Genomic DNA, 144179 nt, shown 5'->3' with positions numbered 1-144179 from the left:
ATCGTACATTTCTTTGTCTTGATGAGTGACTCATCGCTCATGAAGCTGCATGGAAAGCTATATTTTTATTTCATAGATTATCTAGAATACAAAATATATACTTTTCCAGAATATGTGAAGACCAGCTTCTCTAAAATATCCATATCCCTGTGCAGCTAACAAGATCCATGTATGTAAGCATGTTTCCATGTGGATAGTACTTGTAGAAACAATCATTGTAGGCAAAAGTATAAATTGTATATGCCACCTATGCACATCAGGTGGTATATAAATGTGATAGATAGATAGATAGATAGATAGATAGATAGATAGATAGATAGATAGATAGATGCATCAAAATACATCGCCTATGTGAATGACACACAAACACACACACTGAATTGCATTGCATTGCTTTCACTGAAAAATGCATTCAAGTTTATATTATCATCAACTAGTCTCATGTAAATACCTTTTGAAAAGCACAGTTAGAGCTAGGTCATAGTGACACGAGTTAAAATATAAGCAGGATTATCATGGCAGAAATAGAAAAATCCTTAATAGTCAAGGCTGAATTTACCCAAAGGCGTCCTCTCTAAAATAAAGTCTTCAAAAACAAATTGAAGCTGAATCCAAGCAAGACGGAGGTACTCATTGTGGGGGATCAGAATTTAGGGGATGAGTTAGATCTTCCTGTCCTGGATGAGGTTACACTGCCCCAGAAGGAACAGATACACAGCTTGGGAGTGCTCTTGGATCCAGGCCTCACCATGGTATCTCAGGTGGAGGCTATGGCCAGGAGCACTTTCTATCAGCTTCGGCTGATTCAACAGCTGCGTCCATTCCTTGAAGAGAACAATCTCAAAACAGTGGTGCATCAGCTGGTAACCTCCAGGCTCGACTACTGAAATGCGCTCTACGTGGGGCTGCCTTTGTACGTAGTTCGGAAACTTCAGTTAGTTCAAAATGCAGCAGCCAGATTGGTCTCTGGGGTAACCCAGAGATACCATATTATGCCTGTCTTAAAACAGCTGAACTGGCTGTCGATATGTTTCCAGGTGAAATACAAAGTGCTGGTTATTACCTTTAAAGCTCTGAACGGCTTGGGTCCGGGTCACCTTAGAAAGCTTCATCTTCGGTATGATCCCCATTGCTCGTTGAGGTCATCTGGAGAGGTCCGTCTCCAGTTACCACCAGTATGTCTGGTGGCAACACGGAACCGGGCCTTTTCTGTAGTTGCTCCTAGTCTATGGAATGCACTCCCAGAAGATATCTGCAGTTTAGGCTTGTTGTCGGCCATTAAGAGAGCCCTAAAAACCAATTTGTTTGGCCTGGCCTTCCAAGGCTTGTAAGTGTTGTTTTTTAAAGGTATTTTCATTGGTTTAAAATGGTTTTAATTGTTTTTGAATTGTTTTTATATTGTTTTTAGCACTATGATTTCAATTGTGTGTTTTATGTCTTTTAAAAGTTGATGTACACCGCCCAGAGCCTCTGGATGGTTTATAAATGTTGTTGTTGTTGTTGTTGTTATTGATTTCTGGAAAAAACAAACCAGTCAATAACACCTGTCTGACTATGTAAACAAGAAATAATAATAATAAACACTCTAGTACCAGGGTAGGAAATCTTGAGGTCATTCACACAATCAAAAAAATGTGTTCTACCTGGATTTGGGAGCTGTGTGCACTGCCAATTTTTGGTTGTGTGGAAGCAAGGTAGGAGGAAAACCTGGGTAGAAGTGATTGAGGCGGGTCTCACGATCAGTGAGACCCGCTTTGTCCAGGTTAGTGGGGAGAGCGGGCTAAGCCCGTTCTCCTGACAGATGAGCAAGGTGGTAGCCCTGGGCGTCCACATGACTGCCCGCTCCATGTCGGAGCTGTTGGGGGCTGGGAGGATCAGGGGCCGCGTGGCCCCTAGAAGCTCCAGTATGCCCTGCACGAGCACACAGGGCATACTGGAAAGACCTCCAAGCCAGAAGCCTGCTTTTAAGCCTCCCGGTCGGGGGTCTCCTCATGAGTAGCCACGGCACAGAGCTGCACTGTGGCTACTCACGAACCAAAAAACTGGGTTTGCGGAGCGCTCGCTCCACAAACCCAGTTTAAGGGGCGGGTTACTTGAGTGGGTTACCCGCTTAGGAACTACCGGGCTTGCAGCCGAGCCCGGTGGTTCATGCAGTGGGACGAAATCGGGCTAGCAGAGGCTAGCCCGATTTCGTCCCATCGTGTGAATAGCCTCATTGTGTGGAAGCAAGGTCGTAGAAAAACGTGGACTGTCTTTTCTCCTACTTTGCTTCCACACCCACGTTTGCTTCTCCCCAGGTTTTCCTCCTACTTTGCTTCCTCACAACCGAAAAATGGGATCACACACAGCTCCCAAACCCAGGTAGAACACAGTTTTTGATTGTGAGAATGCCCTCCTTGCCTCTCCGGGAGCATTTTCAGATGGCAACTATCATGACTTTACTTTGGGAGGGTGGGTGTACGTTCACATATCGACCGTCAGAGTATCTGTTATGCCCCAAACCCACAGTAAAGGCTTACAGTAAACTTGCTGTCTGAAAAGCCTCCAGCTGTTGTTGAGCTACAACTCCCATCATTCCCAGCCACACAAAATTTTGTGGCTGGGGGTGGTAGGAATTGTAGTTCAAGAACAGCTGGAGAGCCAAGATTGCCTACCCTTGATCTAGCATGATACTGGATAAGATTAATACCAACCCCTTTATATAAGCTCATTCAAGATACTTGGATAAATCAGGTAAACATTTGTATGCTTGAAATCTTAGTTCTCTCTTCTCAGAGTTTTTGATGCCTGCCTAACTCTCACTTTCACAAACATGAGCATCAATTGTAACCTGGAATCACAGAAAATGAACAGAGACATCCAATAAGTACATTTGTTTCCATTTAGGAACATAGGAAGTTGCCATATACTGAGTCAGACCATTGATCTATCTAGCTCATTATTGTCTTCACAGACTGGCAACGGATTCTCCAAGGTTGCAGGCAGGAATCTCTCTCAGCCCTATGTTGGAGATGCTAGGGAGGGAACTTGGAACCCAGATGCTCTTCCCAGAGCGGCTCCATCCCCTGAGGGGAATATCTTACAGCGCTCACATGTGGTCTCCCTTTCATATGCAACCAGGGTGAACCCTGCTTAGCTAAGGGGTCAAGTCATACTTGCTACCACAAGACCAGCTCTCTTTGATTCCAATGTATGTTTTAAAGTGGCCCAACAGGTGGTCTTCCACTGAGACACAATGCCAATATATTGTTGTGTTTTCCTTACCAGTTTTGGCACGAGTGCTTTACAGAGTGTATCTTAGTAGAATGAATCAGACCTCCTTAGTAGTAGTAGTAGTAGTAGTAGTAGTAGTAGTAGTAGTAGTAATTCAATTTCTATACCACCCTTCCAAAAATGGCTCAGGGCAGTTTACACAGAGAAATAATACATAAATAAGATGGCTCCCTGTCCCCAAAGGGCTCACAATCTCAAAAGAAACACAAGATAGACACCAGCAACAGTCACTGGAGGTACTGTGCTGGGGATGGATAGGGCCAGTTACTCTCCCCCTGCTAAATGAAGAGAATCACCATGTTAAAAGGTGCCTCTTTGCCAAATTAGCAGGGGGTATTGTTTTTATGTTTATGAAGAGACCAAGAGGCTGTTCACACAAGCAGCCCTACCAGGGATTGCACAGCCCTACTAGGGTAGGGCTGCTCATGTGAAACACTGGGACTGTGGTAGATCCCAATGCTGCCCCGCCGGGTAGCCCAAGTATTTTCTCTGTTCTGTTGCCCAGGTAGAAGGGCCCAAGCATGCCCTTCTACCAGGGATCCTGGTTGTGTGTCTGCTCAGGCAGCCTGCAGGCCGAGCAGACACAGAGCCAGGCATCTAGAGTGCCCGTCTTGAAGAGGAATCCCCCAACGCACTGCACTCCTCACAAGGTGCATTGTGGGATTTCTGGAGGCCAAGCAACATTTCCCCAGCCTCCAGAACGCCACGATGCTCACCACAGCAGTGATCGTGCACGTGGTAGCGCACCATGGTTGAAGATACAGGAGATAGCGGGCGAGGTAGGTATGATCTTGCCTTCACCCCCAGCCCTCCCTAGCTACCAGGGATTTCAGTCGTGTTAATGCCCTTTAAGTGATACTCACATGGTAATGTATCATGCAAGATCAAGAAGGTATGGTGTGAGGCAAAAGAGAAATGTGTTTATGATCATTTTGAATGCAAACTTGACAAAGATAAATCATTCTTCCTTTAGGAATTTTGCGCTAGTACAGACAAAGAAAAGCTTGCTTCACACCATTTATGTTCTTCACATTCTTCGGGGTGGTAATCCCAGGCAGGCAAAACCGGGCTAAGGAGGCCAAGCTCAGTCTTGCCCAGAGTAAAAACTGCCAGGATCGTGCCTGATCCCGGCAGCGCCTCAGCCGCAAATCCACCTAGGCAGTCACCCACTTGGATGAAGTTAAGGGAGGGAGCGCTCCCTTAGCTCCATTCTGTTAATCATGTGGCAGCGTCCGGTCCTTTCAGCTGGCGCTGTGACACAGACGGGTGGCTGCCTGTCACTGGGGGAAATCTCCATAATGCACTGCACACTTGCATGATGCATTATGGGAGTTCCAGGGGCCAGAGTGATGTGCCCTGGCCCCCAACCCTCTGCACTGCCAGAGGCAGCTGGCAATCGTCTTGGCAAGCAATCCACTCGCCCAGCAAAGACCAGGGGATCATCTGCGGGGAGGTAAGCTTTTCCAGCCTTTCTCCCCTTGCCCCTTCAAGCCCTTTCTTACCGATTGTGAGAAGGGCTCTTCTCAATTTGTCCTTTCCTCTCAGACAAAATTGGTTTGCACTGACACCATAATCTTGTGGGAAGAGAGAATTTTGCTAATAATTTTTTTTTTTTTGCTCTTCTTCTTGCCCTCCACTAATTTGAAAGCTGCACTTCAAATGAGTTCATTGTTAAGATATCAGCTCCAAAGATATTGAAAGCTCCTTTTCCTCCTTGGTTTGTATATAACTGAAATCAAGACATTGTCTAGATAATGCTTTTCTAACAACTGGTTGTCTGATGTTCTTCCTTCACTGCACAGCTTCATGCATAGCTATTTCACTTTAACCTAAGATACAGAGAAGGGACTGGGTCCCAAAGAACAGACAAGGGGGCTATTCACACGATTGAAGAAAATTGGACTAGCCTCTGCCTTTTCTTCAATCGTAAGAACCAACCGGCTCGCAACCGAGCCCGGTGGTTCTTGAGCGGCTAACCCGCTCCTGTAGCCCGCCCCTTAGCCTGGGTTTGCGGAGCGAGCGCTCCACAAACGCAGGCTATCTGCTTGTGAGTAGCCACGGCGCGGCTCCACGCCATGGCTACTCACAAGTAGACCCCCGACCGGGAGGTGAAAAGCCGCCTCCAGGCTCCGGGGGTCTCCCCAGTATGCCCTGTGTGCTCACGCAGGGCATACTGGGGCTTCCGGGGGCCGCGCGGCCCCCAAGTTCCCCAGCCCCCGCTGGCTCCATCTCGGAGCCGGCAATCGTGTGGGCGGCCCATTCGGCCGCCAAGGCTCCCTCCCCACTCATGAGCAGGGAGAGCGGGCTTAGCCCGCTCTTCTCGCTCACAGCCCCAAACCGGGTCTCACGGATTGTGAGACCTGGTCCAAGATAAATCTATGGATCTTTGTAATGTAAAGTATTTTGCCCTAGTGTGTGGCATTTAATACCTATTGATATCTATTGTTATTGAGTGTATTGGAATCTCTTTCTGTCTCTTTTGTCATAACAAAATTTGTGTTCTGTTTTCTTAAACAGTGTTTACTTTTGTTTAATGGTTTCTTTGTTTATCTGGATTGGTCAGCTGTTGCTTTGACAAGACTAACTTCTGGAAATTCATAACACTTGATGAGATCATTTATACAATCAAAAACGGTGTTCTATCCGGGTTTAGGAGCTATATGTGCTCCCAATTTTCAGTTGTGTGGAAGCAAGGTAGGAGGAAAACCTGGATAGAAGTAATTGTGTGGAAGCAAGGTGGGAAGAAATCCTGGGAAGCTTCGGTCTTTTCTTGGAGAGAGGGTCCAGAAGGTGGTGCTGGGGGACTACTGCTCAGTAACTTGGCCATTGGCCAGTGGGGTCCTGAAGCATTCAGTTTTGTCCCCCATGCTCTTTAACATCTACATGAAACCACTTGGAGAAGTTATCCAGGAACTTGGACTGAGTTGTCAGAAATTTGCAGATGACACTCAGCTCTAACTCCCCCTGTCACTTGATCCTAGGGAGGCAGTGGATATCCTGAATCAGGGGCTGGAGGCAGTGATGGGTTGGATGTGGACTAGTAAACTGAGATTGAATCTGGGCAAGACGGTGGTACTGTTGGTCAGCAAGAGAGCCAATCAAGATGAGGGTATTCAACCAGTTCTGGTTGGGGTAACACTTCCCTTGAAAAAGCAGGTGCACAACTTGGGAGTATTGCTGAACCCAGCTCTGCTTTTGGAAGTTCAGGTGGAGGCGGTGGCCAGGGGTGCCTTTGCACAGCTTCAGCTAGTGCTCCAGCTGTGTCCCTTTCTCGAGAAGGCAGATTTGACCACAGTTACCCATGCTGTAGTCACATCATAGCTGGATTACTGTAACATGCTCTACATAGGGCTGCCCTTGAAGAATATTTGAAAACTGCAGATTGTGCAATATGCGGCAGCTAGGATTTCATTCAGAGCTTCCCGCTAGGCTCATATTACACCCATTTTGAAAGAACTATATCCACTGCAAATTTGTTTCCGGGTCCAATTCAAGTACTGCTTTTGACCTTAAAAGCCCTTAACGGTTTGGGCCCTGGATACCTGAGGGACCACCTGCTCCCAAGGGCTTCTGCCTGCTTGATGAGCTCATCAGAGGGGGCTCTGCTCCATGTGCTGACTATGAGGGAGGCTCAGCTCTCATGCACACAGGACAGGGCCTTGTCAGTTATTGCCCCCAGTCTTTGGAATGCTCTCCTGGTGGGTATCCACTCCTCAGTCTCCCTCAGTTTTTGAAAGCAAGTGAAATCTTGGCTTTTTACCCTGGCTTTTATATGAGTGTTGTTTTTGTTGCTGTATTTTATGGTCCTACTGTGTATGTTTTTTAAACTTTTAATTAGATTTGTATTTTTATATTCCAATTTAATATTTTATTGCATAACTGTTTTATAGTTTTATATTGTCTTAAATGTTTTGTAAACTGCTTTGAGATTGTTTTTATGAAAGGTGGTATAAAAATTTAACAGTAAGTAAGTAAGTAAACAAGCTGATAAATTATCAGTTTATTATAAGATGAATTTAGCACAGACTGAAATTTTGCTTTTGGATTTTGTATGGTGGCAGAGTTCTTCAACTGGCACTGAAGAAGCTCCTGTAAGTATCTGCTTTTGTGCAGTATAGATTAAAAAATTGCTTCCATACAACTTGGTTACATGTTTATAGCATGAGTTTACAGCTAAAATACAAAATTTATGTTTCTGTCTAGGGCAAGTTATGAAATAGATAACACCCTTGCTCATTACTATTTTATGCATCTTGTTTCTGAAGCTGGAGGTGGCCTCTAGCCACCAGACTAGTAGCCATTGATAGTTCTGTCCCCCATGAATCTGTCCAAGCTCCTTTTAAAGTAATCCAAGCTAGTGGCCTTCACCACATCCTGTGGCAGAAAATTCCATAGATTAATTATGTGCTAGATGGAAAAGTACTTACTTCGTTGATTCTAAATTTCCTGGCCATCAGTTCCATGGGATGGCCCCTGGTTCTAGTGTTGTGAGAGAGGGAGAAAAATATATCTCTGTAACTCTCTCTACTCCATGCATAATTTTATATACCCCTATCATGTCTCCCTGTAGATGCTTCTTTTCCAAACTAAAAAACCCCAGATGCTGTAACCTTGCTTCATAAGGAAGGTGCTCCAGGCAACTATCATCTTGGTTGCCCTCTTCTGCACCTTTTCCAGTTCTACAATGTCCTTCTTAAAATATGGTGACCAGAACTGTACACAGTACTCCAAAAGTGGCCACACCATTGCTTTCTATAAAGGAATTACAATCTTAGCTTGTTTATTTTCAATCCTCTTCCTAATGATCCCTAGCATGGAATTTGTCTTTTTCACAGCAGCAGCAAACTGAGTTGATACTTTCAACAAGCTGTCCACCACGACCCCAAGATCTCTCTCCTGGTCAATCACCAGCAGTTCAAACCCCAGCAGTGTATATGTGAAGTTGAGGGGGAGGGAGTTGCCCCAATGTGCATCACCTTACACTTGCTTACATTGAACTGCATTTGCCATTTAGTCTCCCACTCACCCACTCTGGAGAGCTCCTTTTGGAGCTCCTCACAATCTGTTGTGGATTTAACTACCCTAAATAGTTTAGTGTCATTTTCAGTTTTGGCCACTTTGCTGCTTACCCCAACTTCAAGTTCATTTTTGAATAAGTCAGGCATCCTCAAACTGCGGCCCAAACGTTGCTGAACTACAACTCCCAGCATCCCTAGACACAATTTTTTGTGGCTGGGTATGCTGGAAGTTGTAGTTCAGCAACATCTGGAGGACCGCAGTTTGGGGATGCCTGGAATAAGTTTTAAAGAGCCCTAAATAGGTCCCCTGTGGGACCCCATTTCCTACTTCCCTCCATTGTGAAAACTGTCCATTTATTCCTACCCTGTTTCCTTTCTTTCAACCAGTTACCGATCCACACTTGAACCTATCCTCTTATCCCATGATTCCTAAGTTTACTCAAGATCCTTTGGTGGGGAACATTGTCAAAAGTGTTTTGGAAGTCCAAATATACTGTGTCAACCAGATCAGCTTTATCCCCATGTCTGTTGATACTGTTGACTCTCTCAAAGAATTCCAAAGGGTTAGTGAGGCAAGACTTGCCCTTGCAGAAACCCTGAGCTCTCCTTCAGCAAGGCCTCTTCTATATGCTTAACCATTTTATCTTCAAGTACGCTTTCCATCAATTTACCTAGCACAGAAGTTAAGCTAACTGGCCTGAAGTTTCCCAGATCCCCACTGGAACCCATTTTGAAAATGGGAGTTACATTAGCTACTTTCCAGTCCTCTGGTACAGAGCCTGATTGTAGGGACAAGTTACATATTTTTTCTAGATCAGCAATTTCACATTTGAGTTCCCTCAGAACTCCTGGGTGGATGCCATTTGGCCCTGACAATTTGCTAATTTTTAGTTTTTCTAAACAGTTTAGAACATCCTCCCTTGTCACCTTAGACTGGCCCAGTTCTTCAGCCTCCAAGCCTGAGAAGCTCAGTTCCAGCACGGGAATATGCTCAGTATCCTCCACTGTGAAGACAGGTGCAAAAAACTCATTCCATTTCTCTACAATCTCCTTATCCTCCTTAATAATCCCTTTCATGCCTTCATTATCTAAGGATCCAACTGCCTCCCTGGCAGGTTTTCTTCTTCTGATATATTCAAAGAATTTTTGTTATTCCCCTTGACACTTCTAGTTGTATGCTCCTCAAACTCTCTCTTTGCATCCCTTATTGTCTCCTTGCATTTCTTTTGCCAGAGTTTGAAGCTATTCCCACAATCAGCAGAAAGCGGGCTAAAGGAACCTAGCCTGCTTTCTACTGATCGTCGGAACCACTGGGCCCCCAGTGGCTAGCCCGCCTAATTCCCCCTCTGCTTAAATGAGGTTAACGGAGAGAGCGCTCCATAAACCTCATTTTGTTGCTCGTGTGCTGCCGCGGCACACAGCAACACATGAGTAGACCCCTGACGGGGAGGCTGCAGCCAGCCTCCCAGCCTCAGGGGTCTCTCCAGAATGCCCCCTGTGCTTGCGCAGGGCATCCTGGAATTTCCAGGGGCCAGGCGGCCCCCAATCCCCACAGCCTCCACCAGCTCAGTGATAGAGCCATCAGTCACGTGGGCAGCCAATCTGGCCGCCCAGGGCTTTGAGGCTGCTCATTTGCAGGGAGAGTGGGCTAAGCCTGCTCTCCCCGCAGACCCGCCAAAAGCTCGTCTCTCTGATCATGAGAAGAGCTTCTTCACGTTCCTTTCTTATTTTCTTCATTTGGGCAGGATTTCCATTATCTGAAGGAAGTCTTCTTCCCTTATAGAGCCTCCCTGACTTCTTGTAAGCCACACTAGTGCCCTCCTTCTTGGTATACATTCCAACGGAGCTTCTATCATTGCAGATAAGTGCCATGCTTTCTGGAATTATTTGATCCTCCGTACTTTCTAGTTGAGGATGCCAAACTAGATGATCATTTTACAATTCAACAGGGTTCTTCTTACGTATCCTTACAGAACTTGCTCACAATATGTAAGCTGCAAAGCATGTAAGAAACAAATTCTGTGATCACTTTTGTATAATTATTGAAGTAGCACTTCATTGTTTTTGCTGCAACAGACTAACAGAGCTAACCCTCTGTAAGCTGTTACCTGAAGATTCTCAAAGTACCGTATTTCCCCGAAAATAAGACAGTGTCTTATATTAATTTTAGCCCCCCAAAATGCACTAGGGCAATTAGCAGTACATCAGAAATTACTGCTAGGTCTTACTTTCGGGGTAGGTCTTACTTTCGGGGAAACAGGGTATCTCAAGCTTAAATCAGCACTGGAAACTTATGCTTTGCCTCAATATATAAGCAAGTTATGTCTAAAACAGCTAAAATCAATTGTGACTAAGTCCCACTGAAGAGAACAGGACTTAAGCTGGCAGAATTCACTTGTTCCCTAGGTTTCAATGGGACTTGTCACAACTAAATTTAGGTGGATTGGGACCAATGTGCTTCACATTATAACCATTATAGCAAAGAATGAGTAGTACAGCCAAATATCTTCCCTTGCAGCCTATCCCAACATTCACTGTTTCCTAAACAGAGCATTGGTAACTAAATTTTGTCACGTTGGACAGAAAATATGATTTCAGAGAAAAAGCAAAGCAGAACATGGGCTCTAATTTTTTGGCCTAGTGTCCAGCCTTCAGTTTAAACAAACCTAAGCTTCCATTTAAATTATTTTGATCTGTTGTAACTGTGCCCATTTTCTAAATACTTAAGCTACCATAAAGTCTGCTGCAGTGCTTTATCATTTTTCCATAATTAAGATTCTTTCTTGATAATAATGGCAGTGCAATCAAGTGCAGAATTTGGCCACATGGCCACACTGAATAGAAAACTGGGCTCCAGCCCATGGCATTGGGTTTCTCTGGACCTCGTTTGCCAATAAAATAAAAGCTGACGTTTACCGTGGGAAATGATTCCAATTAATTAGTAGGAACATGAAGGCTACAGAATAGGATCATTACCTTCTAAATGTTTGGGTTCCCTAGACATCTGGATAGATGGAGCCTACAATAATTCTACTAACAACAAACATGACATTGCAAACCTAATAACACTAGAGGTACTGAAGGTATCTCTGTTCTTTTTCTTTTTCTTTTTTCTTTTGCTAAAGCATGTGATAAAAGGGCAAGCATGCTCCAATCATCAGCAAAACCTGGAGAATGTACAACTTAATAAATTAGATAAAGATGTTTGCCATTTCTCGTCCATAGTAAAGTAGTCATAAAATACAAAGTACTGCATCCCATGTGTGCCACAATCTTGGAAACATAAGACTACGAAGGAAACAGATACAGTTTCATTCTATGACTTTTTAACTAATAACCTTTAGATTACCACGGTTTGGGGTTCCCACCACCCCCAACCCCATGCTCCCTTTCTCTCTCTTTTTTTCAGCAGAAGAGAGTTGATCCAAGTCAGTTTGGGAAAGAAGCTTTTTCAGGAACTCCTGACCTACATGCGCTGTGCAAAAGCTGACTACGATGGAATCTTTTTGTAGACAGTCTGTAACAAAGAACCTTTAATACTGTGCCCATTTTACCCAATGAAGTATGTATTTCGTAGAATGATGCAATGTTTGAATTGACTACATAAATAGGTTTTGTTGAATGGATTCTGTTCTTAATCTTGTCATGCCCCCTCAGGGCTGCCACACTCCACTCCTCTTCCCCTTTGTAGGAGAACTTGGCCTCAGAGCTATAGTCCTGGCCTCAGCACATCTGCTGCCTGTTACTGCCATAGGAAGGTCAGAACTGCCACAGGCATTGTGGGCGTCAGGCTCGTGGGGCGCCTTCCTCTCAGGCAACCCTCACCTGCCTGGCCCCTCATCATGGGCTAGGCTGGCTCTATATACTCGCGGGTACTCTCACGAGACCTGACAATCTTATCCGAAACCTTGCGAGGTCCTCTGGGCTCGCAAGAGTTCAATGCACATCTCTCGCAAGATCTCACCATTGCTAGATGACATCAATCCATTGGGCCATGGGGGCCAGCTTTGCTTGTCTTGGGTGGCATCAGGGCTGTGCAACTCGGCTAGGGATGGAGGAAGGGATGTGGGGAGCGAGCCAATGGGCCCTAAGCCCTGCTTGGCAGCGGTGAAGAGGTGGGTGATGTCGGTGGAACCTGGACAAATCTCTTTGTTGAAATACAGATTTTTGTCTGATGTCCAGCTGCCCAGTTCTGTCCTATCTGGATGCTCTTTTGGGGTACCTGAGAAGCTTTTGAACTAGGCATTTGCCACTCTATGTTCACTCATTTTTTTCACTTGTTCATGTTGTTTTCCATGACATTATCAACAGATCAAGCCTATGTTTTCCCTGAGTTGCTTCTGTTTCTTTGGGGAGCTCAGAAATTTTGACTCAAAAATTTTAACACGGAAGAATGAAACAGCAGCACTATTCTTTCTAGTGTGGACAAGCAACACAGTATTAAGGGTTTTTATGGCTTTTTTGGAGGTTTCAGCCACGTCCTTATTAAGCACAGTCAGGGGTCCAATGCTGAATGAATGGACTTTAATTTGCCCCTTAAACAGCCTCTTTGATTTGCCCTAATGTCTGGTTCTATTCCTATGGGGGACACTTTGATTACATTTTTCCTCTAACTGTTCTTTGGCAGAATACTATTCCACTATTCAAGATATAAAAGAAAATCAAATCAAGAAAGGAAATAAGCCTCCTCTCACAAGAAAAGAAACTGACATAAGGGCAATTCAGAGAAGCTGATCATGGGGAAAATCAGGGACTATTCAGTATGAATCCTCCACTTGCAATGAATAAAGAAGCAATCAAATAGGCTGAAGCTACAAAGAAGAGGGAGTCAGTCTGTATAGGAAAGGACCTTTGCTTAATGGACGAATGTCATGACTCCTACCAGAGCCAGGGACTTGAATTCACTGGGGTTGAATCCTTGTCTGTGAGGGATTCACAGTAGGCTGACACCATCCACTTTATTTTGATGTGAGACAAACCACTCTTTCCACATAAGATTCCTGGGGGAGGTTAAAGTGGCAAATCAGGGACTATTCAGTATGAATCCTCCACCAAAAAAGGCTGAGCAGTCCTAGGCCTCCAAAGATGTGTGACTAAGGCGGACCCCAAATGAAGAGTAGCACACTTCAGCAACAAGGATTTATTATTATGAAAATAACATACTAAAAGCCCTGCTGGATCCAGCCCAAGGCTTATCTAGTCCAGCACCCTGTATCACACAGTGGCCCACAAGATGTCTCTGGGAAGCCACAGGCAAGAGCTGAGGACATACCCTCTCTCCTACTTCTACTCCCCTGCAACTGGTATTTATTGATATCTTACTCTGAGCTGGAGGTGGCCTATAGCCCTCAGACTAGTAGCCATCGATAGAACTGTTCTCTGTGAATTTATCTAAATCCCTCTCAAAGCCATCCAGGCTGTCACCACATCTTGTGGCAGAGAATTCCATAGGTTGATTATACATTGTGTGAAAAATGACTTCCTTTTGTCAGTCCTAAATTTCTTGGCAATCAGGTTCATGGAATGACTCCCCTCTCTCTCAAGCCAACTTTCCATCTTTTTCTTTTTTAACTATCTCTCTCTCTCTCTCTCTCTCTCTCTCTCTCTCTCTCTCTTTCTCTCCCTCTCTCTCCCCTCAAGCCTGCCCCATCCCCTTTTAAGAACATAAGAACAGTCCTGCAGGATCAGGCCCAAGGCCCATCTAGTCCAGCATCCTGTTTCGCACAGTGGCCCACCAGATTCCGCTGGAAGCCACAGGCAGGAGTTGAGGGCATGCCCTCTCTCCTGCCATTACTCCCCTGCAACTGGTACTCAGAGGCATCCTGCCTTTGCCTTTTCCTCTCTCTCTCACTCTCTCTCTCTCTCAAGCCAAACCTACCCATCCTGTTTCATCTTTTTCTTTTTTTAACTTTCACTCTCTCTTTCTTTCTCTCCCTCCATCTCCCCTCAAGCCTGCCCCATCTCCTTTTCCTTTTTTCTATCCCCCCCGTCTCCAACCCTACCCATCGTCTTTCCATCTCTTTCTTTTTAACTTCTTCTCTCTCTCTCTCTCTCTCTCTCCTCCCTCAAGCCTGCCCCATTCCCTTTCCCTTTTTCTATCCTCTCTTTCTCTCTCTCTCCAGCCAAACCTACCCATCCCCTTTCTCTCTCATCTTCCACACTGGTGGAGTTTTTGGTGAAGGATCAAAACAGTGTGTGGTGAAGAATCAAGGAGGTGTAGTTTTAATCAAAATTTCAGAGAACATTTTCTCTTAGCTTTTTCCTTACAAGTGCTCCATGTTAAGTGGGGTGATTTGTATGAATAATAAACTGTTAAACCATGGGGGCTTGTATTATTTTACCTTACAAATGCACTCTTTTCAAGTTTGTTTGTGGATTATCAAGAAGGGCTGTGAATCCATGGAGGAGCCTCTTCTGTTTTTCTTTTTAACAAGTTAGAATGAAATTTAATTTTAAATTAATCTGGGCATGCCAACAAAAGTTAAATTGTAATTAAATTCTTTTTAATTTGATTTAATTAATTAATATTAAGTGTTACTTTAAGTCACGGTCAGTTTCGGCCTACTGGAGCATTCGAGTTGTGCACCCCTGTTATAGAAGGATCTTGGCCATGGAAAAGGGCATTAGTGGAGAGTAAAATAGTATATTAAGAGGCTTGTGAGATCACCATTTTAATTCAGTGTCCGGCTAGTTGTGGAAAAGCAATGCCTTAGAAGTCCTAAAGAGCAGTGTGGAAGCACCCTTGATATGAATATTAGGGTTATGAAGATCTTGATATGAACTCAGTACTGTAGTACTTTTGCTCATTTGTAGAAATAAAATTACAGGAATAGTAAAAGGAGCAAGCCTACTCCTTGATAACTCCAAGCCCACTGATAGTTGTAATTCCAACAGAAGCCCAGAGGCTTCAGAGCTTCAGAAGCCTAGAGGCTTCCGTTTATTTAGACAGCAAGTGCATGCCTACTTGAAGCAAATCTTGAAATTACTAAGGTAAAGAAAGAAGAGCACACATATTAGCCAGCATGATGATTGTTGGACAAGAGCTGAAGCTGCCTTGCAGCCTGGATTCAGTGAGAAGAAATGTCTAAGGCAAGTCCCTGTTGTCGGCAACCACTCAGATCCTAAACTGGTTGTAACATCTGAACCAACAGATCTCAGTTTCTTCTAACATGCATTCTTGAAATAAACTACAATCTGTAATTCACTTAAATACTGTAAAGTTGTGCCCTCGAGTCAATGTCGACTCCTGGCGACCACAGAGCCATGTGGTTTTATTTGGTAGAATACAGGAGGGGTTTACCATTGCCTCCTCCCGTGGAATGTGAGATGATGCCTTTCAGCATTTTCCTATATAGCTGCTTCCCAATATAGGTGTTTCCCATATTCTGGGAAACATACCAGCGGGGATTCGAACCGGCAACCTCTTGCTCTCTAGGCAAGCAATTTCCCCACTGTGCCATTAGGTAGTTTAGAATAAACCGAGATCTGTTGGTTTTGGATGTCATGATAGATCTTAGTGTGGCCGTGAGATGGGAGGAATATGTGATCCCAAGTCTCAGGATATCACGTGGAACCAGGGTTAGCTGTGGTTCCACATTATTTCTGAACTAGCCCCAGGTGGTATATTACCAAGTTGGGCATCTCAGGTGATTGCAATGAGCATGAAGCAGGAATACAGGCAGGATGCAAGTCAGGTTGGTGAGCAGAATCTGAGAGTGGTAGCTCCATGTACATTTACGATTAATAAATTAATCATAAATGCCCAAAACATTTACTTTTTATTTATTTATTCATTCGATTTTTATACCACCCATCCGAAATGGCTCAGGGCGGTTTACAATTAAAAACAGAAATCATTAAAACCAATAACAATTAAAACAGAAATATAAATATGAACACCAATTTAAAAAATCTTAAAAAACAATTAAACTATCAGAACAATTAAAACCCTGAAAACCAGGTTAACATTAAAACAATTAAAACTAATTAAAAACCCTGAAAGGCCAGGCCAAACAGATGGGTTTTAAGGGCTCTCTTGAAGGTCAGTAAGGAATTAAGATTACGAATTTCTGCTGGGAGTGCATTCCACAGCACGGGAGCAGCTACAGAGAAGGTCCACCTCTGAGTTGCCACCAAACGAACCGGTGGTAACTGGAGACGGACCTCTCCAGTTAATCTCAAAACATACCAAATCAAATAATTTATGCACATTTTAATGCTTAAGGCAGGGCTCTAGATGGCATCCACCATGTGCAAATTAATGACATAGATTGGCTGAAACCATTCAGTTCAAATATGTCAGCAGAGTTGAGTAAGTTACCTGTTTCTGCATTTGCTCTGTGTGTGTGTGTGTGTATGTGTGTGTATTCAGCACCATCAAAAAATTTCAGCTTATTTTAAGCAGTGGAAAATGCAGGAAATGAAAATAAAATAGAAAATTAAGTATAAGCAACATAGCAATGAGTCTCATGCAGCCAGGTTGTGAGTGTTTTGGGGTGAAGGATGGACACATCAATTACATATATGTGAGTTTGGGCTATGTGAATCAAGTTTTAATGGCCTGCCATTGATACTATATTCTATTTGAACATAGATCATATCAAAAAGTGTGTATTCAGAGCTACTTCTCTTCACTGTCATCCATATTATAGCAAAAGTTGAAAGTGATCCAGAAAACCTTGGCTCAAGATCACATTGTTTTCCTGGCATTGGTCTTCAAGGAAAAGAAAAATGCTGAAACACGATTCATTCTCCATTTCAGCATAAACTTTCTGAAACAATAACTTTGAAATGAAATATGTTAGGGAACTCAGAAAATATGAAATGAATCCCCTCCCCTTTCATTCAGTGGATGATTAATTGCTTTGTGTGAGTGGTAAGACTGGCTAAGTGAAAAAAGTTCTGGACATCGTGGGGAAAAAAGGTTGGGAGCACTGGAAGAAAATCTTCATTGCATTTGTTCTTGATCTTTATGCTTGCCAAACCACAGCTGATGAGGATCCCATGAAAAAGCCATCATGTACAGTCTGTTATTTGAAACTTCCATAACCAAATCTGGTTACCTAAATCTACCACGGGTCCTCCATATAATTCTAAGATTGCTGCAATTCTATGCATGTTACATCATAATTTAGCAAACACTTTTTTCACCTATACTTGAATACCTGAAGCTATTCAAGTATAGAAGAAAGTTGTACTACAAGAGCTATCTTGAGTTTTCACAACATGTTCATTTGGGTTTTCTAAATTTATGTATTATAGCCAGCTCTGTAATTTAGGAGTGTGAGGCAGACTGTTAAAACCACAAAAATTCTATTCCTTATAAAGTCAAGATTATATTTCCTATCAGTAGGAAATTTGGCATGGAGGATGACTTGGCTGAAGGATACATTTCAGAGAAACCAGATAAAAATGGTTAAGTCGTAGAGTCTTAAAGTGGGGACACTTTCCCCCTGTTTTTGGTTGAATAGAGGAAACATAGTTTAAACATATCTGTCAAAAGGTGTCGATGTTTACAATAATTCAAATCTGCCTTTCATTTTGTTTTTGAAAATCCATTGTCTACTTTCAATGTTATGATGTTTTCCAGTTTTCATATTATACAGTGGAGAAAGATAATGATGGAACTTCAATCATGAAGGTCGTTCACAAGATCGCACTGGGGAGAGTTGGTGGGGAGGCAGGCTCCTCCCTGCTTCCCCGCACACAATCTCCTTTCTCCTCACAGCTCTGCTGCTGGCATGGCACAGGAGCGGCGCCATGGCAAGCAGCACGGCAGAAAACTGGAGAAGGAAATCTTCTGGCATCCCACAATGCACCATGCCAGGAAATGCATTCCAAATTGCTGCTCCAAAACAGTGCCACAGTTGCTTTTGAAGTCTACAGCAGTCCTGAGGGACAGAGTAATGGCTCAGTAGCACTATGCATCATGTGGGCTAATCTTTCTCCCCAAGTCACAGAAATTGAAAGATGTCTTCTGCCTTTACTGGTATGCCATGTAAGCAGTGAAAATGTTCTACAGCCTCACATAATGTGCTCAGTTACAACTTAGGATCCATGCACTTATACTTGTCCTTAGTACAGGTGTGGCCAGCGTGAGACTCTCTAGATGTTGTTGCACTACAACTCCCATCATTCTCAGTCACAACTTATTGTGGCTGGGGATGGTGGGAAATGTAGTCTAACAACAGCTGGAAAGCCTCAGGTTGGTCACCCCGACCTTAATCTTTAAACCACAATTCTCTTCCTTTGCAGGTTTGAAGACAATACTAAAGCTAGCACTAGTGCTTTATTTAATAAATATATAGTTACATGTTGAAATTAATGGCCTCAAATACCCATTGGAAGGAACAGATGTAACAAGAATGCCAATTTGGAGATAAATTCTATTGTCATTTGCAAATCCAATTAAGTGTCTGTGAAAATCTACAATGAAGTTGCATCTTTGGGAGTGTGGGTGTGGGGGCAGAGTCTGCAGAATAATGAGAAAGGTGGTGCCAGAGAGAGAGAGAGAGAGAGAGAGAGCGAGATGGGTGAAATGCCATAAAGGAGGGCTGCAGGGACTGAGCACAGCAGCAAGGAACTGAGTGGGAAGAAAGGGCAAATGCTCTGACAACAGGGGTGGAGCTATAATTGGATGAACAGGTTCAAAGAATTCAAGCTCCCAGGTCCTGGGAGCTGCCTGACTCAGCCCTCCCCATAAGCTCTGGTGTCCTCATTTCCCAGCCGGCTTCATTGTTGACTGGATATTTTCTGGGTATGTTCTCTGGAGAGAACAAAGAAAACAGTCAGTCAGCAATAAAGCTAGCTGGAAAATGAGCTCTGGAGGACCAAGATGGCCCTTCTGGGTCTTGGCCATATCCCCTGTGTGAACAACACAGTATGTAAGCTAGTGGGGCTATTCTGACGATGGGCAAAAATCAGGCTAGGAGCACCTAGTCTGATTTTTGCCGATCGTAAGAACCACTGGGCTCGCAGCTGAGCCCGGTGGTTCTAGAGCGGGTAACCCGCTCAAGAACCCCTGCCTTAAAACCAGGTTTGCGGAGCAAGCACTCCACAGATCTCATTTTAATGATCGTGAGTAGCCGCAGAGTGGCTTCGCGGCACGCCTACTCACGAGGAGACCCCTGGAGGGGAGGCGAAAAGCTGCCTCCCAGCTCCAGGGGTCATGCGCTCGCGCAGGGCATGCTGGAGCTTGTGGGGGCCACCCCCCGGCTTCGTCTCAGAGCCGGCAATCATGTGGGTGGCCGATTTGGCCACCCAGGGCTCCCTTCCCACTCACCGCCCCAAACCGGCTCTCACAGATTGTAAGACCCAGTCCAGTGTACTGCTGGTCCAGCACTTGGACTCAGACCTGGGCTTTACACCAAGCCAGAGCATGACAGAGCTCCCAAGTTGGAGCTCTCCAAAGAACACCCTGAGAGCCTGAGCCCCACAAAGTGGCACCTTTGGAACCGGAGCTTCCTGAGGAGATGGCCCCTCCCACATCATTTCACTCCCTGCTATCTACACATCTAGGCAGGATCAGGTAGAGAGGTGCAGGAGTGCCAGGCTTCAGGTCAAGAGACTGCCATAAGGCTTCAATTCTCCAGGTAGGGAGGCAGAACTCCAAAGGTGTAGCTCAGAACTAATTAAGAGTTCAGTCTACCTCTGACTGCTGTCAGATCATCTCGTCCCATGGAGCTGTCCATGGTGCTGCAAGTTGCCTTGCCTTGCCACCTTCCAGACCTCAAGGGCACTTATCAGCAGGACAGAATAGGGCAGGAAAGGGATCAGGAGTGGAGGAAACAGACCAGAAACCAGAATCAGGAAGCAACTGAGAGTCAGAACCAAAGCCAGAGCTGAAAGCCAAGCAGACAAACCAGGAACCAGGATCAGGAGGCAAGGCAAGGGTGACAGCTAAAGCCAGAGGTTGAAGTCAAGCAGAAACCAGGACCAAGAACATTTTGATATCAAGGCAGAATCTTTATCAAGACATGAAAACCTTTATACCCTTCCTGTTCAGGCAAGATCCAATGTCCAGACCATCGGGGATGGGTTGCGGGGCAATCCTGGGCCTGACTACTACTGGAGAACTACTATTGAGTAGTGAATGACTGAGAAGTCTACTGCAGCAGTTCCGTGTCTGCCACATGGGGAGACAGTGTATGTAGAAAATGTATGGCTCTGAGCCTCAACCCAGGCAGCTTTTGACACTTAGAACCCCTAGTGCAAATATACCAGAGAGTACAGAAACTCCTCAGCCCATAGTGTTCCTTTTTGCCCAGTCACCCAGTCATGTTAGAACTGAGAAAAAGGTGGTGGCGATGGTGGTGGTGGTGGAAGAGGAGGAGGAAGGAGGAGGAGGCAGATTAAACGCACATTGAACATGAACATCTATAACCAATGGTATGCTCTCAAGAACAGCTAGGAGTGGGTGATGGTGGTGGCTATATGATTCTTTGTAGAGAGATATGTCAGTTGGGGGCATCCCACCAGAAGGTATTTAGTGGTGTCATAATGGTGATGGTGGGTGGTAATCTCTTGTGTATGTAGTGAGGAAATGTAGATGTTTAAGGGCAATAAGGGCAGCTATGGCAGCTGAGAATGTTTTTATGTGCTGCGTCAGGCTTCACTTGTGTTGGCCACTTCAGTATCTAATAGTCCAATACTCAAACTCACAAGGACCCAAGGGTCTTGTTGGAAGGCAATTACAGAGTGAGTAACTTTGTGTGAAACTATGTGTGAGGTGAGCAGCTGCAACTGATACGTCTGTGTGAGTTAGCTTAATCATGAAGAGTAGTGGTGAGTAGGATCTCTGTAATCCAGACTGTTTGGAGAGCCCTTGGCACTTACAAGAAAGTCCAAGTTGGGGGGTTGGGTTTCACTACTCTCCCCTCAATCCAATTAGCAAAGAAGAAGCTGGAAGAAGCAAAGAAGCAAGCAAGTGTTCAATGTAAAAAAATGTGTCTTAGCACAGCTCTGATTATGCCAAACCACCAAATACATTTCTCATAGGCCCCAAAGCAGGCATTAGTCTGAAGAGACTTTGACCTATTACCCTATTGTTATTATTTTAAATCAATATCATCACCATGGATTAAAGATCATTCTATCCCAAAATCCCTGCAGGTCACTGATTTACAAATAGGAACATGGCTTCCAGATATTCTATGAAGCAGATTTAAATGTTCATGAACAAACAAACACATTATTTAATGAAAGTCTTTTGACATGGGCTTCAGAACACAATGTTGTAGCATTTAAAGCAAAATCCTTCAGCTCTTGCTTACTTGACTAGATATTAAGGACAATCTCACAACCTGTGAGCGGAGCAGGGAGGGTGCAGGGGGGAAGGCATGAGGAATCTTAACTTCTCTCCTGATGATCCATGTAGGATTCCTGGCAACACCACTCGCATGCCTACACAAGTGGCACTGCTGTAAGAAGTGAGGCATTCTGGAGACTGGGGGAATGCAGCCCAGCCTCCAAAAATCCCACAGTGCACCACACAAGGAGTCTGGTACATTAGGGGATTTTGCAAGCCAGATGCTCAGGTCTACTTGGGCTACCTGAAGCCCACGAAGACACACAGCCAGGGCCGGAGGTAAGAGTGTGCCCTCTCACCTCAATAAAAGCCCATGGCAAATCCCAGGCTACTTGGTAGGGCTACCCCAGTATGGCTACTCATGTGAACAGCGTTATTATATAGAAAGGATTCCATGGGTTCACAGAATCCAGTGTACATATAGATTCCTATATAGAAGGGGGAATGTGTGGGCCTGGCATAATTCCCAGTTAGATGTGCTAATCATCTCCCTTCTCACAGGGAGAATGCGAAGTCCCTGCATATATGGGTCTAAGGGTAACACAGTCTTTGCAGCACTGCACTTTTTGTTTCAGACTATAGAGTGCTGCGTTTCCTTGTATACAACCAGAGCTTGAGGCGGCATTCTTCATCCTATGCACCAAACTGCCCCTTGCATTATGTGCACCAGCAACTACTTTCCCAACCCCCCTTTCCAAACGAAGCTCTCACCATGTAACCTTGCAACTTTCCATATGACCTTTGATAGGTCATGATAGATCAACTCTCCATATGGCCTTTCCACCCAGCCAATCTCAGCACATGCTAACATGGTAGGCAGTGGAAAAGGCCACTGTCAGAAGCCTGCCTGTCCGGTGTCAAAAACATGGTTCGTCAAGGTTTCTGGAAGGTGGAGGGCCCTCTGCGTCTTGAGGCTTAGCGGAAGCAAGCTCACAGTGACGTGCTGCTTATCAAGGTTTGGCTGCAGTCTTCAGATTTAATTTATAGCCTGGCTTAATTGTTCTCTGCCTTTGGCCAGCTGGTACCAATTCATGGTTTATCTGGTTTGCTAAGCAGCCACCTATTTCTCCTGAGTTCATCCACCTGTTGTTGGGGTTTCATCAATCTTCTCTGGTGAAGAGACAGCAAAGGAGATTTGTTGTTTATCTCAGTGTTCTGCTCTTCATTCCCTGTCTCTGCTACCTCAGATGGTCCTGGTTGTCCTGGAGCTTTGACTGGCACTGCCTCGGGTATCTGCTGTGGGCTGACAGCTGGGCTCTGCCCTTCAGGTTCCTCTGCAGCTGCTGGCGGACTACCAGCTTCTCCCTCCTCTTCACTATCTGAGGACAGAGGCATGACAGCCTCTTCCTTTGAGGAAGAAGCCACTGCATTTGTCTTTTCAAAAGGCAGGGGGCATGAAACAGAGATGGCAGAAGTGTGTGGAGTCTCCACCCTGCTCCTTGTCCTGTCCCATGCATTACAGAGAACGCACAACTTGGAAAGAGGAAGTGTGGAGAAGCACAGTTGCCTTCACTGCTCACCTGCTAATATGGCAATCAGTGAAGTAAGCACTGTGCCTGAGTCAAGTGCATCACTAGATTTCATAAGCAGGCTGCTTGTAGGGAAGCAGCAACCATTGAGCAGGGGCGGGCAACTGTCCACAGGCCCCAAGGGTTCCCTGGCAATTGTCCCCAGGCCCCCCAAGGCTTCCCCTTGCCCTCAGCCAAGTCACCTTTTGCTCCCTCCCACACCAAAGCGCTTGCCACTGGAAGCGTGAGGCTCGCCCATCTTCTCTCCAGCCAGCATTTCAATCAAACAGTGGCTGGGGAGGGATGGACTTTCCCCACTGGGCACTGGGGCTGTCACAGCCCCAGCAGAGTTTCATTTTCCCAGTCAGCAGTTGGTGGAATCACTAAAAGGGAGCTCCTTTCCATGGAATTCCACCAACTGCTGACAGGAGAAATGAAACTCTGCCAGGGCTGTGACAGGCCCGTTCTTGGCACTGGCCCCGCCCCCTTGCATCTGATGTCAGGCACAGGGGAGGTGGCTTGAGGTGCTTGCTTGCTTCGCGTGCATACACGTGTGAAGGAAAACCCAGGGGGCGGGGGTGCTTCCAATCAAATTTTGTCCCCCGGCCCCTGCCAAGCTCCCCACACCCCTATGCGCCTGCCTGCCTCTCTCTCTCTCTCTCTCTCTCTCTCTCTCTCTCTCTCTCTCACCTACCTACCTACCTACCTTTCCCAGATCTATCCAAGTCCCCTGCTTCTGACCTTTCTTTTAAAAACAAAAACCCATTAAAATTCCTTAGCTGCACATAACAAAAATGTATTGGCTCCTTTGTCTTCACCTCTCTCTCCATCTAGGCTAAAGAAACCAACGTATAGACTTCTTGTAGGCTGTTCTCCTAAAAGCAGAAAAGATTATTCACACTATTATCACAATAACCTTTTAACCTCCTGATTCTTGAAGCAGCAGCAACCTTTTTACATTCGGGACCCAGTGCAGTCATTACAGTGTGCAAGAACAGTAAGTAAAACTCTAAAATTGCTGTTTGCTCTATTCTGAGTATCCTGTTCAATAATTCAAGTACAATAGAGCTATGTAAAGTGACTTTTCTGGAAATTTTCTCTTCCATTATCATAAACTGGTTACAAAGGCTGTATACATGGGGGGAAGATGTTTAAAGAGGCAGATGAGGCCAATTTCTAAACCAGTCCTCAAAATGTTCTGTAAGGATTCATAGCACAGATTCACTAGCATAGAAAACATTGCTTTATGATAGAGTTAGCATACTCCTTAACAAGTAGAAACTTGGTTGAAGTGTGATAATAAAGAGTAATCTGTAGTAGGAGGTTTGTGAAAACAGCTTCACATAATATATTACAGATGCCATTTATAAACACCAAAATCCATTCATTCCTAATACATGTACAGACTGCATACAAACTGACCCTCTGTTTCTGTGTTTACTACAGTGGTTCCATATTACCTAGAAACGTACATAGATATTTTGGAGTTGAGTCAGATACACTTGGGCTTACTAAGACCACTGGTTTGCCTTAAGGATCCCATACTGATGTCATGAATCATAGCCAGCAAATCTGACAAATGTACCACTTTGGTATTAACTATTGGTATTAACTATTGTGATAAGCACTGTTGAATTAAACTTTCCTTACCTGTATGTTCCACCCTTCAGCTATAGCCTCTCTTCCCTGAAATTTTTGAGCTCAGTTTTGGAGGGTTTTGTTTTTCAACAGAGCTCAAAATAAGGCTGAGCTCAGCTGTCTCATGAAATATGGCTTCCTACTCCCAGCTTTCTCTAATTCATGTTCCCACATAAGCCCCCATTCAGATATTTTAAAATGCGCCATTGTAACTGTATATGGTGGCACAAATGGATTGTACTGTAACTTCCTCCCCATGTCAATTACCGTAGCTCCCCACTCCTCATGTTTAGAGAGAATAGCGAAGCACCCTATCTGTGATGGTGGGTGCTTCCATGATTGAGAAGTAGAAGCACTCAACCTTCACGGATAGTGTCCTACTCTGTTCAGACAAACTCCACTTTAAGTGTGAGTGGTGGGGAGCTACAGTGATTGGCAGGTACTTCTGACCCATTTGCACTGGTTACAGTGGTGTGTGTTTTAATGTCTGAATGGGGCTATAACGTAATTCTCAACTATATTTAAGGCTTTACAAAATCGGCAAATTAAATACTTTTGGTACTGTATAATATCCCCTAAGTAGGTTCACAAATGATATACATGTATGGTCTGTATTTTTGAGAGCATTCTGCATCACTGTTCTTACTTCTTTCAGGATGTGACCGGAGGGTGGCTAGAGATCATAGACTAGGATTATCCAATAACCCTTCCTATGGTATAAGAACATAAGAACAGCATCCTAGTAGCCATTGAGAGACCTCTCCTCCATGGTTATCCAAACCCCTCTTAAAGCCATCCAGGTTGTTGGCTGTCACCACATCTTGTGGCAGAGAATTCCACAAGTTGGTTATGCGTTGGGTGAAAAAGTACTTCCGTTGGTTGGTCCTAAATTTCATGGCAATCAATTTCATAGGATGACCCCTGGTTCTGTTATGTGAGAGGGAGAAGAATTTCTCTCTATCCACTTTCTCCTCACCATGCATGATTTTATAGACCTCTATCATGTCTCCCTGCAGTTGTCTTTTTTCTGAACTAAATAGCCCCAGGTGTTGTAGCCTTGCCTCATAAGGAAGGCGCTCTAGGCCCCTTCTAGGTGGCCCTCTTCTGCACTTTTTCCAGTTCTACAATGCCCTTTTTTAGATGTGGTGACCAGAATTGTATGCAGTACTCCAAGTGTGGCTGCACCATAGTTTTGTATAAGGGCATGATAATATTAGCAGTTTTATTTTCAATCCCCTTCCTAAAGATCCCTAGCATGGAATTGGCCTTTTTCACAGCTGCCACGCACCAAGTCGACATTTTCAATGAGCTGTCCACCATGACCCCAAGATCCCTCTCCTGGTCAATCAATGACAGCTCAGATCCCAACAGTGTATATTTTAAGTTGGGGTTTTTTGTCCCAATGTGCAGCACTTTGCACTTGACAATATCGAACCGCATTTGCCATTTTATCACCCAGTCCTCCAGTTTGGAGAGATCCTTTTGGAGCTCCTTACAATCCGCTTTGGATTTCACTACCCGGAAGAGTTTGGTATCATCTGCAAATTTGGTCACCTCAATGCTTACCCCAACTATCTTTTCTCTCTCCCAGACCAGAAATAAATGGCCAAGCAGGGAATGAAGGAAGCAGCTCAGTATACAGAAGAAACAGTTTTCTGTCAGATAAAACCAGCAACTAGGATTTAGTTCCATTTACAGTAATGCCATACAAATAGGAAAGGCAGGGTACAGGTATTTTAAATACATGCATGCATAAATACATACATACATACTCATTGTATTTGTATGTATGTTTAACCAGAGTATTTCTAAAATACAAGATATTCTGCAATTTTTTAATAATTGTATTTATACATTATCCTACCTTAAATCTGTTAGATATGGAAGACATATGTATTTAATTTAATTTAATAAGAATGCAGGGGGAAGGGACGGATATAAAGTAATTTGAAAAATGAAGCAATGCTACTTTATTGTCCAGAAGCAACTGATTGAGGTTAATTTAGCCTGAAATTATGTTTCAAAAAGTAGTTTCGGGAAATGCTGAAACATGTACTAACACATCTGCTATAGCAAACTGGCCCAGAGGGACAACATCATCTCTTTCTCTACATTTTAGTTGCATGCAGGATCAGATAGAAAAAAACAAAACAAAAATGGAATCCAAACAGTGCAAAGATCCCCTCTCTCCAAAACACAATCAGTACCATCTGTTTACTCATTGACGGAGAAGAGGGAATGCACACCCCACCTCCTGGCTCCCCTCATTTAGCTAAATCATGTCCCCATAGCTTTCTAAAAACAGTAGCTAAAGGGGCCATTGGAATTTTATTCTGAGGACTCTCCACATTTTTTCTTTTACAAAAAGCAGCCATGAAGGGTGGACCATAATGCAGGAAGAGAGAACCCTTTGCCTTGCACCAGTTCTGTGTGCCTACAAAGTTGGCGTTTGCTCCAGCTGCCCAAACCTTGAGACATTTTACCAATCAGGGCAAATACCAGCTTTAGAGAGACAATGTTCACTAGAAAATGGAATGCATGATGCCCTTAACCCTTCCTGTGCACCATGGCCCCAGTCCAGATCAGGGCCCCCCACCAGTTGTTCTTTTTCCAATGTGAGAAGGCAGGTCACTGAAAGATAGATATAAAGAACATCTAGAAGAAATGAGGCACTGTGCAAAGAGAACGAAACCCGGGTCATTGTGTATGAGGATTAAGCATGAATGCCAAATGGTGCCTACTAAAATATCTACTTTAGGGATTGAAAGGAACCTACAAAGAAGAAAAACCAAGGCAGAATTATTTATAGAGAATTTGAGACCTGACATTAATGCTCAAGAGGCACTGGCTGATGCCATGAAATTTCTTAGCCTCTGAGAAGAATCAGGTGTTCCCTCTTCTCTCCTCACATCACTCATTATCTCTCTGCCACTCAGGGAACTGTGTGTTATCATGTCTAAGGAATTTAACAGCTGGGGAACTGAGGTTTTCATTTGTGCTCATTTGTTTTTACTTAACTGAGAATGGTGTGCCACACAGAAACATCTTATGGTTTTATGTTTACCAACTTTTAGTTTTTCTTTGTTAGTGCAATAAAAGGTCTTTTTGTTGAGAGTTAATATGCGCATTGCATTGCCGACTTATCGACTTATTCAATGTGAGAAGTCTCAGTCATGAGATTCCAAGATGCTCTTAAGGCCCTGAGCTCAGGCTCCATGCAGACCTCCTGCTTCTCTCTTTCACAACACAATTTGACAATGCAATGCTGCAGGCAAAAGAGATGGGAGAGGAAAGTCAAGAGCTTCTGCCCTAGCACTGGGCGCATCATCACTAGAGAAATTAAACTTAGTGGGAATGAACCTTGTATGAACTCTGCTTTGAACGTATGCTCCCGGTCCGCACTTTAATTTTGTTTTGTTTTGGTGTGTTGGGTAAGCTCACACTCCCCCCACCCCAATAAAAAGTGCCATTCCATCTCTGTGCTATTTGTGCTATGGGTGGAAAATACAGGTCTCCTGCCCCACATCTAGCTGCACCCACCAAGAGAAAGACCAAGTAGTTCTAAGCAGAACTAATGGAGCCTACTTTCTGCTTCTTTCAACACCGAAATCCAATTAAGTGAATGAAATCCATTCAATAGTATTTGATTTTTTCCCCTGGAAACTGGGCTTGTATGCCCACTACTTTCTTTAAAATACAATTTTAAATGAGAGGTGCTTATAATGTGTATGACTGTTATCTATTTTCAATATGGCAGACTGTAAAAAAAAACACCCTCCCCTCAGAATACCCGGAGAGCCTTCTTCAGATTTAGTTTAAAAGGAGCCTCTTCAAATGGATGTGGTAGACTTGAGCAGCATGGGAAGGGGAGTGAGGGGGAATTATCGACACATTGTGGGGAAGGTCTTCCATTCCTTCTTTGAACAGTGCACACAAGTACACCACCTTTTTAAACTAATGTGTGAAGAACTTATGTCCCCTTTCCATGTGCTGTGAATTTGGTTTGTGTCAGACTTTCAACACATGGGTTCACTCAACAGTAAGTGTTCACTCATTGCAAGGGTCTGCTACCTAAGGCCAGTGGTGCTCATACTTTGAGTAGCCACCATCTTGAACAGACTCATTGTGAGCCAAAGATCTGTATAGTTTGCCCCACAGTATTTCGGACATTAATTATTTTCATTGGAAATAAATGCTGTGGAAACAAAGTTCAACAAGAGCTATGATCCCTTCCTGTCAGAAGGAATATCTGCACTTAGTATGTTGGCACTTAATATGTTGCTAAATGAAATGCTTTTCTCATCAGACATTGTATCTATCATGGAATAATCATCCCATGATGAATTTACCGCATCCTAGCTGTAGTGCTGAGTACATGAGATGAGACTGTGCTGAGTTTTCCTCCCCTATTGGTAAACACCATTGATGTGAACTGTGGATGGGAAATCCACCTACTAAATAAGTTTGGTCGGGTGGGTGGCCCCCAGGTCACTCAGTGAGCTTCAAAGGCTGTGGGGATTTGATCCAGAGTCTTCTCAGTCCTGTTCTATCATATGCCTGAGGGGATGAGGGGAAATTCCCTACAAAGATGCTGATCCCTATGATAAATACAGTGCTTAGACTAGTCAAATACATTGTGTTGCTCATCAATTTACAGGAACTGAGGAATGAATAATTTTTTTTAAGATACTACACAAAGCCCAATGCACCTTGGCACCCAAAACTATTACAAAGGATGCCAAATTAGGCCATCTTAGGGCACAAGGAAGTAAATCTGAGATTAGTGCATTGTCTAAGCTCTGGAGTCTTGTGAGAGAGTGTTTTCGGAGAGCTTAGCATGATAACCCTCCAGCTACCTAATCATCACCATCATCATCATCTGTCTGTCCAATTGCCATGAGGCAGCACCTTCTTCCACAAGTCTCCCATACACTGCAGTACAAGGATCTCCTACCTAGGGTCAACGGATGCTCTATACATAGTAAAAGTCTTCATGCATGGGAGTGCTGTTCACTTAGGCATTTGTTGATGTGTAGATATACAGGAACCCCAAAGAGATTCTTGGAAAATGTGGAAACGTTTCAGATAACAGATTTGGGACAATCTTGTTTAGATCATCTTATCTTGTTTAGGTTGACTTAAACAAAGTGCCTAGCTTCACTTAAACCACAGAACACTTCTCCAAATGAGGGACTGGTACCCAAAATCTCTAGCTAAGTGATTAAGGAACAAATCCAAATCAATTTAAATGCATATTTTTATACTTGACTCAATGAATACTATTGGCATATGGTACAATTTCATCCCTGATAGTTCAGAATGCTCTAACATTGTGTAGTAATATTATACTCTAGAGCCAATCAAGTATTTGGATTTTGATCAATTAATCAGAGGTTGCCAGGAACAGTGAAATTTATATGTTTCTATGTTTTGCAGAATGCTCTGTCTAGTTAAATTTGCAGAGACTTCATTTCCATGCATACTCTACAGTTGGAGTACATTACTGGTACCATGAGAGCAAGAGAGATCATATTGGGGTCAACTTATTTTCTGCTTCTTAAATCATTTTGCCTCTTTCAGGTTTTTGTATTTTTCTTATCCTTTCTTTCTTTTGCTAGCACACTATGTAGTGTGAGGGCTGATTTTTATGTATGTTTCCAAAGAACATATGATGGGCACTACTCCCAAGACAAGAAGTGACTGGGTTCTTGCCAACTGTAAATTGTAATGAAGATCACAGAGATTTTATGTGTCAGAAAGCTCATTTTCCTGACTTATCTGGAGTTTTCTGTGAAAGGGCAAGGTGTGAGGAAGAACGGAACAAAGAAGAAATGCTTGCTTTGAAATCCTTCCCAGGCAGACAATGAAATAAAAATAAAAAGAATGCTCATACTAGATGGAAATGATTTGCAAATTCCATCTGTGAAATATATGCATGTCATGGGAATCACTTCCTTCTGTAACCTTCTCATGACTCAGACATTTTTTTCAGATCAATATCTAAAGCAAAAATCTGAAACCAAACCACAGACTGGTGTCTGTGCTACAGTACAGGGAAGCATCTGATTTCAAGAGTGTCTATTACTCCCTTCTTTAGTTTTGCTCAATTTAGTTTTATTTTGTGTGGCATTCAAATATTTGGTATGTATGCAAAAAAGACAGTGTCTGATAGCAGCATGCACAGTAGTGTCTGCATTATCTAAACCTGGCTTAGATGAAACACTTTTGTATCTAAACTGAGAGCATTACAATAACCAAAAATGTCTGGTGCTACCCTGCACCACAGCTACATAGCTAGGAAGTAAGGAGAAGGAATGCTAGATTCTACCTTTCCAGAAATGATCTAGATCCGTGCTTCCAGAAAGGATCACCTTGGTGTTAACATCTGACAGGAGTCAGGGAAGTAGCACAAAGGTATAGGAACTTCCTATCCCACCATCGGCTGATGGCAAAGGCGTTCTGGCTGCACAGAGTACCAGGCAATCTCTCCATTGCTTGAATCCACCAGATGTTAAATGCAAATGCATAGATCACAACTCCGACAGTCTTCTTTCTATTAAGCAAAAAAGCTGCTGTGAGAAGGGTGTTTGGGAGCAGACAAATGGGTATGCTCAACCCTTTACCCCACCAACTACTTCCCTTCTCCAAACTGTCACTCAAGTTTCTTCGTCCCCACTGCATGCATTAGTAACCTTCAAGGAGAAAGTACTTTGTGGGGAAAATTTGGAGCAGAGAACTTGTGCGAGGAGGAAGGTTAGGTATCTCCTCCCCCAGCCATTTCTCCACTCTAAATCACTACCCCCTCAAAGTAGCTTAATAAATTGTCTTAATATTTTTTTTAAAGGCTGTTGGGACTTTGTTACATGTATTTGATTGAAATGTTTAGTTAGACCCCAATTCCTTGGAATCTGACAGGGGCTAAGTGGAATCCACAGCTGTTCGAGGTTGAAGTGATCATGGAAGAGCCCGTAGGTGATTGTGTTTTTCTTTCAAACACCTCTTCATTTATAACAGAAACATAAATTTAACTGATCTTTATATTATTCTTAACAAGATTTTCTTTCCCTCCATCCCAGATGGCTGTATGGCTGACTCAGGGCAAAGAACTTGGGAGGTTATAAAAACAAGGACTTGGTTTGACAATCTATTATAGTTTGGCTAATATCCTTCTGCTGCCAATAATCAAGTCTCTTGTAACATTTAAGTATTTCTTTCCTCTTTCATTGGCTGAACACATTTTATTCAGTCATTTTTTAAGCACAGCTCTTTTTAAACCTCTAACACAGGGCCACTTATTCTCTGTCTTTATAGAGACATTGGGCAGCATCCAGATTAAGTTACTCATGACCGCGTCCCATTGAAATTAATGGGACGTAAGTTGGTTGGGCCTGATTTGTCTGATTGGCAATGGCTGACATGCTCTGCAGTGTTTGTAGGGTAGAACAGGAGCTACGTCCTCACAAGAGGCTGCATCAGAGCTCAGCCAGAGTGTTGCCAATCAGCTAAAATGCAAATGGAGAGAGAGGAGTGATTTTGCTGCACTCCCCTCGCTAAAGTGCTATTTGGGTGCCAGGAATATGTCCGTGAGGGTCAGACACAAACTTCTTGTCATTTGGAAGGAAATACTGATGTTACACTGGCTCAGTCTCCCATTGAAATAAATGTAAAAGAAAAAATGAATAGGAAAATCTACTACTGCTGCTGCTGCTGCTGCTGCTGCTGCTGCTTACATACTGCTTTTCAACAAAATTCTTAAAACAGTTTACATAGAAAAACAAGTAATAAATAAATAAAATGGATCCCAGTCCCAAAATTGCTCAAAGTCTAAAAAGAAATGTAAGGTAGACACCAGCAACCACTGAAAGGATGATGTGTTGGGACTCAATAGGGAGGGTTGCTTTCTCCCTGCTAAATATAAAGAGAATCACATTTTTAAAAATGTCTCTTTGCTCAGTTAGCAGGAGTAAATAAACAGGAATGTAGCAGAGGTAAACAGAAATGAATGAATTAATAACAAACCAAATAAAAATGAATAGAAAATGAAACAACAAAATGAATAAAAATATTTAAAACAAACAAACAAAAAAGAACATTCTTGCATACCCTCAATGTAACAGATGCTAGCAGTTTCACACATCACAGGTATGCCCATACTATGATTTCTTTAATGGTACATCTCCCCAAAGCCATCAAAATCACAGCAGAAGTGTACTGTGACTTCTAGTTCATACAGTTCATATAAAATATCTTAAGGACCGCCTCCTCCCAAGGGTTTCTGCCGACTTGACAAGATCATTGGAGCGGGCTCTGCTCTGCATGCCGATGGTGAGAGAGGCTCAGCTGTTGAGCACATGGGACAGGGCCTTCTCAGTCACTGCCCCCAGGCTTTGGAATGCTCTCCGGGCTGGCATCCAATCCTCAGCCTCCATCACAGTTTTTAGAAAGCAAGTAAAAATGTGATTCTTCACCCAGGCTTTTATATGAGAGTACAGTTTTTACTGCTGCCGTTTTGTGTTCTTTGTGTTACTGTTTTATGCAGGTTTTTAAACTTTTAAATAGAGATATATTATTTTTATATTTAATAGTTGTACTTTGAATTTGTATTTTAATTGTCCATTGTTTTAATTATATTGTAAACGGCTTTGGGATTATTTTAATGAAAAGCAGTATAGTAGTGGAACAACAAACAAACAAACAAAATTAAAACCAATCCCAAAATTCTGCACTATAAATTTAGATATTAAATATTTAATGTGTGTCATCAGATGTTCAGATATTTGCCAAATATTGCTTATTGAATATCAGTACTTGAGGATAGTCAGTATCTGCATGTCTTTGACTGCTGACATGTAATTATTTAACAACTGGCATGCGGAAATCATCAGTAAATGTCTCCGATGATTGAAATGAAATAGCAATCATCATATGATAGTGTCCTGACAGACAGCAGGCAGAAATGTCATTATTTGATAGCTGGTAGGCAAAAGCATCTAGTAAACACTTGCTCTGTCCCTAATTTCATGTAGTTGATATATCTAATCATTGAGAAAACTTCCTTTAAACAGGGAATGGTGGATAAAACTAACAAAGTGAGCCAACTAATGCTTTGCATTGTAATGTTATAAGCTACCTTGAGGGTCATTTGAGCTAAAGGCAAGGAACACATCTTAAAAAAAAAAAAAAGTAAAGCGAGAAAGAACAGTGTTTTAGCACTGTGTTTTAAATAGTGTGTGACTTTATGTCTTTTTAAATTTGTTGTACACCACCCAGAGCCTTTGGATGGGGCAGTTAAATAAATAAATAAATAAATGACACTGTTATGCTTTCATCAAATTTTGAAGTTTTATCAAATACCATTTTTTAACTCTGCATTTCAACTCTATGAAAGACCTCCTGTGAACCTGTACCCAGAAGAGGTTACATTCACTTCTATTTTTAAAAAACCATTCACTTTCAAAAAGAACATCGTCTTCACCATGAGCCTGATCGCCTTTTGAGATCTTGTGGAGAGGTGCGTCTGCGGTTCCCACCGGCTCACCTGGTGGCTACTTGGGGACAGGCCGCCTCTGTTGTTGCCCCTGGGCTTTGGAATGCACTCCCTGCTGAAATAAGAGCCTCCCCATCTCTGGCAACTTCTAAAAAGGCACTGAAGACAAATTTGTTCATCCAGACTTTTAATTAGATTTATAGTTTTAATACTTTTAATGTTGGGTCTTACATTTGTTTATTTATTTGTTTGTTTGTTTGTTTGTTTTACATTTATATCCTGTTTTTCCTCCGAGGAGCTCAGGGTAGTGTACATGGTTATGTCTAACTGATTAATTAAAATAAATGTTTAATTGATTTTAATGTTAATTATTTTAGTGTTTATATGATTTTAATTGTAAACTGCTGAAAGATGCAAGTTTTGGGCGGTATAGAAATCTATTAAATAAATAAATAAAAATAAACTAGCTCTCAAAAGCACTGGTTTCTAAGGGCCATTATGTTCTTTTTGTAAAAGCAGCTTCGGGGGGGCCCAGTTTGGACTGGGGCCATGGCATGGAAAGAGGAACAAATCATTTTTCCCTACACCATGGCCTTCATCCAGATTGTCCCCTAAGAAGCAGCAACCCTCTCTAGAAGACGGGGACTCAGATGCCATTTATCTCTAAAGAAACTTTAGTTCATCACTACAGTTTCCTCTGCCCTAAAAATTGTCTGTGACTCCTTAAAGGGAAACTCAGTTTATAATGTGAAAACAGGATTGCTATATGGAATACTGAAGAGCAGATAAGCAATTCCAAGCTTCGCTCAGGCAAATAATGAAACAAATCATTTCAAAGTTAACATAAAATACAAATTTGTCCTAACTCATGGCAGAGAGATAGTTAATGTATCTACAGATTTTTACATTCGTCCCCAGGTGATACTTGATCTACAGTCCTCAGCTGAGATAGATCTGAAAGCAGTGCCAAAATCTTGAGTCTGCCACATTCCAAGTTTTCTAACCCTAGTGGAAAATATCCAAATAAAACAGTTCCACTAATTTGAACTTCCTCATAAGCTTCTACACTGAGGCCTGAAATTACACTATAAATATTAACTTTTTTAAAAAAAATAGGAAATTTTAGGCATAAACATATTGCCTCAGTTTTACCCACCATCCCAGCTGAGAATATCCTATGGGAATGAGGAGCCTTGAGTTTCCAGGGTGTCACTTTGAAAGTCAAATCCAATTAATAGCAACAGAGATATTCAGTACCTGAACTATTGATTGCCTTGGACATTAGGTTATAATATTACTGTCTTATATGTATTACCAGAATGTTGTGGTACCATCAGCTGAGGTAACATCTAGTTCCACATAGCCAGACCGGGGCGGGGCAGGAGAGGTTTACATATTTATTCCTCTAACAGTAGCCTCTTACCACATAATAATGTTCTGAGCATTTTGGTAAACTATTGACATAGACCCCCACACCTGAAATGTGCCTAGATCACCAGGTGTGTCCAGGGTACTGCATGAATTGTCAAGAATGTAGCACCACTGTTCTTAAAGTGTGTGTGTGCAGGTGCTGGGGGGGTCCGCAAGATGTTGCTGAACTACAACTCCCAGCATGCTTAGGCACAATTTATTGTGGCTGGGAATGTTGGGAGTTGTAGTTCAGCAGCAACTGGCAGACCCCATGTTAAGAACCACTGATGTAGACTGATTTCTGGGTACCACGTTTCCTCATGCCAAGTGACAAGAGTAACAAGTTCCAAGATTCAGCCCCATGATCCATGTTCCATTGTCATGCTCATAGGGTGTTGTGACAGTGAGACAGGGATGAGATCAAAGGGAAGCACAGAGTGATGGCCTTTGTTGTGGAAGGCAGGAATGGGAATTATGAATACAACGAATATTTATATGCTGCTTTTAAGCACAAATTCCCCAAGCGGTTTACATAAATATAAATAACCCTTCTCAGTTGTGCTGCTGTTATGGCCAGAAAGAGTGGGAGGTAAAGCCCTCTAAGAAGGCAGAGAATATACTGCTCTCACTGCCTCCTTTCCTGGCCCTCAGAGGAAGGAAGGCTTCACCTTATTTCAGAGTCCACAACAGACAGAGATGGTTTCCAAAGCCACAATATTGTTCAGAGTCTTCAGTACCCTCTCCCTCTCCCCCGTCCCAGTTGGCTAGAAGGAAAACACTGAGGCATGTGGTGTGAACTGGACCAAAAAAAAAACCTGAGAGGAGAGAGAAGGGGCTGCTTCCCTCAATGTGCTTTGAAGTGGCTTTGCTCAACATATACCCCACAGCATGAAGCCATGTGTGAATAACAACCTGCTGGATCTGTGCAGATGGGGAAGCTTTTTCTATCTCATACGCCACTCAAAGTTCAGGGAAACTGGAATCTTAGTGTCCTAGTGGGCAAGGCTAATGAGAATAAAGCTACCTTTGCATTAATCCTGCCCCAAGCAGGACAAAATGTTATGGTGACTCTTGTGCTTAACTGTTATTCGGATAAACAATCTCTTTGGGTTAGGAACTGACCGTTTTGATTGTAATGATTGTGCTTTGTTTACCTTGTTCCCTTAAATAAATCAATTTTAAACAAACTCGTTATGGCTGAAACAAATAAATATGAACTGATAATTATAACATCAGTTTAATTGTAATTGCACTAAAATGTTATGTACTAGAAACTTGCTGAATTACAATACAGACCTCCTACTTAGTGTGCTGTTTTTCTAACTGGAAAAAAACATCCTTTTTGTAAGAAGACTTATGTTGAACAAAGAACATATTAACTTTCCCTTTAAAATCAAGAAGACATTAAAATACTTAACTTTGGCTGGATTGTGTCCATGTATTTCAATCTCATGTCCAGGACGTAGTATTGGGTTAAAAAGGAGTTTAATGTTAACTCTAAGTTTCCATTCTTTCATGAGAGTGAGTCAGTGAGTGTCTTGGTGTTATTTGAACTACATATATTTTAGATTTAATATATAGCATTTCTTCACCTGAGCTAGACTTTTTAATTTCTTCTCATAAATTATGCCTTATTATCTAATTAGTTTAGTTATTTTAGCCAAATTTATGAGCAGGTGATGTGGCCAATTTGCTACATAGCCATAAAGCTATGCACTTTTTTATTGTTATAAGAGTTTTTCCAGTATATGCCTTAATTCCACTGGTTTGAGAATACTTTCCCAGGTTAATGCTGCATTATTAAGAAATTGATTAGTATAATAAAAGCTAGAGACGGGCACATAGTAAATTATCTCATTTTGTATTCTATCCTACGTTTTTGCAGCATTATCCTAATTTTCATTCACATCCGATACTGTAAGTATTCTAATTAAAAATCATGTGAGGTTCCTAAATCAAGTCTGGATATGGGGAAACAAGTTAAATGAGTTCTTAATGGCACCCAGAGACTTGCCAAAACAATGTTTAAGACTACATAATTCTTGAGCATACTATAAAAATAGCTTCACAAAATATAGCCACAACATACTATTTCATTGTGCTACCTTATTTCTTAATTTAGGTCATTGACAGCTAAGATGTAATTTATTTTGCTGGCCATAACTATCAGCATTACACTCCCCCAGTTCAGCCAGGGTGATCCAGGCACAGAAAGAGGCCTCTGAATCAGGTCCCACATTTGCCAAGCAAGGTATCAGAGCAGAGGTGCACCTAGTTAATTGTGGAGCCTGGACCTAAAGGCCTTTTGGGCCTACCACCACCCCTCCTCACCACCCCTACCACCGCTGCGAGATAAAGGGCGCTATTTCTTACACCAAAACATGCTCAGGGAAAGCTGGAAAAGATTTTTTTTTCTTTTTTGCTGATTTTTAGAAGAAATTCTGAATAAGATACTTCCCACTGACTTGCACATACCACATTTTGCATGGACAATCCTGCCACTTAAATTAGCTGAATGCACTATTTCTTTTTCTTTCTTTTTACATCAGAACATGCTCAGGGAAAGCTGGAAACATTTGTTTTGTTTTGTTTTGTTTTGTTTTGTTTTGTTTTGTTTTGTTTTGTTTAGGAGAAATTATGAATAATTTCCACTGACCTGCACATATCACATCTGGGCAGTCTTGCCACTTAAATTAACTGTCTCTGCAGTGGGCCCGGACTGGACCTGGAGATCCCCCAAAATGTCCTACTGGGGATCGAGATGGCCCTGCCAATGGCCCACCCCAGACAGCCAAGCACGTGACTCTGAGGGTCGCTGCAACCTGCTCACTGCTCATCCACCGATCTCCTGTCATGCATGGCTGAGGGCCAAGCAGGCCTGCCTGAAGCCCACCTGCAGCCACCTGCCTCCATCACCTGCATCGGTGGCTAAGGCACTGGGCCTGGACTGGACCAGGCCTTGAGCAGGCGAGCCACTTCCCAATGCCTGGAAAGAGCAACTCACAACTGTGGTGAGCATGTGATGTCACCTGTATGCAATACCTGCAAGTCGCATTGTGCAGGCTCGGGGAAGCAGCTCACCCAGCCTGGGCCCAATGCCTTAGCCACTGCAGAAGGAGGCAGCCACGGACTGGTTGCAGGCACGTTCACTCCACTCTCAGCTCCCTCCACCCCTAGGCACACATGACAGGAGACTGGCAGTCAGGTGGGCCATGAACAGGCCACAGGCTGGCCACAGCCACCCTCAGAGTTGTGTGCTCAGCTGCACAGGCCAGTGGCACGAACAGCCCTGCCCTGCCCCCCTGGCATGGAGGACTGGACTTCTGCCTGGAAGTCCAGTCCAAAGGACACCACTGGATCAGACTCAACATGCCAACTATTTGTGAAGCTGCTACATACAAGAATCTGTGAGTCTTTACCTAATGACAACAGATTGAGTGAGTGAGTGAGTGCTGTCAAGTCGGTGTCAACTCTTAGCGACCACATAGATCCTCCCCAGGATGATCTATCTTCAACTTGGCCTTTTAGGTCTCTCAGTGGTGCATTCATTGCTGATCATAATCAAGTCTATCTCGATCCAACTTGCTGCTTGTTGTCCTCTTCTTCTCTTACCTTCAAATTTTCCCAGCATTATGGACTTCTCAAGGGAGCTGGGTCTTCACATAATGTGTCCAAAGCATGATAATTTGAGCATGGTCATTTGTGCCTCGAGTGAAAATTCTGGATTGATTTGTTCTATGATCCATTTGTTTCTTTTCCTGGCTATCCATGGTATCCTCAAAAGTCTTCTCCAGCAACAAAGTTCAAAAGCGTCAATACTTTTTCTATCTTGCTTCTTCAGAGTCCAGCTCTTGCATCCATAGAGTGTCACAGGGAAAACCATTGTCTGGATGATTCTAATCATTGTAGGTATAGACACATCATGGCATCTAAATGTCCTTTCCAAGGCCTTCATTGCAGCCCTACCAAGTACTAGTCTGTGGCATATTTCTTGACTGCTGGATCCTTTACTGTTGATGCTCAATCCTAAAAGGCAGAAGCTATCCACCACTTGAATGTCTTTATTATCAATTCTGAGTCTGGTTGTCATTAGTTTACCCATTGTCATTAGTTTAGTCTTCTTGACATTTCGTCATAGTCCCATTTTTTCACTGTGCTCCTTAACTTTCACTACTAGAGCTTGCAGATCATCCACATTCATCCATCTGCATCCAGCTAGATAGATAGATTAGAGATCCTAACTCCTCACTTTCCTATCTAGAATGGAGTTCCTTAATAAATGCCTTATACATTGATTTGAAACTATGAATTGGCTCCAAGTTACTTTACTCTCAACATACACGCATGCCTAAGTAAATTCCACTGTGTTGTGCCTCTGTGCACTCTGCTATAATGAAAAAGGGATTCTCTTACCACAGAGAATTTCCAACACCCTCAGTATATGTTCAGCATATAAGTTGAATAAATAAGGAGAAAGAATACAGCCTTGTCGTACTCCTTGGCTGATCTGGAACCAGTCTGTTTCAAAATGTTCTGTCTGGACTGTGGCTTCCTGTCCTGTGTATAGGTTTCTCATGAGAACAATGAGATATTCTGGGATGCCCATTTTCCTAAGGATATTCCACAACTTGACATAGTTGACACAATCGAAGGCTTTTCTGAAGCTCATATTGACTTATTTTTGGTATTCTTTGGCTTTCTCAATTATCTAGAGCGCATCAGCAATAATTTCTCTTTTTCCTCAGCCTTTTCTGAAACCTGATTGAACATCTGGCATTTCCCTTTCCAAGTAGGGCTCTAATCTGCGCTGGATGATCCTGAGCATTATTTCACTAGCATGTGAAATTAAGGATATTGTGTGATGCTTTGCACAATCTGTTGAGTCTCCATATGTAGACTGACCTCTTCCAATCTGTTGGCCACTGTATCATTCACCAAATTTGCTGGAATAGTTTGGTTAGAGCTGTGACTGATTTTTATTTTGTTGCCTGCCATATATCTGTAGCTATTCCATCAATTCCTGTAGCCTTCCAACTTGGTAATGACCAGAGTGCTGATCTAAATTCATCTTCCCTTACTAGAAGTTCTTGCAAGTAGGGAATATCTTCTAGAGTATCTTGAGTGTTGACATCCCTGGTGTACAGATTTTCAGTATATTCCTTCCATCTCCATTTGATCTTCTTTGAATCAGTTACTATCTGTAACTGATGTGTGGTGTAGTGGTTACAGTGCTGGACTAGGACCAGGAAACCCAAATTCAAATCCCCATTCAGCCATGATACTTGCTGGGTGCCGCTGGGCCAGTCACTTCTCTCTCAGCCTAACCTACTTCACAGGATTGTTGTGAGGAGTACACCGTTTCTACCAAAGCATAGAAGGAGAAACTGCAAGAAACATCGAAACACCAAATAAAGAAGAAACAGTGCAATTCTGGGGGAAACTATGGGACAATCCAACAGATTATAATAAAAAAGCAGGCTGGGTGAAAGAGGTCGAATAATGTAACCAACAAAAGCAAGATCTAATAATAACACCAGAATTCATAAGTGAAAGAGCAAAGAAAATTAAAAATTGGACTGCACCAGGCAACGATGAACTGCATGGCTTTTGGCTTAAACACCTAACAAGCTTCCATAAACAACTATCAAAACAGTTCAATCACATTTTGCAAGGAGGTGATATTGAACAATGGCTAACAACTGGGAAAACTCATCTCATCATGAAAGACCCAGCAAAAGGTGGAGTTCCAAGTAATTATAAACCGATAACCTGCCTGCCAACCATGTTCAAATTATTAACTGGAATAATAGCAGATGAAGTAATGCAACACTTATTAACTAATAAGCAGTTTCAAGTTGCAGAAAGGAAATTGCCCAAACACCAGAGGCACAAAAGACCAGCTGCTGATTGACAAAATGATTTTAGAAAATTGCAACAGAAGAAAAACAAATCTAAGTGTTGCATGGATTGACTTTGCATGGAAGGCTTTCGACTCAATGCCTCACACATGGATACTAAAATGTTTAGCAACAACTGGTGTCAGCAAAAACATTCAGATATTTATTTTAAAAAGCAATGAGCATGTGGAGTACACAGTTAACAATCAATGGCGAGACACTTGGACAGGTTAGCATTAGAAGAGGCATTTTCCAAGGGGACTCACTATTGTAATTGCCATGACTCCACTTTCACAAATACTAAACAAAACAGGCCTCGGATACCAAACGTCTAAAACATCAAGTAAAATAAACCATCTGCTGTACATGGACGATCTGAAGTTGTATGGAAAGTCCCAGTCAGAAATCGAATCACTGCTAAACACTGTCTGTATATTCAGTAGCGATATATCAATGAAGTTTGGACTAGACAAGTGTGCTGCTTAATAATGAACAGAGGGAAAATAACAAACACAGAAGGAATCGAACTGCCCAATGGAAGCAAGATCAAGAACCTGGAAGAGAAAGAACCTTACAAATACTTGGGCATTCTCCAGACTGATAACATTGCACACACTGAAGTTAAAAGAAAAATTGGAAGTGATTACATCAGGAGAGTTAGAAATATCCTAAAGCCCAAACTCAATGGCGGGAACACCATACAAGCCATAAACACCTGGGCTATACCTGTTATCAGATACAGTGCAGGAATAATAGACTGGACCCAGGCAGAGCTAGAGACGCTAGATCGTAAGACCAGGAAAATAATGACCATCAATCATGCTCTGCACCCCCGCAGCAATGTAGATAACAACTTTACTGGGAACAGTAAAAAGCAACTTTACTGAGAACAGCCTATATTTTGTGACGCTATCTATAATAAATAACAACAATATTGATTATAAAAATTCAGCCATCCCAGGTCCTTGAGAAGGATTCGATGTCTGGATGAAACAAACCAGTCAATAACACCTGTCTGACTGTATAAACAAGAAATAATATCTGTCCTTTGGCATGATTCAACATACCAAATAGAGGTTGGTACCTCCCTCAGAGTTCAGAGATCTTTTGGAAAACTTTCCTTGCTTTTCTATTTCCATCCTCATGGTCTTTACAGATCGTAGTACTGCCCCTTGTCTCTTCTAACAGCTTTCTGAAATTCCCTATTAAGTTCCTTCATGAGGTCTTTATCTTTCTTTACTTTGACTTCTCTTCTCTGAGAGAGTTTCCTGCCTGCAAGCTTGGAGAAGCCGCTGCCAGTCTGTAAAGACTTTTGAGCTAGATATATCGATGGGAATATCTTGCAGTGCTCACACATCAAGTCTCCCATTCGGATGCAACCAGGGCAGACCCTGCTTAGCTATGGGGACAAGCAGAGGCGTAACGATAGGGGGGCAGGGGGGGCACGTGCCCCCGGCGCCATCGTTGCAGGTCACGTGGGGGGCGCCGCCATGACCCCCGCCAAGCCCCCCAATTTTTTTTAAAAAAATTATTTTTCTTTAATAAAAATTTCTGCGGCTCAGCCACAGCAGCAGTCAAGGGAGCGCACCAGCGCCCCCTCCCCCCACGAGCGGTCCCCCCCCCATTGCTTTGCTGGCCTGGCTGGCTTGATGTGGCGGGCGCCGCGGCGGGCGCCTTTCATCCTCACTCACTGTTAGTCACACTGCGCACGTGCGACTCGGCTGGCGTACTGAGTCGTGCTGCGCATGCGTGCGGTGCGTCTCCGTGCTCCCAGCTCGGTTTGCCTGCACGTGGCGCGGCGGAGAGGATACTGGAGAGCGTTGTTGCTGGGGCTGGCTGGGGCTGCAGGAGCAGCAGGACACGGACACCGTGACCCGGCACGTCAGACAGGATTCGGCGTGGGCGGGTGGACCAGTCATTTAATATTAATTGAAGAAGCGTGGTGAGTTTCCTCCGGTGGTGCACGCACCGGGTGGCCGGCGAGAGACTGCCTGGGAGTGCGTATGTTTATGTGAAGTTAAGCTGTCGGAAAAGTTTGTATTCTACCCGGCCGCCCACCCCCCAACCGCGCCAGCTTCTCACCGATGAAAAAAGGATATGCTTGCCAAAGGTCACTGGCCACGTCTCTGCAGGCTTCTCCCCTCCCCACCCCCGTGTGCTGCTGCATGCTGTATTTGTTTACTTTGAAGCAGCTTCCCCTCCTCTAGTTGAAAAGGCAAGGTGGTGTAGTGTTTGTTCTGTTGCTTAAATATTTGAAGAGCATAATAGCACTACAACATCTTATCAGCATTTGAAAATATACCTCATTAGGTGCTGTGTGTGAAGATATACATGCCGTCGTGTTCGAGCTAATGGATACTCGTTAAAAAGTGAGTGCTAGAGGGCGATTGTTTTTCCATGGGAATTTAGAGCGCTTAAGTTTTGAGAAGTCTTAAACACTGTGCTGAATCGCATTTCAAAGTACTGACCTATAAACAATGTGGATCTGGTGAATACCAAATCATTGCGTTTTAAAACACAATGGATACTCTCCCCCTTCCAGTTCTTTTAATCCCGTTTTTTTCTGATGTAATCCTCTCCCCTTGCAAATTGATAGCATAAACTTTTGAGGTGCAATTGGGCTAACGTGAACTGTTTAAACAATTTGAACCAAATTTGCTACAGCTGTAGGGGCATATGGGGGAACCTCAATGCCATAGTTTGTGCTGATGTTATCCACCCTGATCTAAGTTGGCAGACGGGTGAACTTTTGAGACACAAGTGCACTAACTTGAGGACTGTCTAACCGATTTTGACCAAATTTGATACAGTTGTAGTGAGTGACACACAGGGACACCTCAATGGTGTAGTTTGTAATGAAGTCATCCACCCCAATCCAAGATGGTGGATGCATGAACATTTGAGGTGCAAGAGATCTAACTTGTGGACCTCGATTTGCACCAGATTTAGTCCAGTTGTAAAGAATGGTGAACACCCCAAAATTGCGTTCAGGCTTTGTGTAGGGAAATTAGCTCAGAGTGGAGCAGTTTCATTTCAGAATAATTTTTGTGCAAAGCTTTGGTGGCAGGAAAATGAACTTAGAGAGATAAAGATGCTAAAGTTCAAAAACAAAGGTTTTCTTTGAGGGTAAGGGATACAACCGAGTAAGAGAGTCAATTAATGCAATATTACTACTAAAAATACGTTACAAGATTAACCAGATAATGACAAAGAGGAATATTATCTTAGTGTCTGAATTAAAACAACTTCCAAGCTGGCCAGAGAAAGGAGGCTGGTGAGAAAAAGGTTTTTGAATTTAAGAAGAAAACAAAGATAGGAAGCCCAGAGAGCCACAGAGATTACTATGCAACCTCGCAGGGGCGTAACTATAACAGGGCAAGGGGAGACAGTTGTCTGGGGGCCCACTGTCTTGGTGGGGCCCCCAGAGGCAAGTCACATGACTGACTCCCCCAGCCACACACCCACCCGGGCTTCCTTCAGCTGTATTCATTCTCCGAAACTGATGTGAGTATTAAGACCTGGAGCTACCAGAACAGCCTGTCTTTCTCTCGTATTATTAAATGACTTGCATCATCCACAATTTACAAAACCTTTAAAAAAATTTACTTCATCAGCTGAGCTTCAGTGAGGGGGGGGGCATTTTAGAAACTTGTCTCTGGGCCCACTCCAACCTTGCTACGCCCCTGCAACCTCATCCTTTCTTTATTGACGGTTGGATCCTTGTGGTCCTGGCATAGTCGAAGGACTTCTTTCCTCAGGGATGGATTGGGAAGCAGCAGACAGCAGTGGGGAGCCAAGGGGGTTAGATGGCAAAGATAGATCCAAAAAAAGTCTGTTCTCGAGTAGCCAACTTCTGGTGGCAACAAGGCTGGCTGGGCAGGCCGGGCCAGGCAAGAAGGCCGATCTGGAGGCTGGAAGCGTGATTGGCATGCAGAGCAAAACATGGCCAAGAGTAATGGCTGGTGTTAGGTCTAGCGTCCAAATCGTGGGTGATTCACACTGAAATGGAGCATACCAGGGAGCACAAGGGAGACCAAGTGGAGCACACTGGCTCAAGGAACCAGGGGCAATGAAAGCCCAAAATGTGTCCTGGGGCAACATTCCAGTTGCTTTTCTTTCTTGAATAGGGTACAGTAGTTCCGGGGAATCTCAAAAGGTTCAATTGCTTGTGTTTGCTGTGCTGCACTACAACACCATGGTTTGAGTGGGTTAAGAGTGCTCTCTTATGTAAATAGAGTGAATGGATGTGCAAACACAAGATCTCTTTGGATGGAAGGAGCTAGTAATCAGTAATCAGAAAGCTTAGCTTTCTTCTGACAGGGAGGGAGTTGCATCATTCAGTGCCTTATCTGACTTCCCTGCTGAGATAATTGTTTTTTAGCTCATTTGAGACATCTATGGAGGGGTGATAGACCAAGGGGAGGGTCAATCTCCATGCAGAGAGAGACCTTGAATGAAAAGCTAACTTTTGGAAATAACTCTGGAATCTACTTAGGTATCCCTGCATAGTGAAGACCGTGAGGCTAGTTCCCTTTCAATTTGGATTTGGCAGCTCCTAAATCTGGGGGTAACTGTCCTACTGCCTGCTAAGTGACTGATCCCCATGTGCCAACAAACAGAGAGCTCACGATCCAGTGAGGCTCCTGAGCATGCCAAGAGTGAGAAACCAGAAGCCTCTGGTCTCAAGCATAAGCAGAGAGGCTTATGGGAGCCCACAGAAGAGCAGTGCTAGCAACAGTATAATGATTTCATGGGACAAAATAAGAACTGGCAAGTTTCCTGTTTCTTCCTTGGAATGCAATGAATGGAGGATATTAGCAGCAGAAGATGCAGGCACTATATTACAGCTGTAAACCATTGGGTCTACATTGTTTTGCCAATTTTGCCAATTTTTACCAACCCTCAAGATGGCAGATACCTACTTACTAACATTTATCTTACAAATAATAGATAAACGACTAGCTTCCTGATTTATAAGTGACTAGATATCTAACAACATACTAACCGTAGATGGAATAAAAGGGTTTAATAGCAATAGCTTGCAGCTGAAAAATTATGCCTGCAAGGATGGAAGGCTGAGGTTATACTATGTAAAAAAAATTCAGAGCTGACCATGGGAGATATAATGAGAGATATTATAAGAAAACTAGATATTTCCTGTAGACAAACCTTCAATTAACTCAATGGAGGTTTTAACTAGATGTTATGTGACTCATTGAGATGTGTGTACATACAGTACTGAGGCTATTATCACATGCACTAGGGAAGCCGAGCCTGGGTTAGGCTACACATGAGAACTGCTGGGATCGGGCCCGATCCTGGTGGGGCAGCACTGCCTAGCCCCACTTTGGAACCTTGCGCTTAGCCAGGGTTAAGGGTTCGAGTGAGCACTTAACTCGGGCTTCTGGGATTGTGTTAGCTGGGTCTATGCTCAGCACCTGTCTCCTGGGAGGACCCCCCCCCCCAATGCATTGCACATGTCACATGGCTCATTGTGACATATCCAGAGGCCAGGAGTGTTGTCTTGGCCTCCATGGCACCGCACTGAGGCACATGTGGATCATCTGGGGGTGCGCTTTATGCTCCCAGCAACAGACCAGTGTTTATCTGGGGGGGGGGAAAGGTAAATTCCCACACACTTTCTCCCCCACCGGCCTGTCACCATGCCTGCCTGGTCATGTGAATGACCTCATTGTGTATTGTTCTTTTATCATTGGTCCCTGTAAGGTTAACGAGTGGTCTCACTCAATGAGACACTATGCCTATGCTGAAAGCAGTTCTTTCAGCACAGAAAGAAGGAGTAGTGGCAGAAGTAACAGAAGAGGAAGGAATCTCCTCATCCAAGGAAATGGTTTTGGAGGGGAGGAACAGGAGGGAAGATAAATGACACATTAAAGTACAAGTCAAATATGGCAGTAAGTTGCACAAATCCTTTCAAGATAGCCCACCAGTTACTCAACTGGTGCATTCTCAAGTCTTGGGTAGCTCACGTTTCCTTAAATAATGTTATCACCCAGATTTGGGTCCTCTCTACTAGCCACTGGTGGAGGCAGTTACCAGACCCTTGGCCTCCGCTTCTACGACATCTCTATCAGCTTGCAAACACACTGTAAATCAAGCTGCACTGACAGTGTGGTGGGCTAAGGTCGCTAACTGAACTGGGGAAGGAACAAAGTAGGGACACAGTGGAACATAGGAACATAGGAAGCTGCCACATACTGAGTCAGACCATTGGTCCATCTAGCTCAGTATTGTCTTCACAGACTGGCAGCGGCTTCTCCAAGGTTGCAGGCAGGAATCTCTCTCAGTGAGGTGAGGAGAAAACCAAATCCCCTGGCAAGGGCAACTCAGGGACCAGCTGCAAGGCCCAAACTTTTTAGATGCCAGTCACTACTAGGTATCAGGACTTTTGCACCCCTATATATAACAAGCAGATGGTGTACCTTCTTAGCATTGTGTTTGTAATTTTATTAATTATAGTGCCATTAGTGTATGTGGGGCATTTCAGAGTAATAAAGCAAAATTCCCAAAAGTATGGTGCGGGGTAGGTGGGGAGGAAGACAACAAAGGGAGGAGAGGGAGAGACAAAGGGCACAAAGCATGAATGTGAACACATGCATTTATTTATTTGTTTACTTTTATATCCCACTCTTCCTCCAAGGAGCCCAGAGTGGGGTATACATGGTTATGTTTACCTTTACAACAACCCTGTGAGGTAGGTTTAGCTAAGATGAGTGGCTGGCCCAGAGTCACCCAGTGAGCTTCATGACTGAATGGGGATTTGAACTCAGGTCTTCCCGGTCCTAGTCCACCACTCTAACCATTATGCCGTGCTGGCTTTATACACATGTGCAAGATTGTTTTTCTGTTATAGATGTAGATTATAGGCCAAACAAGACTTGATGAAGAAGATCTGTGTTTAGGATCTTCTGTGCTTGGAAAAGAAGAGGAGGAGGAGGAGGAGGAGGAGGAAAGAATAGTAGCCAGATTTCTACCATGGAGCTAGGAGTTTGCTCACCACACTGCCCATACTCTATTTCCCTAATTAAAGCCCCTGGATGATAAAGCTGCTATTGGTCCCACAAGGATAGATGTACAACTGTCACATAGCTATCTATTAATTTCCGCCATAGGGCAAATAGCAGCTTGGGGAAGCAATATTCATCTGGAAGGGGTGTGTGTGTGTGTGTGTGTGTGTGTGCGCGCGCACGCACGCACGCACGGGGTGGGGGTGGGGAAGGCTACCTCCTTCCTTCAGTGCTGCACTCCTGAACGAATTCAGAGTACTGTAATGCTGCATTCCCAAACTGAGACCCCTCAATGGTTGGCCCCATTTTTTTTTTTAAACCACTGAGGATCCTAATCAAAGATTTCTTATACAGTCAGATGTTGTCCTAAGGGGATTGGTGACTGCTATATTGTTGTTGATGATGGTGGTGATGATGATGATGATGATGATGAAGTTCTAATCAAAACCTAAATTCCCCTCATACCCAATATGCAAGCCTTAAGTGTGCCTTATTTGCCCTTGATCTGAATGGGCTTTTATTTTCTTTGTTGAAAGTTAAGCCCAATCTTCCATGGTATACTCCACACAAGAGCCACATTTTTGCATTTAATCCATATGATTTCATTGTCTTATTTTGTTTGATTTAATAATATCTTAGACCGGGTGATCTCAGCTAGGGGTATATCTTCTATATCCTGAGGAGTGGTATCCTCTATATACCAACCTATATTTCCATTCTGCTATTATTGTCATTAATATAATCCATTCATTTTGCCAATGCTTTGTTTCTAATGTAGAAGAATGCCAGTGCATGTTATTATTACCATTAAATATTTCTATTGCCTTAGAAACCATTCCCCCCCATTAATTTCTACAGGATTAAGTGTAGTTAGGTTTGAGCAGAGAAATCGGTCCTCTACAATCTTGGCTGCAGCCTTGAAAGCACTTACAAGTAGTCCCACTTACAATGAGCGAGTAGTTTCCAAATTGCTTCATTATTTAATGTAAACATTGCTGAAATAACATACAAAATCAATAAGAGATTCAGTGTACATGCAAGCTGCTTGAAACAATTACTGCAAAATGCACTGCAAAAACAATGAGGCACTGAAGGCAGCCAGGCCACCAATAATGTAAATTTCTAGATTCCAGAAATTTTATCATGTGAAATAAGCCTGCACTTCACTGTACCTATAGTAACCATCTGTTTATGTATCTCTACCCTGGAGACTTCCTTAGCGAAGTAATGGAAGAACAAGAAGAAATGTGGAGGTATCACTGTCCCTTATATTTCTATACTTAATTTTTAATAAAATTGAAAACAGTTTTCCCATTATTACAGTGGGGCATGCTTCAGAAACAAAAAGTTATATGTCTTCTGCTATTGTGAAGGATCACTGTGCTTATTTTGGGTATCTTTATACTCTTTGCATAGAAATGTCACAGAATAGATTGCAGCTGTTGACACACATTGCATCCAATACAGTGTACACATGTACAGATCTGTACACATCTGCAGTTATTCATATATTATGTTCAATGCACAGAAGTATTTTTCCCAGGGATGACTCCAAAGGGTAGCTTGGGTACTTCCTCCAAAATATTTTCGCCTCTCCCTTTTAGTCCCCTATCCATTTGACTAGAACTTTAGAGCAAACTATCAGCCAATATAGTATAAGCCAATACTAGGATCCTATAGCTTGAACTAACTATATTATTATTATTTCTTGTTTACACCATCAGACAGGTGTTATTGACGGGTTTGTTTTATCCAGACATCGAGTCCTTCCCAAGGACCTGGGATGGCTGAACTTTATTATCAATGTTGTTGCTGTTATTATAGATATCGTTGCAGAATAAAGGCTCTTCCCAGTAAAGTTGCTTTTTGTAATTGGCTGATGGTGATTTTTGTGGCCCCTATGATGTTGAGGTGCTCTTCAAGGTCTTTTGGAACTGCACCCAGGGCACCAATTACCACTGGGATTATTTTGGTCTTTTTCTGCCACAGCCTTTCAATTTCAATTTGTAGATCTTTGTATTTGGTGATTTTTTCAATTTCTTTTTCTTCTATTCTGCTATCCCCTGGTATTGCTATGTCGATTATTTTGACTTGTTTTTCTTTCTTCTTGGCTACAGTTATATCTGGTGTATTGTGTGGCAAATGTTTGTATGTTTGTAGTCGGAAGTCCCATAATATTTTTGCATCTTGGTTTTCTACCACTTTTTCAATTTTATGGTCCCACCAATTTTTGGCTACAGGTAGCTTGTATTTTTTGCAGATGTTCCAGTGTATCATCCCTGCTACCTTGTCATGCCTTTGTTTGTAGTCAGTCTGTGCGATCTTTTTACAACAGCTGATTAGGTGGTCCAAGGTTTCATCTGCTTCTTTACAAAGGCGGCACTTGCTGTTTGTTGTTGATTTTTCAACTTTGGCTCTTATTGCATTTGTTCTTAGTGCCGGTTCTTGTGCAGCCAGTATTAAACCCTCTGTTTCTTTCTTCAAGTTGCCATTCTTAAGCCATTGCCAGGTCTTGGTGATGTCTGATTTTCCACTTATATTGTGCAAATATTGACCATGCAGGGGCTTATTTTGCCATTTTTCTACTCAGTTATTGACTTGTTCTTTCCTGTAGGCCTGCTTCGTTTCATTAGTGTTGAATAGTTGAAACAAAGCAGGCCTACAAGAAAGAACAAGTCAACAAGTTGTTGTTGTTGTTGTTGTTGTTGTTTACACAGTCAAGACAGGTGTTATTGACTAGTTTGTTTTCTCCAGACATTGGGTCCTTCCCAAGGACCTGGGATGGCTGAATTTTATTATCAATATTGTTGCTGTCATTATTATAGATATCGTCACAGAATATAGGCTGTTCCCAGTAAAGTTTCTTTTTATAATTGGCTGATGGTGGTGATTTCTGTGGCCCCTATGGTGTTGAGGTGCTCTTCAAGGTGTTTTGGAATTGCACCTAGGGCGCCAATTACTACTGGGATTATTTTGCTGACTAAGCATTAGTGAACATTCTTGCTTATGTCTGTTGGGATCATGGAACTGGATAGCCTAATGAGTGTTGAACTCCATAATCTTGATACAATTTTGGATGAATCAATTAGAGGCACCAATATAACAATAATAATTTATTTAGTCACTTGGTAGCAACAAACAGAAAAACCACTGGACCCCAAACTCCAGAGGAACTCCTGTATGAGGAAGTAATCATGAGGGTGTGCATTTTCATGGATGAAAGTTTAAAGGAAATATATTCCCAAGATTTGTACAAACTCCCATTAAAGTAGGTATATAAGTATGAAGCTATTAATGACCTCATATATTGCTTGCCATATGACCTAGTTAAAGAAAATATTACTGCACTTCTTGAGGCTGGGTTAAGAATTATGTGGTAATAAGAAATATAAAGAAAAGAATGGGTAAAGCTAGCAGGCATTGCTACATCAAGGCCAAACAAACTGTTTTTGTAAAAGAAAGTGTTTATATACTATTTGCACTTCCAAGAAATCTTTTGGGCCAGAATTATATCATGATGATTTACATTTTCTGCTCAGCATAATTCTTCCTCCCTCCCCAGCCCATGAAATTAGGCTAAATCAACAGGAATATTGTAAATGCTTTAGAGTATAGATGGCTAATAACAATATAATGGCTACCTCATTATCCCCCATTTATCATCATTATACTCCATGTATCAATGGGAATTTTTTTTCCCTGGGTGCATCGCTAGAACGGATGGTTGTTTATCTACAAGTCTTTTAGGGCAAGAAAAGGACAAGTAAAGAAGAATGGGTTGGATACAGAGAATTGCAAGCAGTGATCTGCTAGCATTACAGAGCTTTCCAGACCCCTCCGCCTCAGGGCAGACCAACTGCTCCCCCCACAATCTGATCCTAATAGAATAGTATGGGATGTGGCATGAGGATTCTCAGGAATATTGCAAGATATGGCATGAGGGTGGGGGTGGGGAGGGGGCTGCAGATAGGGAGTAGAATGAGCAGAAATCGTGTCAACCTCATGACATGCCTTTCCACACACACAGGCCACCTTTAAATACAAGCTAATATTTCAGAAGGGTTGATAAGAATGCAAAAAGCAGAGGTTTTTCATTATGTTCATTAGCAATGGATCTGTTTATTGATCCATTTCAGTGACCGTGTTTTGTCTTTCACAGTTACAGCTAATAAAAACATTTATACACAGCTTTTCGAGATCACCACAAGGGTCTCAAAGGGGTTTGCATAGTAGAAGGAATGAGAAAATTGTCCCCTGGCTGAAGAGGGGCTAACAACAATCTGGAAACAAACACAAGGGAGACACCAGCCACAGCTACTGGAGGGATTCTTGTGCTGAGACTAGTAGGTACAGTTGCTCTTCCCTTCCTTAAATATAGGAGAGCCACAACCACATATATTAATACTGGGCTGGTGCTATTTAACTTGGTCATTCAGGATCTGGACTTAGTGTGTGGGTAGCACCTAATTATTCAGGGTGGCAAGAACTGGATTGCAAAAAGTTCCAAAAGGATCCTTCCAGATTGGTGAATGTGCAAGATGGCAAATATGGTTCAATGCAAGTAAGTGAGAAGTGATACACATTGCCAGCTTCCCTGATGGGAATCTGAGCTGTCACTGACAACCCAGGAAGGAGAAGTGGAGTGGATAGCTCAATGAAAACACTGACTCAGTGTGCAGCAGCTGCGAAAAAGGCAAATTTCATGTTAACGATCATTAGGAAAGAGAAAGAGATTGAAAATAAAATTGCCAATACTGCAATGCCTTTATATAAATCCAATTTATGTATTATTTTTATCTATGTAAACTGCTTGAGAACTTTGGTTGAAGAGCGTTATATAAATATTCTTAGTAGTAGTAGTAGTTGTTGTTGTTGTCGTCGTAGTCATCTAGTACATGTGGAATGCCTGAAGGAGAAAGGTTTTCCTTATTCATGAGAATGCCACAAATTCCAGGGATGGCTAGTAGCCATGCTAGCTAAAAGTAGAACTTCCTTCTTAAGACCCACCTGTTTTGCTAGGCATTTGCCCTTTATTGTTGTTGTTGTTGTTTGTTATTTGTTATTTGTTATTGGTATTGTTGTTCACCGCCTAGAGTCTTTGGAGGAGGTGGTATAAAAATTTAATCTTCCGTTAATGTGGGAGGAATGCATGTTATATCTTTCCACACCAGCATTACCTTAGATCTTCTCATATTATATGTCAATATGAGCAGGAGTCACCAGTATGACCTAAACAGAGAACCAATGCTCCTCTCTGCTAATTTCTGCTACAGATGAAATTTGGTTTGCTTGGTTCTTTCTGCTGCCTCAACATGGTGTGGGGGGCGTGTTCCTGGGAGGGATGAGCGAAGTACACTGGGAGGTCTACATCCAGTAGGGTCACCCAGGGCATGAAGGTCATCCCGGCTGCCCAGCTAAAGCAAGCAGGCACCTATATTGGGCAGCAGTGATATAGGAAGGTGCTGGAGGTGGACAGTCACTTTAGTGATGACAAAGGTATTATTTCATACTGCGTGGGAGAAGGCAATGGTAAACGACTCCTGTATTTTACCAGGAAAACCACATGTATAGACAAGATAGAGTGATTTTCAATGTATTGCCAGATGATGGGCTCCTCAGGTCAGATGGTACTCAACATGCTACTGAAGAAGAGCTGAGGATCTTTCAGGATACCGATGGTGGTTATGGCACTGCTAGGTTAAAGCCTTTTGGATGTCTAGTGGCTGATGTTGCCATGCAGGAAAAGAAAATCTGAAGCTGCAAAGACAGAATTACAGTGGGTATGTGGAAGCATGAATATGGGAAAGTTCGTCATAGTGAAAGAGAAATGAATTGACTACAGATTGACATCTTGGTCATCAGAGAATTAAAATGGACTGGAATGGGACACTTTCAGTCAGAAAATCGTGCTGTTTACTACTCAGGAGACAAAAAACAAAGAAGGAATGGTGTTGCTTTCATAGTCAGGGAGGATATAGCAATGACAGTACTTAGGTACAATATGGTCAGTGATTGACTAATATCAATTATATTTTGTGGACAACACTTTAATATGACATTTTTTCAAGTTTATGCTCCAATGACTGATGCAGAAAAAGAGGAAGTTGATTAGTTTTATGCTTAAGTTCAGTCTGAAATTGACAGAACATGCAAAAAAGATGTGCTGGTGGTGGTTTGAGACTGGAATGCCAAAGTTAGAAATGGTAAGGCGGTAAACACGGCCGGTCTGTATGGCCTAGGAAACAGAAACGGAGCAGGAGAACAACTTCTTAGTTTCTGCCAAGCCAATGATCACTTCATTGCTAACACATTCTTCAAACAACCAAAGTGGCGCCTATACACATGGATGTCCCCAGATTGAGTAATCAGAAATTAAATTGATTACATTATTGGTGCAAGGAGTAGAAGAGCTGAATTATAACAGCAAAGATGTGGCTGGGGGCTGATTGTGGAACAGATCTCGAACTGCTCATGTGCAAGCTCCAACTCAAGCTAAAATGGAAAAACAAAGCTATCCGGTTTCCACTATATGATCTTGAGAATGTGCCCATCATTTTCAAGGAGAACATCAGGAACTGCTTTGAAGTTCTAAACCTCATTGATAGGGAAACAGAGGAACTGTGGAATGAAATCAAAGAAGTTGTTAGTGACAAATGTGAAAAGAGACTGCCAAAGACCAAGAAACAGAAGAAAGCAAAATGGATGTCAGAACAGACAGTGGAAATTGCCAAGAAGAGAAGAGAACCTTGAAGAAGCCGCTGCCAGTCTATGAAGACAATACTGAGCCAGATGGACCTATAGTCTGACTCAGTATATGGCAGCTTACTATGTTCCTATGTGTGTTCAGATGTGGAATGGGAGGCAGACTCTTGGAAGCCAAGCGCGTACATAGCTACCTACACAAAAAATTACTCCCCTTCAAAGCTGATCCATCATGGTCAGACTACACATTTGCTCATCACACAAGATAAGTCCTATCTAAGGACTCTAAGTCCAAACACCTTCAAATCAGAAAATGTGGCCTGATAAGAAATGGCTGTTTCACAGGAGTGAATAATGCTATAGGATTATTGAAGTTAAACTGCTGTGGCCCTAATCTCAGCCTGAATGAGAGACTACCAAGAACCCAAAGTAAGCCACTTTGAAAGAATAGTACGATATAAATTCTGGATGACATGCTTTGCAGCACAATATTTGCTCAGTTGCACATGAGTGCTGTTGTGCCGGCAAAAAAAAATGTGCAAATGGAGTGGCATGGCAGTAAGGTCATTCACACAACCAATACTGTTGGGGTTGGGGAGAGCTGGAGGTAAGGCAGGACCCAACCTGCCTTCCCACACATGAGTGAGGGCTCACATGTGCTCTGCTGTGCAATGCACTCATATGATCAGCACACCGCAATGTCTTCAGCAGGGATCTGGAGGAGGAAGTCCTCCGATATCCCACAATGCATTGTATGGGCAGTGGAGAGGCTACCCGCATAGATGCAGCAGCTCCCAACTTCCTAGCCACCCTATAGGTGGCACTCAGTAGTTGGAAGCAAGCCAGGCTTCCGGGAGCTGCTCCAAACAGCCCCAATCATGCACACGATCAGGGCTGTGAGGTAAGACAGCCCCTAACTTTGGTAAAAACCAAGGTAAAACTCTGGAGCAGCTGGGTAGGAGGAAGGACCTGTGGCCCCACAAGAGCCTCTCTAACCTGGTTCCCCTGCTCCTACCCAGCTTTGGCCAGTCATGTTAATGACCTTCGTATATATAACTCCATTTGCACAATTTTTGTCCTTGTGCAACAGCGCAAATGTTATGTTCCACCACTTGTGAAATGTTGTGCACTATGTCAGTCACTGTAACCATATTTGTTTAAAGAGGATTCAGTGTGTGCCTGCATAGCTTACATGTCTTCCTTACTCGGTGCAATAAAAGGTGGCACCTGAACTATTATTCAGTCACAACTTTCTTTGGAATCGGAAAATGAATTGATCGGCAAAATGGATTGCACTAAGAAAATGTACCCAAAGGATGGGAAAATATATAACCCCCCCCCTCCTCCTCTCCCCTGCTTGGTAGTCAGAGAGGTGAAGGGGAAGATCTGAATTTTACACTGAGCTTAAGTAGAATGTGTACCTATCTAAGGTTTCATTTCAAGATACTTGAAAAACTCACCATTGAGACATTTTGGCTAGTTAAAAATCTATTTTGCGTTCAGTCGGATGTTGAGAGACTTTTCTATCACTTCAGTTTCACAGAAAACCACCCCAATGAAATGAATGGCATGTTAATACGTGCTTTGACTATACTCTAGAAAGCCCTCTAAAAATCTAGCTCATAAACTAAGTAGACCAGAGCACAGACTTTCAAGCACATCTATCCCCACTGAAGCCAATGAAGCTACAGCAAATGGACTGAAATTCACGTCTCATCTGGCCTGCATGTTTGCAGCCAGAGACAGACAGAGAAAGTGATTTTCACTGAGATCATTCTGCCATCAGTCCTCAGAAATCCAATCGTGAAGACTGATAGAGTGCCCCAGCCAATTCTAACGGCTATAACTTTTGCTATAATGTCTCCTATTACGATGACTTTGCCAAGAGTGCTAACAAGAGGCCAAAGAAAGTTAATGTTCTGGGTATTGAAATAACAGACCTGCTCAGGAGTGTTACTTGAAACTCTGCTTCTAGCAAACCTGCACTGGAAAACTCTAGGTTGTCTCAGGGGAGAAGCGAAGGTCTGCTCTTTTACTAAGCTTGTCAACACAACATCCCAATAGCGTCAGTTAGTTTTCCATCATTAAGTTGGGATTCATGAGCACCTGGCCACCTGTTTTCGGGAACATTAAGGACAGCTGTGTGGTAAACGTCGTTTCATTTAAATCAATGAAACTGAAGAGATAATTATTTTCTTGTAAATATTCGTATTTCGTTTGTGTTCTGCTGCATCTAGTAGCTCTCCGGAGACTAAACTCTCGACCTATGACTTAAACAGGTCTCATCATTACTAAAAATGAAGCGCAAATTCTGGATCTAGCTGATTTAGGTTTGGGATGATCAGCTACAATAGGCTTGTGCAAAAACAAAATGGAATTCTCTTTTCCTAGCCGCAGGCAGTGTATTTCTATGGAAGTTCTGTCTGTCTACATATTTGAGTTCAGCCAGATCCTTTTGTGCTGCCCTTTTTCCAATATTGTTAATGTTTCGATTCACTTAAAAGCCATGGCTTTTTTTGAACACGTATGTGATACTCAAGATTGCAGTGCATCATGGGATTTTAATCTTCACAAGAATACAGATGGACTGGTGCACAAAAAGTTGAATTATCAGGGAGGTGAATACCTTTGATGCAGAAAGTCCCATGTTCAAGCCCAGGAAATACTTTTGCAGCTGCTAGTCAGTGTAGACAGTACTGAGCTAGCTAGACCAATGGTCTGACTCAATAACAAAGCAGCTCCATATGTTTGACTATTACAAGAATACAGGTAGTGCAACATTATAAAATTCTTATTTGTGCAAAGTGGTCTCAGAAACAGATTCACTGAAATCATGACAGATACCTGATTGTCCACACCAGTATTATTGGTTTGGTGTTTGAATGGACAGAATCACAGTATTTGACCAGAAATCTTTTAGGTATTTTTTTTCTCCTCCTTCAAATCTCAACATTACGTTTAGCTTGATAACACAAACCACAATCATGTAATTGGATTACTGAATAATGAGAGTAAATAAAACCCCTACCGTAAAAAAAGAGTACATACCTGATCCCACAGTTACATGGTAGAAATCAGATTGTGCCCCTCAACTCAGATCAGGGCAAGATGCAGAAGATGGTCCTTAAAGGCATGTGAAGTGTTGAAGTGGACAGATGATGACAGTCTCATCTCTTCTCTTCCATAAAAGATCATTATAATAGACCAACCACAGAACTCAAAACATATCTATCTGTATTATCTAGGAATTGATAGCTTAAGAAGAACTCATGTAGAGCTCCATCTCTAACAAATTTCTACTCAGAAAGATTCCCTTCTATATTTCTCAAAATGCCGTCAAACCACTCACACTTAGAACTGGGGAGGCTGGTGATGGTTCATGAAGTTTAAAATGCAAGTTATCATCAAGAGTGCCAAGAAAACATAATTATTTTGTGGAACAGCCAATCAGATCTGATCAGAGAGGTGGGACTAGCTAACTGTGCCCGGTACAACTCAGGGCACTCTTCCCTCCCTAATTCTGTCAGCATCCAAGGGACTATGCAAAAGCCCAACCTTCTACTGTACCTTCAAGCTTAATGCCAGGAGCTGAGCTTATTTTATCAGCAGTACCAAAAAAGCTTGAAGTGCTGGTGTCTGGAAATGGTTGTATCTGAAGAATGTTGTCTGTTCACTGAGGATCAAGCACTAGTTGACAGATGATGAACTGGGAAGGAATTCTCTCCATCTTCAGTCTGAATTTCCCTGTAGCACCCATTCTATTTGAAATATTTTTGTTCCATAGAAACAGCTCTCTGAGGTTTCTGGTTGTCATCTTTAGAATCTATTCTCTGCATTATGCTTATCTATCTATCTATCTATCTATCTATCTATCTATCTATCTATCTATCTGTCTGTCTGTCTATCTATCTATCTATCTATTTAGCATATTCTCTCATCAAACCATTCCTTTCCAGTTGATCGAATCTAGCTAGTGTTTCCATTTAGTGCACTACAAATCTACACCAAGCCCCTTTCAACCCATGCTGAATTTGCATTACATGCTGTAACTGTAATGTTGTACTATTTGAATAATTTGTTTCTTTATTAAGGGTATCTGCCATACCTGTTTTTCCTGAGATATATTCAGGAATAGGTGGTACAACCCTCATGATGTCCTTGTCTGTGCTGCTGATTAGGATTTCAGTTCCAGGTCTTGTTGCTGGCAAATGAAAATATACTATAACAAGGAATATTGGCTGACATCCTGATTAAAGAAGCACCAGCACGTCTCACAAAGCACTGGCACTGCTTTGTGCAGACTAATGCAGCTCTGCTGTTTGCACAGGGGAGGAGGTTATTTCCACCAGTCTCTCTCATCCCTGGAACTGCTCTCTGCAACCTGGAAGTAGGCCCTTGAGGGCTGTGCTCTCCTCAGGGACCTATTTCTGGCTTGCAGGAAGCACTTACATGGGCAGGAGAGATTGGCGAAAAATCAACCCTCCCTGCATGAAAGGTGGTGCTGCATTAATCTGGAATGCCGCAGTAGCACCTATGCAGTACCAATGCACTGATGAAGTAAGCATGCCACTTGCTGCAGATCCACCCAAGCTGGTAATTTCAAGTGGCAGGCTGGCTGGAGTCCTCCCTCCAGCAGTTCTGCTCCAAGGAGAGGAATCCCTCTTGCTTTCTTACCCTTCCTCACAATCTGATCGTGGCAAACAGCTTCTATGTGACTCAATGAGCCTAGTCCCCTGATCATGAGAAAGCGGGCTAAGGGAGCCTAACCCACTTTCTAGTGATTGTTGGAACCCCTGGGCTCGCGAGGGAGGCAAGTGGTTCCACGGCAGCTAGCCCACCTAATTCCCCCTCCCCTTAAACAAGGTTAACAGAGCGAGCATCCCGTTAATCTTGTTGTTTTGATCATGTGCCACCGCAGTGCATGGTGAGACATGAGTAGACCCCGGCCTCAGAGGTCCCTCCAGAATGCCCCGTGGACTTGCATGGGGCATCCTGGACTTGCATGGGGCATCCTGGACTTCCGGGGGCTAGGTGGCCCCTGATCCCCACAGCCCCCAATGACTCTGTGATGGAGCAGGTAGTCGTATGGGCAGCCAATCCAGCCGCCCAGGGCTTCATGGCTGATCATCCCCCCAAACCCTCCCAGGGAAAGCCCGCTCTCCCCACTGAATCCTCCCAGGCTCTACACACCACTTGTGTGTAGAACTCAATTTCATTCCTAAAAACTCCCAAAGCAGGAAGGGTTAAAGAAGGGTGGGAAAAAAGAGAATTATTAGGAGTTATTTTTCATTCCTTCCTTGATTTTTAATCCTATACCCTTCCTTTAAGATTTTCTTCCTTTAAACAGATTATGTTTTTATTTAATGCAGGGACCCACAGCCAGAGTTTTGCAGATGGAATGCATAATTGACCATTGCATTTGGTTCTTGGGAAATATACCATAAAATTAATATTTAAACCATATTCCCATACAGACACTGAGAAAGCAATCAAAATAATGCTTTTCCCTAAAGCGATTTGTGTACAATCTGTAGAATATTTTCCAGGCATTAAAGTGGAAAGACTGAACATTCACTGGGAGGGGGCAATGTCTCTTGTGAACTGACAACACCACCTTGCACTTATTTGCCTTTGGCAACCACATGGAGAAGAAACCAGACAAGGGAGAAGCAAAATCTTGGACCTTCCAGACCTGCTTTGTAGGTAATTAGCACTTTGAAGTAGAGCCCCAGTTATCAGTGATACTGAACCTCATGCTGATTTCCATTAGCCCACTCAGACTACTAGGAGCAGGCAGCTACTGTCAGAGCAAAAACATCTCAGTTAGGAATATATGAACATAGAAAGCTGCCATACACTGAGTCAGACCATAGGTCCATCTAGCTCAGTACTGTCTCCACAGACTGGCAGCGACTTCCCCAAGGTTGCAGGTAGGAATTTCTCTCAGCCCTATCTTGGAAAAGCCATGAAGGGAACTTGGAACCTTCAGCTCTTCCCAGAGCAGCTCCATCCCTTGAGGGGAATATCTTACAGTGCTCACAGATCAAGTCTCCCATTCAGACCCTGCTTAGCTAAGGGGACAAGCCATGCTTGCTCCCACCAGACCAGCTCTCCGCTCCGTAGTTATTCTAAGCCCCTGCAATAGGAAGTACTTTTGCAGCATTTCAAGCTCTGTTCAGACAGTATGTTGTCGGCACACACAGACATGTTTTTGTGTGAATGACTGCACCTGTGTTCATGTTAAAAATGAACTTGGGTACAGACCATCTGAAATGCATTGTACAGACAGGAAGTGTACGGGTGTACTTGTGTTCAACACAACATGTGAATAACTATACATGCCTACAGATCTTTATGCGCACTCACATAATGGATCTATTCACATGTGCAGGCAAAACTGGGTAAGGAAGCCCAGCCCAGTTTTTACAGCGCAGACATGTGTGAATCACTGGGAGCTGCTGAGCTCTCGGTAGTAGTGTGGCAGCAAACCCACTTAGGGAGCCCACTGCTTAGCCAGGGTTTTAGTGTTTGTGTGTCAGTGCCATGGGGATCCGCACGGCACCTACATGTGAGTAGCCTCCTGGCCAGCTCCGGGAGGATCCCTATAATGCACCGAGCATTATAGGAGTTCCGGGGGCTGGCAAAATGCATCCTAGCCCCTGACCTTCCCTGCTGTTGGCAGTTGCTGACAATTGTCTGGGCAGGCAATCTGCCTGCCAGGGAAGGCGCCCTCAGTCATCTGTTTTTTGTTTTTTCACATTTGGACCAGTGATGTCACAGGCTTGGGGTGATCTTCCTCTGAACTGCACAGGCACGCCTTGCAGTTCACGACAGCCACTGGGCCAAGAGGATGTGCCCAGCGGTTGATCCCCCACCACTGCCATTGCCATGGCCGCCGGGGATGGCGAGGAGGTCTACTGCTCAGCTCACACACACCCCGGCAACCACCCCTCGGCCATGTGGCAGCTTTGATTTATAAAACAAAAAACAAAAAGGTTCACTGCAGGAGGCCCCCCAAAGTAGGGGGGCCCTCAGTGAAAGGTTGGACCGGGCACCAAAATCACCTAGGTGCACCCCTGGGGGCAACTGTCTCCTTTGCCCCCTCCCCAGAAGCCCATGCCAAGGAAGTTGCCATATACTGAGTCTGGCCATTGGTCTATCTAGCTCAGTATTGTCTTCACAGACTGGCAGCGGCTTCTCCAAGGTTGCAGGCAGGAATCTCTCTCAGCCCTATCTTGGAGAAGCCAGGGAGGGAACTTGAAACCTTCTGCTCTTCCCAGAGCGGCTTCATCCCCAAAGGGAATATCTTACAGAGCTCACACTTCTAGTCTCCCATTCTAGTCTCCCAGCTCCAGACAGTCTTAGCGGAAACTGATTATCTTGACCCATTTCAAACTGGTTTTTGGGTGGGCTGTGGGATGGAGACTGCCTTGGTCAGCCTGATGGATGATCTCTAATGGGAAATTGACAGAGGGAGTGTGACTCTGTTGGTCCTTTTGGATCTCTCAGTGTCTTTCAAAACTATCGGCTATAGTAGCATTCTGGAGCATCTGAGGGGGTTGGGGGCGGGAGGCACTGCTTTGTGGTGATTCCACTCCTACCTCTCAGGCAGTTTCCAGATGGTGTCACTTGGAGACCGTTGTTCTTCAAAACATGTACTTTTATATGGTGTCTCCCAGGGCTCTATACTATTTCCAATGCTTTTTAACATCTACATGAAACCTTTGGGAGAGATAATCAATGCAGGGTATCAGTATGCTGATGACACCCAAATCTGACACTCCATGTCAACATCATCAGGAGAAGGCACAACCTTCCTAAATACCTGCCTGGAGTCTGTGATGGGCTGAATGAGGGATAACAGACTGAGAATGCATCCAAATAAGACAGAGGTACTTATTGTGCAGGGTCGGAACTCAGGTGTCAGGTATGATCTGTCTGTGTTGGATGGGGTCTCACTTCCCCATCCAGAAGTGTGACCAGAAGAAACAAGTATGCAGTCTGGGAATGCTTCTGGATCCAAAACTCTCCAGTGTCTCGGGCTGAGGCAGTGGCCAAAAGTTCTTTCTATCCACTTTGGCAAGTTGGAGGTACTCATTGTGGGGGACCAGAATTTGAGGGATAAGCTAGATCTTCCTGTGCTGGATAGGGTTACACTCCTCCAGAAGGAACAATATGCAGCCTGAGAGTGCTCTTGGATCTAGCCCACTCCCTGGTATCCCAGTTGGAGGCTATGGCTAGGAGCACTTTCCACCAACTTTGGTTGTTTCGACAGCTGCGTCCTTTCCTTGAAGATAACAATCTTGAAACAGTGGTGCATCAGCTATTAACTTCCATGTTGGACTATTGCAATGCACTCTATGTGGGGCTGCCTTTGTATGTAGTTTGGAAACTTCAGTTAGTCCAAAATGCGGCAGCCAGACTGGTCTCTGGGGTAACCCAGAGAGACCATATTATACCTGTTCTTAAGCATTTGCATTGGCTGCTGATATGTTTCCAGACAAAATACAAAGTGCTGGTTATTACCTTTAAAGCCCTGAATGGCTGGCTGGCTGGCTGGCTGGCTGATTTATTTATTTATTTATTCATTCATTCATTCATTCAACTAACATATTTTTATACTGCCCAAAATTTATGTCTCTGGGTGGTTTACAACAGATAAAAACAACATTAAAACATTAGTTAAAAACAAAAACAAGAAATTTAAAACACAACAATTAAATTTTTAAAACAATGCTCTAAAACAACATTAAAAACAATCAAAACAGTATCAGTTAAAAGCCTGGGTGAACAGATGTGTCTTTTTAAGACTTTTAAAAAATTGTCAGAGATGGGGAGGCTCTATTTCACTAGAGCTTATTTCACTAGGGAGCGCATTCCAAAGCCTCGGGGCAGCAACAGAGAAGGCCCGTCCCTGAGTGGCCACGAGATGAGCTGGTGGCAAATGCAGACGGACCTCTCCTGATGATCTCAATGGGCAGTGGGGTTCAAAACGAAGAAGATGTTCTCTTAAATACCTAGGGCCCAAGATGTTTAGGGCTTTATAGGTTATAACACCTTGTATTTTGCCCGGAAACATATTGGCAGCCAGTGTAATTCCTGCAATACAGGGGTAATATAGTCTCTCCTAGATGACCCAGAGACCAAACTGGCTGCCGCATTCTGAACCAAATGTAGTTTCCAGACTACGTACAAGGGCAGCCCCACATAGAGCGCATTACAGTAATCCAGTCTGGAGGTTACTAGCAAATGTACCACTGTTTGGAGGTCATCTATCTCAAAAAACGGATGCAGCTGGCGTATCAGCCGGAGCTGATAGAAGGCACCTCTGGCCACTGCCTCAACCTGGGACACCAGGGAGAGACTTGGATCCAGAAGCAACCCCAAACTGCGTACCTGTTCCTTCTGGGGAAGTGTGACCCCATCCAGAACAGCCAGATCAAAATAGTCTCCAGAGTTTCAACCCCCACAATGAGTACCTCCATCTTATCTGGATCCAGTCTCAGTTTGTTATCCCTCATCCAGCCCATTACTGACCCCAGGCAGGCATTTAGGGAGGTTATGCCCTCTCCCCATGATGCTGACATAGAGAAATAGATTTGTGTGTCATCAGCATACTGGTAACACCCTGTACCAAATCTCCTGATGATCTCTCCCAGCGGTTTCGTGTAGATGTTAAACAACATTGGAGACAATACGAAGCCCTGAGGGACACCATACAAAAGTTCAGATTTTGAAGAACAGTCTCCAAGGGACACCATCTGGAACCTGCCCGAGAGGTAGGAGCAGAACCACTGCAGAACAGTACCTCTCACCCCCAACCCCCTCAGATGCTCCAGAAGAATACTATGGTCGATAGTATCGAAAGCCACCGAGAAGTCCAAAAGGACCAACAGAGTCACACTTCCTCTGTTAATTCCCTGTTGGAGATCATCCACCAGGCTGACCAAGGCAGTCTCCACCTCATAGCCAGCACGGAAGCCAGTTTGAAATGGGTCTAAATAATCAGTTTCATCCAAGACTGTCTGGAGCTGGGAAGCCACCACCCTCTCAATTACCTTGCCCAGCCACAGAAGGTTGGAGACAGGCCTGTAGTTACTCAGCTCTGAGGGATCCAAGGTAGGCTTCTTCAGAAGCAGTCTAATAATTGTCTCCTTAAGACTAGGAGGCATCCTGCCTTCCCTCAGAGATGCATTTATAATCTCTACCAGGGCTTCTACAACAACCCCCCTGCCAGATAGTATAAGCCATGTTGGACAAGGGTCAAGAGGACAGGTGGTGGGCCGCACCATTCCAATCAGCTTGTCCACATCCTCAGGAGTCACAAACTGGAACTGATCCAACCTAACCACATAAGAGGAGTCACTGGACACTTCCACATCAGACACTGAAGTAATTGTGGAGATGGAATCTAAGTTGGCCCGAATACGAGAGATTTTTTCCACAAATAATTCATTAAACACATCACAGCGAGTAATCGATGGTTCCAAATTCTGATTCAAGGGAGGAGGGGCACATACTAGCCCTCTCACAACCCTGAACAACTCCGACAGACGTGAACTTGTGAATGCAATACGGGCAGAAAAGAATCGCTTCTTTGTCACATGTATTGCCTGAGCATAGATCTTCAAATGAGCTCTATGTTGCAATCTGTCGGATTCAAGCCGAGTTTTCCTCCACCTGCACTCCAGTCGTCTACCTTGCCGCTTGTGCCCCCTTATTTCTTCCGTATATTAAGAGGCCAATTTTGAAGCAGGTTGGAGAGGACGCTTAGGAGCAATCATGTCTACTGCTCCAGTGAGTCTGCTGTTCCAGTTCTCCACCAGGGCATCAACAGGATCGCCAGCAGAGCCAACACTAAATCCCTCCAAGGCTTCTTGAAATCCTATAGGATCCAATAACCTTCTCGGGTGGACCATCCTAATAGGTCCCTCGCCCCTGCGAAGGTGGGGTGTGACTGTGAGTCCAACCTTAACCAGATGGTGGTCCATCCATGAGAATGGGCGAATCACAGGAGTCCCCACCCACGGAACACCACCCTGATCAGAGTGAAAGACCAAATCAAGTGTGTGACCTGCAATGTGCATCAGTCCCGAGACCACTTGAGAAAGGCCCATAGTCATCATGGCCGCTATGAACTCCTGAGTTGTCCCGGACAAATTGGTCCCAAAATGAACATTGAAGACCCAAAGCACCACAAGCCTAGGGGGCTCCAACACCAAACCCAAGACCAAGTCCATCAGCTCAGTTAGGGACTCTGTTGAGCAGCGGGGTGATCAGTACACCAACAGAAGCTCCAGTCTATTCCTGGTCCCCAAATGTAAGTACACACATTCGATATGGTCTGACACTCCAACAAGGATCCTGGTAAGGGAGATATTATTCTTATAGACCACAGCCACTCCACCTCCTCACCCCAGTCCCTCACCTGCTTCTCAACAGAGTACCCTGGAGGGAGAAGCCAGAACCACACTGGGCCCCCAGCCTCTCCCAGCCAGGTCTCTGTAATACATACCAGGTTGGCGCCTTCATCCAGAATCAAATCATAGGTGGTTTCTGATTTGTTCTGGACCAACCTGGCATTACAGAGGAGCAAGGTGAGGTTCCAAGGGTGGTCGGTACTGCTCCCCAAGGTCAAAGAGCTGGCAGGACAGTCGGAAGGGGAAACAGCTATTAAATTTCTATGTCCCCTTCCCTTGTAATGGCCCACTGACCTGCCGACGTTACTTCTTCTGTTCCCCACCACGACCGGAATGGCCGCCCCACAGTCAGTGGACACGCCCCCTGTCTCTCCATCTCCAGGTAAGCCCAGACACATTATAAAAGAGCCCAACCCAGGACAAATTTAAACAGAAACCCCTTTAGTAAATGGACGAAGAGACCTGGCCCTCGCCCTCACTGTCCCCCGAAGTGGTTCCCCCCAAGGGTTGGTGACAGGCCCGCCACCACAGGCAATGTCCTTTATAGGGCCAGAGATGGCCTCCAAGGTCAAGTGGAAAGCAGGGACTGCTGAGTCACTCCAGGGCCCCAGTCCTGCAAAGCAGCTGCTGCCAGAGGCCACAAGCCCACAGGTCAGGCGGGGGCTGGCAGATGGTCTCACCCTCCCCCCCCGCAGGCAGTTACTCAATAGCCACAGCAGCAGACAGCCAACACCAGTCTCTCACTCTGGGGGTTGTCTGGGAAGCAGGTGGTCTCTCCCTTTGCTGCAGGGCTTTATCTACGGAAGGTAACCTGACTTAGGTCCAGGTTACCTCAGAGAGCACTTTCTTTTGTATGATCCCCATCATACGCTGAGGTCTTCTCGAGAGGTCCGTATCCAGTTGCCACTGGCACGTCTTGTGGCATCTCAGAGCTGGGCCTTCTCTGTAGCTGCTCCTGTTCTGTAGAATGCACTCCCGACAGATATCCGTAGTTTGGAATTGTTGTTGGCTTTCAAGAGAGCCCGAAAGACTTACTTGTTTAGTCGGGCCTTTCAAGGTTTTTAAATAGCTTTTAAGTATTTTAATTGGTTTTAAATGATTCTGAGTTGTTTTACATTTGTTTTTACATCATTTTAAGTAGCTTGTTTTAAATGGTGTTTGTCTTTGTTTTTTATTTGTTGTGCACCACCCAGAGCCAGATGGGGTAGTATAGAAATGAAATGAAATGAAATAAATAAATGCCAGCTGCATCCATTTCTTGAGATTAATGACCTCAGAACTGTGGTAAATATGTTGTTAACCTCCAGACTACTGCAATGCACTCAACCTTATGCCTACTGCTCCTTCTTCTGTAATTTCTCCTTAACATCCAAATCATCTAAAGCTTCCTCCCACCCCACCCCCACCCTGCTACCATCAGTGACCCTGCAGCCCAAATGTATACTTGGGTTGGTGGGCTTTGGCACAGATAGCTTATATGTGCAACAAGGACTATTGTGGGGCAAGGCACAAAGAAGTGGGGCGGGCAGGTTTTACCACCTTAGTTGCTCTCCATTACATTGTACTACAGCAGTTTACACAGTATTTGTTTGTAAAAACTTTAGGGGGAGCACAGAAAAATTTGGGGGATGGTCCTACTGGTTCTCCATTGCCCCCCTCCAGCTACAGATCTGTATGCAACTGCCAAGTTTTAGTTCAGCTTGTAACATCTTTTTGTTTTCAGGGTTGAATGAATTGCCCATCACTTTTCATATTAGAATAAATTACATGTAAACAAAAGGTAAGGGGACATACGAGGCAAATTAAAAGTTAAAAATAGCTACACCCAGTTGCATTGTCCATAGTCAGGAAAACTGGAGGGTGAGAGAAGAAATATAACAGCTGTCTCCACAGAATTTTATATGTATTGAAGATTTCTAAAAAGGGTTCTGACAAACCTTGAGTCACTGTGCAGTGCTAGTAATGGCACAGGGTGACTAGTTCACATGATTTATAAGAGACCACTGTGACTAGTTCAGAAAAGCTTGCACACAAGAAGAGCAATAATTAAAACAGAAGCCTAAAAGACAACCTTCTAGACAAAGAGTTTACAGCATTCTTCAGTCTGAATCACCAGTGTGGTTTGCAAGGAAAATGGGATTTGAAGTATTTTGCAAATGAAATATGAATGTTCGAATATTTTAGAAGCTGAGATACGTTTTTACAGACTTTCACACATTTTTTAAATTAAAAACCATATACACAGTGCCTCACTGAAATGTTATGATGGCATTTTCTGTAATATGCAAGCCAAGGTGTGTGTGTGTGAGAGGGGCGGGAGGGAGGGAGGGAGGGAGGACTGGACTTTAGGAGATATAGAGCAAACACAATGGGGCTATTCTGACAATCTGCAAAAATCAGGCTAGGAGAGCCTAGCCCGATTTTTGCAGATCGTCAGAACCACCGGGCTCTGCTGTGAGCCCATGGTTCTAGAGCGGGTAACCCGCTCAAGAACCCCTGCCCCAAAACCAGGTTTGTGGAGCGAGCATTCCGCAAACCTGGTTTTGGAAATCGTGAGTAGCCACGGTGTCGCTTCGCGCTGTGCCTACTCACGAGGAGGTCCCTGGAGGGGAGGCAAAGAGCCGCCTCCCGACTCCAGGGGTCTCCCCAGTATGCCCTGCGTGGCTGCCGTTCCCCCCAGGCCCCACTGTCTCCTTCTCAGAGCCAGCAACCATGTGGGCGGCCAATCCAGCCGCCCAGGGCTCCCTGCTCATGAGTAGGGGGAGCGGGCTTAGCCCACTCTTCCCGCTCACTGCAACAAACCGGGTCTCACGGATCGTGAGTGTCTCTGAGCGTGAGCCCAGTGTCTCTGTACGGAAGAGCTGAACACACTGCTCTTTCAACATTCACGTAAACTGTACATCCTCTTTCCAGTGAATGAGAAATGGGCTCTCCTAGGAACACTGATAAAGAATGAGTGGTATTTTGATCCCTCTCCGGAAAGTTTGGCACAGCCAGCCCCAAACCCCCTCTGCTCCACCCAAACTCGGACTGCAAACCTTAAGTACTTACTATTGGTTGGATCATCCCATTGTATTAAAAGGCCAATATTATTTCATCAAGCTTTTTCCTTCAACTCCACACATCCTCTTTCTTTGAGCAACAAACAAACAAAAAACCAGTGACACACAGTGTATCCTCACCAATATTTTACCAGAACAGGATCCTTATTCAGGATCTCTATGTCATCCTCTGTGACATTCTCTCTGTCTGCTCTGTAGTTTTGATTCTCTCATATACAGTTCATAAATTACCCTTAAATTGCCCTTCATAATCTTAAATTACCCATCATACATTTTTAAAACATCAAGCTTGTTTTGTATTTAATGTCATTCATTTGGGAAATACTTTATTCATGGACATCAAACTTTCAATGTGTGTTATAACCCAGTGATAGGAAAGTTTTTAAAACTCTTATTATGTGGACAAGAGCAGGGGTTTTTTGTTGTTGTTTTAGTTTTCTGTCTTTCTGGTTGCATAGGAAAGAAATAGTTCTATTAAGCCTCACTCCACCTAAACCCTTTTCTGATCCTGAATCAGTTTAGTTTTTATTTGACTTTATCATCCTTCAAGGTTTCCAGTGTAGCATTAAGTGATGACATTACTGGACACATGAGATGAAGCTTAGCTCAATCAAAGTCAAAGTCAAAGTCAAATTTCTTTACCATCATAGACCAAGGCACAACAAAACAACATATCTAATACATAGCAATAAAAATGACACAGCTTTATCTTGTAAACAACTCAAACATCTTTTGTGTCAATCTTGAAGCTGCACACTCTAGTAACTATATAACAAAATTTTGCTACTGTGCATGAGATACCTGTGTCATTATCAGAAAGCAAAAACTTAACTAACCAGTCTTCAGACTGTCCCAGAGCACTGGTTAGTAAAGGTAAAATTAACCGACGACTGACATCCATATAAAACCTACGATTCTTCAAAACATCATCTACAGTTTCAGCTTCACCAGAGTCACACAGGCACAGTCAGGCATCCAAAGGCATCCAATAAGCAGGGCTGACGGAAAGACATTAAATCGGGCTCTCGAGAAAGCCCAGCGAATCTTGGGAGAAGTGATGGAAGACAAATATGATACAGGTTAAAAATCCACCCTTGTCTTTAAAGATCTGTAAAGAATGGGCAGACAAGCCATCTCATTTTGAAGTTCAGTGTCCTCCCATCGCTGGCGAACCGCTCTTTTAGCACTCACTAAACCCATTTCCAGCAGGGAATCAGGGGATAAGCCAACGATAAGAAGTTTGTTGGTTATCCTCAGACACCAGGACGGCTGCGGTACAACTGAAAGAAACTTGGGTATAAGCCCTACTGGCCGAAGATGGAGTTTCAGCCAGAAGTAAATCATTAATATCTAGGCCCTAGTCTCTACCTTTGGTAACCCAGCCTATCACCGCATTGGCAATACATCTAGGAGTGCCAAATAGAGCTCTAAGAAAACCAGCCTGGGTCCTTTCTAGAACTGAGCACAATACAGTAGTTGTGCTATGGTTTTAGCAAAAACAATTTGATGGCGGAAGGTATGTATTTGCCCCCTTGAAGACGATAGAACTTCAAAATGGCTGCCGTGCTTCATTTTGCCATTTCAAGGATCGAACTGACATGGGCAGATTTCTTACCATTATGTTGAAATACCACTCTGAGATATTTGGATTGTTTCACTTGCTCAATTTGCTGACCATCAATGGACCAAGTGAAATTCCTAACTCTATTATTAAAGCAAACAATTTTAGACTTGGAGTGGTTAATAACCAGATGTTACGAATACGAACATATTTATCAATTAGATACTGTAAGATTTATCAATTAGATACTGTAAGACTAAACAGTGGTCCATAACTGACCTGTCACACCTGAAGCCACCTTGCTCTTCCTCCAGTAAGCCTTCTGTCTCCAACCAGGAGCAAAATTTAATGCACAGATGTTTAGCGTACAATTTGCTAATTACATTAAGAAGGCTTATTGGTCTGTAATTTGCTGGCTCGTCCCTGCTTCCCTTATTGTGGATGGGCACTAAGCCTGACCCCAGTCATTTGGAAATTGGGCCGTCTGATCTATGTATGTGAATAAAGAGGCCAGCACTGGAGCCCACCAATCAATGTGGGACTTCAGTAGATCAGGAGGAATATAATCGTTACCTGGGGATTTTCCATTCTTTAGCTGTAAAATCAGTTGCTTAACTTCATAAGAAGTAACAGGGGGCCACCGCAGCAGGAAATCTGGAATTAAATCTAGTCAAAAAAATGAGGTCTGCTCACCATAGAGTAGAGAAAAGTATCATGCTCAGTATTGTCTTCACAGACTGGCTGCGACTTCTCCAAGGTTGCAGGCAGGAATCTCTCTCAGCCTTATCTTGGAGATGCCAGGGAGGAAACTTAAAACCTGCTCTTCCCAGAGCGGCTCCATCCCCTGAGAGGAACATCTTACAGTGCTCATACTTCTAATCTCCCATTCATATACAACCAGGGTGGACTCTGCTTAGCTAAGGGGACAAGTCATGCTTGCTACCACAAGACCAGCTCTCCTCTCCTATAGCTCTGCTAGAGCTAGAGCTACCCTCTTTTGTAAGGGTAGCAGCTTTATAGCATTATAATATAGCATCATAATACTAGAGTAGTAATTTTTAAGTAATATGATTTACTGTTTGATAATTTGTTCTTGGATCATGCTCTACTGTTCTATCTTATGCTGGTCTTGGACTGTAATAAAGATGATTGGTTGATTGCTCCAAGGTCTCTACCATGTTGAGGGGACAGTGAGAATATCATCCCTTTGTACTGGGAGAGGCCTTCAGGCATGCAAGATGGATTTATCAGGGTACAGAGAACATAAGAACAGCCCTGCTGGGTCAGACCCAAGGCTCATCTAGTCCAGCATCCTGTTTTGCACAGTGACCCATTAGATGCTTCTGGGAAGCCCACAGGCAAGATCTGAGGGCATGCCCTCTCTCCTGCTGTAACTCCCCTGCAAATGGTAATTAGAGGCATCTTGCCTGCAAGTTGCCTCTGAGACTGGAGGTGGCCTGTATGCCTCAGACTAGTAGCCACTGATAGACCTGTCCTCTTCCAGTTCTACAATGTCCTTCTTAAGATATGGTGCCCAGAGGCATCCCAAGCTGTGCCTCATCCACCATCTTATTATGCCATCCATCAAACCAATTTGCCATCCAATTTCATAAAAACACGATAAGAAAGAATCAATCTTATTTTCCAATTTCAACAGAACAAGTCTGGCTTCACAATTTTTTGTAAGAGGAGGGTTCCAGGCCATAAAATCTCATGAAGGTGCCCCAGCGGTAACAGAAAAAACACTGAAACACTGATTAAGGAATAGGACGATATTGTTCAGCATTATGGAATTTAAACCATCACCTGCTGCATACATTCTAACTGCACATCTAGGAAGGATTAAGGATTAGTTATCATTGCAATCCAATGAAAGAAGATCTATATTTCTCTTTTAGACACGTAATTCTCAAGGGAACAGTGCTTGCCAGCCCTCTGAAAAAATAATCTTTCAGAATTCTTGCAAACCCACTGTGTTATGATTTCATCTCATGAAATACAACACCTTTACATTAAACCCCATAAAACCAAATCCTACTGGATCTCCTCCAGGTTCAGAAAATAAACAGCTATATTGGTGATGCCTTGAACAGTAAAAGCTGGCCCACTGTCATATGGCAAACACACATTAAGAGAGGGAGGTTTGCTTGCAAGTTATTCACTGGGCCCTGACAAAATTTATATTATATCGGTAATGAACTTCTCACATAATAGATCTAACAAATGCTTCAAGGGGAAAATAAATTTCCCAACACTCAAATACATATTCCTGGCTATTGATTCTACACATGTGTAAGTGTGTGCATGCACAACACACACACAGAGAGTCAAAAATATACTAGCAATTGAAGCAAGTGCTGTCTAGTCTCTTAGAAATCAGGGCTTGGTTTAGTTGTGCCCTGATGTCTAGTGAAATGTATGTGTATACATTTCACAGGAAATGTATAAGGGTTTGCCAAATCTAAACTCTGGCTGCTTTTACATTATAGTTAGAAACTGATGCAGATACAATCTTCATGCTAATCTTTCCAAAGAAGGAGTGCCAGTTAGAGAAGCATGGCCCCCAATGCCTGTCCTTCAGACCACATGTGATTATTATTCCGGAGCAACTATATTTCTGGCCAGCTCTTGGGGGAGCACACAGACACAATGCAACATTGCTATCCGTATTTGTAGCTCTGCAAGTATCGTGTGTTTGCATAATTGCAACAATTATGTGTGTTTGCATGTGTGCACATGCTCATTGTAGCTGAATAACTGCACTGCATTTCTAGCCATGCACACTGCAGGAGTCACAGATTAGATGAATTTTATCTAGACTATGATGCACATGAAGACAGACAGACAGATAAGCCTGTCAATGATGTCAAGACTTTCTTTTTCACAGTTGTATATGTAGATATATCAGGAGCTACATAATGCTATATAAACATTGTTATTCAAATGACAGTCTCTAAACAGGTGACTTTTGAATTTTATATCAATTCTTCCAGTTGCTGTAGTCTTCAAGGGATGCGTTACAAGATACTGATAACCATTTTTGGCATAAGGCTATTTCAGATGTTCATGTTTAACAGTAATTGACTGTAGAATTAAATAATAACTTGCATGTGTGAATCATGGGTCATCATAAATTAATCACCAAGGAAAGAACTTACATGCCATCTGATGTCAGTTCCAACACAGTGCCTGACGTCCATACTAGTTGCGCAAGCACAATGAAAGAAATTATAAGCACTTAAGGACAGGGGCGCACCTAGGTAATTTTGGTGCCCAGACCTGAAGGGCTTCAGAGCCCGCTCCCCCAGCCCAGATCCCTGCCGCAAGTTTTTTAAAAAGAAAGTTAAACGTGTTTTTAAAAAAAAAAAAAAATTAAAAGGGGAACCTGCATTTTCTTTTTCTTTTTAATCAAGATTTTATTAATTTCTATACAGAGAATACAAAAGGCAAGGGGGGAAATTGAATCAGAAAGATAGAAGACATCTCTAAGCTTCTATATACTGTGGTAAATTACAATTGAAAAAATACAGATTTACTGTCTATACCGTAAGAATTGGTCATGTAATAGCAATCAAATTTAGGACTGGTTTATGTATTCTTGCAGATATCAAACTGAGTTTCAACCAACAGACATTAAATAATTACTTCAGTGCAGTTTTTCTTTAGTGAATACATTCTAAAAAAGAGGCAGGGGGAGAGAAAAAGGAAAAGAGGGAATCTTAAAATTATTATCTTTAAAAAGATAAACATAAAAAGATAAGATTGTGTATCATAAAAAGGTGCGTAACGAAGAAACTGCCTGAGACAGTCAGAAATCAACTACATTATAAACCAAAAAATGAAAAAGATTTTTTGTCAATCAGTCAGTCCAATAGTCAGAGCCGCCTATAAGTTCAAAAAAAGAAAAATCATACAGCCAAAACTTATTTTGAATCTAAAAACAAAAATATCCACCTTCTTCTAAATACGCAAGAGGGCAGGTACCAAAAGGTCGGTGCCCATCTCTGTTTGATTCTGTTAGAGAGAAATTCAGCGGTAAACAGTATTAAACGCATATTCTTTGCCACTTGTAAACCAACCATGTGCTCAACTCCAAAATCTGGTACATGACGTTGATTGTCAACACAGTTAACCTGCAGAAATGTGTTGCATTGTTCAGATTGTATTTCCTCATCCAGAACCATCTGGACATAAGTCCCTAAATCAGTCTGAGACACCTCCTGATCTAAAGATATCTTTGCACTCAAACTTATCTATTTGCTGAGAGATCTTATTAAGCTCCTCCACAGCTGTTTGAAAAAAAATGATTGTAAGACATTGTTTTACAAGCTTAATAATCCCTAATCAAGAGTAGTCTTTTATAAAAGGTTCTTCTTTAAATAACCATCTGCAAGAGGGGCAAAAATTCAAATGGCCAGTCCTTATTCCCTACTTTGTTTGATCAAGATTTTCATCTCAGGGAATAAAAAGTTATGCTCATGTGTAGCCTTCAGGAAACTACCCTTTAAAAAGTTCTTTGGATTAATATAAATGAAATGCCCAAAAGTAAAGATAACGTTAAACAGTCTATTACAGTAAGAGTAAAAGTCCAGGGAACCTGCATTTTTCAAAGACCTCCCATGGAGGGCCTCCCCAGAATCATGCCACCACCGCCCCACAGCATTGAAAACTTAAATAATTCTAGTTGCCATGTGTGTGGTTGGGGTGTGTGGTGGTGAGCCAAGCAGGCCTGTGGTGGTGGTAGCAGCAGGTGGAGCAGGTGGAGCTCTGTGGGGCAGCCACAGCGAAGGCCCAGTCCCGAGTTGCCACCAACTGAGTTGGCGGCAACCGTAGCTGACCTCTCCAGATGATCTTAATAGGTAACAGGGTTCACGACAGTGAAGGCACTCTCTTAAGAACCCTGGACCTAAGCCGTTAAGGGCTTTATAGGTAATAACCAGCATTTTGTATTTTGTTGGGAAACATATCGGAAGCCAGTGCAGTTCTTTTAGAATCGGTGTTATGTGGTCCCTTCAGGTAAACCCAGAGACTAATCTGGTTGCTGTATTCTGTACCAATTGTAGTTTACGGAATACTTGCAAAGGTAGAGTGCATTACAGTAGTCAAGCCTAGAGGTTACCAGCATATGTACCACCATTTTAAAGTCATGTGTCTCCAGAAATGGACATATCTGGAGTATCAGCCGAAGCTGATAAAAAGCACTCCTGGCCACAGCCTCAACCTGAGAAACCAGGGAGAGTTTTGGATCCAGGAGCACTCCCAGACCACAAACCTGATCTTTTAGCAGGAGTGTAGCCCCATCCAGAACAGGCAGATCTAAACCATCTCTCAGATCCCATCCCCCTACAGATAGTACCTCTGTCTTGTTTGGATTCAACCTCAGCCTGTTACCCCTCATCCAGCCCAATATCGCCTCCCGGAAGGCGAGGCGATATGCCATTTCCTGATGAAGTTTGTATGGAGAAATAGATCTGGTTGTCATCAGCATATTGATAGTATCCCAGCTCAAACTTCCTGACAGTTCAATGTGCTGCCTCAGCAGCATCACGGGTTTACTATGCCTGCAAGTAGCAAGTCAGGTTAAAATTGTTAGATTTCCTTTTGGTGTATGTAACTCTAGAAAAATGACTTCGTCTATATTATTAGATGAACCAGAAGCCATGTTGATCATGTAAGCAGCAGGGGCGTAACTATAATACGGCAAGGGGAGACAGTTGTCTGGGGGCCCACTGCCTTGGGGGCCCCCCAGAGGCAAGTCACATGACTGACTCCCCCAGCCACACACTGCCCGGGCTTCCTTCAGTTGTATTCATCCGCCGAAATTGATGTGAGTGTTAAGACCTGGAGCTACCAGAACAGCATACCTTTCTCTAGTACCATTAAATGACTTGCATCGTCCACAATTTACAAAACCTTTTTAAAAATAATTCAGGAAGATGTTCTATTGTGGCACATAGGTTTATATATATGCTTTATACTATGCTTTTTGTTACCACTATTCAGCCTCATTTAAGATTTCTTTACTTCATGAGCTGAGCTTCAGTGGGGCGGGGGGCATTTTAAAATCTTGTCTCTGGGCCCACTCCAACCTTGCTACGCCCCTGGTAAGCAGAGAACAGCTAGTACAGCCTATGTAGAATCAATGTATAAGGAATAGCTTAGTAGGGCTGTCTCAGTCTGAGAGCACTGGCTCCTCTTTTGCCTTCTCCTTGCTGATCCTACCGGCAGTGGGGGAAATGCCGTCTCTTGGAAAGAGAGAAAGAGACCTTTAATCCTCACCTGAACCTGGCTGAAAACAATGGTCGTTTAACCTAATGGGTTTAATGTTCAAGCATTATCAATCTGAATGATCTCACCAACGAACTCTGAGGAAACAACATCCATTATATGTGAGTTATCGTTTTGCATGTTAAACAATAAAAATCATTTAATCTTCTTGGATATTATCTCATTTGAGTAATACTGCATGAAATCGTCTCATGTTCAGAACATTTACTATATATGCTTCACAAAGAAGTAATGAAAGCATGATGCATGTTTTTCATGTTTTCATGTTTTTCATAACCCCCTGCCTTTGTCACCTTAAATATTGCCAAGGATTGTCGGTTTTATTAACAGAATAATCTCAAGTGGCAGAGTCAAGTTCAGCAGCCATGTTAACTGCTCCTTGGCATTAAACCACTGATTTTCAAACTTGTACTTCGATCCAGTACACTAGAGGATAATGAAACACCTTATCAGGAAAAATTAGGACATTTGATTTGCCTTATGGATCATCCCAAGGTTCAACTGAGTCTAGTATTCTTTTTCCAGTCGTGGATACCAAATGCTTCTGGATGCTTGTGAAAAGATCATGAATGCGATAATGTTCCCCATCATTCCATACTCCCTTTTTACCATTTAGCTATAATGGCTGAAAGCCAATTTCTAACAAGTGCAAAATAAGTGCCATATGTTAGTGGTGGTCATTAGGAGGAAGTATGTAATTGTGTGAAATTCAGAACAAAATATTTCCAGTAAATATTAGTCTTGATAAATATCCATTACTATCTAGCTGTTCTTTTATATTTTTAGTTAAAATTTTGGACAAGTAACATGATATACTTTGCCATTTTATTACATTATTTTATTACAGTTAGAAACAACTAGGATTCTGTGCAACTTATCCAGAATTGTAGCACAGGGAGTACATCATTCTGGACCTGTCATGGCAGGATATTGAAGCATACTTGAAATATCTGACAATTGTTCATCCCAGCACTTTTTGAACATTCTTATGAAACATGATTCCATGACTTCTTGGAACAGCTTATGTTTCTGCCAGATTGTTATAAGAGGTTGGTGTCCAAATCCAGCAATCCTTTGTAGTGTCTAAACTCCAATACACGTGGAATTCCACACCCTCCAATGCACATGCATTGGAGGCAAAGGCGTCACTTATGCACAGGAATGCACATATGGCAGGATCTTCTCCATTCAAGGGTGAATCAATTTATGTAAGGGTCTGGATCAGGGGTTGGACGTTGCACATAAATATTTGTTCCTGGACCTGGTTTCCTGTCCTAATCTCTTCCCGGCAAAAGCAACAATCATGATCCATCTTCCTGATGGCAGCTTTTTAAATATGCTATAATGTCAGTCAAATTTGTTGCCTTCCTTTGAATAATCTAGACACTCAAATGCCTCTGTTACATTGACAAGTGATCAACTAATCATAAAGATGCAATCCTCAAAGCCACTCTGAAACTAATCTAGAAAGCAGTAACCTATACTGAAAATCAATGAGATGGATTTACTGAATATCACAGAAATGATATTTGTGCACAAGCGCCACCAAGAGGTCATTCCTTTATTTTTCATATCTCTCCAATTCATCTCTAAAGAACAATCAGATGGGCACCATCGATAAGAATATACTGCCCTTCTCATCACATATTTTAAAATCTCATCTTATCATTGTTCATCAGAAGTAGATCAGGGACCCAGTCATAGATATTGAATGAAATTTTTGAATTAAATATTATCTTTGGGTAGATTTGCTGAACATGTTGAAAACACTTACTTTCTCTAGCCATGTTGATTCATGTTCACAAAAGTCACCTGATAATAGGCATAGATAAAGTGCGAGCACAAGGTAGTCTGTAGACACTTCCTAGTGAAGACAAACCACAAGATATTCAGGTGGAAATAGCAAAACTAGAAAGTGAATTTTTGGAAGCACTAAAAAGAAAGGCTGCGTCGCAGGAACTGGCTTAGAACTGCAGTTTGCAGATAACATTCTAAACTGGGGATCTCACCGCAGACAATCCCCCATTCCCAGTTTGGGAAACTCCAGAGGCAGGTTAGAGTTTCCCCTCCCTCTGTCTGGTCCTTCGAGCTTGGTTCCACCCACTTGTACAGCCATGCTGTCGCCAGGCTGTGGGCATGGTTTCACAGCTCCAGGAAATTGCTCACAATTGGCCAGGAAGAGCAGAGGTGTGATTACTGGCTATGAATACAGATTTCAAGCAGTGCTCCCCTGGTAATGCTGCTGGCCCTTTAATTATAAGAGCAACAGGGCCTGGTGTGCCTGTTGACAGGAAGAGAAAGTAGGAAGTGTGCAGAGAGGGGTATGGCATTCAGTCAGACACACCATGGCATGCTGGGTAAACCCTAGGGCATAACCGCTGTTCGTGCTGCTCCAATCTGGCCTCTTACTAGTTGCATAACCTGTAACTACAATTATAGTGGCGGATGCATGCAGATGACACGTTGGCCATTCCTAACAGAGGTTTAGAGCAGTGAAACTGAGGAGTAATCCCAGCTCCAAATTCCAGTTTGGTAAGTAAACTGAATCCTGTGGTTTGGTTGCGAGGCCGGGTTGCATGCATTCAGACATCAAAGTAATGGAAAGTAGAAATTCTCTCATCTAAAAGGATGCATGAAGCACCAGAAGACGTCATTGCAAAGCATAAATGTTTATCACTATTATTTATTTTAAGCCACATCTGAGTCTATTGAAAGCAGGGTAAGAACCTTCTGAATAAACAAAAACACTCCCAGGTGTTGTTGGACTACAACTCCCATCATCCATTGTGGCTGGAGATGATGAGAGTGAAAATCCAACAACTGGGGAGCCAAGGCTGGGATGGCCTGCCTGAGCTCACTTATAAGCTTGCAGTCATTCAAGTGCCACAGAATTAGTTACCAAGTAAAATGGAAAAGTAGACAACAGCTACATAGAATGCAGTGCTGGTTAGGACTGCAAGCATGCAGAGCAACCCTATGTTTGTGAGTTGCCCCAAGCAGTATTGTATTGGAGGGATGGTATAAAAATATTTTATACAAATAAAACCTGTGCATGTTTAATCAGAAGTAAGAGCCATTGAGGTCATTCATGCAGTCAAAAACTGTGTTCTACTTGGGTTTGGGAGCTGTGTGTGCTCCCAGTTTTCGGTTTTGTGCAAGCAAGCTAGGAGGAAAACCTGGTAGAAGTGATTGTATGGAAGCAAGGTAGGAGGAAAAACTACCCAGGTTTTCCTCCTACCTTGCTTCCACACAACTGAAAACTGGGAGCACACTCAGATCCCAAACCCAAGTAGAACATAGTTTTTGATTGTGTGAACGACCTCATTGTGTTAAACAGGACCTACTCCCTGCAAGTAAGTTTAGGATTCAGGGGCATATCTAGGGTGGGGCAGGCAGGGCACGTGCCCCGGGTGCGACTTGAAGGGGGTGCAATTTTTAAAAAAAATTTTTTTTTTTTAAAAAAGGCCACTGAAAACAAAATGGCCACTGCACATGCTCAAATGGCCTCTGTGAGGCCCTAGGCCATGCCAGGCCTTGCAGAGGCCATTTGAGCATGTGCAGTGGCCAATTTGTTTTCAATGGCCATTAAAAAAAAAAATTAAAAATGGCCACCGCACATGCTCAAATGGTTCCTGCGAGGCCCTAGAGGCCAGCAGGGGAGGAGAAACCTTTGCAGACACACACCCCACAGCCTTTAGGAAGCCCCTGAGGTGGCTACAGGTAATTTTTTTAAAAAATAATTAATATAATATAAGTCACTGTACTCATATCAGTTTGGCACTATGTACAGAGAATCAGGGCTTGTGAATACTGAGCTGAAACTTATGAGCTAGAATTGTATTCATTTACTCTTACTTTGCGTCTTGTGATAAGTGAGTTAAATGTGATGTCTTAATAATATGGCTATTAATGGTGAGTTTGTTTTTGAATCAGTGTGAAATCTTTAGTATTAAGGCCCACTGAGAGTTTCTTGCTCTCTTTCTCTCATTTTAACTGTCTTTCTGAAATAATAGAATATATTCCAATCAGTGACACAGTTTACTCTGCATATCTTTTAATTATTTTCAGAATATCTGGGAAAAGCCAAATTCTCCATTTTTTGGTCTGGCTACGTCCACTGCTAAATAGTTTTTGAAATATTAAAAGATTAATGAGCTTGACCTGTATTTTTCAGCTGATATTATGGTAAAGTTATCTGAAAGATGGGTGTTGGATATTTGGACAGGGGGCACAATTTCAGTGATTACCCTAGGTGCTATTTTCCCTAGATAAGCCTCTGTTAGGACTGCAGCCTTGATCTCCTAAGATAGATAGATAGATACCCAATCAGAAAAACTTTAACACTTTAGATATATATAACATACTGAATAGTAGAAAGCTACAGATTTTTACAATGACCCAAAGGTCCTCTGTGGAACAGAAAATGTGGGATTTTAAAGGACCCTATGTTTGAACCACTAATCTAATTAGAATTCTACTTCATGTAATGCTTAAAGCAGTCTTGAATATTAGAGTTCTGGTATAAAACTTAAATGTTATCTGTATTTCTATCTTGCATCATCCCAAAGGTACTCTAACAATAATGACATGGACATCTTTCATGTGCATTACATGTGTTCATATTTTCCTTTTCCTTGACAACAAAATGGCTCATGTTGAATGCCTCTCTGAAAAGGGACACATTGGCTTCGTTCCTCAATTTCTTAAAGATCTTCAAACAAACATGAATATTGGTTTGAATTTCAGTTTGCTTGCAGCCCATTTGACTGTACATTAAGATATTGCTGAACATATTTATACTGAGGCACAGATGAATGGAACTCAATTGTTGTGTTTATTGCCTTACTTTTGAGAAATATGTCAAGTGAGATCTCTGAAGGAAAGAAGCATGCTGGAATTCATCCATTGTGTAATATGATTATTTGAAGGAGTACAGGACCAGCATTTGCCCTTGGTTGTGGTTTTCACTGATTTCTCCGAGGCTTTTGCATCTCTCTCTCTCTCTATGTGTGTGTGTGTGTGTGTGTGTGTGTATAAACTTTTTTTAAAAAAATAGAGCCTGTAGCACAAAGAAAATGAGGACAGTTTTAATGTCTAATCCATGCAACTTTCTTGAGCTGATAATCTCCTTCAAGGCAAGCAATGCTCTGAAGAATGACTACCATTTTTGCAGTTAATTATTCCTTGCAATGAGTTAGTTTGGACCAGGGTCATAGCAAGGTTGGAGTGGGCCCAGAAATAAGATTTTAAAATCCCCCCCCCCAATCACTGAAGCTCAGCTCATGAAGTAAAGACATCTTAAATGAGGCTGAATAGTGGTAACAAAAAGCATAGTAAAATTTTTATATCTATCTATCTACTGTATCTATCTCCTATGTGCCACAATAGAACATCATCCTAAATTATTTTTTTAAAGGTTTTGTAAATTGTGGATGATGCAAGTCATTTAATGGTACTAGAGAAAGACATGCTGTTCTGGTAGCTCCAGGTCTTAACACTCACAACAATTTCAGAGGATGAATACAACTGAAGGAAGCCCAGGTGGGTGAGCAGCTGGGGAAGTCAGTCATGTGACTTTCCTCTGCCACCCCCCAAGGCAGTGAGCCCCCAGACAACTGTCTCCCCTTGACCAAATATAGTTATGCCCCTGGTTTGGATGATAGCTCCCTGGACCAAGGGAGGGGGATGCATCGAGAACACACCTGTCATAACGGCTTCTTTTATGTCCCTATGCCCTTCCAGAGTATACCTTTAGCTGGAGCTGAAGTGCTTGGTTGCTAACACAGAAATAGATATAGTGGGCATAACAGAATCATGGTAGAATAGTGAGGACCAGTGGGACACTGTTATCCCTGGATATAAAGTCTAAGGAAAGGACAGGGAGGGGCACGGAGGTGGAGGTGGAGTAGCACTGTATGTTAAAGAAGGGATAGAATCTAATAAGCTAGAAAACCTAGGAGGACCGGAGTCCTCCACAGAAACCCTGTGGGCGACAATGCAAAGCCTGAAAGGAAATGTGCTACTGGGGACGTGCAATCGTACTCTGGATCAAAATGTGGAGAGTGACTGGGAGTTGCTGAAGGAAATCAGGGAGGCGTCGAGAAGAGGCAGGGCAGTAATAATGGGTAACTTAAATTACCCATACATAGACAGGGTAAATTCACAGACAGGTCAGATTTCTAGATACACTGAATGACTGTGCCCTAGAACAATTGGTCATGGAACCAACCAGAGAGAAGTTCACCTTGGACTTAATCCTGAGTGGCACCCAGGACCTGGTGCGTGGTGTCAGTGTCATCAACCCTTTAGGGAACAGTGACCATCGTGCGATCAAATTCAGCATACATGCAGGGAGAGAATCACCAAGGAAGTCTAACACAGACACTCTGGATTTCAGAAGAGAAAACTTCTCCAAACTGAGGAGTATGGTGAAAAGAAAAATGAAAAAGGGAAATCAAGAGAGTCACTTCGCTCCAGAATGCATGGAATTTGCTCAAAACCACAATACTAGAAGCCCAGTTCGAATGTATACCAAAAAGGAGAAAAGGTACAACTAAGTCCAGGAGGATGCCAGCATGGCTAACAGGTAAAGTCAAGGAAGCCATAAAGATTGAATGATTAAATGATTTCCTTCCAAAATTGGAAGGGCTGCCCGAATGAAGAAAACAGAAAGGAACACAAACTCTGGCAAAAGAAATGCAAGGTGACAATAAGGGAGGCAAAAAGAGAGTTAGAGGAACATTTAGCTAAAAGCATCAAGGGAGATAACAAAAAAATTATTTATATACATCAGAATCAGGAAACCTGCCCGGGAGGCAGTTGGACTGTTAGACAATGAGGGAGTGAAAGGGATTATTAAGGAGGATACGGAGGTTGCAGAGAAGCTAAATGAGTTATTTGCATATGTCTTCACAGCAGAGGATACTGAGCATATACCTGTTCCTGAACCAGGCTTTCCAGGGATAGAGACTATAGAAATGAGTTAGATAGAAGTGAAAAGAGTTGATGTTCTAAACTGTCTGGAAAAATTAAAAACTAGCAAATCGCCAGAGCCAGGTGGCATCCATCCAAGAATCCTTAAAGAACTCAAATGTGAAACTGATGACCTCCTTGCAAAATATATATAACTTATCCTTACAATCAGGCTCTGTACCAGAAGACTGGAAAGTAGCAAATGTAACACCAATTTTCAAAAAGGGATCTAGGGGCAATCTGGGAAATTACAGGCCTGTTAGCTTAATGTCTGTTCCAGGCAAATTGATGGAAAGCATTCTCAAGGATAGAATTGTTAAGCACATAGAAAAACAGGCATGGTTTCTGCAAAGGTAAACCTTGCCTCACGAACCCTTTGAAGTTCTTTGAGAATGTCAACAGGTGTGTGAATAAAGGTGATACAGCTGACATAGTATACCTGGACTTCCAAAAAGCATTCAACAAAGTTCCTCATCAAAGACCCTTGAGAAAACTTAGCAGTCATGGGATAAGGGAACAAGTACATGTGTGGATTGGTAACTGGTTGAAGGACAGGAAACAAAGGGTAGGAATAAATGAAGGACTTTCACAATGGAGGGAAGTAAAAAGTGTGGTCCCCCATGGATCTGTACTCAGACCTGTATTTTTTATTCATAAATGATCTAGAAGTTGGGGTAAGCAGCGAGGTGGCCAAATTTGCAGATGACACCAAACTATTTAGGGTAGTGAAATCCAAAACAGATTGTGAGGAGCTCCAAAAGGATCTTTCCAAAATGGGTAAGTGGGTAACAAAATGGCAAATGCGGTTCAATGTTGGCATTGATCCAGATTGACCCAGGGCATGCAGAGGCCCATTGTGCAGGTGCAGTGGCCTCCAAAATGGCCACCACGCCGGGGGAAAGGCTTGAACTGGCTGAAGAATGAAGGAGGGAAGCCTGGCGGGGGGAGGCGGAAACTCCATGGACAACCACCTCAGGGGGAAACACACAAATCCCAGAGGGGGTACGGTTTTTGTTTTTGGTTTTTTTAAAAAAATTAATTCCCCTAAAAAGGTTCACAAACCCCCACAAACAGGCCAGGGCGGGGGTTCGGTCCAGAGTTGAGCTGAACTGGAGGTGGTTCAGCTCAACCCCGAGCCTTCAAACCAAACCGGTTCAACTTCCAACTGGTTCAGTTCCAAACCTGTTTGCACATCCCTAGCTTTGACTCCTCTGTGCTGGTACAGGGGCAGCCATTGTGCGTGTGTACAGAAATCTGTTTATGCTTGTCTGTATGTAGGGTTTAATGTCCCCTTAACATAAACACTGAAATGAACTCTTTCCTGCAGACTCATTCTTTTCCTCCAAGCCTTTCTTGCACAGGAGCATGTGAGGTCCAAAGCAAGGAAAGGAAAGCAGGCTAATTCCAATCTGGCTCTGTCCCTTTTAAGTGCAGGAACTCTAGGGATGCAGCATCCCTGTTGCCAAGCAGTGAAAGGAGGAGTGAGATGATGGCAGAAGTGGAATACTCACTGAGAGACAACCAGCAAAAGACGCAGACGTCTTAGAACTGATGCATGACTGAGCTACTCTGAGCTGACCAGTTTATAGTAGGGGTCCTCATGAAACCCACGTTACAGTGGCCGAAGGATTCAGATGACACAATGGAGCTTCAGAACCTCCAAACTGAGAGTTCAAATTCAAAAGGCAAAAACAGAGCCGCGGTTGGGTAACAGAACTGCAACTTCATGCATTCAGACAATGAACCTCCAGTCTCCTTGGCTATCTTGCCATTCTGACGTATTGTGCTTCTACAGGCCTTTTCTACTGTTCTAATTTCTTAGCTGACCATTTCACTACTGCAGCTCCTTTCCATTCATTTCAAAGGAGAATAAAAAAGACTACTGTATCAGCAGCTAAGCTAAATCAAGGTCACCAGACACTGAACATGCTGACGGATTTATGAATGGCCTTGCTAGGTAGAAAAACCATGATGAGAGTGCTAGATTAGAAGGGTCCCAGATATCCCAGGTAGCCACGTTTATGTAGGGGTGTGCACAGACTGGTTGTGGTGGTTTGGTCTGAATTTGAATCAAATTCGGACTGAACTGCTGCTCCTCAAACCAGTTTCGTTGAACTGACCAGATGGGGCAGTCAAAACAATGAACCTGCTTGAACGGGTTCAAAGTGGTTCACGATCAAACCACTTGAACCAGCCTGGTTCGTGGCAGACCGTTTCAATCACAAACCGATTCTGCACATCCCTACTTTTATGTATTAGCACCATAGATTGAGAAATAATGAGCTTAATTCTGTAACCTTGTACTTATGATATATGTATTACTGTATTTTGTTCAGGACACCTGGCATATATATTCTATATGGCAATTTAGCATAATTGTTTCCCCACCCCCTTCCTTAAATCCCCATTTTTGAAAGACTAATAAAGACTCTATTACCAAAGGACTGGAAAGGATGACTGTTTAACAATTAGTGTTAGTCCTTAAGACTTGAGTTAAGAGAAAGTGACCACAGTTCATCTGAACATCCCAAGGTATGGAAGATAAGAGGCTGTCTTTGCTGACAGTATGAGAGGATGAAAGGAGAACATCTGAAAAGCCAAGCCCAGAAAGGTGGCTTCGGAGTTGTCACAACTATAGGTTTTGATGGATGTGAAGACTGACCCCAAGGGCAGTCAAGGACTAAGAAGGATATAAAACCAGAAGACTCCAGTCACAACTTTCAGAGGGCAGGTCCAGAAGATGTGTCTCCTCCCTCTCCAACCCTGCAGAGTCCCTGCACCCCAACATCATTGTTCATTGAACCGTAGCATCTTCAACCACTGGGAGAAACCTTGATCTGGCCAATTCTTGATCCTTGATCAATTCTTGGTCCCTGCACCTTTGGTAACAAACTTTTCTTGCGCTCCCCCTCCTTTCCCCTCTTCCCTTCTCCTGCCAGGTAACCTGCTTGTATTAGAATTAGCGTTGCTTGCCTTATAACTATTGTACCTCTCCAAATCAATTTCCTTAAGTAAAATCATAAAAGATATTTCTAGTCTGGTTCCTTGTGTCTCCTCACACATCCATTGGGAGGATCCCTCTCAACTCTTGCATTGAGGGAGCATACTGATCTGCGGGAACACTGGCCTATAGGCTGGGTAGGTAAGTCTCTTCACAGGGGACAAGCCCCATGTCCTTCTAAAATGGAAACTAGTGTCGCTTGGTGCAGTCTCCAGGTAAAAGGGTACATAAATCTCCTCTGCCATAGGGAGAAAGCTCCTTGAGCCTATTGGGTGGAGAGTATAGTCCAACACCAACTAGCTGGCAAAGTCCTTCAGGCACCCCTCCATGGTAAAGGCAAGTCTCCCCCACCATAGAGAATAAGTCCAACAGCCCAGGCAGCAAGAACTGTTTGGGAATCAGTGAAGTCTGAGGCTATCATCTGATGTCCCACTGGTGAAGCCTGGCTATAGGCATATTGGTGAAGACTGTGGCTATAGTAATTAACTGGTGAAGCCCAGCTACAGTCTAATAGGTTCACTGGTGAAGATGGTGGCTATAGTGCAGTGATACATTGGTGAAACCACTGACTACAGTCTGATTAAGCAATAATACCACAATTTATAGGGATGTGCAAACCGACTCAAATTTGAGCAGATTCACACTCAAACCGATTCTATTCAAGTGTCTTGGCCTCAAACTGAACTGGACCTGCTTCAGTTCGGGTTCGAACCAAACCGATCAGGCCAGTTCAGAGCCTTACTGGCAAAGGAGAATACGTCAAAGAGTCCCCTTTACAGGTAAAGGGGCAGCAGAAGGGGGTTTCTATCAGTGTTTTTTAAAGTACCAAAAATTAAGGGAAAGCACTCACTAAGGACGGTGGCTGCTGCAGCCATGGGAGGGCAGCGGCTGCTCCCCCAGCCCAACCAGCCTTTTCCCCATTCTCCAGGGCCAACCCGGGCCTGATTCAGGCCCAGTTCGGGCCTCCTTCAGCCTATTTTGGGCCTCTGTGCATGCGTGAGGGCCATTTCTTTCACTTCCACACATGCACAGTGGCCAGCGAGGAGGTCAAATAAATGGCTTCCGTGCATGCACAGAGGCCCGAAACACTCTGTGCCAGCCCTGGAGATGGCAGCAGGCCAGTGAGGGCTGGGGGACCAGCCCCCCGGGGCTGCAGCCTCAGCTGCTAGTACCCTTAGTGAGTATCTATTTTTTGGCACTTTTGAAAATACTGATATACCTAGTGCAGGAATCCGCACTGGATTCCCCTTTGCCAGTAGGGCTCCAAACCAGGCCCAAACTGGTTTGAATTCAAATTGAACTGGATGCCAGTCCAGAGAGGGGCAAAACCGAACCAGTCCAGCCCAATTTGAATCCAGACTGGATTCACACCCCTAATAGTTTGTTAATTTGGAAGTAAAAGGGTGAAGGCAAAAAACTCTTTGCATGTAACAGCAGAAACACTTACCTAAACTATGTTTACCTGAGGTTTGGTGTGATGTCTTAATTGTGCCTCTGTATGATTCTCTCCACATACTGCACAAAAAATGGGTGATCGGCTACAATCAACTTTTCCTGTTTCAAACAATGAAGGCTTATGTTTCTTCATACCTAGAAATGTATTTTCTTTTTTAGGCTTTCTGGTTCCCACAGGAAATGTAAACAAACAGATTAGATTGTTCTTTCATTTTAATTATTTCAGTCCAAGGCCTTTCTTATAAAAGTTAGTGGTGAGCTTTGAATGAAGGTTTTCCTCCCAAGAGTCTCTAAGACCCATTGAGACTTTTACCCTGATCTACCAACTAAACGAAGGACCCTGTCACAAAGTGACAGACTTTTAAAACTGGAAGACGAGCTAAACCACAATTATTTGAATAGTAATTGGTGTGTATGTTCATTCTATGCTGATGCTCACCATATGAGTTTCTGCTGCATTAACACTAGCTACAGCTTGTGGCTGGTTTGAGGAAACTGTAAAACTTTCAGGAAATGCCTTTCATTTTATTCATGTGCAATACCTTTAATTTGATTAAAGTAATAAAATAACTTTAGTTAGCTTTTCCATATGTAAAGAGTGACCAATTACTCTGCCTGAACCTTTTTTTGTGTGGGCGGGGGAGGGGAGAAGAAAAGATAACAGAAAGGAGTAAAGGCTTTAGGTATGGAGTTCCAGGTTTATCATAATATCTACAAACAGAAAACCCAGATCCTATGTTTAAAATATGTTATGAACACTTGCTAAATTTGCATCAATATTCTTAAGGTGCATGCTTGATTCTGTGTGCACAGTCCTTAATGGGATTGCATATTTAAGATTTTGTGTGCAGTTTTTCAGAAAATCTGCGCTGGGACAGGCAAGGAAAGATTTGTGGGGAAATCATGGAAAGAGTTCGGGGTGGGGGAAGAATTATAATAAAGTACAATGTGAAGCAATTCTAAGAGAACGTATATCTTACAAAAGTGGATATACATCAGATTAATGACCACGACTTCTCAAAGAATGCAGGAAATTGTGTGTTTGTGAGGCAGAGCTAAGAGAAAGTAAAATTTAAACTTGATATGCACAAAGCATGACCTTACAATGAGCATTTGTGAAAAACTGCATCAGTGCATAATGTACTGATATGGTAAGAGATACATTAAGGCTGTTCACACAAGCAGTCCTACCTGGGATCGGCCTCTTTTCTGGAGCTGCTCTCCCAGGTAGCCTAGGTTTTTTACCCAACAATTTACCTGGGTAGAAGGGCATGAGGTACAGGGTTGTGTCAATGCTCTCGCTGCACACAGAGCAAGCACAGAGTTGGGTGCCTAGAGCACCTGACTCATGTGGGAATCCCCCAACACACTGCGCTCCTTGCACGGTGCACTGTAGGATTTCTGGAGGCTGGGCAGCATTTCCTCAGCCTCTAGAATGCCACACCGCTCGTTGCAGCAATGATCATGTGCATGGTGGCGCAGCGTGGCAACAGGAGCAAGGAGATTGTGTGTGGGAAGGTAAGTATACTCCTGCCTTCTCCCCAGCCCTCCCTAGCCACCAGGGATTTCAGTCGTGTGAATTTATTTATTTATTTATTTATTTATTCAGTTTATATACCACCTTTCCAAAAGGGCTCAGGGTGGTTTACGACCTTAGATGACCTTATGGCGTCATCTCTGCCATTTCACATCCTTGTGGGCTGGGACTGAGCCCCTACTGCTGCTGTTGTTGACTCCCATGAGAACATGGGCTGCCTGAACCTTCCCTACGCCACTGGATTCTCCAATATAACTTTACCAGAGTTCAACAGGATTTACTCCGTATAAATATGATTAGTATCACAGTCATTCGCTACATATGTGCCATATGAATTGTGGCAGCTGTCCCAGAAAACTGTGCCATCTTTTTCAGAACAAGCTCATCCCTGTCCATTAAAAAATAGACAAAGGGCTGGTTCAGATGAACACCAGCCACAACATGCAATCAGGATGGGGTCATGCTGAGACCTCTTATGCAATTAAGGGATGTCCTGAGAGCGCGTTGGGATGTCCTCCTGTGACATTAGAGGGGGCATACTCTTGGCATGACCCTGCCCTGTTCACGTGTTGTGGCCAGTGTTCATCTGAACCGACCCACAAATTTCTTTAATTGAAAGCGCCTTTCAAATGTTTTAATGCACACACATGTAGTGAGGGGGTGATTGCTATGACAGGCAGGCTCTGACCCGGCCTAGGCACAGTCATTAGCATGTCTCTACAGAGCCCTTTGTACACTGCATAGATCAGGGGTAAAGGGATGTGGATGTGGAGAAACCCTATGAGAAAATTATCTGAAATTTCTCCTTAGGAGTAACTCTGAAATTCAGAGAGAATTTCAGTTTCTCCTTGTGAGGATTCCCTGAAAACTCTTGATATTTGAAGAAAATTTCCACTTAGGAGAAATTTCTCCACATCACTCCAAGTCTGCCAGTATGATTCCACACCACCCACTGAAGCAAAGCCTTCATTAGAGTATATGAATGGTTCTACTAGCAGACAGTGGCCTGGCCTAGGCACATTCATTAGAAGGGCTGTACAGAGCCCTTTGCTTGTTGCATAGGTCAGGGTTGAATTTGTCCTTGTGATTCATTAGAATGTTTAGGAAAGGCTACAGTTCCAGATACTATAGGATGTACATAACCTTTGTTTGAATTAGCCCAAAAGGCAAGTTAAGGTGAGAAGGAAGCAGAAGTATGGACCCATCTGTTTCTTCTGAACTGTTTCTTTGTGAAATTTTATTACCAGAATAGTGCCTACTCCACTCGTTTCCTTGGTGCCTATATCCACCTCTCTGGAAAATGGTAGTACCAAATTCTGGGTTGATTTCACAGGATATTACTGAACCTTTCCTCCTTGTGAGGAATGAGAGGGGCCAGCACATACATTTTGTGTGTGTTAACAGTTATGGAAGTGAATAACTATGCTAAATAATTTGTCCAGACTTCAGAAGCTCTAAATCTTTGCTTATATGAACGCAAGTTGTGTTGTTACAGTTACATAATCTTCGGCAAACGCCTAACTCAATTTCTATGCTCCTGAAGGAGTGAATAAAGTTATTATTCAACTTGACTACAGACAGAGAGCTGGATGAGGTCGTTGCCATTTGTATCTTATGTGGCTGCAGCACCATAAGGTTTGCCTTTATGCTGCATATCAATATTTCTTCAGGTTCTTGGTCACCCTGGTTGACAACATATGCTTGGAGTTGGAAAAAGAGAGTGTGTCTCGGTTGATCCTGCTTTCAGTACCATTGCTGATAGTATCTGTCTGGACCACTGGTCTGGGATGTGGATGGAATGAACTGTTTTAGGAATTAGGAACATAGGAAACTGCCTTATACTGAGTCAGACCCTTGGTCCATCTAACTTGTCTACTTTAACTGTCTACTTTGACTGGTAGCAGCACTCCAGGGTCTTGGGAAGAAGCTTTTCCCAGCCCTACTGAAATGCCAGGGGTTGAACCTGGATCTCTGCCTGCAAAACAGATACTCTGCCACTGAGTTATTGCTCTGGCCCTACCTGGTGGGTAGATTTCAGAAGATAGTGCTGGAGAACTCCCTTGCGGCCCCTTGGCTGTTGGCCATGCAATTTAATATCTATATGAAACGCATGGGGTTATCCAGGGATTTGGAGCTGGGTATCATGTCTATGCTGATGATATCCAGCTCTATTGCTCCTTTCCAACTGATTCCAGAGAAACTATGGAAGTCCTAAACCATTGCCTGAGCTCAGTGACGAACTGAGCAAACAAGCTGAGGTTCAATCCCAAAAAGAAAGAAATGCTGTTGATCAGTAGGTAAGCCATTCTGAGCAACCCTCTTTAGATCCAGGATTCTAGAGAGGACTGCACTCTCCTGAAAGATCAGGTTTGTAGCTTGGGAGTGCTCCTAAACTCAGCCTTGCTTCTGGATAGCCAGCTGTAGCCAGGAATATTTCCACAGCTTTGGCTAACACTTTTCTAGAGAAGGGACATTTTCCCATTGATATGCATCCTTCAACACTTCAAGGTTAAATTATTGTAATATGATCCATGTGGGGTTGCTGTCTGGAAACTTCAGCTTCTGCAAAATGCCACAAACAGAGTAGTATCTGATATACATTTCTCAGAGCATATTACTCCAATGCTGTTTTATCTGCATAAGTTTCTAATTCATTTCCTGCATGATTCAAAGTACTAGTGATTACATATAAATCCCTAAACAGTTCAGGGTCAAGGGATCTGAAGGGCCACCTCCCCCAACATGAGCCCTCCCACCCACTATGCTCATAATCAAAGACCTTGTCCCATGATCCATTGTCAACAGAGGTTTGTTTGGTAGAAACATGAGAAAAGAACTTCTCAGTTGTGGCACCTGGGCTGTGCAACTCCCTCCCTTGAGAGGCCCACATGACCCCTTCATTAGTGATATTTCAGGTGGTGGTTACCACATCTTTGTCCCACCAGCCTGCTCAACTTTGGGGCCCCAGCTGTTTTTGGACTACAGCTCCCATGTATCCCCAACCACAGTGGCCAATTGCCAGGGATTATGGGAGCTGTAGGCCAACATCTGCAAGAGGGCCTAAGTTGAGCAGCCCTGTGTAAACTCTCATTTGTTGTTTGCATTTTAATTTACTGCTGCTGTATGTTTGTGTTTTTATGATATTTGTATTTTTATAAACTGCTGTGAACTACCTAGGGTGCCCTTCTGGGATGAAAACTGAGATATAACTGATTTCACTTACAAAAAAATCTTCCTTTTCCTCTCCCCTTCTAAGACTTAAGGAGATTTTTAAAGCTACGCTGTCTTAAGGATTAAGGTATTTTAAGGTCTTATGCTGCCCTAAGGGCCTAAAAATGACTTAATGCTTATGCTAGTTTAAGGACTTTAAGTGGCTTAACTGAATATGCCACCTTTATGAATTTACAACAACTTAAGAGATTATGGACCCTTGTAAACTAATAATAAGGTAGCTTTAAAAGTTATTATAGGGATTTCTTCTGTTCTTTGCCTGTTTAAAAATTCACCTAGTAAATTAAATTCAAAACCATAAGGTCAGTGTAACAATGGGCAAAACCTGGAGTTTCTAGAGTGGGAATTAATATGCTGCTGTTGGAATCTCCACTCTCTTTTGCTTATATTCTAAAATGTTTGAGAAAGTTTTGTAATTGTCAAGTAGTACGTGAACTGCAGAGAGAGACGGGGGGAGTTCTGTGATTGTGTTAAGGAGTCCGGACATAAAATGTGCATGCCTCTTTGCCATGCATGTCCTGGGATTATGAACTACAAAGTTTTTCCTTCAAAAATTCAGATTCCATGAATTGTCGCTGCCACCACTGGCCTTTTTATATTAACTTTGCTTTCTTAAATGATGGCAATAAATTTCCACTAGAGTGGAACACCAACTAAGCCAGTGACCCTTACTGCCCAAGCCTGCCAGACAATGGAGAGGGGTCCTTGCAGACACTTCAGCGATTTCTAAGCCTCATTTGTGCGCATTTTCATTCAGCAGTTTGGACTGTGTGCAATTAGAGAGAGACTCTGTTTAAAGGGACCTCATGGGGTCGCAACAGATCACTGGAGCAATAAATTACTGGTTCTTCAGAGGCAAAGAGAGCGTGGAAGTTATGGGAGGGGGAAGGAGGAGGAGAAGGGTTGAGGTGAAAGGGTAAATGCAATTGAACCGAATATAAGAATCTGACTCTTGGGGAAAGAAATCACCAGCCTTGTAAATATCAGCACTTTGGACAATGATGATTATAACAGAAGCTTATATGTTTGCTCAGATTTACAAAGGGAATAGTAGAACAATTGCCATCGCAATAAAAATGACAACTGAGAAAAGGCCTGTGATTTTTCGCTATCAAATAGCATTCATCCATTTGTGTTTAAATGAAAACATGCACAGATTCAAATCACAAATGACTGAAATAAGACTCAATGGAGTAAATGTGAGTCCTTTATGTTACAATAGTACACTTCTATATTGGCACTCCATACCAACTGATCTGTAATAACTACCAGTTCTTTGGTTCTCAACACATCACCAGCTCATAAAAGAGGTTGTTTTCTACATGTAAGCAGACCCAGCAATCTACACTAGCATGCTCCGATGGATAATGTGTTGTGTGAACCAGACAATCATGGATCTCCCCAACTGGAATTCCTGCAATCCAGTGTTCTCTTCCAGCTACCACAATTGCAGGAACTGCTGCCAGCTGCAATCTTAATCATCTGGTTCACACACTACATTCTCCATATAGGAGAATGTGCAGAGACATCAAGAACTATTTGTGCAGAAGATGAAAACATCTTGTGTGCAGTGACCCTAGTGCGGGTTTAGAATGCCTCTTTTCCTGTAGCCATGGACAGGAGCAATGGAAAAATAACCCCTGCTTTTTTTAATCAGGCAGAGTCATAGATGGTGTGGCACCCTTGCTGCTCAGACTGGCTGCCCCACCACAAAGGCAACATTTGAAATGTGGGGCACCTTTTAGTGCTTCGATAAGACTGGCGCTATTGGCATAGGAACAAACCATGCTCATGCATGGTTCCATCCACTAACATTTTCTCACCAAGCATCAATTTCCCCATTCAGACATCATCAGTGTGGAAAAGGATTGAGAGCAAGTAGAAGGAGCAACCACACTGATAATATCACAGTTAGCCCTAGGGATGGGCAAAGAGTTCGAGTGGGGTTCGGTTCTACTTCGAACCGGTTTGGTTCAACGATTCTGGGGTCAAACCAAACCCATCTCATTTGGTCCGACCTCAGACCAACGACCCCCCCCCCCCGAAGCTTCAGGGGAGTTCGCAATTATTATTATTTTTAATTAATTACCTCTAGCCCATTTGGTGGGCTTCCTCTAGGCTGTGGGAGGGGGGTCTGTGAAGGTTCTCCCTCCTCCTCGGCCTCGTTCATCACCACCGCGGCCTGTTTTAACCCCTTTTTTTGCCTGTTCGGGCCTTGGCAAGTTGGCGCGGTGGCCATTTTCTTCACCGCCGCACATGCGCAAATGGCCACTTTTTAAATAAATAAATGGCCATCAAGCATGTGCAAATGGCCTCTGTGAGGCCCTGGGCCATGCCAGGCCTTGCAGATGCCATTTGTGCAGGCATGGCGGTAGAGAAAATGGCCGCCGCACCAACTTACCAAGGTCCGAATGGGCCGAAAAAGGAATTAAAATGGGCCGCGGCGGTGATGAATGAGGCCAGCAGGGGGATGGTGAACCTTCGCAGATCCCCCCCCCCCCACGGCCTAGATTAAGCACACCAAAGGGGCTAGAGGTTAAAAACAAATTGAAAAACACACTTTGCGACACCCCCCTGCCCCAGACTAAACCGAATCAGGTGAGGGGTTCTAAGGGGTGCAGGACTGAACTGGTCCGGTCAGGTTCGAGTCCGGTCCGGACTCGAACCAAACTAGGCCAGCGGTTCCGTGTACATCCCTAGTTATCCCTGACTGTGATGGCATTGACAGACAAACACCAGCTGAGGCTGTTTTCACAAGAGCAGCCCTTCCCAGGCTTGGGCAGCCCTAGCTGGGTAGGGCTGCTTGTGTGAAACGTTGGGATCAAGGCTGAGCCTGGTGTTGCCTCCCCGAGTAGCTCTGGAATATTACCTGACCTTTTACCTGGATAAAAGGCTGCAAGCGCACAGCCTGAGCATACACAGCCCAAGCTTAAACAGACCAAGCACGCAGCCCCAGCACACACAGAGCTGGGCGCCTAGAGTGCCCAACTCATGAGTGAATCCTTCAGTGCACTGTGCTCGTCATGTGGTGCATTGTGGGATATGTGGAGGCTGGGATGCATTTTCCTGGCCTCCAGAATGTTCTTTTACCTCCTAAGATGCTCTTTTGCCTTTCCCTTCCCCCCACCACCCTCCATCCCTGGCCCAGCAGAAGGTCATGTGAATGTCGTGTGAATATGCAGCTTAGGATAGTTCTCACAATTTTTGCACTTCCACTGAAAAATCTACAATAGCAAGAATGTACATTCCATTTTAAAATGGAAGTCACCCAGTGAGTTTCATGGTTGAATGGGGGATTCGAACTCGGGTCTTCCTGGTCCTAGGCCAACATTCTAACCACTACAGTATGCTGGCTTAATAGTTGAACAAAATAGATATTGTGTACAGAGAGGCAAGTGCAGACTGCTTTTCCATGCTCTTGCTTCTGGCTGTTTGTTAGCCCTGCCTCTACTCCCAGACTGGAATACAAGTAACTAAAACCCCATTCAAAATCTGGCATGAATCAAGGACTGGATTAACCAAAAACACCACTGGCTTACTCCCAAGTAAATGTGCAAGTAAGTATGCACAGGAGTGCAGCATGATCTGACGCATATACTCAGAAGCAAGTCCCATTGAATTCAAGGCTTTTTCCCCAGGTAAGGATGCATAGGATTACAACCACAGTCTTACTTGTGAAAATGCTCTAAGATGATTGATCTAGTCTTTGGCTACAACATCTTTGTTTACAATCATGGCAACCAATCAAAATGGTTGATTGGAATTACATGAGGAAATTCCAATGTTCCTGAAAGATGTAATTACATGAAGATAGTTCATTCAGGAAATCAGTTCAGACCAAAATGAACCAAATTTTCCCTGGGAAATGGACTTAAGAAGAAAGTCTAATTTAGTATTGGGTTTTGTTAATAAACTGTCGTGTCACCGATTCTCTTTTTCAAAAGTGGTGATGATGGCAAAATTAACTTCAGAGGAGCTGGTCCTGTGGTAGCAAGCATGAATTGCCCCCTTTGCTAAGCAGGGTCCATGCTGGTTTGCATGTGAATGGGAGACTACATGTGTGCGCATTGCAAAATAGTCCCCTTAGGGAAGACCATCTGCATGTTTGCATGCAGAAGGTTATAAGTTCCCTCCCTGACATCTCCAAGACAGGGCTGAGAGAGACTCCTGCCTGTAACTTGGGAGAAGCCACTGCCAGTCTGTGTACAATACTGAGCTAGATGGACCAATGGTCTGACTCAGTATATAACAGCTTCCTATATTCCTATGTCGTTTTAAATTATGCCAAACTAACATGAGTCTAGGAAGGTACAATATATATTTCCTCTTTCCTTTTGCTATGTAAACAATTGTATAAGCTTTTTGCAGAAAAGTGGCATAAAATAATTATTATTATATAACACCATCAACTACAATTCTAATTGTTCATGAAATGCCCTATTTGCTGAGTGGAACAGTAATTTTGGACAAAGCTCTTTGTTAAGGATATTATCCTTTCCCTTTTTATGGAAAGTATACTGGGGAAGCTTCCCTTAGTACAGAGGGAACTGCAGAAAATTAGCCAGCCTTTTACCCAAATAAGACAGCGCTAAACAAATGTGAGACATTCCTTGCCTTATTACAAAGGGGTTAAATGCATCCCCAAGCCTCTCTGACCAGGCAAAAAAGAACTCTTGAGGATGGAGTGGCATCTAGCGTGTTCAGTACGTGGGAAAATGTAGCCAAGGGCCATAAATATCTCATTAGTTTCATTCCCAATTAAGCATGAAACAGTGGCTGTTTATTGGAGTGAACGCGTGCAGCAGAAGGAGCCTGGTGCTGGGTCCCCCTCAGGGCATGAAGGAGAGTGAAGGAATCACTCCACAAGGGCCTCCCTTCCCTTCACAATCCCTTTCCCTTTCACCTTCCCCCTGGGTCTTACCTATTGCCCTCTCACACTTTCTTCTGCCTGGTGACAACTTGCTTCCTCTCCTCTGTGCTCCACAGATCTAGTTCCTCCACAACTTTTTCTTTTGCCTGCTCATCTTCCAATCATATCTATGACAGCAAAGCAGGAAGCTGATATTTGTGGCCATAAAATATATTTAATAGGTGGGAAAAACAGCATTCTTCTAATAACTCAACTTAGAAGAAAAGCCCAATGGACAATGCTTAGATTAAAGAAGTTTTTTTTTTAAAGACACAACTTATCTGAGGTCTGTTTCTAGTTCCTAGTCCATTTGGTCTGTTCAGACTCTTAAGGAGATATCTGCTTGCCCACCCATGCACCCACTGACATAAGCTTGTGCTGCAAAACTATTTCCCCATCTGCTTACATGGCTGCTTTCATCCTGAAGCCTGGGCCTGGCTCTTCAAACGGCAGCACACAACAAAAACAACAGGTCTTATAAGCTTCTGCCATACTGTCTGCCAACTAAGGGCTGATCTCCACATGCCTGTACATCACTCGGTATATCTCATACCTTGGTGACATGGTTGAACATATGGACTTTTCTCATTGAACAGTAGCATATTTGCAGTGATGTCAGAGGCATGAAAGATGTGCTTTTGATGTTTGACCTGTGATGGTTGCTTCTATTCATGGAAGTCATCATTTGATATTACAGTCACTGAGTGATGAATATGCATGTGATAACCAGGGGCGAAGCCACCATTGGGCGAACGGTTTCAAAGAACCCGGGCCACCACTAATCAGGGGCCATGAGTGCGGCCCCAGTCAAGCCCCCCGCGTCTGATATCAGATGTGGGGGCATTATTTCGGTCTCAAACAAGGCCCTGTGGCCCCATTTGGAGCTGAAATCAGCAGCTGCCTTAAAGACAGGGAGAGCCACTCCTGGTCTAGCTGCCAAGGCAGTGGGGCCGATCAATCTCCCTGCCAATCACTTCTACCCAGATTTTCCTCTTACCTTCCTTCCACACAAGTGAAAGTTGGGTGCACACACAGCTGCCAGACCTGGGTAGAACACGGTTTTTGATTATGTGAATGACCTCTGAATATAGCACAGTCGTAATGCATTTTTAACTGGCTGTAGTTGTCATAGAAATTCTAGATACAGCTAAAAATCAAATATAAAAATTATAATTAAAAACATCTATGTCAATAAAATATTAACTGCTTATCAGTTATCAGTTGGTCAAATCTACAGGATATTTCATATTTTGCTGAGAGTTAACTATGGCTAGCCAGGCTTGATGTCAGTAGTTGAGTTTGTCAGTAGATAATAGCTCTATTCAGTCATTACTCCATTCAGTGAACATGTGAAAGGAAAGTGGGACCATATCAGTCAGAAACCGCACACACACACACCAATGCTGACGTACCCACTGGCCACTTGTTGTTAGTGTGAAAGAGCCCTTATGTGCAGAAGAACAGAAGGAGCCCTTCTGAATCAGGCCAAGGCCTATCTAGTCTAGCATCCTGTTTCCCACAGAGACCAAAAAGATGCTTCCGAGAAGCCCCTCAGGTCCTGCCATTTCTCTCCTGCCAAGAGGATTCAGAGGCATATTGCCTCTGAAGTGGGAGATAGCATATAGCTATCAAGACTAGTAGCCCCTGATAGACCTGACCACTATGAGTTTATATAATCCCCCTTTTAAGCCATCCAAGTTAGTGACCATCACCACAGCATGCATACACTGACACATGTGTGTCTACTAGCTGTGGTCCCGCTTCCCTCTCACATATCCATTAACGCTATGAGTGGGAATAAGTGAACATGGCTAATAAATTCCCTCATATATATGTATTAAAAGGCATGGGGACTCTTTACTGCTGCAGTAACAACTTCCTTCCATTTCTTTCCTTCCAAACATGCTTTCCCCCAATCTATAAATGCACTAGTCATTTAAAAATAATTTTCTGTTCTATCCATGTATTGGAACTGACACAGTCCTGGAGGTCATCTTCTTTTGGCGAGCCTCCTGAAGTGTTGCAATTTGCTTCCACATGGCAAAATTCCCTGTGTGGAAAAATCGCTGTGTATCACATATCAGTAGGGCTGCCACCCTACTGGTGGGAGAGGTGGTGGGAGAGGATTGATTATTGATTAATAAGAGATTATTGAACCATACAGCTAGCATCTGGCATCACAGATTACCTGGAAACACTGAAATTATGCCTCATTCTTATAAAGCCATTAGGTGATGCCCAATGACAGTCAGATCATATCAGTACTATCTATATAATTATTTCTCTCAGCCGCCCACCATGGGGATGCATGTCTTCGGAGTGGTACTCTCGCGCAGAACTCTCACAACACACTGTGAGAGTTCCCAGCAAAGACAGGAGCAAGGATGGAGAAATTGGGGCCCAATTTGGAAGGAGCTGCACGAGGGAAGCGGCAGGCCCGGACGTCATGGGGAGGCAACAGCAGCCGCGATGGGGAGGTGGCGGCTCTGGACGCAGTGGCGAGGCAGCGGCGGGCTCAGCTGCGGTGGTGAGGCTGCTGCGGTTTCAGGCCCAGCCATAGTGGTGAGGTGGCAGCAGGGTGAGGAGGCAGCTGGGCCGCCAGGAAGAGGAGACAGCCCAGGAGGGGATGGGCCAGCTTTAAAGCCAGCCAGAAACCAGGGCCAGGGGGTGGGGTGGAGGATCAGCCCGGGCAGGAAACGCTGGCCCCAAATACCGCACAGGTGTTCTGTGTGGGGTCGGCTAGTTTGCAATTATTAGCCCATACTTGTTATTCCCTAGATTGAGGCCTATATCACAGCTTAGTTTTCCTGACTATAAAATGGAAATGGTAGTGGTCTATCTCATAATATTGTTACAAGGGAAAACAGGATGAAAATGGTAAAGTGGTTTACATATTTTTGTTATTTTATTTTCTATAAACTGGGATCTATAAATCATGATAGTGATTTTCCTTCTGGAAATTCTACCAACTATTACATCTTTATTTGTATCCCTTTGGTCCATTTGAATTATTCCTCCAACAAAAGCTATGATACCTTTTAGAAAGGTCTTGCACCCTGACCCAGGTGGTACACATCCATAATGGTCCTAGGCTCCAGAAGTGACAATCCTGAAACATCATTTCACTTAAGAAAGGCCGAAGCACAATCCCCAGGGTTGTTGTTTTTTAAGTGAAACCAGAAACTCATGCAATGTTTAATCCTATTCTTAAAATCATTTTGTGGAAGAAAGAAAAAACACTTGATAAAGCAGAGATTGTGAAATCTTTTTACTAGAAAATGTAATTTGATATTAAGTCTCTGTAAAGGGGCAAATCTGTTAAATTGTAGGTGCCCCCAACTTAACCCTTAGCTTGGACTGACCCTCAGCCAGGAAGTTCTCATCATCCTACACTCTCCTAGATTATAAGAGAATAAGTGTGTGTGTGTGTGTGTGTGTGTGTGTGTGAGAGAGAGAGAGAGAGAGAGAGAGAGAGAGATTAATCTTGTTTGTCCTTTAGATTTAATGATAGATTTTGTTTCTAGCTTCAGCAAAATATCTTGAGGTAGGAGAGCAGAGATAGAGTGAGGTTTTTTTGTTTGTTTTCAGATGAGGGCAGGGGTAGAATATGCAAGAAACTCTGCTCAAATTGTGGATGCAATTCAAGATGCCACGTCCCTTCATTCAAGTTTTTCATTGAACTGGGGCTCCCACTCCATCTCTGCACTCCCCGCCACTCCTCCTCTTCCAAGACCAAAATCTCTTACTGTGGGGAAGCAGGGGTGGGGGTGGTAGCAGACTGCAAAGGATTCTTGTGTGGCTCTCCTTGGTGGCAACAGTTATCTGTAGATACTAATCCCCTGCTAATTGAGCAAACAGGCACCTTTTTAGTGATGATTCTCTTTACTGAACAGAGGGAGAAGAACTGGCCCTATCCATCCCCAGCACAGCATCCCTCCAGAGGCTGTTGCTGGGGTCTATCTTATATTTCTTTTTTAGATTCTGAGCCCCTTGGGGACAGGGAGCCATTTTTAAAATTTATTTACTTTATTTAATTCTATGTAAACTGCTTTGGGAAACTTTTGCTGAAAAGCGGTACATAAATATTTGTCGTATTTGTATCCAAAAAGGGCTTATTGTTCTCCCTTAGCCAGCCATTTCCGAGGATGGATGAGAACCACAGTAGGGTCATGATGACACAGAAAACTGGTCTGTGCCATAAGTTCAGTATCTAGATTTCTTCCAGCACAGACCAAATCCAAATCAATGCATATGTAAAATTAGAATTTTTTGCCCCATTGGGCATCCCTTTACACTTACTTATGTTGAACTGCATTTGCCATTTTGTTGTCTGTTCACTGTTTGGAGAGATCCTTTGGGATCTCTTCACAATCTGTTTTTTATTCTCCCCATCCCAAATAGTTTGGCATCATCCACAGTGACATTAATCAGCAGAGCCTCCCTGAGCAGAGAATTCTACAACTGGAGTGCACAACCAAGAAGTCCCTCTTCCCAGTTATCACCAACCTCACTTCATAGGAGAGCCAGCGTGGTGTAGTGGTTAGAGTGCAGGACTAGGACCGGGGAGACCTGAGTTCAAATCCCCATTCAGCCATGAGACTTGCTGGGTGACTCTGGGACAGTCTCTTCTCTCTCAGCCTAATCTACTTCACAGGGTTGTTGTGAGGAGAAACTTAAGTATATAGTACACCGCTCTAGGCTCCGTGGAGGAAAAGCAGGATATAAAATGTGAAAATAAATAAATAAATAAATAAATAAATAAATAAATAAATAAATAAGGTGGGGCTCTCACCCAAAGTTGACCGCAGATGAAGACCTCAGTGCATGGACAGGTTGATGTAGGCAGAGGCACTCTTACCCCTGGTCTTCGGAGCCGAAGCCCAAAGCCTTCAGACCCGCTGGAGGCCCCCAAATTCTCTTTTGGCTGTCCTGAGTGGTATGGTTTGTGCCCTCAAGAACCTACATGTTAAGAAATTATGCTTAACTTGCAGTGGGGTGGGGGTGGGGCTCCAAAGGCCTTTAAGTACAGGCTCCAAAATTACCTAGGTGCACCTCTGGATGTGGAAGCAAGCATTCCTTCAGGTACCCTGGTCCCAAGCTAGATATCCTGAAGCAAGATAGCCACTTTGAACTGTACCTGGAAGTGGACCAAAATGTTTTCCCAGTTCTCAGTCCCTCTTAATAATCTAGCCACTGTATTTGAACTAACTGCACTTTCGAAATATTCTTCTGAAGTTCTTCTGTTACCTGGATTGTGTTACTCATCAGAGCTTGTAGACAGTGACACCCCTCCTGATAAGGGCAGACAAACAGCTTGAAGTTATTTGCAGTTTGAATTTAGATCAAATCAGACACAAAAGAGAAAAGACACCTGGAAGTTCAGCTGAAACTAAGGTGCAGCATGGAAGAGGCTGCAAGTTGCTCTGAGAATCTGATTAGCAGTTGTATTATCTGCTTAGATGAGCGCATTTGCCTCCGCTATCATCTGCCTCTATTTGTAAATGAAACAAACAAGACACCAAGTGGGGAGCACTTTATTTTGTGTCAAGAGTGTGATATTGCTTCCTCGAGAGAAACTGGAAGCTGATGCAATGAAATGAATTTTTGTAAACTGCCTAGAGCCTTTGGAGTCAGACAGTATATTAAATAAATAAATAAATAAATAAAATTTTAAAAATAGAAGGAGAATCAATATAGAATCAAAATAATTTCTAGCAGAAATTAAAGCAATCGTCAAGAACAGTTACATCAAGAGACGAGAATTGTGTTTGATCAGCATCTACCAAGGTTCAAGGCTGACCTAGAATCTCAGCTGCAGAGCACTGGTCAGGACTGGATGAGGTCAATAAGGTGAGTGAGCAGCTGGTGGGCTTTCACTGTGGAGAATTGCAGACAGCAGGCTTTATCTACACAAGAACTTGTCAAAAGTGATGAGAGTGAAAACCTGATGAGAGATTCCAAGGAACATTACTCATCATTAATAGCTCCCATTGATGAAACCTCAGCTGGACTTTTCTGGACCACTAGCAAGCCATCAGCCCCCCCAAAAAAATAGTCATCTAGCATCTAACACCCTATTCACATCTGATTATATGCATGAATAGGATGGAGAAGGAAGTGCGTGCTATTCTAAAACACTGAAGGGGGGCGTCGCTAGGTACTTAAAAGAGTGGGGCCTGGGTCCAATAATTAATAATTGATAATTAAATTCAATCATGCCTTGCCAATTATGTATGCTTTTTAAGGTCTCTAATATTATAATACAGTGGAATCCCATGCATGCCTACTTGGAAGTAAGCTCTATTATAGTCAGTGTTGACTCTTAGAGACCACGTAGATAGATTCTCTCCAGGATGATCTGTCTTCAACTTGGCCTTTAAGGTTTCTCAGTGGTGCATTCCTTGCTGTCGTAATAGAGTCCATCCACCTTGCTGCTAGTCGTCCTCTTCTTCTCGTTCCTTCAACTTTCCCCAGCATTATGGACTTCTCAAGGGAGCTGGATCTTTGCATAATGTGTCCAAAGTATGATATTTTGAACCTGGCCATTTGTGCCTCAAGTGAAAATTCTGGATTGATTTGTTCTATGATCCATGTGTTTGTTTTCCTGGATGTCCATGGCATCCTAAAAAGTCTTCTCCAGCACTAAAGTTCAAAAGCATCAATACTTTTTCTATCTTGCTTATTCACAGTCCAGCTTTCACATCCATAGAATCTCACCGGAAAAACCATTCTCTAAATGATTCTAATCTTTGTAGGTATAGACATGTCATGACACCTAAATATTCTTTCCAAAGCCTTCATTGCAACCGTACCAAGTGCCAGTCTGCAGCGTATTTCTTGACTGCTGGATCCTTTACTGTTGATGGTTGATCCTAAAAGGCAGAAGCTATCCACCACTTCAGTGTCTTCATTATCAATTCTGAGGCTGGTTGCTGTACCGGTTGTCAAGTTTAGTCTTCTTTACATTTAGCCAATTCTTCTTCTGTCACCTACCACAGTTCTGTAGCTATTCCATCAATTCCTGTAGCCTTCCGACTTGGTAACTGGAATTGATTAAAAGCCTTTAAATGCCCTTCATTTCCTAAAAATATATTCCTGATTAGTCAGATAACAAACTAAGACACAAAGAACACTCCAGGAATCAGTATCAAATCTGTAACGTTGTTACAGGCCAGGCCTGATTTATATACTAAATATGCTCATTAGCTAGTATACAAAATAGGTCTGGACCAAGTTCTTTTATATTAGTGACCATGTGTGATCTGGGCGAATGGAAGAAAGGAGATCAAACCAATCCTAAAGATTCAATGGGCTTTATTGACTATAAAAGACTAATAACATAATCTAGCACAGCAGAAAGCAGAACCCTCTATCAATATCACTAACAGTATTTGAACAGGACATCCTAACCAGTACCAATATTCACCCGTGTGCCTAACTAACATATGTGTGTGCAATTAAATCTTCCTAGATTTAATACAATTCAGATACAGACAGAAAAGGAGGGGGGTTGAGAGAGGCTGAGGGCTGGCATGGTTTTGGAATTAGTAGGGGGAAAGAGGGGGAGGAGAAGGAGGGGGAAAGGATGGAGGGACCCAAGGCTTGCAGCATATTTACCCAGTACCAGAGACATCTCGTCAGCTGAAGGAGTGAGGCGCTTGGCTGGAGACAGGAGTTGTTGCAGTGCTCAGATCATGGCTGAGAGCCGGAGCATCATGGTTGGGGAGTCTTGACTTTCTCACTGTGCAGTAGAAGTCACAGACAGCCTCTGACCATGGGCAGAGTTCCTGCTTGTTGCCTCACGGTTTAGCAGCAAACTCTGGATGTGTGAGCAGATTGCCCGTAGGCACAGAACTGCTAGTAGGAGACAGTTCCTGTCCATGGGCAGAGTTCCTGCTTAGCCCCGCAGCTTGGCAGCAAACCCTGGCATTGCTGTGAGCAAATCTTGCTGTAGGCACAAGATAGCTAACTCTCTGTCCATTGGCCTCACTCTTATAGTATATTTCTCTTTGATCTCTCATAGATCTATTCAAAATCTCATCTTTTCCTGGGTCCCCCAGAAGGGGTGACAAAGCTGTTACCTTTTGGACAATGTCTTAATTATTCAGGATATTGGCCAGTCCAGCGAGTTCTCCATCCCATCTTCTGTATACTGTGTGCTCAGAAGGGAGGGGGGGACATTGCCCACAGCAAATCTGCATCTCTGAGCAGATTGGCCCCCAAAAGGTGTTAAAATTCAGGAGTTAGTAAGAGAATTGATCCTATTTGGTGTGAGACAACCATTATATTATTTCTTGTGTATCTCTACCTAGTGTTTTTCTTGTAGTTGAAAACAAGAGAATATTTTAAAGTAACATGAAAAAGGTGTGTGAGACGTTCAATACATTTAAGGTGTGTGAGACGTTCAATACATTTGTAGCATCAGTGAGGTAAGATTTTAAAGTCTACAGGCGGATCTCTGTTGAACCTCTATAGAGAGCAATTGAGTTAATCACTGTCATTAACACAAACTTCTGCAGCAGGAAAGAGGAGTTCAGCCCCTGGCCTCTTCCACAGACATCAGTTGCATTTTTCCATATGAGTAGCCCAGGCCAAGCCTTTGTATTCCTTGCATATCCATTTTAACAACACAATGCTGGATCGCCTCCTCCCTTCACAGAGCAGGGAGAGCAACATCCCAGTTCACCTTGAGTTCAGGTATCATTTCATTTCTTAATATAAAATGAAATCAGCTACAGGCCTATATTTCACATACTTCTGAGTTTAAGCCCAAGGGTGGGGGGGTACATTACAACGTGCCACATTACCCTTGGGGCATAATCCACTGGCATTATGTATTGAAATGATGGGATCCTCACCTTTGTCCTTCTGCAACAACAAACCAATGCAGTTCCTTTTTTGGAATTTATGTCAATCAATCAATCATCTTTATTACAGTCAAAGACCAGCACAGGATAAAGTATAGATACAAGATCATGTTAAATAAAATATAACTCTAGGAGCTAAGTATGATTATAATAGTAAAATACAACTCTAAAAACTGTATGGGATTAATAAGGTAAAATGCTACCGGCTAAGCCTAAAAACCTGTAGGAAGATTAATAGAGTAAATGAATAGCTATCCTTAAAAGTATGGTAACTAAAAGTATAAAATGGTTAAAATAATATATACAAGCTACATAAAAGCCATATAAAAGCAGTGAAGTAAAAGGTAAATTAAAATTATTATACCATCAAGCAAATAAAATGCTCAATAGTCAGATATCTGCTTCCAGGGATATTCACTGGTGGTCAGGGCCCTGCAGATCTTGCATGCTGGAATTTATGTTTTTGAGGCATTTGTAGATAAACCAATTATCCCTGTGTGTCTGAATGTGCACCAAATTATGGCCCCAGGCAATAGAAACAGCAAATGTGAGCTGAAAGTAGTATAAAAGTCCATAATATCTGCTTGTAGGCCCTTGCATTATTGGTACAGTAGGAGACCTCCAACCCTGCAGTTTTTATAATAGCTCCGGTACACCTGATTGGGAGTCGGGAAGGGGATCTCTGCTGCAAAAGAATGAATTGTTGCTGGTCTCCACAAAGTCCTCCTGTTGCAAACATTCTGGCCAACATACTACATGCTGCAGGAAGCCCTTCTGTTCAGCTGCAACTCCACACAGAGACTGTTCCATTCAAAAATGATTCACCACATGTACTTGTCTCAAATATATGGATAGACTCCTAGTAGTGGCTGCAGTGGATATCCTGCCTTACGGGTTGTAAATCTATAGCACATTTTGCTCACCTGACAATACAAGAGATTCAACAACTACTGATGATCATGGTATTTCCTCAATTGTCTTATTTCCTACATTTGTATCCAGCTTTTCAAAGACACTCTACAAGGCATCAAGGCAGCCTCCCATCCAGGCACTGAGCACCTGAATATCTGCTTAGCTTTAACAATGTATTGACAATCATATGATCCAGGCTTCTCTGGAGCTACGCATGTCCTGCATGTGCAGTTCTTGACACTGAAAAGTACAGGAGGACTGAGATCTAAGAGCTCAGCTGCATCACACATATACGGATGTCTCTTGATGAATGCAACCCCAAACAATAAATTGCATTGTGTGTGCATTGTATGAATGTGCCATGTCACAGAACATTCACTTCACTGTAAATGTAATGCTTCGGCTCCATGCGTTTGTTATCTGGTAGGCTGCACCATGATGCACTCAATTTGGAATTTTTGTGGTGCAGTTAATTGACATGGATATCTATCTATATTATTAATTCCCGTAAACGGACCGGGGGGGTGCGTGGGGATGTGGCAAGCTCCACCCCCACTGCAGCCGCGACCAATGGCGAGAGGGAGGAGTGCACACCAGGAGGCAGTTGGCGAGACTCCACGGGAGTCGCGGTTGAGGGAGGTCACAGCTGAGGGAGGTCGCGGCTGAGAGAGGTGAACAGTTGACCAGCAGGGAGAAGAGGCACCTTCGGGAGCCTCTGGGCCACCCGACAGCTGACAAGCACCGGACAAAAATGGTGGCCCGCCGCCAGGTGAGATTACTTTTTAAAATTTTTATTGGTTTTTACAAAATCTTAACAATCCCGTTACATCTAATTAAGTAAATATAGACTTCCCGCTCATCAATCTGTGCAATTCATTAACTATACAAGTCAACCATTGCTATAGTAATTCAAAACATATATCCTACACACTGCAAACTTGATTTTGCTCTACCCAACCTGCTATTATTACTAAATTTCAAACCCTGCTGAAAGGTCCATATTAGAAAAATAGTTTTGGGGGTATCAAATACCACCTATACATCATCTTATAATAATTTTCTTTTAAAGTATAACATGCAGTAAACTTTAAATCCATTTTCCATAATTTTTCCCAAGCTGCCATATCTATATTATGACCCACATCTTGAGCCCATTTTATCATAGTCGTTTTAACCACTTCATCTCTTGTCTCCTCCAAAAGCAACAACTTATACATCCCGCCGCCGGGTGAGATTAGAGGCTCTGTGCGGGGTCAGCAGAGATGGGCAGAGGGCAGGAGCGTCAGGGCAGGAGGTGGGGGGAGGGTAAGAGAGACTGGGGCAGGAGGTGGGGTGGGGTTGGGCAGAAGAGACTGAGGCAGGAGGTGGTGGAGGGCAGGAGCGATGGGGGCAGGAGGTGGGGGAAGGGCAAGAGAGAATGGGGCAGGAGGTGGGGGAAGGCAGGAGCAACAGGGGCAGGAGGTGGAAGAGGGCAAGAGAGACTGGGGCAGGAGGTGGGGAAGGGGAGGACAAGAGAGACTAGGGCAGGAGGTGGGGGAGGACAAGAGAGATTGGGGCAGGAGGTGGAGGAGGGCAGGAGCGACAGGGCCTGGAGGCAGGGGCGTAACTACTATTAGGCAAGGGGAGGCGGCTGCCTGGGGGCCCCCACGCCTCGAGGGCCCCCCAGAGACAAGTCACATGGCTATATATTGTGAAGTGTGTGTGTGGGGGCCCATTTTAAAATTTTGTCTCTGGGCCCACTCCAGCCTTGTTACGTCCCTGCCTGGAGGTGGGGGAGGGCAAGAGAGACTGGGGCAGGAGGTGGGGAAGGGCAGGCGAGACTGGGGCAGGAGGTGGAGGAGGGCAGGAGAAACTGGGGCAGAAGGTAGGGCAGGAAAGACTGGGGCAGGAAGTGGGGGAGGGGGGAACCGCCAGCCCTAAAGAGCGCACAGATGCTCTGTGCAGGGTCGGCTAGTGATTTATTATTTGGTGATGGTTCAGGAGAGATTTTCTGCAAAAATCTAGACCACATGCCACATATCTAGTTTTTTTAATAAGGCAATGCCTAGAAGCACCATATCCAAGATTTGTGTAATGTAGTTCATGGGCATGCATGTGATCTGTGATGTGATAGTGGCTTTGAGAGGATTCATTGGAAAGAAATCTGAAGGACTTATGCCCCTGGTGAGCGCAGTGGTAAAACTGCCGCCCTGTAACCAGAAGGTTACAAGTTCGATCCTGACCAGGGGCTCAAGGTTGACTCAGCCTTCCATCCTTCTGAGGTCGGTAAAATGAGTACCCAGAATGTTGGGGGCAATATGCTAAATCATTGTAAACCGCTTAGAGAGCTCCGGCTATAAAGCGGTATATAAATGTAAGTGCTATTGCTATGCTTTGGATCCATAATTTTTAGCGGTTCTAGGAAACATCAATGGTTTGGGGTTTGTTTGTTTTTATGGTGCAGTCTATGGATACGAATATGAACTGTCATTTGACGGTACTTCGTGGGAGTTAAAAATCATATGAATTCAGAAGGATCCGTTTAAACAGCTCAGGAGCCAAACTGATTTCTGGTTGCCATGTGAAGAAGCAGGGTGTTCGTTTGTTTTCAATACAAGCTGCAAAATGCAGGATGTATTTCCTCTTGAAATCCCCAAACTTAACCAATTCTGCTTGACTGAACAATTCACTCCTTTCTTGGCAAGAGGTTAAACTCATGCACACGCGTTCGAAACTTTTCAGTCCCCTACAAAAGAGAGAGAGAGCGAGAGAGAGAGAGACCACGAGAAAGAAAATCTACCCCAAGAAAGCAATAACCAATCCTTGTCGGCTTATTGTCAGATGGCCCCGCCCATTTGCCCTCCCAGTCCCCTGGCGATTTGCATAAAAAATGCAAGAAAGCTTTTGGGTGCCTACCGTGTAGGGCAGTGTGTCCGTCGATTCCCAGCAAACGGAAAGCGGGAGCGTTTGTAGGAAGCTGCATGTAGCCTGCGGGAGGCTGAGACGTTCTCTCTCCATCTCCTTCTGCCTTGCAGCCTCTTGGCCTCCCCGCTTCTAGTCGGCTCCTGGATTTCCCAGACCAGTTCAGGTCCCTTTCCAGCGTGCAGTCCCTTCCCCTCTCCAAGATGCACCGCCGCAATCTTTTCCTGTGCCTGCTCTTCGTCGCCACGCCTTGCATCGGCTCAGCCCGCGGGCTCTTCCTCTTCGGGCAGCCCGAGTTCTCCTACAAGAGGTCCAACTGCAAGCCCATCCCCGCCTCCTTGGTCCTGTGCCGCGGGATCGAGTACCCGAACATGCGGCTGCCCAACCTGCTGGGCCACGAGACCATGCAGGAAGTGCTGGAGCAGGCTGGCGCCTGGATCCCCCTGGTGCAGAAGCAGTGCCACCCGGACACGCGCAAGTTCCTCTGCTCCCTCTTCGCGCCCGTCTGCATCGACGACCTGGACGAGACCATCCAGCCCTGCCACTCGCTCTGCGAGCAGGTGAAGGAGAGCTGTGCCCCGGTTATGTCCGCCTTTGGCTTCCCCTGGCCTGATATGCTGGACTGTAGCCGCTTCCCCCAGGACAATGACCTGTGCATCCCCCCGGCGAGCAGCGATCATGTCCTCCCCACGCCCAGAGAAGGTAAGAGAGCTGCGTACTGCTGCCCGCAAGGCCTCCTCTCAGTGTTTACTCAGAAGTAAGTCCCACTCACTGTGATCGAAGGGGCTTACTGCTAGGTACGCGGGCATAGTTGCCAGCCGTTGTGCTGGTCAGGTCTGCCCTATGCATGAGTGACATTCCTACAGGGATTGCAACCGAGCAGCCTGATCTTTTGCATGCTTTCTTGGGTGTAAATCACTGTGCCTTCACTAGTGTCTTCATTTCCAGAGAAGCGTGTACAGGATTGCAGCCTTAGGCTGCAACACTATGCCCGCTTGCCTGGAAATATGGCCCGTTGGACTCAGTAGGATATACTGAGTAAACATGTTCAGAACTGGCTGTTTGATTTGCTGGCTGCTCTTTTTATTTTAAAGGAAAGGGAGGATACTGAATAGTAAAACGCCATAGGACATAATGGATCCACTTCTAACTACAAAATATCAAAACCATTACGGGGCTGTCGTTCTCTTGAGGTGGGAAGGAAGGATCAGAACTTCATAATGCAAAAGAAACCTCTTGGTTCCGACCATCAAGGGTGCAACTGAGTATAATAGATAACTCTTTGAAACAGATGCAGAACCGAGCATATTTCTCATGTTTTCAGAACATCACAGCACCAGAGAACGAGGCAGCCCTTTATATCCGAATGCTACAGTTCAAAAGAACAGATACCAAATAATTGCAGTGTTGCTAGATTTTGCAATTGTCCATGCAATCCAAAGTATTTGGAATGAAAGCCAACTGAATTCAGTGAGACCGTTTCTAGTGTCTGTTCTTAGGATGGCAGGTGGGCAGCCCTAACTAAGCACATTTACTCATGTCCTTGAATCCCGTAGCCTGGCTTATATCCTGTTCAACATTGCATGGGAGTAAGCTCCCTTGAAAATAGTGGGACATTTCTGAGTAAATAGAATAGCACTGTGTTCAAGACTGCAAATGTAGACTTCACGTCTGCCAGCCAGATGAACTGAAAAGGACTACTAAGGAGTAATTTAGTCTGGCCAATGAACCAAAGTCGCACTATCCCTCATTATTATATTCTCACTACTAGGATAGTTATCATTATGGAGCCTCTTCTCCTTTGGCAGAATAGTAATATTAAGCTTGAAAGTCGCTAATCTCACATTTAAACTAGTTAGTATTGTTTCAGCTGTTGTAAACACATACTAAAAGGATTATTGAACTAAGAGCTAGTGGAAGATTTTTTTCCCCCTCCTCCCATTGATAAGAACAGATAAAAGTTTCTTGAAATCTAAATCAATTTGTTGCTAAAGCAACAAATGCAAAAAGTGTGTTAAACCCTTGGTTTTAAAACAATAAATTGCTTCCAGCTAGTATCCATTGCTTACTTTGAAAAGTGATTTTAATTAGTTTGTGCAGGGGAGGGCAGAAAGAGCGAATGAGGTGAGGTTTCCCCAAGTTTTTAAATAAAAAGAAATGGGAGAGGAGAGACTTCTTGAAGCAAAGGGAGCAGAGAAACTTTATATATTGTACTGTCATTCTCCTTGCTTCCCCTCTCCCTTATGATTTCTGTTCCTCCAGGGGTGTGTGTATGTAGAGGGGATGCTTTAAATCCTCTCAGAGAATTCACATAATCTCCTTTTCAATACCCCATTGAGAACTCCCACTACATCTGTTGGGGTGTTTGAATACAGCTCCCCCCCCCCCGCTAGTTTTTTTCACTAAAGCACAGTTGATTTGCCAACTCAAGCTCAAAATACTCTGTAAACTGCCCTGCAGGTTGTCATGAAGACACTGCATCTGCTTAGGCTTTATGCCCCCTGGGAAGTGCAAACGTGTGAGGGGGCAGTGAGATCATGCTGCTAACCTGCTGCCACCATGCCAGCTGGACACACCCCCTTCTCACACAGAGTTGATCCACAGAGCAGAGGCGAGCACTGAATATGGGGGGAGCAGTGGCTGGCTTACTGCTCCATTGTTAGGGGATGTGGTTGGTGGGCATGATCCCACTGCTCCTCTCATGTGTTTGCTCTGATCAGAGCTACTGAGAATTGTATATCTGGCCTGTTCTTTTCTGCTGCGTTCTTTATAGTCCACAGGTCCTTTCCTTTTGCTTCAAAATGGGTTCAGTGGAATGAATTTAGAAATTTGGGGGGGGGTGGAGATTAGTGATGCCAAATTAAAACCTGCAGAATACATAGGAGAGTAAGGCAGAATTTGGTGGCTCAAGTTGTTCGTAAGAGGAACCTAATTTGTTTCCAAACGCCACCTGCTGTTCTCTTTTGAATATGCTGTTGAAGTTTTCTTTTTAAATTTATTTTCTTCTAGCACCAAAGGTCTGTGATGCCTGCAAGAGCAAGAATGAAGATGACAATGAAATTGTAGAAAACCTTTGTAAAAATGACTTTGGTGAGTGTCCTGTTGTTGAAAAGTGTAGATTTTGTTTCAGATATTCTACCATATCTGACTGCCATGATAATCAATAGATTTTGCAAAAAGTGCAGCCGATATGTAGCTTTTCTTCATATCAAGTAAATTTGCACAATCACTGTTAATTGGAATGCAAAATTATTCTGATTGTCGATTCTGCATATTGTCAATATAGCAAGCTTGTGAATGTTCAGAACTCTTCTTTGGCACACACAGGGCAACCACTCTCTTATTTATTATTAACAAAGTGCCTGTCACTAAGGTGTGTGATTGTCAGGTCTGTTGTAGGAAGGAAGACGCATTGCATGCACAAGTGCACTCTGGGACCCTATTAAGGTGGAGACTCAAACCATCTGGATGACTTTTGTGTCTGGACAAGACGGCATGTGTCTCATCCCTGCCTTTAATTGCGTTATCATTTACTTGGTCCCATGAAAGTCAGTAGGGGCTGGCTGTGTTCTCATTGGCTCCTAATCTGCATATTTCTATCTGCATAGCATGCCCTGGATTCCATTTCTTGGCCACTCTAGTATGTGGCAGAATTGAGGAACTGGCTTCTTATATCTAGATGTATCTATTTATTATTATTTGTAACTATAAAGCCAGAGTACCACAGGTGTCTCTGCAGGCAAAGTTTTAAACTTGCACAAGAAACATAAGTGAGCTCAATGTACATGTTTAAAAAACACTTAATTGATTTATAAGTTACATCCTCCACAAGAAGGGCCCAGAACATTATATGATGTTAAATGTTATAATTTCAGGTTTGTGTGTCCGACAGTATCCCCACACATGGGAGGAGCTTGGAGCATACAGAATAGAGTCAGAGTAGAAAACTGTGCTGGAGAACTGGGCTCCATAGTAGGTGTGTACATGGAACCACTTTGGCCGGTTCTGTTCGAATCCAAGCAGGATTCAGACCAGATCCAGTTCAGCCATCGAAAGGGGTGATCTGGTGAGGATTCCCTTTTACAAGTGCAGCAGGGTGGGGGGCCCTTCGAGAGATAAGGGACAGCCTGGCAGGGGCGGGGAAAGATGTAAAGCACTGCTTACCGTACGGGGTGGGGGCAGGTGAGCACCAGCAACTGCACCAGCAGGGTAAGCCGCATTTTACATCTCTTGCCACCTCCGTTCGTGCAGAGCCAGTTTGCCCAAACCAGGCCTGGTTCAGTCTGAGACCAAACCAGCCCCGGTTCAAGGTGAACTGGTTCTGCACAAATTGTTCATGCACACCCCTATTCCATAGACTTTTCCCGCTACTCATTTTTTCCTGCTGAGGGAGGAAGATGATAGGAGGCTGAGGTCTTTTCCTGCTGTGGACCCAACAACATGAAACTTTCTCCTCTCCAGCTCCTATCTTCTGATAGGATGGGAGAGAGTGCTGAGCTTTCATACTGCAGGGAATCGCTCCTCTTTGGTGCTGGTTGGGAAACTGAGAAGATAACAAGAAGCACATTGCAATATGTTCCAGTTTGCTTCAAAACATTCCATTTGCATAGCACTCCTGCTTTTCACCTTTTATGTTTAAAGTTCCTCCTGAAAAATGTAAAGACATGCAATAATCTGATCAGGTTATAACTGAACTTATTTGCAGTGGAATTTACAGGGATCAATATTCTTATCTTAAAGCAATTGCAAAGACAGTGAGTTACTCTACCATGTAACTAGCCTGAGTCAGGTGTATTTGGCATGTTGCCTAAGCATGTTGTGTTGGTTTCTCAAAGAGCCTTGTGTTTTTCCTCCTTCCATTTATTTTGCCAAATCAAATGCAGCTGTTAACCACTTTTCCTTCTCTTTGGCCCATTCTTTTGAACACAATACATTAGCGGTGTTGATGCCTTAAGAGTTCACCGAAGAATCTATCTAACCTCATATATTAAGGTCTAAATGTTTATGCAACAGCAGAGATCAAATTTCCCAGGCAGCGTAGCCATTCTTTTTCCCCTGTGCAACTTTGAGAATCCATCTTGCCAACTTAAAGCCTAATGCATAATTAATGTAAGAAAATGGGCTTTAAAAAAAATTGCAGATGATAGAAAGGCTGGAAAAAAGGGTCCTTTTAGAAAAGAATTTTTTAAAAGCACACACACACACCCTAAGGTTGATTCAAACTGGAATGACTTGCATGCCCTTTGTGGCTTTAGAAATGGAGCCACCTGCTGTCCATTCTGTCAGCTCCTGACAGTTTAATTAGCAATAGAAGACCTCCCTCCCCAGGTCCTCTTTATGTGCACTAATGGGAAAAACCTCTCTCTCTCTTTCTCTCCGCCTGCTCCTCTCCCCCCTCCTGGTTATCCCTATTAGCCCTGAAGATAAAAGTGAAGGAGATCGCCTACATCAATGGGGACACCAAGATCACCCCAGAAACAAAGAGCAAAACCATCTACAAGCTGAATGGGGTGCCAGAAAGGGATCTGAAGAAGACTGTGCTCTGGCTCAAAGGTGGCCTGCAGTGTACCTGTGATGAGATGAATGACATCAATGCACCCTATTTAGTGATGGGACAGAGGCTGGCCGGGGAACTGGTGATCACCTCTGTGAAGCGATGGCAGAAAGGTCAGCGGGTGTTCAAGAGGTTCTCGCGCAGCATTCGCAAGCTGCAGTGTTAGTCACTTCTCTGCTCGCCACTTTCAGTCACTTCGGTCACCAGCCTAGAGCTCTTCTCACCCGCTTGCACCTTCCTGCCTCCCCAGCCGCAAAGCACAGCAGGCATGGGAGAGGAAAACCGTGTGTTTAAAAAGGGAGAAGAGGGAGCCCAACCTTTGTACATATAGGAAACCTATATTAAAAAAAACACAAAACACAAATATGTTTGTGAAGTATTAAATACCTTGCTTAGAGCTAGTTATTTGCATTGGTGCAAACTGTGACTTGATCCGAAGCTTTTTAATCTTCCATTTTGGTTTCCTGTCTCTCACTGTCTTGCGATGCATTCTATTATCGCTACGTTTCTGTGTAGGTGATATTAAACATGAGCGGGTGGCTCATCAGGCCTAATGGTAGGGTTCCGTTTGGATGTGCAAGAGCCTCCGTGTTGCCGTTTCATTTTGAGACTGTGGCAGTTCTTCAAGATGGAATCATTCCCAGATACTGGAAATTTATTCAGAAGAAAGGATTGCCATGTGAAAAGTGATGGGGGAAGTCTCCTTGTGGTGACTTTACCGCTTTAGACATTGATGTGAGAAGTATGGCTGAAGAAAAAAAGAGAGGGACATTGTTACCTGGATTCTCCTCTGATCATTAGCCACAATTCAAAGCAGGGTTTGGCATGCTTAAATCCATGTATTTCAAGGGGCTTAAGCATGTTGAAATCTCTGTTGGGTTGTGCTCGTTATGTTTTGTTTTGGCCCTGAGCAGGGGTCTCACTTTTATCTAATATGGAGTGACATGCCGTCTTTTTTTAATACACTATAGAGAAATTACCACTGTCGCATGTGCTACTTTTGCAGGAACTGCATCAATAAAGGCATATTAACCAGTCGCACACCAGTGTTTTATACAAGCCAGTCAATAGTTTAAAACCATTTTGAACTGACTGAATGCACATTTGTAGGCAAAGTTTTTGTCTTTTTTTGCTATTTTGGTTCTTCCGCCTTCACAAATTAAAACTTTCTTTAGCCTTGCTGTAATAGGTTATTCTTAAAGTGTTGTAAAATATTACTTTAAAAACCTTGTAAATATTCCAGATAAACCTTATATTCTTGTACATAAACTTTACATCATAGTTTACCCTTTGTCTTTGTTCTTTGCTGAGTCTAAAGTGGCTGTGAGGAAATAGTAACAAGATCTGTGGAAAGAGCTATTGCCTCTGTAGCAGCTGGCTTCCTTTTGACCCATAAGACCAAAACCTTTATTTATATTCCCCATTACCACCCAAGACAGTTTACAACATTTTACATGTTTATATTTTTAGATAAAACCATCATGTGCATCACAGCACAGGTCATAGAAATATTAAGAAAGCTAGCATGATGATGTAAATTAGAATGATTGTTTTAGTGAGCTAGATTTGTCTGACTAATAAATAAATCATGTGCTAGTTCAGATTATACTGGCCCAGCAGCCCTCAGCACATGTGAAAAAAGCAGGAACACACCAACTATGTGCACCCTGACATCACTGGAGGCTATCCTGATGCACCGTTTAAACAGGGCTAGGTACATGTAAAGGAGTGGTTCAGATTAATGCCCCTCTCACATGATTGAAAGATGCCCTGACAGCATGTCGGGAAATCCTTCAATAACATTGTGATGGGCAAACACTCAGTGCATTCCTGTCCTCTTCACATGTGCTGAGAGCTACTGGGGCCTGTACCATTGGAACCAACTCAATGTCTTTTAAAGGCACATGTAACAATCAAATTGCTTGATCTGAGCTACTGCAGGTATCCTCCCCAATCATACTTTTATATGCCAGAACAGGCTGTGAAGTGCTCCCCTGACTGTTTCTTCTTTTTTGAGCATGTTTTAGACTTTTGGTGTTACTCAAAAACTTCAGGCAGCCAAAGCTTTGAACAGGCTTCAAAAGAACAAGGAAGAGCAGAGATGAAATGACTAACATGCATATTCTTTTTGCACTTTCAGCGTAACATCTGAAACAACTTAATGTAACTCTCCAGTGATAAAATGTACATGTTCTAGATTCTTATTTAGTACACAAGGCAGCTGTGGGATTCCACCCCTTTAGACATCTCACATGATGCCTTGGCTTTTCTCATAATATCCAAAGTTGTCCTTTTGTGCTTGGAAATCATAGTCCAGTGTGAGGCTGAAAGCACCAAAAGTTTTTTCAATATTTACATGGCTAAAATGTCTTGTAGATTTTGGACCCCAGTCCAAAAGAAGGAAAACATGCCCGGAAGGATGCTGTGCACTATTTCCCTGGGTAGAAAACATTTGATCTAAGATCTGGGGCTTCATTATATTGTGGGAGCAAAAAGGCTGCTTTCTGCCCTGCCCCTGAATAGAAGATAATTGATAATGCTCTAACACAGGGGTAGGCAAACTTGGACCTCCAGCTGTTGTTAAACTACAACTCCCATCATCCCCAACCACAACAACAGCTGGTGGCATAAGATTACCCAACCCTGTTCTAACTGGGCTGCAGGACCCAGGGTAAGTTCTGAACATATATGATGCAGCAATTTGAAGTAGGTCTGTGTCCAATCAGCACCATGCTGGGAGACCAGCAGGGAACTCCATGGAAGCAGTCTTGTGTTCCATTATGCAATATACAAGCAGGGTGGGGCAGAAAAGTAGCTCTCATTCTGCATCTTGGAACTTGGGTGGTTCCACACTGTCCATGCTGCTACATGCATCTCAAATGCCACTCACGCTGTTACAGAACAAGATGTTTACACCACAGCATAAAATGGTGACATCACAATTGCATGGCGCTAGGTCCATCAGAAATATTGGGCATCGCATCGCACCACTGTGATTACATCATTTGAAGTCACAGCAGAACAGCCCTATTCCACATCAGTGCATGTGTGAAACACAACAGCCTGGGTGGGGGACGGTGAGCCATTCTCATTTCTTGGTGCAGCATGAGAGCCAGTGTCTGGGATGTCTTTGTGCACAGCCCAACTTCTAGATCAGGCTTTTCAGGTCAGAGAACTATGCACAGCAACCATGATTTGTATGCATATGTGTGTGTATTTCCTCCTGTTTCATCAGAGTGGTCATGACAGAACTATGATGAATCGCCATATACAGTGTCAGTAGGAGAAGATTCTTATTTCATTTGTCTTTCTTGCTTCACAAAAGAGGAGGTGAAACATTTTGGGAAAGGATTCCTTGTTCAGCACTGAGACATTTGTCCCCCCCTCCAAAGTGGGCTATGATTTTTTTTTTTAAGTCATGAAACACCACTTGGATAAAACAATTTAATCAGTGAGTTGATTCCTAGATCCGTTGTGATTAAGCACCACTGGAATCAATGAGACAAACTGGATACTTCCAGTGCAAGTTAAGAACCATAACTTTCTTAGGATACAACCCAATGGCAGCAACAAATTGCTTCAGCCTAAAAACACACAAAAAGCAGGCCAATAAATGTAGCAGCCACCAAACACTCACTAAAAGTCTTTTAAAAAGCTCTCTACCTGTCATCTGAATGATAAGAGAGGTGGTGCCACTAAAGCTTGCCCGGTAAGTGCATTCCAGGGTGCCACCACTGAAAGGCCCTGTCCCGGTCACTATGCACTGGACCTCTGAAGACAAGGGCACCCAGAGGAGGACTTCAGCAGCAAACCTTACATGGAGCAGGTTCATACATAAGGGGGCCATTCACACGACCTACTAGGCAGGAGGAAGGCTTCACAAAGCTTGCCTTTCCCCCAAGATGATCACGCTGTGCTTGGTGGGAGCGTGGAACATGCGCCCACATGATCAGCGCTGCTCCGTGCAGTGCAGAGCAGGGTGGATTGCTCCGCATATCCCACAGTGCACCATGTGCCTGGATTCCCCCAAGGGATAGACGTTCTAGGCCCCCATCTTTGTGTCAGCATGAGCTACAAGCAGTTCATGCTGACACATGATCCTGGCAGCCAGGTCAAGGGCGCACTTGCATGCTTAACCTGAGCTAAGAGCCGGGCTTTGGCACTGGGTTGGGCACCACGGCATCACCAGGATCCGTGTGGACCCCAGCAGTTCTCATGGGCACCCCAGGCTGGGCTGCTCATGAGAACAGCCTCATTATGTCCCCAGGCACAATTTACTGTCCCTGGGGATACTGGGAGTTGTAATTAAAAAACAGCTGGAAGGCCAAGTTTGCCCACCCCAGCTATAGACACATTTATTTAAGTGTGTACGTTCATGAATCACAGTCCACTTGATCAGACCGATGACGTGTCAGTCTCAATTGACAAGTACATGCACACAGACAGTATATTGGTGGGGTGGGGGGACGAAGTAACTATTCAAAAACAATAATAGCTAAAGAGCTATGAGATAGAAGCAGTACAATGACAACAAATGTTTATATACTTGTTACATCAGAACATAAGAAGCACCCTGCTGGATCAGGCTCAAGGCCCATCTAGTCCAGCATCCTGTTTCACACAGTGTCCCACCAGATGCCTCTGAGAAGCCCACAGGCATGGGATGAGGGCTTGCCCCCTCCCTCTTCTGCTGTTGATCCCCTGCAACTGGTATTTAGCGGCATCATGCCTCTGAGGCTGGCCTATAGCCACCAGACTAGTAGCCATTGATAGACCTGTTCTCCATGACTTTGTCTAATCCCCTTTTAAAGCCATCCAAGATAGTGGCCAATGCCACATCCTATGGCAGAGAATTCCATAAGTTAATGATGTGCTGTGTGAAGAAGTACTTCCTTTTGTCAGTCCTAAATTACCTGGCCTTCAGTTTCAGGGTTCTCAACAAAAGTTATCAAAGTGTTTTACCTAGAAAAATACATAAATAATCAAATGTTTCACAGTCTAAAAACAAACACATGGGAGACACCGGCAACAGCCACACAAGGCTGCTCAACTTAGCCCCCCTCCAGCTGTTTTTGGACTACAACTCCCATAATCCCCAGCCACACTGGCCAATAGGCAGAGATTATGGGAGTTGTAGGCCAGCATCTGCAGGAATGCCAATGGATGCTTGTACTGGGGTTGGATAGGGCCAGTTGCTTTCCCCCTTCTAAATAAAGAGAATCACCACTTTTAAAAGGTGCCTCTTTGTTCAGTTAGCAGGGATTAGCAGAGTCACAGTCAGTGACCATTATTATGCACAGGTAAAATGTAAGAGATTATGGTGACACTCACAACAGCTGGAATAATAAAGCAGTCTTCCAGGCTATGCAAGTTACACAACACAAACAGTGAAACAGGAGAAATGGTTTCCTTTTAGACCCTGGACAGACAGACCCAGGCTTCTGAACAATGAGACCAAAGGGCTACAGAATGTGAGAGGTACTCAGATGAGTATTCTTATGTGAGACTGTTCTTAGGCATAAAGATGAGTACCGTGATAATTGGTATCAGCAATAATAGGTGATAATACTGTCTTCCTGGCTGAGCTAAATTACTTAACATACAGAGTGAGATAAGATACCACCACAATCACCATCACCACCACCCTGCCTTTGTTCAAACCAAGATGAGTAGAATCAAATTTCTACATAAATTCTAGTTCAGTAGTTCCCCACTGGAGTCTCCCATTGATGTTCTTTTGCTGCAAAATGATGACTTTCAACTCTGCAGTAGAATGTCTGGGGAGACTGAAATGTTCTCCCACTGGTTTTTGCAACATGGCAATTTTTTCATGTCAGGTCTATGCCAGTGTGTTCTTTTGCACAGAGACTGCTCTGTATAGACAGTAGAGGGGGGCATTGTAGGGAGATGACAGCTTGTATGACACAGGAGGATGAGTAAGTGACTGAGGCCCTGGTGGTTGGTAGGTTGGTTCTGTGATCCTGCTGCCTGAGTGGGCATGGGGACAGAATTGGCATCTGGTTTTGTTGCAGTCCCTGTGTTTGTATCTCTGCCATGTGTTCTGTCATTGACTAGTAACTGCTTCAAGTTTATTTTTTTGTATTTTTGTATTTATTTTAACATTTGTATCCTTTTCTTCCTTCAAGGAGCCCAGAGGTGTACATGGTTATGTTTATCCTCATAGCCACTCTGTGAGATAGGTTAGGCTGAGAGATACGTGACTGACCCGGAGTCACTCAGTGAGTTTATATATTTATTATGTTTACATTTCAGTTTCATGGCTGAATGAAGATTTGAACTTGGGTCTCCGTGGTTCCAGTCCAACACTCTAACCACTACACTACGCTGGGGATCAGGGATGGCTCAAGGTATCTGAGCACCTGAGGTGAGGCCTCAAATGCTGCCTGACCTGCCAAGGCATGTCCTGCCTCCTATCTATCTATCTATCTATCTATCTATCTATCTATCTATCTATCTATCTATCTATCTATCTATCATATTTATGTACTGCCCACTACCCAAGTCTCTAGGCGGTTTATCACTATAACAAACCAAGAAATTTTAAAACAATTTAAAACATATAAAAGTTCAACTTAACATAGCTAAAACCTACTAAACAGCTAAAAAGCTTGGCTGAAGAGTTCAGCTGTTTCCTAAAGATCATCAGGGATGGAGCAGCTCCAAACTCAGCAAAAAGTGCATTCCACAGCTCTGGGGCAACTACAGAGAAGGTCCACCTCTGAGTTGTCCCTAGATGAGCCAGCAGCACCTTCAGATGAACCTCCCCTGAAGTTCTTAATAGGCGGCGGGGTTCAAAACAAAGAAATCGTTCTCCTAAATATCCTGGGCCCAAGCCGTTAAGGGCTTTATAGGTAATATCCAGCACTTTTTATTTGCCCAGAAACCTATTGGTAGCCAGTGTAATTCTTTTAAAACCGGACTAATATGTTCTCTTCAGGATGACCCGGAAACCAATCTGGCAGCAGCATTCTGCACCAATTGCAGTTTCTTGAAGGGAGCGGGGGCAACAGCTTGAAGGAAGTGGGAGCAAAGAGAGAAGGCTGCTGGTAACCTTCCTCCTCACCTTGTGCTCCTTACAAAGTCTGCTAAGCTCAGACACAGAATTCCCAATCTGACCCTTAAGGCATTAAAGGGGGCACAAGGCAAGAAGAACCTTCCTCCTCACCTTGCACGTCTTGCAGAGTTGGATCAGGAGCTCCCAATCAGACCCTTGCAGGTTCCAAAGGTATTTTTGATGCCTTGGTTTCTTCTCCACCTCAAAATGCTTTCATGCTTGGGTTTTTAAGAATATATTATGGGGCTGTTCCAGTCACCTATCACGTCCTTCCCATGCTCTCCCCCAGGCACTGCTCTATGCATGAGACTTTTCTCCACCAACTTCCGTCTCCTCCATGACTGAGCAGCCTTCCTGCGAACAGAATGTGGTACCTGCAACGAGGACCACTTGATAGCAAGAAACTCCCATGCACAGAATGGAACATGGGGAGGGCATGGGGAGGATGCAATAGGCAAATAAACCAGCCCCGTAATATAATTTTAAAGCTCAGTCACTGAAACATTTGATGCAAGAGAGAGCAAAATAGCTGTGATTATAGGAGGGCTGCACAGATCTAATCGCTTATAGAAGACTAATTGCATCAGCCCCATAGTGTCCCCATAGTGACTAGTACATGCCTCATGTACTAGTCTCATGTCTAGTACAGGAGGTTCCCAACTTGGGGTCCCTAGATGTTGTTGGACTACAACTCCCATCATCCCCAACCACAATGTTGGAAGTCCAACAACATCTGGAGACCTAAGGTTAGGAACCCCTGGTCTAGCATATAGTACAGGTGACCCTTGTTATCTGCATTTTCAGAAATCATGGTTTCCTCTATCTGTGGTTGAGCAATATATACCACCCAACCTCATTATCTAACCAGTGGTATGTGGCTCTGCATATCGGCGGTTTTAGGTAGTGCAGTTCTACCCTTACATGGTCATGCTCTTACTGCGCATGGTTGAGACTTGAGAGAATAATTTGGAGGACAGTGGAGTGCTTTGGTTTGCACGTTTAGAAGTTTTTGTGATTCTAAAGGCCATTTTGGATAGCACTTGGCAGCATTTGGTATCCTTAGGCAACCATTGCTCTGGAGCTTTTGGAGGATTTTTGGAGCCATTTCTAGGGAGTCTTGGGGAGCTTTTATGGAGACATTCCTGTGGAGCTTCTTGTAGCCATTTTCTGGAGTCTCTTGCAGCACTGTGCTTCCCTCATGCTAATTATTTCTTTTATAAATTTAATTTTAATTTTGATGAAATTTTATTTTTAATTAAATGTTTCAAATTAAAAATTAATTTTAATTTTGATAATTACACTACTGTATTACTTAATTTAAATTGCAATTAAAATTAAAAAGTTATTTTAATTATCCATTGAAAATTGATTCTTCTCTTACTCCTTGATTCTCACACACTCCTCTGTGTGTGTTTACTTGAATTCAATTAAATTTTGTGCTGGATCTTTGGCCAACGTACCAACCAATCAGGCCAAGGGCTTGTGCTGCTAAGTTACTTCAATAGGAAACATCATTATTATGCATTAATGGAGAAGCTAGGAGCCACTGCTGCAGGAGCTGGAGAGCAGGATTGTTGCTGAGGTGGCTGAGGTACAGTACTGTGCTCCATCCTTATTTCTGCTTTTACCCTGTCTTTTCGGTGATTTTTTGGTCATTTGCCTGGTCCTCAAAACCTCTGAGAGAGAGAGAGAGAGAGAGAGAGAGAGGCCGGGGAGCTACCACCATCCAGCTCCTTTGTTCCAGCTGAAGCGGCCCCTCCTTCCGCCAACTGCCACCACAGAGCGACCAGCGGCCATCTTGCTCTGAGGGGAGGGGAGAAGAAAGAAGTGAGACTAAGGCCCATGTGAAGATATACATGTGTGGCTTGATTTATTGTTCTTTATTTAAGTTTAAAAACAACAACAAAAAACCACTTTGGGAGGTTCGCCTGAAAAGCGGAATATAAATTCAAAATAAATTAAATAAACATAAAATAAACAACACCAACATCCTCCCACACCAATTCCCATTGACTTAAGGTTTCAGTATCCTTAGATGGTTTGTTATCCACAGTTATAGGCCAGAACATAACCCCAACGAATGAGGGCCACCTGCATTTATGTTTTGATTGCTTATAAACATGTAAAATATTTTAAAAATATTTTTTAAAAACAGGGTAGGAATGAATGGACAGTTTTCACAATGGAGGGAAGTAAGAAGTGGGGGTCCCCAGGGTTCTGTAATGGGACAGCAGCAGTGTGGCCAAATTTGCAGTTTTATTTATTTAAATTTGTATACCACCTTTCATTGAAATAATCTCAAGGCAGTTTAGTGCCAAGATGACACTAAACTATTTAGGGTAGAGAAATCCACAACAGATTGCAAGAAGCTCCAAAAGGATCTCTCCAAACTGGGTGAGTGGGCGACAAAATGGCAAATGCAGTTAATGTAAGCAAGTGTAAAGTGATGCATAGTTGAAGCGGTGGGGGGAACCCAACTTCACATATACATTGATGGGGTCTGAGCTGTCGGTGCCTGACCAGGAGAGAGATCTTGGGGTCATAGTGGTTAGTTCGTTGAAAGTGTCTCAGTGCGCAGCAGCTGTGAAAAAGTCAAATTCCATGCTAGGGATCATTAGGAAGGGGACTGAAAATAAAAATGCTAATATGATAATGCCCTTATACAAATCTATGGTGCAGCCACATTTGGAATATTGCATACAGTTCTGGTCACCATATCTTAAGAAGGACACTGTAGAACTGGAAAAGGTGCAGAAGAGGACAACCAAGATGATCAGGTGCCTAGAGCACCTTCCTTATGGGGCAAGCCGACAGCATCTGGGGCTTTTTAGTTTGGAAAAGCGGCAACTATGGGGAGACATGATAGAGGTGTATAAAATTATTCATGGAGTAGAGAGAGTGGACAGAGAGAAATTTTTCTCCCTCTCTCACAGCACTGGAACCAGGGAACTTAAGGCTGGGAATTTTAGGACTGACAAAAGGAAGTACTTTTTCAAACAGAGTGTAATTAATCAATGGAATTCTCTGCCACAGAATGTGATGAGGACCCCTAACTTGGATGGCTTTAAAAGGGGCTTAGAGAAATTCATGGAGGACAGGTGTATCAGTGGCTACTAGTTGGTGTCTAAAGGCCACCTCCAGCCTCAGTGGCAAGATGTCTCTAAATACCAGTTGCAGGGGAGCAACAGCAAGAGAGAGGGCATGCCCTCAGCTCTTACCTGTGGGCTTCTCAGATGCATCTGGTGGGCCATTGTGTGAAACAGGATGCTGGATAGATATGCCTTTGGCCTTATCCAGCGGGGCTGTTCTTATGTTCTTATGCTCATATTCTCAATGAATTAGAAAATAACCAATGAATCACTTAGTAGTTACAATCCCTGCACTAAGATGGGAAAGTATTTCCATAGAATACTGAGAGTTACTAGCCCTTAAGTATTGGCCGGGTACCTCTGGGTTTCACATCAATCTCCATGTAATTATTGAAATCAATCTTGGAAATCTTAATGACTTGATATTATGAAAAATATTGGGGGGTGGGGGGCAGGAAATCTCTAGGAATAGTTTTAGTCACAGCTGGACATACCCCAAACACCCCCCAGAAGATGCCTATGCAATCCTTTTATTTAAAACACCCAAGAAAGAAGATTCCACCAGTGAATTGAGCTAGACAGCCCCGAATACTGAGGAGGCCATGGGGGGCTTGTGGTAGGTCACCAGGCTGTCAGAAGTGAGTGTATAGCTACAAAGCCTCATCAGTGGGTGATTTCCAGGTCATGCGGTGGTACAAATAAAAAGGGTTATAAGCAAAGACAAAATACTATAACTGGGTCCTTTAATAACGATTGGGAATTGCTGGATTAAGACACTTCTATATCAGAGTTCATGGAGCCAGGTGCAAGAAAGTAGCATTAAGCCACACAGCTCAATTACCCTGCAGCAAAGCCGGCAAGGAGAGGGGCCTGACCTTGTGAAATCCCTAATTAATATCAAAACGTTGCACTAAAATCCCGCCATATAACAACCCCGCAATGCAGTTAATCTGCATAACAGGATCAGTGTATTATGCTCACGAGCAGTTCATTGAATCACAGCCTGCTGTCTGCGCCTCAGATCCACTATTTAGCTATTAAGCTTTTGAAGCCCGGTAGCAGCAGTAGCAGCCAGATGTGTATGGACTCTTTTCAAGTTTCAGTTTAGTTACGTCTAAAGAGTTAAACAATGTCCTCTCAATTAGATCTTCAAGTGGCCAGCTTAACCATCATTTGTCCCCATACTAGGCATATGCACCCTGCTGGTTGCAACTGTCCAATGTCAGGGCTTTTATTTCCCTGCTCTTGCCTGCCAGGGGCTGCTCCATTCAGTTTCCAGCAGCCTCCTTTCATGTGAGCGTTACAACCACAACAGACCTCATTGTTGAATCTTTTTTATTTACACCGTCATTTTTTCTTATCAGGTTGTGAAAGGGAACAATGCGGGATGGAAAGCAAATGGACTGCCGACACACTAGACCAGAAGTCATCGGGCCCTGCCACTTTGAAGTGACACAGATAACACACATATTAGAAAGGGAAATGATGTGATGGTCTTCTACCAGTTGCTTGTGGATGCGATGCTGTCATCAAAAACTTTAGAATCGCCATTCAACTTAGTACACTCTTCCTTCTAGTAAAATTATGGGTGTGAATTATGGGAGTATTAGTGCTGGGGGGAAAGTTCTGGGTGGGGGGAGTTTTTTGGGGGAGGGGGGAAATCTCTCTCTCTCTCTCTCTTTCAGGCCTTCACATCTCTCTGTCTGTATAATTTTGGAAATTACTCATGGCTCACATACAGTGCAAGGCAACGCTGGTGGCCAGAGCACCGCCCACGCGGCTGCATCTGTGTAAACACTGTCAATGGTGTTGCACAACAGGGCAGTTCCACTCCGTTATAAAGTTGCACAGCCCCAGAACAGCATCCCTCCAATGGCTGTTGCTGGTTTCTTTTTAGATTCTGAGCCTTTGGGGAGACTCTTATTCTTTTTCCTTTTCTATGTAAACCATGTTGAGAACTTGTTTGTTTTTTTATAAAGCAGTATAAACTTTAGGGATGTATGCAAAGTGTTTCGTGCACATCCAGGGCAGCAGAGAGCGGGAACTTTAAAAGGAGGAAGGCAGGTCTTACCTAGCCCTCCTTTGCAGCTCTGCCACCCGCCGCTGCCCCAGAGTGACACTGTTTATATGAAGCAGCCAGGCTTCCTGTTTACCAACTGCATTTGCTTAGGAACAGGAAGTTCCCTGTTCCAGGAAAAATGGCATCTGAGCATATGCGGACACCATCTTTAGCGGTCAGCAACACTGAGCAGCTCAAAGCATTCAGCACCTGGAAACAGAGATGCCAAAACGCTTCGAGCACATACCTAATTAACATGCCTTCCAACATGTCCCTATTTTCCCATTCAGGTGAAAATAGGAACATGTTGGCAGGTATGCATTAATACTAACAACAACAACATAACCATACAGTAGGGGCCAGTTTGGATATATCCTAACTAGCCCAACAGTAAGATATACTGAATAGACAAGGATATTCTACATATGTAAAATGATCTGCAGAAAACCAAAAGTACCATATCATTTGCATTCTGAAAATCAGTGCCTAGCTCATGACATTTTGCTGGCTAAAGCAGAATAACAAAAGGCACCCACCCCTTCCTTCCTTCCCATCTGTTTCATCCCCCCCATTACAATCTCATACCCTGATCCCCTCCTTTCTACCACCTGCTTCCTAATAGGGGCGGGGTGGGGGGGGAGGAATGGAATGAGTTTGAAGCTCTGCCATAGAAAATCAGCTCCAGGACTAACCGTAGCTATGGCTGGTATACGAAAAAGCGGACAAGTCTCCTGTACCTTTGAGAGATGCATAGGAGAGGGAGTTTCAGCAGGTGCAGCTTGTTATGGAGAGGATTCCCGCAGGGGCAATCCTATCCAGTCCAGTCCAGTCCAGTCCAGTCCAATCCAATCCATCCATCCATCATATATAAAACTGTCCTCCCTTGTTTCCTCATGCAACTCCCCCACCACACACACACATACCAATCAACAATCTGCTCCACAGCATGAAAGTCTTGTAAAGTCAATCCAGAGGATTCCGGCCCAATCTACCTGACTAGCTCAGTAAAAATTCAATACTTCTGATATATAGTCTATGCCTTTTTCATACTAGGGATCTGACGCCACCATGACTTTAGCATATCCTCCAGTCATCTGCAGCTGAAAATAAGGGCACTTGGGTGTTCTTCATCCCTATCTCTGAGATGAACAGATACACTGGCTTTGTGCCCCCTTCTACATTGCTAAATCCTTTATGATGCTGTATGAATTCTGTAATAGTCTGTTCCACAAACTGCAAACAGTTTCCTTGAGCTTAAGGGCAGATCAGGCTGTCCTTTTTATGAAACTGCTGCATCTCAAAGCTGTTCAGAAATATTTATTATCTGGATAGGCAGGTGTGGGGAGGGGTGGAAAGGGATGCAAGTAAGCACCAGCGTGTATGTGCACAGTGACAGAATGTCATAAAAGTAACCTCAGCATTTCCCCCAAAGGCAAAGTAGGGACGAAACTGGCTGGTGATTTACCAGGGACAGGAACCACAAAATAAGGGGTAGCCCTATGAAACAGGGACAATTGAGGCATAAACTTGAGCCCTTAGGGAGGTCGAGATGGCCTAGTTAAGCTGGGCTGCTCTCTCTCTCCTCTTTACTTGCCTCCCTCAGTGGTAGCGGAGGTTGTGCCTCTCCAAGACAGTACATATAGAGCCACCCAGCATGATTTCTTCAATCCCATTGTGGGGGCTAACTCAGAGCGGACCAACCCATAAAGAAATACTGAATCATATTCAGTGGATACACTTTAACTCTGTGAATACATACAGAAAGCTACAATTTACGAAGAGCTCAGGGTGATTCCTTGTGTATATATATATTCACAGAGACACATATGTATAAATATGTACGTTTAAACATATATAGCTTTTAGGAAATGTGTATGATGTTGTATATGATGTTGTATTCACATCAATGTAGTTGCAACAGCCAACACCAGAGAACATTTTGTGCCGTAGACTCAAATTTTGCAACTCTTTGAATGTATTATATACATTGTCCAGCAGGGGACACTCTAAGAGCTACAGTTCTGGTTTTTTGATGAGAAAAGTGAAGCTTCACTAAAGCAGGGCAGAAAATTTATGGCAACCACAGTATCAAATAACAGGGAACATATAACAGTGCTAGAATATGCACATTCCTTGTACCAAAATAAAACTGTAATGAAATCCATGGCATTTTTATTGAGCAATATTTATTACACAACACACTGATCACTGCCTCACTTGTGGAAACTAGTACTTAAAAATCAAAATCATGGCAAAGGCTCCATCTCTGAGTTATGTACCGCTCATGTCATACAAATACAATCCTTGCTAAATCAAGATTTGACTGGTGCTGAAAAATAAAATCTTGATTTAGCTTTGTATCTATATTTTATTATATATTTATTTGAATTTCTATACCTCCTGACATAGAAATCTCTAGGCGGTGTACAGATTAAATATTTATAAAACAGATAAAAATCACAATAAATAAAAACACATAATTTAAACATCAGATTTCAGTTAAAAACCTGGGGAAATAGGTATGTCTTCAGGGTCCTTCCAAAAACAAACAGAGAAGGAGATGCTCTTTTCAGGAGGGAACACATTCCAAAGCCCTGGGTAGCCACAGAGAAGGCTTGGGCCCAGGCTGCCACCAAACAGGTTAGTGGCAACCATAACCAGACCTCTCCAGATTATCTTAACAGGCGACAGGGTTCATGACAGAGAAGTTGCTCTCTTAAGTTCCCTGAACCTAAGCCATTAAGGGCTTTATAGGTAATAACCAGCACTTTGTATTTTGTTCAGAAACATATCAACAGCCAGTGCAGTTCTTTTAGATTCGGTGTTATATGGTCCCTCCAGATAAACCCAGAGACATCCCCATTCTGTGCCAATTGTAGTTTCTGAACTACATGCAAAAGCAGCCCCACACAGAGTGCATTACAGTAGTCAAGCCTAGAGGTTACCAGCATATGTACCACCATTTTAAAGTCATTTGTCTCCAATGACTATATGACTGATACATAATTTGAGGTGATCCAAATAAGACTTAGCACAGTCTGCTTCCGTGTATGCTAAAACAATGACTAAAAATGTTTCTAGACAGGGATTATTTGGAATTCACATGCTCCAACCTTTGGTATTTCCCCAGGTCAGTGTCTAATTTTTGGTTTCTGTTCCTCATACAGGACTCTCCCTATTGTATTCCTCTTTTTTGCCTTCACTTGTTAAAATGATGTTGGTGTCAAGTTTCTCAGTTTCTCATCAGGCTGATTTACACACTCAGCTATGGTTAGTTAGAATCAGGAATTCAACCTTAAGCCTAAAGTATCCATGTGTTCCCTTCTCTCTCCCCTCCTTCACTGCACACAGAGCTGTGTGATGCTTATTTTCCATTTAAAAGCAACAAACCCAAAATGAAATAAAAAACCCACAGCTCTGCCACCAGAGTGGAGCCAGTCCTGGCATTTAGTTTTGTTAAAAACCAAGAAAACACCAGCTTCAGACGTTGGTTTCACATTCCAGTTTGGCAACCAGAGCTAAGCTACAGTTCCTGGTTTTGCATGAGTCACTGGGCCCATTCAAAAATACCTTTTTACTGTGGGTTCAATGGGGCACTCCCACACAATCATGATCTACAGTCTGGGAGACTGCAGATGGGGTGGAACTGGCTGTAGAGATGTGCACGGACCTGTTTGGAGGCCCTTTTACAGGCCTCACGATATGTGTGTCTTTTTTCGGTTTACTGAAGCTCTTTCAGAAGCAAAAAACTTGTAATTTATAACAGTTTAGTTTAGTTTAGTTTAGTTTAGTTTAGTTTAGTTTAGTTTAGTTATCTCTGGACACTTGTGTATCACCTAAAGCAATGCTGCTTTAAGTGTTCTGAGAATTAAAATAAACGTGTGCATGCGCATCGGGTACTTCCGGTCTGACGAGGCAACAGGGCAGCAGGGGCGTATGCTGCCACCCTGCTGGACGTTTTTAAAATGTAGCACCGGTGGGGGAAACACGGCAGGAGGGGTTAGAGCACCCTCTCCCACCCTTAAAAATATCCCACCCCCTGCCTTCGAGCTGCCCCTTGCTGGTTCTGTGCACATCCCTAACTGGCTGCTCAGGCTTCCTCCAACCCAGGAAGGAGAGCTGCAGCAGACAATTGAGTTTAAGAGCAAGACGAGCTTCCTACCCCTTAACTCCAGTTTGGGCAGCTTGCACAAACCAGACAACATTCTCCAGCCTCTGGACCCTCCGTTGAGTAAATGTACCTTACTTCAAACCAGCAGTTCATTTGGAGGTTGGAAGGAGGAATCAGAACTGCCATTGCGTTCTGCAACCATAGTTCTGATAATTCGCAGGCAGGAGCAACCTGAAGTGGTTTTACCTCAGGTTCCATGTGACGCTTGAATTTGGCCACTGAGTCATGGTTCAAAGAAACCAGGAAGTTTACAGTCACAAGCTAAAGAGGAGAAGACACACAGGTGTGTACAGACAGTATTGTACAGATCTGTATGCACCTACCGTTATACACATGGTATGTGGAATGAATGCACAGCAGTACACTTCCCATCATTTGAGGGGGCCTGTACCCAGGTTCACTACTGAACACACATATGGTTATTCATACAGAAACATGTATGTATTTCAGTCACCTGAATGCACATACATCATACTGGACTACTTCAGATGAACACTGGCCCCAATGTGTGATCAGGGTGGGAATGCACTGAGAATGTTCCTGCCCTGACATCACCAGTAGACATCCCCAAACCTCCCGAGTTATTTAATTATGTGAGATGGTTGTGGATTCAAATCATCCTTCTACACACACCCCAAAATGGTTTTAGAGCACATGTAGAGGGTTGATTTGGTTGAACACCCCTCTCAAGATGAAAGGATGCCTTAACAGGGCATTGAGACAACCTGCAGTGACATCATGGTGGACCTATTCTCAACACATCCCCACCCTACTTGTGCTGGGGGCCAGTTTTTTTTCTGAACTGGCCCATTGTCTGAATAGGGCTATAAAGGGCGTAGCTAGGGGAGAAGGAGGGACCCGTGTTTGCCCCTCTCCCCAGTGGCCCCTCAGAGTGAGGGAGATAATCAAGAAAATAATATTACTTAATGGGTTGTTGTAAGAATTACAATAAGATAATTAATGTGAAACCGTTATGAATACTTGAAATTACTATATAAATATTAAGTATCACATTTACCTGAACAAAAGACTACTCGGAATTTAAGATAACCCCCTTTAAAAAATACAGCTTAAATACATGTTATGCCTGCATTTAGCCCAAAGAAAGAGGACTCTGAATTTAATTTTTAAAAAAATATTGTAAGCCCCTTTGGGGCAGGATTATTAATTTCTCTGAATGCTGTAAGCTGCTCTGAGCCTGTCGGAAAGAGCGGGATACAAATCTAACAAGTAAATAAGTAAGTAAATAACAACTCATGGCTGTTACAAGGGTCTGGATGCTGCCCAGGTGCCAACATTTGTGGGCCGAGTATCTACCCATAAAACAAGAGTATTTTTTTTTAAATGTGATAAGGAGAGCATTAAAAGCCAGGCGAGGTGGCACTGCCCTGCTGGGATAGGGCTCAATCGCAGTGGTTCGCATGTACGGTCTAACCCAGGCTGGGCATCCCTAGCCTGGGTTAGGCTGCGCATGAGAATAGCCTCACTGTGAGACCTTAATAAAATGACATCATGTGTGTCCATCAGAACACGAACAATCATTCATTAGTAGTGTAATATATTAATGTATTAAATTTATCTAATATATTTAGATACTGCTTTTCTAAGAATTCATGGATAGCATTCAGACTAAGTTAGCCATAACTGAGTTCCATTGAAACTTATGGGCCTTGGGTAGTAAAGATAACCCTCAGTGATTTCAGTGGTGCTTCTCATGAGTAACTTAGTCTGAATGCTACCCCATAAGGAGCAATAGCAATTTTGAAAAGCAGAATTATAAGAAAACAACATAGCTGATAACAGTACAATCTCAACCCATTTAAAACAGCACGTTAGTAACTTGCTTTTTGCCCTTAGAGTGCATCTCTTCTTTCCATGAGTTTTTTTTGGTTACTCCTTGCAGTATTTTTTGTTACCATATTTGTACATATTTGTACAATTATGGTATTGTAAGCTTCCTTGAATAGCTTGGGAGGACAGCTGGTCTTGTGGTAGAAAGCAAGCATTGTCCCCTTTGCTAAGCAGGGTCCACCCTGGTTTGCATTTAAACGGAAGACTACATATGAGCACTATAAGATATTCCCCTTAGGGATGGGGCCGCTCTGGGAAGATCACTTGCATGCAGAAGATCTGGTGTCTCCAAGATAAGGCTGGGAGAAACTCCTGCCTGAAATCTTAGAGAAACTGCTACCAGTCTATGTAGACAATACTGAGCTAGATGGACCAAGGGTCTGACCCAATTTAAGGCAGCTTCCTATGTTCTAGCTTGCTCGAAAGACTGTACACACAAGTTTTAATGAATAAATAAAATAAGGAAGCTTGATGCAACCATCCAGGCTCAGCAATTTACACATATTAGCAGCATAAAAGAAATACATTTTTCTTTTTAATTTTGTTCTATCCTATTTTTTTAATCTCAATCTTCTATGTAACTGATTCTTTATATGTATATGCATGTATGTGTTGATATTGATATCTTCCCTCAGGGTAGATTTATTTGATCTGAATTGTGTGTTTGATCAAAGATCACAATAAACGAAACTGAACTGAACAGAAATACTTGTGTTCTTAACAATTTTCATATAAAGTGAGAGTAGCTTTGTCGCCAGAGGTGCCCCTCAGATTTCTTTCACTTCATTTAACTGGTAAAACAAGAAGAGATGTTAGAGGGAGATATCTTATTGGCTTCTGATCAACTTTCATTAATTAGTAACTTGAGTATGACTTGCTTTCGGCCCCTCATTCAAATGTTGTGAACGTGACGACCTCCAACTACATGCTGTTTCACCTCACATACTCCACTGTGCAAAACTGAAGAGTCTATGTTGCATATATTGCAACGAGCTTTCAAAGCATTATCATGCACTTTAGACAACTAACAGAACTCCTTTTCCTGTTCTTCACTATATTTTTGCGTTCTCCTGCCTTTTTTGCTGGAGGTTGGGTGGAAGAAGATGACAGACAGTGAGGCTGCTCAACTCTAGAGAGAGACTTTTGTAGAAGGGGCCACACCTTCACAGGCCTGGCTGCTCTCTGCTCCACAAGACTCAACTTCCTTCCATCACCTGCAGGGGCAAAGTTGAACTTTTGGTTTCAAAAACAAGCTTCATCATGGGAGTTGTAGCACCAGAGTGACATTCGCTAGCCAGCCTGCAGGGCTGAAGAAGACTGCCTTCTAGAGGCCTGCAACATGAAGCCAGCCTTTTCATTGTGTATTCACTGCAGTCAGTAACTGGCTTACCTCAGAGTGCTGAAAATAAAACAAACAAACTGTGTTCTTTATTAAGTTGATAAAGAACAGGTACATGTACATTTAATGAGAATAAGTCAAGATCTGCACAGCTTAAGAAACAAGCTTCACCATCTTTGAGCTTTCAAAGATTGATGAATAAATATGAGTTTTTAGATACTTGGCATTTGCTCAACCCCTCTGCAAAAAGTTTTATTTTTTTCTCAGGAAGACATCAGTCTTACCCTAGATTGGATTATATATGGGCAACTAATACCTTGTTAACTCAATTTCATAAGGGAGAAATGGGACCCATTTCGGTTTCAGATCATGCTCCAGTGATTTTTAAATTCAAATTAGAGGAGAAAATTTTATTTACCCCAGTGTGGCAATTTAAACCTAGATTACTTGTGGACTGGGTGGCAAAGCAACAATTGGCCCAAACACTAAGAAATTTTATTAATGAAAATGAAACGTACATACAACACTAGCAATTAGGTGGGATGTGATGAAAGCTGTTATTAGAGGGGAGTGTATTAACCAGATGAGTAGGATTAAAAAACAATACAAGTGAACAAAAAACTTGAGTTGGAGATTAAACACCTGTTAACAATATTTAATAGAACAGGGTCAAATTGTATCTTTAAGCAAGTAGAGAAGAAAAGGAAGGAGCTTGAGGTTTTGGAAATGACAAAAATCTCCACTCAACTTATATATGTATTTAAAACAAAGTTACTATGAATATGATAACAAAAATACAAGTTTGTTAGCCCATAAATTAAAGAAAGTCGAGGAGAAGAGGATTATAAAAGTAATGAGGGATGATAAAGGTCGAATCACTACTAATACTAAAGATATTAGTGTTCAATTTGTTAATTTTTTAAAACAATTATATAAGTCTCATAATCCAACTCAAGGGAAAATTCTTATCTATTTAGATAAGATTAACGTTCCACGGTGAACTCCAGAGGATATAAAAATGCTGGATGCACCCTTCATTGAGGCAGAAGTGTTCAAGGTTTTTAAAACAATACAGAGTCATAAATCTCTAGGACCGGATGGTTTGATAGGGGAATTGTTTTAGGGAATTTAAATAAATTATTATCCCAGAGTTTGTAATTTTAATCAACGCTTTACGCCGGGAGTATCTCTCCCACCTCCATGGCATGATTAAAAAACAACATTAATTCTCAAAATAGGTAGAGATTTACAGGAAGTTAGTTCTTATAGACCAATCTTCCTACTCAGTGTTGATTATAAATTATACACCAAATTATTGGCTAATCGACTTAAATTAATTAGCCACAAAATTGTTAATATAGGTCAATCAGGATTTATTCCTAGGAGAAATACATTTAATTCTATAATAAAGTTATTAAATATTATTTATGCCTCCAAAGTCAAGTCAACCTCCTGTTGGATGAAAGCCAGGGGCTTCCCTGGAACCGTGTCCGTCCTCCTGGTCTGTCCTCCACCGGACACCAATATCAGAGTTTCAAACAAAGCTTTTATTTGCAAACTTTTGCAAAACCAGTTTGCAAACAGTTCAGGTGGCAGCCGCGCCAAGATCTGGGGCAGCCTCCTTATATACCATGCAGTAAACAACTTGTTCTTGCACCTGCGCACACAAGCTCAGTTCAGGCAAGCATCCCTATATGGTTACCTTTCAGACATACGCTCTGATTGGCATAGGCATCTCATCTCTCTTGTACACGTTCAAGTCATCTGATGACTTCCTAGAAGGCCAGGCCCATACAGTATCTCTACATTATCTCTGTTACCTGTATTTTAGCGTGTCAGCTAAAAACTAGCTCTTAGCAATCGGTCACATCCTGGAACAATCAGTGGTTAGCTACATCCTGTTACAGAGAGACAGGTCCTCAAAGCAATACGGTTTGCTTTGAAGCAAGTTACCTGCCAATATCACACAAACTTGAGCCTTGGCTGACTAATATTCCAACACTCCTTAGCAATATGCTCTTTGGACATACTTAAAGCTTTTGACTGTTTAGAGCCAATCTATTTAAAACACGTTTTAAAGAAATTCAGAATTGGTCCAGTTTTCTACAAGATGATTGATCAGGTTTATGGTGTAACTAAAGCCCAAATTAGAATTACCTCTATTATTTAACTTAGCGTTAGAAACCTTAGCAATTGCGTTGCAAACAAATAACCAAATTAAAGGAGCTAAACTAGGAAATAACATATGTCTATTGAATTTATTTGCCGATGATATGGTATTAAGCCTTGAGAACCTAGTCACGCTATCAAATACCTAAAGAAAGAATTATATGAATTTGTGGAGATATCAGGGCTATCTGTCAATTTTAATAAATCCCAATTGATGTTTTTTCATACTCCCCCAAATATACAAAGGGAAGTTTCTAGGGATCTGGGGATTCCAATAACGTATAAATCAATTCAGTACTTAGGCATTAATATAACTAAAAATATTAACAAACTATTTAATAGTAACTTTAAGCCAGTTTTTTTGGGGGGGGGATTAAATAAGGATATGAACCATGGGAAAAGACTAAATCTTAACACATTGGGAAGAATAGCAGTAATAAAAATGAAAGTTCTCTCTAAACTTAATTTTTTATTTCAAGCTCTTCCTGTGGAAATCCCTGCTAAAATATTTAGGTTAGGGCAAAATAAAATTGAGAGATTTTGTTTTAACACCAAAAAAATTGAGATTAAATAGAAAAATAATTCATAGACCTCAAAAACAAGCTGGACGGGGACTTCCAAGTTTAAAACTGTACTATCAAGCTGCCCAATTAAGTCATATGGTAGCATTTATAACGGAGGATGTCTCAAAACAGTGGATACAAATAGAAGAGACACAGGAACCAGAAGGAGTTTTGAGACAAATAATCTTTCTTCCAAACAAATTCAAGGAGGCCAAGAAAATTAATAATATATTTACTAGGAATATGATCCAGATATGGAAAGAAAAAATTACAATATTGATAGGAGACACCTCTCCTCTAACACCTTTATTAACTTATCTGGATACTGGGGCAGATAAATATGCGTTGGACTTTTTGAAGAAGTTGAAAGAAAAGAATTATTATAAAATAAGAGACTTTTACAAAAACAAAAGGTTGCTCAAGAAGGCGGAGACGGAGCAAGAAATAGGCTCTCAAATTCCCTGGCTAGTTTGGTTTCAAATTAGATCCATACTGATGGATACTAGTGTTGAGAACGTTGCTATCCAAGCACTTACAAAGTTCAAGAAATTAATACTTAGTTATTTGGATCAACTTAAAGGGATAAGATAAGATACACAAAATGTTAATACAAATAGAGACTGGAGACCCCCCAATAGGGATAAGGAATGCATGGGGAATCAATTTAGGTAAAAAGATACAGGAGACACACTGGCTCTCAGTATGGAGGTTGTGAGGCTTTATCTCAGCCTCCATTCAAGAACTCCATTGGAAAACACTACACTGCTGGTATCGAACACCTTCAATATTAGCTCATAAGAACATAAGAACAGCCCTGCTGGATCAGGCCCAAGGCCCATCTAGTCCAGCATCCTGTTTCACACAGTGGCCCACCAGATACCGCTGGAAGCCACAGACAGGAGTTGAGGACGTGCCCCCTCTCCTGCCATTACTCCCCTGCAACTGTTACTCAGAGGAATCCCGCCTTTGAGGCTGGAGGTGGCCCACAGCCCTCCGACTAGTAGCCATTGATAGACCTCTCCTCCATGAAGTCATCCAAACCCTTCTTAAAGCCATCCAGGTTGTTGGCTGTCACCACATCCTGTGGCAGAGAGTTCCACAAGTGGATCACACGTTGTGTGAAAAAGTACTTCCATTTGTTAGTCCTAGACCTCCTGGCAATCAATTTCATGGAGTGACCCCTGGTTCTAGTGTTGTGTGAGAGGGAAAAGAATTTTTCTCTCTCCACTTTCTCCACACCATGCATTTTATAGACCTCTATCATGTCTCCCCGCAGTTGTCTTTTTTCTAAACTAAAAAGCCCCAGGTGTTGTAGTCTTGCCTCATAAGAAATGTGCTCTAGGCCCCTGATCATCTTGGTTGCCCTCTTCTGTACCTTCTCCAGTTCAACAATATCCTTTTTAAGATGTGGTGACCAGAACTGTACACAGTACTCCAAGTGTGGTCGCACCATAGTTTTGTATAAGGGCATTATAATGTTAGCCGTTTTATTTTCAATCCCCTTTTCTTTCTAAAATTGATGATAATTTATTGTACTATCTCTCTCAATTCTCTCAACAAAAACAACAAAAACAAACAAAAACAACAAAAGCTCAGTTCTCTCAACAAAATTCTATACAATGTTGGAGGGGTTGTAAACAGAAAGTACATACCGTGTTTCCCCAAAAATAAGACAGTGTCTTATATTAATTTTAGCCCCCAAAATTGCACTAGGGCAATTAGCGGTACATCAGAAATTACTGCTAGGTCTTACTTTCGGGGTAGGTCTTACTTTCGGGGAAACAGGGTATTACCATATGTGGTGGACATGTGAGAAAATTAAACCATTTTGGGAGAAAGATTTTCTTGAAATTTTTCTTGAAATTAGTAAATTTTTCTTGAAATTAGTAAATTTTTCTTGAAATTAGTAATATAATGAACCAAAGAGTAGAGTATTCTCCAGACTTGGCTTTTAAAAACATATTCTTACAGGAAATAATACTAAAGTTGAAGATAAAGAATTAATTACTTTCTTAATCCTGGCTGCTAAAGCAATTGTGGCACAGCAATGGAAACTACTAGACAACTTAAATGTAGAGAGATAGTACAATAAAGTATCGTCATGGGCAATTTTAGAAAGAAATTCAAATAAGCTAAAGATAATGAAAAACCAGAGAAAAAAATCACAATTTTATCACATCTGGAAAAAATATATCCTTTATTTAGAGTGTAACCGAGGTAATTCTGACCTAATTCATGAAGCATGGAAGCTATGAGTACTTCGATATGTTTAAAATCATAAATGTTTAAAATCATGCTAGTAGTGGTCTTATAATATCTACTGTATATAGTTTTGTTGGCTCATATTATAAGTATGCTATATTGATTTGTATTGAACTGTTGATTTGAATTAATTAGAATGAATATAGGTTGAAGTGTTTCAATAAAAATTTGTTGGGGGAAAATGTAAATAAAGAACTGTTCTTTGAAATAAAGAATGGGTGGCAAGCCTAGTTGACTGGGTGAAGCAACCCATGCAGAAGGTTCCAAGTCCCCTACCTGACATCTCCAGTTAGGGCTGAGAGAGACTTGGAGAAGCCGCTGCCAGTCTGTGCAAGCAATACTGAGTTAGATGGACCAATAGTCTGACTCCGTATATGGCAGCTTCCCATGTTAGGATCAGTCCCCCAACTCTGGGTCTTCAGCTGTTAAATTTCTGAGTCTGGGGTGTGGGGTGAGGTCCGGCAGGTCCACAAACTTTAAAAAAAAAATGAAGTTAATGAAGTACCTGTAGCCCCTTCAGGGGGCTTGATGAGGCCACAGGGGGTGTCCACGCGGGTCCCCTCTCCCCCCGCCGGCCTTCTTCATCACCGTCACGGCCAGGTAAGTAAAGCCTTTTCGGCCCTTCAGGCCACCATAAGAGCAAACAGCCACCATTTGGCGGCCGCCGCACATGTGCAAATGCCCTCTGCGAGGCTGTAATTTTTTTAAAAAAGTTTGTGGACCAGTCTGGGACTGGACTGGGGGGAGCGGATTTCATTGGAGGGCTGGACTGAACTGGCCTGGTTCCATTTGAGGCCGGTCCAGCCTCGAACCGAACCGGGCCAGACGGTTCCATGCACACCCCTAGGGATCAGTACTAGCAATGCCTGTGGCCCTGCTCACACCTATGCCTGAGGTGACCACCACACCTTGCCTCATGAAAGGGCCACCCAATAGAACTAGGGTTCCTGTTGTCAGGGGAGCAGCCAGTAAATCTTTTCATGGCATATTGGAGATAAGCATCACCAGTGTTTCCCTGTAGGAAGGATTCCCAGATGTTGTTGACAACAAATTCCATAACCTCCAGCCAAAGATCATTGCAGCTGGGGGTGCTGGTACTTGTAGTCAACAGTATGTGGGCGTCTCTATTACAGGGAACACCGATTATCACCCACTACTGTCTGCAGATCATGCTGTGGTTAAAAGTAGAGGAGCAAAGGTCAGGAGAAAAACAGCAACCTACTTGAGATCCATCCAGTGCTGTCTTTTTTCATATTCTGTCATAAGAAAAACAAGCAAGCACTAATCAGCCTACTTTCCTTTCTCTGTCTCTACAACCTAATGGCGCAGTGGGGAAATGACTTGACTAGCAAGCCAGAGGTTGCCGGTTCGAATCCCTGCTGGTATGTTTCCTAGACTATGGGAAACACCTATATCGGACAGCAGCAATATAGGAAGATACTAAAAGGCAACATCTCACACTGAGCAGGAGATGGAAATGGTAAACCCCTCCTGTATTCTACCAAAGACAGCCACAGGGCTCTGTGGTTGGTAGGAGTCGACACCAACTAAATGGAACACTTTACTTTTACCTTTACAACTGGACTAAACTTGGTTCAAATTGAGATCCACAAGGTAGATCCCTTGCACCTCAAAAGTTCACGTATCCACCATCTTGGATCTGGGTGGATGACATCATCACAAACTATGCCATTGAGGTGTCCCCATGTGCCTCTACAGCTGTAGCAAATTTGGTTCAAATCAATTAGGCGATTCACAAGTTAGCCCACTTGCATGTCCACCATCTTGAATCAGGGTGGATGATGTCATCACAGGCTATGCCGCTGAGGTGTCCCTGTGTGTCACTCACTGCAACCAATTTGGTTCAAATTTGTTAGACAGTCCACAAACTAGCCCACTTGTGCCTCAGATGTTCACATGGCTGCCATCTTGAATTGGACTGGAAGGTGTTATCACACACCATACCATTTGGGCATCCCTATGTGGTCCTACAGCTGGAGCAAAATTGGTTCAAATTGGTAAGTCAGGCGGTTCACAAGTTAGCCCACTTGCACCTCAAAAGTTTACATGCCCGCCATCTTGAATTGGTGTGGATGACATCATCACAAATTATGCCATTAAGGTGTCCCTGTGTGTAACTCCCTTCAATTGTACCCAATTTGGTTCAAATGGGTTTGACAGTCCACAAATTACCCGGCTTGCACCTCAGACATTCACGTGAGCACCAGCCTCAATTGGGGTGGATGACATCATCACCAACTAGGCCATTGAGGTGGCCCTATGTGCCCCTACAGCTGTACCAAATTTGGTTCAAACCGGTTAAGCAGTTTACAAGTTAGCCCACTTGTGCCTCAAAGTTTAAGTGCCCACCATCTTGAATTGGGGTGGATGACATCATCACAAACAACGCCATTGAGGTGTCCCCATGTGTCACTCACTGCAATTGTACCCAATTTGGTCAAATGGGTCAGGTAGCCCACAAATAAGCCTGCTTGCGCCTCAGATGTTCACGTGACCACCATCTTGAATGGGAATGGATGACATCACCACACACCACACCATTAGGGCATCCCTATGTGTCCCTACAGTTGGAGAAAATTTGGTTCAAATTGGTTAGGGAGTTCACAAGTTAGCCCACTTATACTTCAACAGTTTATGTGTCCA

General features: G+C 43.2%; 1 protein-coding gene and 1 long non-coding RNA gene across 4 annotated transcripts; one reads left to right on the top strand and one right to left on the bottom strand.

Annotated features, from left to right (window-relative positions):
• The first annotated feature begins 79979 nt into the window (after window positions 1–79979).
• SFRP2 (secreted frizzled related protein 2) lies at window positions 79980–118223 on the top strand. 3 transcript variants are annotated; one of them, XM_053258124.1, is made up of 4 exons: window positions 79980–80130; window positions 111497–112085; window positions 114393–114473; window positions 116799–118223. In XM_053258124.1, exons 2-4 carry the CDS (start codon window positions 111587–111589, stop codon window positions 117101–117103), a joined length of 885 nt encoding a protein of 294 aa, XP_053114099.1. In that variant the 5' UTR covers window positions 79980–80130; window positions 111497–111586; the 3' UTR covers window positions 117104–118223. The 3 variants fall into 3 exon arrangements, with proteins under 3 accessions (XP_053114099.1, XP_053114097.1, XP_053114096.1); XM_053258122.1 differs by lacking the exon at window positions 79980–80130 and adding an exon at window positions 81246–81318; XM_053258121.1 differs by lacking the exon at window positions 79980–80130 and having other exon boundaries at window positions 111373–112085.
• Window positions 115405–125733, bottom strand: LOC128328286 (uncharacterized). The gene is made up of 3 exons (XR_008309112.1): window positions 125641–125733; window positions 117325–117685; window positions 115405–116030 (listed from the first exon to the last, which is right to left on the bottom strand). It is a non-coding gene; the product is annotated as an uncharacterized LOC128328286 (long non-coding RNA).
• Window positions 125734–144179: the final 18446 nt, after the last annotated feature.

This window comes from Hemicordylus capensis, chromosome 5 (assembly GCF_027244095.1).
Source record: "Hemicordylus capensis ecotype Gifberg chromosome 5, rHemCap1.1.pri, whole genome shotgun sequence".
In the NCBI taxonomy this organism is placed as follows: domain Eukaryota; kingdom Metazoa; phylum Chordata; class Lepidosauria; order Squamata; family Cordylidae; genus Hemicordylus; species Hemicordylus capensis.
This window is presented reverse-complemented; position numbering and strand designations above follow the sequence as displayed.

Excerpts from the sequence above, each read along its gene's own strand:
- SFRP2 (XM_053258124.1), top strand. The coding sequence starts at position 111,587 with ATGCACCGCCGCAATCTTTTCCTGTGCCTGCTCTTCGTCGCCACGCCT. Across the intron at positions 112,086-114,392 it reads CCTCCCCACGCCCAGAGAAG|CACCAAAGGTCTGTGATGCC; the intron begins GTAAGAGAGCTG and ends ATTTTCTTCTAG. Across the intron at positions 114,474-116,798 it reads CCTTTGTAAAAATGACTTTG|CCCTGAAGATAAAAGTGAAG; the intron begins GTGAGTGTCCTG and ends TATCCCTATTAG.